Here is a 131253-nt window from a genome sequence, read left to right on the forward strand (position 1 = left end):
TATTTATTCACAAATGTATATTTACTAGTAATATGTTGCATTCATTCTGATGTATATTTTCAGACACATTAAAAAAAAACATTGGAAACATTATAAAACAATTTGACAGCCCCCCTGAATTAACTCTGAGTACCCCCTTTTGAGGATCTCTGTCTTACACCATAGCCTACCTAATCAACTTTGCTGACAGTGAAGGATAATGAAGAAAATGCAGTTTTGCTTGTTGACACATGACAAAGATTAAAGGTCATGAACAGCTGTGTAAGCTTTCGTTATTCCATACACCATGTATATTTCGAACCCCTTTTTTAGTACTTAGTGTTTTTATTTCCATATTTTTCTTAGTCCTAAAAATGTAAAATGTTTGCTTGAGTCAGATTACGTATTTGCATTGCATGTTTTAATATCCTTATTTTCTATGATCAACTTCAGCAAGAGGTGAGGTCTAAATACCAGTATCATTAGAGACCATTCATTCTAATTGATCCACCAGGCAAATACAAAGATAAAACAATCAAACCACCAAAGGGGTCACACATACAGCCCCTCCGCACCCTTTCTAGGCTCAGACTTTGTCACCTTCGCTCATATTGATGCACACCAGATGAATCATTACACAAAACTGATTATAGATTTTTCTTGTCACAAGAACACCATCTGCATAATCAGGGCAGCATGTAATGTCAGCAGTGCCTCATAATCGACCGATTTAGACATGTTGAGGCATGACACATAAAGTGTGCATCCTAATTTGACCTGTTTTGTAGACCTAATGTGGGAATCATTTTCAGGGAAATAATCTATAAAATACCAAAAGGTTGTTGTGTTATCAATACTGATATTAAAAAAAACATTTAACCACAATTTAACACATCGAATGACTGCGATGAAACACACTGACTGCATTTTTTATCCCTTGTTAAACTGGAAATACAGACAAGTGTTGTCCAAAAGTAGAAACTGTGCCGGCAACATAAAAAAGGATGTTAAATTGTATGACTCTAGTTTGGTTAGATGGACTGATGTTTCTGCGGATCGTGACATCAGGGTTATTATTCAAAAGGCCAGAAACCCACTGTTTTTCACTAAGCTGCACACATTAAAAGTCCCATATTGGAAAAAAGATGTGTTCATATCTTTTTTTTATTGCAAAGCAGGTTGAGGTGCTATATCAGTGCTGTGGAAGTGTCAAAACACTCCACAGTCCACAGGGAAATACACACAGCCCGTATTCAGAAACGGTGCCTTTTAACCACAGACATATAGAAATGGACGAGACTTCTCAATTTCCTCTCACTGCACAACCGTTAAGCCAAAGGCTTAGTTCAAAAGTGCATTTTTTTCTTTTTACTTTTAGTTTGTACTGAAGCTGACCTGATATAGTACATACTGTTGCATGCAGTACGGATCATAATGCTCCATCACAGAGAGGTGAAGTCCCTCTCGTTCTGGCGAACTATTTTCTTTAAAAAAAATATGTATGGTAGTGAACGGGGAGAGACGAATCCTTTTTTGATCCCGTTTGAATTGTGCCATGAATTACACATATGATGTTTGTCGATTTAAAAGCTAATTTTGTGTCGATAGGTTATTATGATGTGTCGTGTAGGATAACTTAAGTTTCTGCTATGTTTCTCCGCACCAAAGCTACAAAGACAAATTATGGTATTTATTGTACTAGAGTCAATAAAATCTGGATGTGAAACTTTTCAGACTGCGTTGATCGTTCTAGACAATGTCAGCAGTCAGAAAGCAGGTATCCGGTGCATGGAATAACTCATCAGCATTAGCAAGTGTAGCCTGAACAAGGAACATTTATGTCAACTGTGGAGGAGTAGTTGTAGTTAAAAGGAGTAACAGATCAGGTGTATCACCAAGGAGACAGTCGGTGCAGTGGTGTTTCCAGATACATTAGCATTATATTGATGGGAATGAAGAGGTTGTGTTCATATTGCATAAGACTCAGATCAAACAGCACTTTAACTAATATTCAAACCATTTAGCAATAGCCTACTTCAAACCAAATAATTACATGTTGTGATTAAAACATCACCTTCACATCCGTGCAGCTGGCACACACACACACACACACACACACACACACACAAACACACACACACACCTTGACATTGTCTCTCCATGAACATCTCTACAGGTGGGGAAGCGAGGGAAATGCTCCTCTCAGGATGATTTCCTGTGGCATATCCCTGTTTGATGTGGCAGACCCGGGCATTAGTCAGTAGCTCCGGCTGCTGCGCTTTGTTGTGATCTCCAGCCGTTTTAAAATGCTATCCAGACTCTACGGGCAGGAGGGGTAGGCTGGGCGGTAGGGGTCTCCTCTGCATGCGCAGCAGTGTGAAGAGCTTCAGGGCACTCTGAAAGGGCACAGAACATGACCTGTGCAGGAGGAGGAGGAACAAAGACAAATTAATACCTACACAGACACTTGTGGACTTTATCGTCTAAATGCCAATTCTGTAGCTTGTTATGACTTTGGAGGTCTGCTGCAATTTCACAGGAAGGTTTTATTCAGAGACCCCATTAAGTCCAGTGGGAGAACAGAGACGGTATTGACTTAACACTGCTCAGACATATTGCTTTGATTTGAAACACTTATGTGACATCTACCCACTGGTAGAGGCCAGAGACAAATTGATGCTGGTGTCTCACATTCACTGAACTTGTTTGCATATTTTTATTTTTTTAAATTTCGCCACATTGGATAATATGAAAACAGAGACATGTTAGTTGGCACTGGACAGACAGTTAAAGTCACTGTGACTAAAACTCCTCTTATTCACTATCAACAGATAGTTTCTCTGGCTGTATTTTATGTGGTTGCTTTGCACCCCATCTAGTGGTTGTTTGTCCACAATGCAATGCAGATGCAAATCACATAATAGTGTTTGGCAAACAATTTAAAATGATTTTCACTGGTTCTTCTACTTGGTTTGTATCCTAAAATCCTAAGTGTTGGATTTAAGTTTCTGTGAAAAAAATCTACTGTTTGCTTTTATTTTCTTCAAGAACATAGTGGAAAGCAAAAGTCCACCAAAATAAGTTAATTCATTCATTCATCGTCAACTGCTTGTCCCTGTCAGGGTCGCGGGGGGCTGGAGCCGATCCTAGCTGACATCGGGCATGAGGCGGGGTACACCCTGGACAGGACGCCAGTCTATCACAGGGCACATAGAGACGCACAGAGACAGACAACCATTCACACCTACGGGCAATAAAAAATCCCTTGAATAAAATAAATAATACAACACTGAATATGATTTTAATTAAGACTTCAATTGCTCCAACGAAAAGTTTAATTGGTTTGGATGAAGCTTTCAAACTTTTCCCAGCAGGGGGCATTTTTGTTGGTATTAAAATCATTCAGTCGGCCCCAGCTTCACATCATCAAGTAAGATCCAATCACTAGACTGTAACTCTGCAAAAAGTAACATGTATTCTGCAAATGTTTCACTGAATGATCTAACTGTCATTTGTTCTTTTGCTCAATAAAGTTTTTAAACATGTGGTCAGCCCAATAATTTTAAAGATCAATTGCCCCAAAAGTAATGAATTAAATAATTTGAATACATTTTAAATCAGGCAGGGAGGCTTCAAATGATGGAGTAACTTAATCTATTATTCGTGAACTTAAAGATGAACTGCTTAGCGACAGGATACAGACAGTGGTCTTTTGTAATAAATCTACAGAAAATGGATGGAGTCTACAACATTGTTTCTTAGAAAGACATAACAAACAGTTCCAGGGGTATTAGTATTTATCATGAATTAACAGAGAAAATATGTGACTTATGTGATCACATCTGTTTTGTAGAAAGAGCAAGTGGTCTTAACTCTTCAGTTGATGTAAAATTCATTAACCATTGCATTCTAATAGACGTCTAATTTATCAGCCTGAGTTTACTGCTACTGCCACCTAATGTGAGTCCGTCTTAGGTTAACAGTGCCTATAGACAGATTACAAACAGTAAGATCCAGCAACGCGCTGCGCTTATAAAGAGAAAAAAATCTGAAAGTTACATCATACAGCAAAGCTGAAACTTTCTCATGCCTTGCGTCACGGTCTTCTTGGCAGCTGTGTTCTGCTTCTGTCAGCGGAGTCCTTGTGTCCGACATTTCCTCAGTGAGTTATGGTGGTGTCCGTAGCAGTTTGTGACAGAATGGCATGATTAAATCCAACAAAGTAGGGCTTTATAACATTTATGAGAAAACTGAAACTTTTTAAGAGAATATTTCAAACAGTCTCTGATACACTTGGGGAGAGTCTAGCATTGGAATCAGTAAACAACAATATACAGCGATTATTTAAGAGAAAACAAGCACTGATTCATCTGGAAGAGATAAGCACAAAGTGAGTTGTTTAGAAACCCCCTAAACAGTTGCAACAGAGTGCCAAAATCCTGTTAGTCTTTCTGTTTGATGGACTAACACAGATGGTAAACCAGGAGAGTGGTGGAACTGTTTATTCACAACCCCCATACTGTAAGTATACTGTATATGTCTGAGGTCTCCTACAGTGGCAACTCTAACTTCAATGCAACTACATGAGCAACTGTTTGGATTTGAATTGGTTGTTTTCCTTCCCTAAAAAATATGCACCCTTATAATTTGATTAAGACTTACAACTTATACAAAAAATTTAAATTGTAACCTAACTTTCCCCAATCAATCCTTCTAAAATATTGATTATCCTCTTTGTGAAAGTTTGAGTATTCTGTCAACCACATGTTTCATTATTTGAATCCAAATGTTTATAAAATGAACCGAAAACCAGCAAGAAAAAACCTTATCAGTATAGTCTCTGCAGCTAAACAAGACTGGAACTGTGTGTAATGATGTCCAGATGCTGAGCTCTGTTACTTCTACTAAATATTGCATCATTATGTTCAGTGCCGTGTTTAAATCCTTCCCTTCCCGTATGCTCCATGTGGTGGTCGTTCAGAAAAGTACTGGAAGCTTCCGTATGCTCGCACAGGCACGTAAACCCACACCCCCATTATAAAGGAATGTCCCCCTTATTTTACAAATATACAATCTGTTTAATTGTCCTTCCTTTCTTCCCACCTTTCATGTCTACGGACGTTCCAGGTCTTCCAGGGAGACAATGAAAGGATTGCTGTTTCAGCAGGGACTATTAAGAGATTTGACCAGACTTGCTTGACTGCAAATTGACCCTCACCCTGCACATGCTGAGGAATTTCAGTGTAAACTGTTAGGGGGGGCTTCTTCAAAATGACAACACCCCCTGAGGTGAGGGAAGGGGTCTATAATCCGGCTCTTAGACCTTTCTCAAAGCAGAAATTAGATGGGTTCACTGTTTCCAAAATGTAAATAATGTAATATTTGAAATTAGACGACATTGTTGTGGAGGTAAGATTTGTGGACATTTACCCCCCACATAACTTTCTGGATGCCTGCCCTAATAAGTCACTTAAAGAATACAAGCCACTCATCAGTCGGCATGTCGGGACAATTTGTAGAAAGCTTCAACACAGAAAGAGATTGGGGGATTAAACGATTGATGGAATTCCTCTGGTTTGCAAATAGCTTGTGTCAGACACCAAAATCAAAAATGTACACTGTATTTAACACACAGTGATCACTTGTCTATCAAATATCTTGCTCTAATCTACTGTGGATATGACTGAGGCAAATGTGTCATTGCTTCACACAGATTATACAGGAAAGAATTATGGCTGACATTGTTCAACTTTTGATCATGATGCAGACAAGTATTTATAACTTATACCGTTTTTTTTTCTGGGCAGGATAAGGCAGTTTGTTTACGACAGTCTTCCTCCTTAAACCCCCATCCTTCCACCACCCTGGAATCAGCAGCTGACAGACGTGGCACTGTGTTGGTGGGGGCAGGGCTGGAGATCTTCTGTGATGCATGAATACTACTGAGTAAAGCTTTGAAAGTTTAGAAAGTTCAATCGTAAATAAGACATTTGTGCAACAAGGTTAACAAACAAACAATATGACTGCTTCTCTTCTGGGAACATTTGCAATCAATGGACCCGTTCACTGATGTCTTGCCTGCTGAGATTGCAGAGAAGTCAGGCCTCAAAAAGCCTCACACACTCAAATTTACAACTGTGTTACTGTGTAAACAGTGTTTACATGCCACATGTTTGAATACATAAGAATCATTCAGTTTATGTATTACATAATCTTTTACATATGATGAAACCAGTGATAAAGATTGAGTCAGCAAGCAGCGTTAGAACTTAGAGGATGAGGACTATTTCTCTTCATAAGCTGTTAAGACTGACCCAGGATCAGATTTCTTTCTGTGTCCATGTCTGCAGACACTTGAAGGAAAGTTTTCAAGTTGAGCCCAGACCAGTGCTTAGGGGTTAACTTCAGCCCGACCCCTCTCATTCCAGTGGCTTCAAGGGGGACGTCCCAGCTCCCAGCTTCCCCAGGAAACACCCTCATTTGAATATCCCATTCCCACTTCTAGAAAGTTCTCTCTCAGGATATAAAAAAGCAGGAGTGTGTTACAGTCACACTTTCAACAGGACTCAACACAGAAGAGAAACCCTGCGAATCTGCGCCAGGTAAGGATAAGAATGAACTGTCTTTGTGTTGAGGGAGGAGTGCAGAGGGAGAATGGGGTGCTTTGTTTTTATGGCTTAAAGTTACAGTGCAACATTTTTTAATTTTAACCCATTCTCTTCTAATCTCTTTTTTAACTCTCTGGCTGTTTGACCTGCATACAAGAATATAATAGTTTATCAAATGCGGAAAAAAAAAGCATCTTTGACACAGCATAAAGTGTTCAAACAACTTATCCAAGCATGATTATACTAAAGCTTTTTACCTTTTGAGTGTTACTTGTGCAGTCTATTTAAATGCGCCCAATCTGGCTTTTTCACTCGAATCCATCCCTTTTTAACAAAGAGAGGTTCAAATGCGTCCTCTAGAAATGAGTGCTGCTCGATTATGGTACAGCTGACTCGATGAACGTTTTTATTCTCGGTGACAAACACAGACGATGGAAAAACCTTTTACGTGCCTGATTGTGAATGAGTGATGACTAACTTGTATAGTAACTTCAATGCTTTTAGTCTCTGGACACTAGGATACAAAATGGAGAAAATGGAAAACACAGAATATGTCTCCTTCAGAGCCTGTACAATGTTTTACTGCTTGCTCTATGGAGATTACTACGTACACCTCTTGTCTTTCAGAATGAAAATCGCAGACATCAAAACATCTCAAGGTATCCGAACATGATGCAAAGTTATTTCTGCTTTATCACAAACATGCAAAAAACGGAGGTGCAGACTACATATCTCTGCACTCAGACTGTGGAGGTGGATTAGAGACGTCTTTAGAGTTTGAATACAGCCTTGTGCATTTGGTCCTTTGTTTGAACAAGCGAGGAGATGAGTTAGATACAGTATAGCCTGCAGTCCCACGCCCTTTCTCTGAGATAAAAGTCTCGCTACAGAGAGAATGTAAAAGTATCAGAGACTGCACTGCAGGTCTTCACAGTGTAACGCAGTGATTTCTGATCATTCTTACTCAAAAAGAAGTCATTAAAGTTGTGCAGACTTGCAACAGATTGGATCAGTAACATAAATGTAGGGATCAGAAAGGCATCAAATTTCAATGTCGAGTCAACGCAGAGCTTAGGTGGCAGCTCCAGCTGTAGGCCTAAACAGCTAGGCCTCAATGACTGTTGACGTGGCGAGGAACATGTCTGCCTGAAACTGGAGGTGTTCCCAAGCTTCCCTGTGGGCTGGGCCAACCCTGCCCTGCCACTACAGTAACAGCTCCAGAGTCCTGAGATATATGTTATTAAATCAAACCAAATCTAAATATTTATTAATTCCACAAGCTCACTATGAGGAGCCTTCCATCTCAAACTCAATACATTTATTAGGTTTTAGGTTGAAAGAGATTAACCCTACCTTTGTCCCTTCTTCCTTTTGCACAGGCTGCTACAGCTGCTTTTGGAGACACACAGGATGTGGATGAAAAATGTCGTAGCTCTTTGTCTGCTGGCCCTCGTGGCCTCTGCAGAGGACAAGAAGCTGAGCAGCCATGCCATCACGCTGGCTGATAACAGCGCCAACCTGGCCTTCAGGTCTGACATCCAATATATTGGTGCAGTTGGTTTTGCTTGAGCATTCTTTGTTCTATTTTTCTTGTTAGAAACACAAGCAAATCATCTTTCTTGTAATTTCAATTCAGCCTCTACCACAACATGGCGAAGCAGAAGGACACAGAGAACATCCTTATCTCTCCTGTGGTGGTGGCCTCCTCTCTGGGCATGGTGGCTCTTGGTGGCAAGGCCTCAACTGCCTCCCAGGTCAAAACCGTCCTCAGTGCTGACAAACTGAAGGATGAGCATCTGCACACAGGCCTGTCCGAGCTGCTCTCTGAGGTAAGTACACTTATTTTTATTAAAGTACACTTAAATAAAATGCTGTATATGACACCTTATTAACAACCTGGCTTCTTTATAATTAAATTCTGGTATCACAAGTGGACACAGCCTCTTACTAGACCTTCACTGGCTTTACATTGTTCCTTCTCAGGTAAGTGATGCCAAGACACGCAACACTACCTGGAAGATCAACAACCGCCTCTACGGCCCCAGCTCCGTCTCCTTCGCTGATGATTTTGTGAAAAACAGCAAGAAGCACTACAACTACGACCATTCAAAGATAAACTTCAGAGACAAGAGGAGCGCAGTGAACTCCATCAACGAGTGGGCAGCCAAGTCCACAGATGGCAAGCTGCCTGAGATCACCAAGGATTTGCAGAACCCAGATGGGGCCATGATTGTCAACGCTATGTTCTTCAAGCGTGAGTATAAATAGCATCCATTCATATTGTTTTCATTCAAGATGTGAAAGCATTGTGCAGATGTGAATCTAACCCCAATATGTTTTGTCCAACAGCTCACTGGAATGAGAAATTCCATGAAAAAATGGTGGACACACGTTCTTTCCTGGTTACCCGCTCATTCTCCATTGGAGTTCCCATGATGCATCGTACAGGTGGGTTTCTCCATCACCTCTAACTCTGATCTTATCTTATTATGTCTTTCTCTAAATTCTGCCAACAAGAATGCAAGCAAGACCATATATCTGATTTGTTTGCTCTTTGCAGGCCTGTATGACTTCTACGAGGACACAGAGAACCGTATCTTTGTGCTGAACATGAATTTGGGCCAAAAACAGGCCTCTATGATCCTCATCATGCCCTACCACCTGGAGCCTCTAGAACGCCTGGAGAAACTCCTGACCAGGAAGCAGGTGGACACCTGGATCAGCAAGCTGGAGAACAGGGCTGTGGCCATTTCCCTCCCCAAAATCACAATGGAAATCAGCCACAACCTGCAGGTAAATGGTGGCAATGATGGACCAATGGTTATAACAATAATGTTATATTAAAGACTTGTGAAAATCAATCAACAACCCTTTGAATTGAGCAATTTTCCATCTTTTCTAGAAACATCTGGCTGAGCTCGGCCTGACCGAGGCCGTGGACAAAGCTAAGGCGGACTTGTCCAACATCTCCGGAAAGAAGGACCTCTACCTGTCCAACGTCTTCCATGCGTCAGCCCTGGAGCTGGACGTGTCAGGAAACCCGTTCGACACCAGCATCTATGGCTCTGAAAAGCTGAGGAACCCCAAACTTTTCTACGTAGATCACCCCTTCATTTTCCTAGTTAAAGACAACAAGACCAACTCCATCATGTACATAGGCAGAGTGGTTAGACCTAAAGGAGACAAGATGCGTGATGAGCTATAATGTTAATGTCGTGAATTGTTGAGGGTAGCTTTGTTCTTTGTGAAATTATGGCAGGAAATTGTCTATTTTTGGTATGACTGTTAACTCATGAGCACATTCCAATAGGAAACCTGTGGATAAAGTACCTGTTTTGATACACACTAAACCTTCCAGGGGAACATTCCATATAAACCTTAGGTCTCAGCTTTAAGCCACCTTGAATTCAAGTATTATCTAAATTACAAATATGTGGCTCGTTTGAGATCTCCCTAAATCGACAGCAGACGACATGCTTATATTAAGTAAGTTCTCTTTACACCTTTTTTGGGGCGGCAGTAGCTCAGTCCATAGGTGACTCGGCTGGGAACCGTTGAGCAAGGCACCGAACCCCCAACTGCTTGGGGCGCCGGTCCACTGGCAGCCCCCTCGCTCTGACATCTCTCCATTAATTGCATGTATTAAGTCCTGTTGTGCATGTTTGTGTATTTCGGGCCTGGGTGTGTAACATGAGTAATAATAGAGTGAATGAATTGAATTTCCCCGTTGCGGGATTAATCAAGTAATTCTTCTTCTTCTTCTTCTTCTTCTTTTTATGATCCACATGCATTTTATTTTGCATCGTCTTTAATGTTTAAAGAAAGAAAAAAGATCTTTGCACAAGCTTGTCTCCCTTCTTCCCTTCACTTCAGTCTGCACTGAATTGTTCCCCTGCAAGAGCTGATATCGCCGAGGAAATGAGGCAAAGGTCTGGTCTAGTCATGTTCACTTGTCAACCATACTGTGTTGTTTTGTTGCTGTAGGTATTTTCCACAAAGAAGCTGTTGGAATTGTGTCATTATGTGTTGATTTTTAAATATAAAATAAGAAAGAGGATCTTTTTTTTTGGTAAATCATCTCTTGAATACCATCTGAACACAGTTGATACAGACTAACAGAACAGCGTGGCCTTGCTGGAGTTCACATCTCAAATAACAATCTTTCCAGTCGGCTGGAGGACAAACAATCCTCCCAGCTCTGGAATGTAGAGGTTATTGCTAATCTGCCGTAGACAGCTATCCAGAGAATTTTGTGGTTCTTACCTCCCCTGGCCTACATAAAAGCCAATGGGAGAATCCGCAGTGCAGAAACTGGAGTGCAGGGTTCTCACGGTGAGTGGGGAAACTCCTGCAATTCCAGCTCAGCAAATAAAAGGTGATGCTGCAATATTGCATAAATGCAACAGACTAACAGAAAGATCAAAATATGTAGTTTTCAAGGTTCCCTTAATATTCTAACACTTTTGATTTCACATATTGTCACGTGGATTTCTGTGTGAGGGCTGTAGTGCCACCCTCTGGTTGCACAGAGGAAAGTACTGGTTACACTGTAAGGAGAGCCAAACGATGTAGGTGTTAAAAATGAATGATTTAATTCCTTAATAATGTCACATTTGTATACAGTACACCTTATACTTTGCATTGCGGTAATAATATACAACACTACATATAAATTACACATTATACATGTTTAATGACTGACTCTGCTGTTGTTTTGCACACCAAGAACAAATAAAGATGCTCCATAGTCAACGTTCAGATGATGAGATGCAGGGGATTATTTCCAAATGTTATGAAACAGGTTGGTTGAGAAGTGACTTCATATTTGTGGTTTAGGTCAAAACTAAAGTTTCATAAATACACTTCTATCAAATAACATATTTCAGTATCATTATCTATTTAGTTTCCGTTGCTCTCGGGTATTCCCTTATGCCTACATGCCTTATTTTTTAATAAATTGTAGTGAACATGCAATTTATTTGCTTCCACACTTTGTCGCCAATAAAATAATATAACAAAATCCATTGAGTGCGCTTTAAAAAATATCTTAATTTGAACACTAGATGGTGCTCTCCAGCTCTCGGACACGCCACGCGTCTGGGACACACACTTCTTTAAATGTACCACAGCAGGGTAATGTAGTCGAGATGTGATAGACATCGTAAACACAGTTTTCTCTCCTGAACTCAAAAACAAACTTTTATGGATGTGTGTACAAAAGTTACTTTAACATTACGAAGGTAAAGTTGGATTGGTGTAAAAAATAAAATTGAAATCATGTTCTTATAGCGGCATCCTACAATGAGGCTGTAAACGTTTTGTGTTGTTTTGTGTTGTTGAAATGCTGAAAGGATTGCCTCACAAATCATCTTCATGGTGAACAGTGGAATAAATGCATCACTTTGGAAACAGCAACGAGGACCCTGTAACTATATTGGCTACAACAGAAGAAAAAATAATGACTTTTGTTGCATTGTTATGGCTTTAATGCTGTCGCCCTTTAATTAGTGTAAATAAAAAGGTGACAGCTAGATTTCAATTTTTTTAGGAATGGACCAAATCTGGGAATAGAGTAGAAATAAAAGTGCCAAAGTTCTCTCTCTCTCTCTCTCTCTCTCTCTCTCTCTCTCTCTCTCTCTCTCTCTCTCTCTCTCTCTCTCTCTTGATAATTATATACAATAGCAGCCTTTGCCCCTGACCTCGGAGGGTTAATAATGTTTGTATTATATTCAGCCATAGCTAAGTAACATCCTCGACCCCACAACTCTATCATGAGCTTACACGGCAAACTAAAAACAGACATTATCAGCAGAAAATATAACATTTCATTCTGAAATAGGCGTTTGGGGCGTTCAATCTTTCGATGGGTGAACCTCTCGTTGTCCTGAAATAGGTGACCACTCAGTGGCCGGTGAGTGCAAAGAGGAGTGAATGAGTGCATCCTTCATGAGGAGCAGTTCACCTTCCCTGCACTGCTGGCAGCAGGTACGCAGGCAAGTACGTAGGCAGGTAATGCCGGCGACAGCTCTCATTACATTAGCACGGTGGTGTTGTGCTGCGCTGGCTGCAGGCAGATTAGCCAGTCGATGGACAATCCTCTTAAACAAGTCTGCATTAAGCCACAGTGAGAGGATGGATGGTGCTCTCTGTCCTCTGCCTGCCCCCATCCCCAGCTCGGTGTCTCTGTCTTTCTCTGGATGTGTCTTCCTCTCTTTCGCATCTTTCCTTCTCTTCCTCTTATTCAGATCTTTTTGTCCACCTGCCTGTTGGCCTTACGAAAAAGGGTCTTGATCTCCTCTGTCACCATCTCCTGCCAGTTGTCCCTATAGTAAATACAGAGGGTGGAGTTAAGACCAACATTTTACAGAGTTTGTAAGTAAAGCTCTGGGATTCAAAGACATGAAAAATAGAATGAAAAGCATGCCACAATGCAGACAAATAGCACAACAAATGCTGCCAAAAATACAGTAAAATCAGTGAAAATGAATTGTGTGAAAATGTGCCAGGCAGCCACAAAGAGGGCTTTCCCCAATCTGCTTAAGATGTAGAAGGTGATAAGATCAAGAGATTAATAAGACTAGATCACAGATTCAGGAGTGAATGAGAGAGGTCAGACTCAGAGGTTGTGTTTGCTCACATCGAACTGACAGCCACAGTAACATTTCCACAACACAACACCAGCTGGCATGCAGGTCTCTACCTCCTGTGTTTGGACTAAGAAGGTCAAGCCTTTTTCTCAGCTTTCTTTCTCCTGTACGCAGCTATATCCTCAGGGTTCAGCCCGTGATTGTCTTCCCTGAAGTAACATTCAGATAGTTGTGATTTGCATGGAAGTGGAGGCAGTTACATGTTGAAATACAACTGTCTGAAACTATGAGAACAGGTGATACATTTTGGGGTCCAACTCAAACAAAGGGAGACTTTTTAATCACTACATATTAAATTAGAATGATTTAGGATTCAGTCATACAAAACATGCAAGGACTAAGAGTAGTTTGAAGCACTTACCCTGGTTTGATCTCAGGCGGTTTTGGCAAAGGCTTTGTGAAGTCTGTTTTCCCTACAAGCCAGTATGTCTCTTCAATACCTTTACCCTGAAAAAACACAAAAGGCTTGGATTTATAGGAGGGCAACCCCAAATACAGAGGTTGCACACTACAGGTACAGAGGTTACACACTAATGTTACCTTCAACTCTGTCTTGCCTCTGACATCTATTTTATAACCCACATTAAGAGAACGAAGGATCTTCACAGTGCTCATGTTTACATGGATTCTATAAGCTGAGGGACAAAGAGAAGAGAAGAAAGCGTTAGACCAAAACGAACACGACAAAATGTGGCGGGTATGTGTGCGGGACACTCACGCAGCCCAGTGGATTCCATACGAGAGGCAGTGTTGACGGTGTCTCCAAAAAGGCAGTACCGAGGCATGGTCAGACCTACCACCCCAGCAACACAGGGCCCTGGAAATGCAGCCAAATAATGATGAATTTATCCAGACACATTAATCGATACTTTGTATATACTTCTATGTTGGCTGTAAATAAGACCAAAGTGAAGCCCAAGGCAAGATTTAGTCCAGTAAGACTCTGAATAGATTGAGGCTGAGAACATTATAAGTTCAATTTAACAATAAGGCTAAAACATCAGTGTATATTGGCTCCTGAAACCAAAACAGTACAATCTCAACATGTACAAGCCAAAAGTCACTTCTGAAGAGAATCACTGATTGAAAAATTGCACTGACCAACCATTGCAGACAGCTGGTGCAGCCTAATAAAACTGTCTTTACTTTGTTTGGCTGTTGATTTTGACCTGAGAGGTCACCATCATATTCACTGTATTATATATATATATATATATATATATATATATATATATAATTCTAATATCAATACTTGATACACATATATCAAATATTATGCCTTTCAACCTGCAAAGAGCTGTGCACATTAATGAAATAAACAGTGCGATGGAGACTTTGTAGCGTCTCACCTGAGTGGATTCCTATGCGTATCCTGACGGGCACGTCTGGCATGTGCCGCATACGGAAGGTTCCTACTGAGCTGAGGATGTTCAGAGACATGTTGGCAATCTCAGCAGCGTGCTTGTTGCCGTTTCTCTTTGGCAGACCTGATGCAACCATGTATGCATCACCAATGGTCTCCACCTAAATAATGTCGACATATTTGTTCAGATTATGGGCACATCAGTGTGTATCTGCGTGCATACTGTAGACACAGGCTGCTGAATAACATGTCATATGTCAGTATCATCTTAAAGGTCCCATAATATAAAGTGTGAGATTACCCTTTTTTATCATTATTATAAAGCAGGTCGAGGTGCTATATATACAAAAATGCTGAGCAATCGGAGCAGCCTGGTCTTTTTCGGGGTGGGGGCTTACAGAGACAGGTGCTAAAACGAAGCATTATAGACACAGGATGAATTCAGGTAAAAAACAACAACAACAATGTGTTTTTTTGAACACTGAACCATAAATAGAAGCATGAACCTGGAAATAATGATAGTATGGGACATTCAACATACTGATGACACTTTGAGAATATTCTCTGACCTTGTAGACATCGTGGTTACTGAGCACGGCGTCAAACAGAGAGTACAGGTCATTGAGAAGGTCAACCACCTCGATGGGATCACTGAGCGAGGAGATGGTCGTGAAACCTACAATGTCACTGAAGTAGATTGTGACCTGATCAAAGTACTCTGGCTCCACGGTGGCACCGGTCTTCAGGGCCTCCGCCACAGAACTGAAACATTAGAAGAACCAGATGGTCAGACATTTTAGTAGATAAATGTAACTAAATGTTGGGGTCATCTTATGTTTGTTTGTGCATGTGTGTACAAACTCACGGCGGTAGCATCTCTGACAGTAGTTTCTCTGTTCTGTGTTTTTCCACCTCTAGCTCCTCTGTTCTCTCTCTGATGAGGTCCTCCAGGTTGGAGCTGTACTGCTCCAGCATCCTCAGCATGGAGTCAATGATGTTAGTCTTCTTACCCTTGTTGATTATCTTGAACTACTCATGACAAAAACAAAACAGAAAGGCATTAACCAATATGTATAATAAATGCTTTAAAGGGATTTAATTAAGAGGAATAACAAGGTCGTGTCCAGAAAGTAGCCCTAGATCTGTGAAAACTCTTGCGAGACCTATCCTAACCTTTACCATTTGAGCTCATTGTTTAACTTTAAATATGTTACCTTGACCTTTGAGGCCAATGCCTAACCTTCACTCTCATCTCGTGAATGTTCTGCAAATCTTAGGTTACCATCTGGAAATGACCATGGGTGTCTCAAAAATATACCCTGTCAAAGATCTCATCAAATGTTGGTCTGCGGTCAGGTAGTTCACTCCAGCACTGCTTCATCAGCTGGATACACTCCAGAGGAGCCTGGTCTGGGGCCACAGTGGGGCGGCACATCGGAGGAGGCTTCTTCACCTTACGGATGATCTCTGGTGAGGAGACAGGGGAGATGGGGAAAATCAAGCTTCAAATGAAAATGTAGTAAATGTTGGTGATCTCAGTTGTCTCAAAAATCCCTCTCAGGTTTGTCTGCATCCCTTCATCTGCAACCCATGATGGATACGCACCCTCGGGCGGTAGACCCAGCATGCAGTACGGTGACCCTCTGACTACAACCTCTTGAAGGATGATAGAAAAGCTGTACACGTCTCCCTTGTAGGTGCCTTTGCGTGAGTTCACAAGATCCCTCAAAAACTCTGGAGCTGTCCAAAATAAATCTGAGTGATAAAGAGAGAGCTTTGGTTGTCAAGATGATACCTGTCACTACCAAGTGGAATTGATCAATAGCTTAAAATCACAGAATAAGTCAAAAACCTTCAACCTCATCTCTCACACCACACTGACACATAAGGTACCTTCAGGTGGAGGTTCTTCTATAGGAGCTTTCTGAGAATCCAGCAGCTCATTGAAGCCATAGTCAGTAATCTTGAGGACAAAACGCCCGTCTACCACACAGTTACGAGATTTTAGTCTGCCGTGGGGGAAGTCTCTGTGGTGAAGGTATTTCATACCCTGGAAGCACAATTATGTTCAACAGTGCGTTTAATCATGAAGGAAAAATTACCAAGCTAACAGGGGTATCAGTAACACCCAGTGAATTATCGAGTTAGTATTGTGCACATTCAGTACATCAGAGTTTACCTTGATGAGGTCGAGCAACAGCGAGGACTTGAACATCCAGTCTAATTTCACGTCCTCGTTCCTCAGCAGGTCCTGCAGGCTGCCGCGTGAGCAGTGCTCCGTCACCACCGCAAACATGGAGCAGTCCAAAAAGAAGCCAAGGAACGGATTAACGTTCTCGTTTCTCAGGTCTTTCATCTGTGAAAGCAGATAAATACGTTGATGGAATGATGGAGGAAAAGAAGGTATATTTAGATAGTCATAATACCATATTAATCTACAGGTAGTATTACTGGAACTCCCAGCACAGTTTCAAGACGTTACTTTACCTTTCTGAAAATCTTGGTGGTGCTCTGCTTTACTTCTTTGAACTGTCCCTCCTCAAATTTCTTCAGCCACACCCAGTCACCCTATAAGAGAAGCCGTGTCATGGGTTTCTTTTACATCCGATAACTGTTTTGCTGCTGCCTGTTTATCCATCCACCCACTATTTTGATGTGAGTATCCGGGAGATGCTGTTTTGATCTCAGTCTTACAGAAAACTTGGGCATGTTCATTAAATTTAAGCCATTTTTGAATTGGGGACAAGGGCTTTGGACCATGTAGACTCAACTGTCATTAGAAACTACAAAAACATACATTTAACTGAACTGATCAACTGTACACTTCCCTGAACAAAAGGTTCACTCTAACCAGACCCAGGCATATTCGTCACAAGGGCACCCTTCCCTCCCTCACAGAATGGAGCGACAGGTGCAACGGCTCTTTCAGTGTTACGTACCTCGTACACAGCTACATTGGTGGTCTCGTGTGTTGCAGTCTGCATGCTGTTCACAGAGTGTGAACGGTCTGCAGATTTCTCCTCCATGGCGCTCTTGGACTCGTTCAGATCTTCTAAAGTAATTTTCTGTGGGGCATCAAACCGATTTGATTGAAATGAGTTCCATATGGAAAGCTTTCATTTATTAAATGTGCACAAATCCTCTGAACTAACATTCAATGATAACTGAGAGACGATGATACTGCTTACCTTTTTGCTGAGCTGAGGATTGATAAAAGTGAGGTCCTCTAAGGTCAGGAGGATCCGATTGGGACCTTTGACCAGCTGGATTTGTTGGAGTCTCCTCCTGCCAATGAGATTGAGAAGAAGATAAGGAAATCCCTTCAACTAAGCTTGTCCTTATATGAGCACTACTTCTAGTCTCCTGTTAGCATGAGGTAGTCAGATAGGAAGATAATGGGTTAGGATTTTTTATATCAGAGAATCAAGTCTCTACTCTTGTTAAATACATTATGATTCCAACATTTTTTTAAAGTACTTGCTTAAAGTACTTTCAAAGTAAATTAAAGTATTGCTTTCTTTTGTTTAACTATGATTCTTTTTACTTCAGAGATGACATATGTGCTGACTCATGCTTACGTTCTCATTCTCAAGCATTTACAAAGAAGACGCTAGCTGTGCACATCATGCGAGTGTGTGAATGCATCTTCCCAAAAAAAAAAAATCCCTTAACTAATTGGTGGGAAACGACCAAGAGGGAAATCACAGAGGAGGGACACAAAATTGAATTTGTTTAATTGAGAAGATAATCTGTTTGTATTTTCAGCCTGTACCTGATATAAAGACTTATAACGAGCCCTCCTACAGCCAGAGTGAAGATGACAGCAAACACCACTATGATGTAGGTGACCTCCACACCTGAGGATGACAACAGGAAACTTGGTGTTGTGGGAAATGTATAGAGAACATGCCATAAAACTGTGAGGACTTGAGCAACCACATACATATATATATTTATATATATATATTTATCCATGAGCAATGATATTGACACACAAACATGACACATGCCAAAATGAAGCATCTCACCTCCCGTGCAGACGGCACTTTTGTCAAACCAGCAGCTGGAATCAGACGGCGGAGGAGATCCTCCTGGAAAATGGATGGACCTCCCAGCGAAACGAAGCACTCCGGATCTTAGGTCAACTAGATAGGTCTGGTACAGCTGGCTCCCCCTGTTATCAGTGTCCAGGATGACATAGTTAGTCCTAACGTCCCCACCATTGTCCACCTGGACCTTCTGGTTGAAACCGGTGAAGGTTGAGTTCTTTGTGAAGTATGCCAGATTTGAGCCTGACAGCCGCATGCCTGCTCTCCTGGCACTGTGGATGGACTTGGCCAGCAGGTAGATGCTGTTATAGATGGTCCCAAATAGTGGGTTAACCTGAAAAGAGGCACAAGAAAGGACACGATGTGTTAGTATAATATTTCATACTTTAAATTCAAATGTACATCTGAGTTTCAAGACATGCTTGGTTTCTACCTGCTCTGGCTGCACAGCTAGCGTAATTTCCTCACTCCTCTTGGCGGCAGCGAACGCCTCATTGAAGGACAAAGGCTCGGAGGCCACAGTGATAGTGAGCACAGCATCATAGGCTTCCCTCAGCCGGCTGTTGTTTTGCAGGGGGAAGTAGGAGACGTTGGTGTAGGGCATGCTGTAGAGGAGGGTGTCGTAGGGCACGAACACATACTTCCCCGAAGTCAGGCCCATTTTCTGTGCTTTGAGAAGAAAGGTAGCCTGCTGCTCCCCTCCAACCAGAATTGAGTGCATGCACATGATGATGACTGAAACAGACAAACAAAAAAACATCAGTGTGCAAACTGGCTATATATCTGAAACCAAACCACTGATTAAGAAATAGACATAAAAGAGATATTGATGTGCTCTGTAATTGAACATTTCTTCTTCTCTGCTCCTTCCTGACTTTCCATTCTCTAACAAAAAAGTAAAACAAACCAAACCAATTAAGTTGCAGCACCACTTCACCAGTGTGTGTCAAAATGGCTTCCTGGTCGGATGATGGAGTGATAAGCTTATTGCTTGGATGTGAGAAAATCCTGGTGGACAGCTGATGGTTTGATATTTTGGAGTTATGCAAGTCGTTCACCTGTGATGCAATACTTGCTCCCCGTGTTTTACATAATATATTCTACAAACCCACTACTTAATATCCAACAATACATTTATTATGATATTCTGCTTCATGCTCATCTCCTCTGGTGTCACTTTAATGAAGGCTACATATAATAATCTTACATTTTATTATTGTAATGTGGCTAGCTTCTGCATTAATGTCAGCACAGACTCACCTCTGATCTCTCCCGCATCCTGGATCTTCCTCAGCGTGCTTTCCACCTCAGTCTCATTCATACCAACAGATGTAACCAGGCCAACAGGGAGCCCCTTCTGCCTGAGAGCAGTAGCAACTCTCCCAGCAGTATCCCTCCAAATGTCCTCATTGGATGAGACTACCATAACACTGGCCCACCTGAAGTGTTTCAACACGGTGAACAACACCTCGGTGGGGAACGGCACTGTCCTGGCAAACGTCGGGTATCCTATGACCCGGTCCAGCTCATAGTTAACACAACCGTACGAGAAGATGGCTTTGTCCCAGTTTTTTGCCAGCAGAGAAGCTGCAACACAGTATCCCGGGTTGGTGGGGCCCACAAACGCATCCGCCAACTTCTCATAGTAAATAAACGCAGTGAGGGCTCTGGAGGTTTCGCACGGCTCCTGCAGGATGACAAAGTCCATTTTCATGCCCAGGTCCAGATCGAGGTCTCCGTTTATCCTGTTTACGGCGAGTCTGGCGGCCGCAGCGGGCAGGGCCCTGTAGTGAACAGGGTCGCAGTTCCAAGGCCCCAGGACCCCCACTTTGAATATTAAACATCGGACACAACAAGGGAAAGTCAACACTCCGAGGAGGACCCATAACAGGAAGTTATACAAGGGCAGTGTCGTTAAAGTTGGTCTGCTTTTAATTATTGGCATACACGGATGGGTGGACTCCCATAGCGCCCCTCTGAAATTTGGATGAATATGTTGCATTGTCCTTCCAGGGTGTCCAAGACAGTGAAGCTCTGTGTTCACCACTGAATTATCAATTACAGCAGAGACACCTACAAAACGGGCAAAGATAGGACTTTTGTTATTTTTTAATCTTTAGATAAATGGCTGTTATGAGTCATAAATATCTGGCAACTTACCGTTTATTTGGTGCCATCAGGACAGCTTCGGGGTCCGATGGGACAATTCTTTATCCACATAAACCGTCACCTAACCATCCCCAAAATATGTGCCTTGTCACTTCGAGGAGCCCACGGTGTCGCTCCGGTGAAGACACAGCCAAGTCATTGTGTTTGGATTATGGGCTGAAAGTGACAGAGAGCTCGGGCGCTGCGTCTGTCGTGTTTGGAGACAACTTCAGCACCCTGGAGAGCTACTTATGTCCCACAGTCAGCGCCTCTGAAGGCTCCTGTGCGTTTCCACAAACACCTCTGTTCACAGGAAGCATATTTGAAGAAGGACAAAAAAAAAAAATCACCTCTGGCCCCAGGGGTTCCTTTCTTCCACAATGTATCTTAAAAAAAAACACACACTATCACATTGAAAATGGAAACGCAAATCCGGTCCAAAAATGAGTAACCTTACATAAAAATATGACACTCGAAATTAGAAGAGTGTTTGATGTATTATCAATATAGGAGGCCAGTGTCAGCTACAGGCCCATTCAATCAAATCCCTCCAAAGTGACCGGGGCCAAAACGTAGGTGTTACCCTCTAATCCATTTTCAGTGAGGCACAATATAAGAGGATTGTCAACAGGCCTTAGTCTACGCTAAAAGCCTTGTTATCGTGCAGGCTGGAGAGGCAACAAGGCCTCAATTAGTTAACATACTCCTCTGGGAAAATAGACACAAGTTTGTTTTTTATTTGCAGTTAATATCATCAAATTACAAAATTGCCCAAAGGCGTCCAAAAGCATATGGAAATGTAGGCCTGTATTTGGTAAACAAGCATTTCCTGGTGTGCAGAACGGGGTCATTTTTCTTGCCATGGAGACACCTCAGCCATATTGCATGGAGACACCTGAACCGTGCTTTAATTGGTCTAATATGCCCACAGTACAGCAGGTCCCACAGATTAAATGAATTTGAGCCCTGGTGGAGTGGTAATTAAAGATAACGAAGGGCTCTCCCTGTGGGTCCCCTGAGTTCTGCTGCGTGTTTTGCCTGTGTCAGTCTTTTCAGCTCTTTCCCCCCACAAGGTGAAGCAGCCTTGCCTGAGAATCCAATGAGACCAAGAACAGCTGGTTGCCACAACATCAACATAGATGACGCTGTTAAAGGCAAAATGTGGGCTGGATGGATGACTTCACAGAATCATCATCATCATCACAGCATACCCTGCAGTAATAGTGATTATATTCCAATGATCATTATAGAGCAAACGGCCGGAAAAAGAAATAAAAATCAGTTGCTCATTACCGTAGGGAAACAATCATTTATAAGGCAAAGGCTTTTCTGTAATGAAGCAGATACTTAGCACATCATGCAAAGAGTTAAACCTTTTAACCTAAACCAGTAACACATTTATTATCTGTAAAATAAATAAGGGAAAGAAAGAAATGCAACAAAGACCCATTATGTTTGATTTTAGGTAGAAAGAGACCTATACTCCCCTTCATTCCCTTTCTGTGTGTGTGTGTGTTTGTGTATGTGTGCGTGTGTGTGTGTCTGCGTGTGTGTGTGTGTGTGTTTGTGTGTGTGTGTGTGTGTGAGGGAGGGAGAGAGAGTGACATGTCAAAAGAAATTCCCATCAAACTGATTCCCGACTTCTGACTATACTTCAGACAGAGGGCCGTTAAATACACATTATATTACATGATATTGTGGACATGGAGCTGGAAAAGTGATTCCACCTTTGTTGACCCATATCCCGCATAAGCTGATGAGCCTCTTAAATGTAACACCTTGACACCCGCTATCCTGCATCCAGGAATAGAGAACAGAAATGGCGACTCAGCGCTTCGTTCATCCAGTGTGCAGTGAATAAAATGCATCAGATGCTGCTCCTGGGACCGGCTCTGTGCTTTGTATTAGAATGAAACACAAGTCTTCACAAGCAAAAATAAAATGTAATAAAAATAAATAAATAATAACTATTTACCATCCAAAATGTCTCAGAGACTAGCCAAGACGTTTCTCTCTCTCATTATATTGTGGATCAAGAAGAATGGGAAATGCCGTGAGTAAAAAAAAAAAGAGAAATCAATGATTTAATGTCCTTGCACTGAGAAAATAGGTTACATGAGGAGGTGGGAAAAAAACAGGTAAGTGAAATGTAAATGGAGACACCAGGGGACAAAAGGGCTTTACATTAACACTTTGAAGTCACTCACTCTTTGCCTATTAATATAAAAATGAAGTCCCCCTAAAATGGGCCATCCTTGAATAGAATAGAATAGAATAGAATATAATTACTTTAATGATCCCAGACTGGGAAACTATTTTGTAACAGCAGTAGTGGGTCAGCAAATAAAAACTTTGTACATAACATAAATAGAATCAAATATATACATAGTGTGTATATACAGTGCACAGTGTGCTATAAACAATAATGATGCTTATGCTTCAATAAAGACTGAGATTATTGCAATTATGATGAGGAGGATGTGTCACCTAAAATAAAAACAATAGGATGAAATGATTACATTTAATAAATTAAGTGATTATTTTTAGGGGGAATATATTTAAATCAAGGCAATTTTCAACAAAAAAAACTCTCAGATAGGCTCTTAATGGCACTAGTTCACTTGGTTTTGTGCAGGATCCGTAGAAATCCCAAGTCTGTCTTGCATGATTTACATTGCGGTCTCTGAGGAGCTAACCAAATACAATAACACGCTTGGTGGTCACAACAACTACTGCGCAAGTCATGATCTAATACTGAACGTTGTGATGCTATAAACTAGTGTAATATATCCCTTTCATTGAAGCTTGGAGTTGGTGTCTCTGAATAGCTTCTTGGGCCTTCACTGTTTGAGGATGTATTTATCTCTGGCGCCATCTAGTGGAATAACATACATTGTACTTTACTGTGGGGTAAAGGGAGTGGATCGCTGTAGAACAACTTCTGCTTTAGATTAAATAGGGATAATGTGCATAACACTCATCCTTAACAAGGGGACACAAATCAGTTAAGGTGAGCAGAGATGTTCTGTGTAATAGGCACTTAAGCAGGAAGCAGGAAGCATCCATTATATGGTCATTACATTAAAAATTCACTCACTCCAATACTGTACATCCACTATTAACACACTTAAGTTATAATTATTCATTCAGGATATGCTGTACGCTTCTGTTTAACCTTTGGTGCAGGATTGACCGTAATGCAAAACAAGTAAGAGAATAAAGAATAACAATAGTTGAGCTAAGTTCTGGGAGAATTGTAATGCAAGTGATGAGGCAATGTGTCGTAATGTACTATGATGATACCAGTCTTCTACTCTGGGCATGTTTGCCTTAGGGTATTCATCATCCTATATCGTGTTTGTCTTTCACAGGTTCTGAGGGCATATTTTGTTCCTTTTTCAGACTGACACTGTGGTCTGCATTCTGTCTGCCTCTGCCCCTATCTTATCTTTACAGCCTTGAAGAATCCCAGACACTACAACATGCAGGGAGTTTGTGTGTGTGTGTGTGTGTGTGTGTGTGTGTGTGTGTGTGTGTGCGTGTGTGTGTGTGTGTGTGTGGTTAGGGGTTGTCCCTCTTCCCAGTACTACATGACATGCATGTTTAAGTTGAGAGCACACAATCATCATGCTCTTTTTCTCTTTTCTACAGTTTTTTCAACAGAAACTATGCATGTACCCTTGAGAGTGAAATCGTGAGCGGAAGTATATGCCGTACTACACTGGGTGTGTGCTGTGATTGTGTCATGCTCTCGTGAGAGAAACAATGCCTGAGGATGCAGAAGAGCGGAGGCCCCTCGGTGTTGTGTGAGCAGCAACAGATGTTCACCATAATTCATTACACTTGACCTCTGTGTCTCTGTGTCTCTGGCCCTTCAGGACAACTGACAATAGCTCATGTAACAGGATAAGATCTGACAGACTTGCTAAGGCCTGTGACAATAAATACACAAGTTCTCCTCTTATGTTGTGTTTGGTGAAATGAGTCTACTCTCTACATTAGTGTTTGGAAATGACTTCTGAATTTCAACTTATTTGTTCCTCGTAACACTATTGTAAAACTATGTGAAATGTATCACCAGATGATTTTCGGTTAGCCTGCATAACCCTTGCAGGATGTAGCTGCCTTTGCAAATGTTTTGAAAGACTTGTTTTTTGTAGACAAGCAGGTCAGATAAGCTGCGTGGGCAGCAGCAGGAAAAGTCTCGGTTTCCGTTCCCATTCTCTTTTTTTTTATCAGTTTCATCAAAATGAGAACTTCAGGCCAAATGAAACAAACCGCCGCCTTGTTGCGCAACTATGTATTTAAGCTTTTTCTTCTCATGTGGGTTTGTTTGCGGCGTCTCCAGCAGAGTGCGCACCGACAAGCAGCGCCAAAAACTACCCGGGCAGTAGTCAAAAAAGCCGGAAATGACACGTGCGGGCCTTCAAAAATAAAAGCATTGGGGATTCTGCGCTCAGACGCATGAGACAATATCTGTTCGTGGCATATTCTTAAAGTTTCTGTGAGTGTTTAGAAATAAAAACGAAAAAACAGTGAGAAAATACAAGTTGTGATGTAAAGGCTATGTGAAGCCAAGTGATTCATTCCACAGTGTGCACGACGTCAAAAGCACCACAGCAACTGTAGCCATGGGAACACAATAAAACACCCGACCGACCAGAAGTACAACATTTCTAAATTCCGCGCAAGCATTTGTTAAATCAAAAGAGTAAACCACAAGTTGCAACCATTTTGTTTTGGAAAGTATCGAAGCGACGGATGCGCTCTTATTTTGGACCCTGGCTTGACGGTGGTAAAAAAAAAAAAAAACCGAGTCCATTGCCAGGCAGGACTTTGTGGGATGGGAGCAGACGAGTGTGTGTCCCAGTGTTTCCAGCTCGTGACAGTTTATTGCGGCGGAGCAGACACGCAGAGGGATCCGCGGAGCTCATGTGGACCGGCGGACAGACTTAAGCAGCGGGACACGGGAGGAGCGCCGCGGGGGTCTGGAAAATGGGAGCGGTGAAGTGAAGAACGCACGGCCGAAAATCTGACTGTCTGGATGAAAGGCACCAAAGTAAGTTCCTTTACTGGAAAAAAGTAATGGAAGTAGGGTCGCTTTTATAATCTTCTACTCCGCTTTTTTGTTTGTTTGTTTGTCTCAAAGTGTTAACTCGTCCTCTTTCAGCAGCGGTGTAAGTTTCGGACCCAGATACGCGGCGGACCAGCGCACTGCTGCTGTGGTCAGATCAGATTTCACGTTTGCCTTCTGTGTTTAAGGAAACCGCCCCTGGTGTGTGTCCAGTGACCAGGCTCTCGTGTGTGTGTGTGTGTGTGTGTGTGTGTGTGTGTGTGTGTGTGTGTGTGTGTGTGTGTGTGTGTGTGTGTGTGTGTGTGTGTGTGTGTGTGTGTGTGTGTGTGTGTGTGTGTGTGTGTGTGTGTGTGTGTGTGCGGGTCGTTACAGCAAATTAATCCGAAACTTTGTGCGAACTTGTGATTGATGCGCGCAATGGTGACATGTGGGGCTGTGATTGACAGCTAAAAAGGGGCGGAGCTGGCGTGGACGGTGTTATTAAAGGTACTTGGACATTAAGCCACACACGTGATCGACCTGTTTTGGGGTGTTTTATCGGTAAAGGCTGCTGCAGAGGAGTCCTCAGCTCTCCCGCAGTGGTTTGCCACGTACGGCTGCAAGAAATTTGATCTGCGGAGGTGCCCGTGCAGTGAGTGTATACCCGCCTCCTGTGATGACTTCCCAGGGCATTGGTTCGCTGTGGTAATGCAGAGATATTCGCTGGTCACACAGGTCAGCCTTGTGTAAAGGGGAAAACTGCTGGAAAGAGACTGAAAAACATGCAAATGGTTCAGAAAGACGAGTTCGTTAGGGGTTTGGATGTGCTGGTTGTGTAGATGCAGTGGTGGAAGAAGTATTTTACTGAAGTAAAAGTAGCAATACTACAATGTAAAAAAAGGGAGTCTTATTAATCCGAAATATTTCAAAGATTGAACGTAATGTTCTTCAGTTTCAAAAGTAAAAATGCTTATTTTGCAGCAGCAGATAGCCCTGTTTGTTTTACATCATTTTATGTTACATTATTGGATTAATATTACAGGTTGATTAGTATATAAACAGCATTTTCATTGGGTAGTTTAATCTATTTATTATTTTAAGAAAAATGTAAAATCTAAATCCACAAAAAAACCCCACAAATAATATAATAGTAGCCTAGTAGTGGAGTAAAAAGAACAATATTCCTCTCTGAAATGTAGTTGATTAGGAGCATAAAGTAGCACAAAATGGGTATAATCAGGAAAAGTACCGATACCAAGTAGCCATTTTCTCCATCTCTGGCAATTTAGACAAATATCAATACAAATGTCAGCGTTTTGTTTTGTCAAATGATAGGAACACATTAAGAATCCATAGTTTTCAGTACCACATATTTTAAAAATGATACAATATTATCAAAAGAATCAAAGCTTTAAAAACGTATACTATTTTGTGGGCCAGGGTCTTTTTTCTTTTTGCCACAGTTTCAAAAGAGCTATAGGTTTTTAATGCTAGTAGTGTTGAAGTTCAAAATTCTGATATTGTGATAGAACATATACAACAATATGTCGACAGAATTGATATTGGCATAGGAAAATATCAGAGAGGACCAAAAAGTCATTAGCCTATCTTAAACACACAACATAACAAAATGTAAGCTCATGAACCTTTTTGTCAAAGATCAGCCTGCAGTGAATTTAATCTACACTAAATCATACTGTCTCTGACTAAAGTGGCCATTATATTCAGCCCATGCCGTAGTCTATATCCCTCCAGTGAATCTTTCGTTACTTTTCTTCTGCAATGCTGTCTCTTCTAGCTATGCTTAAATGTACTTTGATCAGTCTCCTTGCTTGTGGATGTATTTATTTACGGTAACTGTAGGCGTCCCAGTGCTGCCTAATTGTTTTAAAACACTTAAGTAGCGCCAATTTAATTTAAACTCACTGCCTCCTCCTCAGTGTCACGCATTCATTTGGCTTAAAAGGATTAGTATGGCATCCATCTTCTAATTACACAGTTTTCAGCCCTCAACTTGAAGATTCAATTGGAAAGAGTGGTCTCAACGGTATGAAGAATACATCACAACACTGGAGGAACTTGAGGGCCAAATTATGTCTGACATAGATGCAAATAAATGTGTTAAAGTGGAAAAACTAAGGAGATATTCACTCTGTCTTCTGCTTTAAGTGTGGAATTCCCTTTTCTTTAGATAAGTATATTGCTCGCGGGCAATACAAGTGTTGCTTTTATGTTGGCTTTTGATACATTAAATGATTGTGTTTACACTGGTAACACCCTGTGGTTATTGGATTATCACAGTGAGAGAGTCTGGCAAAAGTCAGCATGTAGTTGTGAGGTGATAAGTTATAGTTGAATCATGAAAAGCTATCACTGCTGTATACATGAGCTGTGGGAAGGCAAAATAAACAATTAAATAGAACTAATGGCTGATCCTCAGAGGACAGCGGGGTCCCAGGAGAAAAGAGGTGTGAAAAGACCTCAGAAAGTGAGAAGGTGATGGGGCGTGATTTCACAGGCTTTTGCCAATTGTCCACTCAGGGGGTTCGCAGCTATAACTGCTGTTGCCTTCGGGTAATTGCAGTAGTTAGAATGAGTCTGATTTGAAGGCAGCGCCGGCAGCAATTTGCTGTTAGCTGAGATTTATTGGTGAGAGGTCGAGAAGAACACCTGGTGCAGAAGCAACAGATGGAGCAAAAAATGCCGGAAAGGAAGGAGGGAGGGACGGACGGACGGACGAATGTGCCTACAAAGTCACACAGAAGTGACGAGCTGCTGAAGAACAGTGTGGTAGATCACATAACCACTTGGTTTTGCTGGCAGTTTCCCATGTTTAGTCTGTCTATGGCTGCTCTGTGGTTTCCCATCATGGCTGGTCTCTATGAGGCCTGTAGTTCAGTTGAGGTGATACAAAACTTGTAATTGCAGACCAGAGAAGGACCCTATTATCATTTTTATATGACAGCTAATGATGTCATACGTACACGCAGAATAAGAGTTTAACAGTTGCCATAGAAACTGTGAGTGCAAAATTAATTTCCAAACACTATGAATGACACATCATGCTGCAATATCTTTTAAATATAGAGCATGCATTCATCAAGTTTTCCCCTCTGTCTTCTACGTGTGGTTCGTTCCATTGGCTGACTATTAAGCTTCTGAAGAGCTCAACCAGAAAAACTCTTGTTAAATTTTATCCAGTGTGAGTGAAACATTTGTGTACTCAGTTTGATTTGACAGCCATACAACTCATCTGTTCCTGTTTGGTCAAAATCTGCAGCTGGAAGGATTCCGGCCCCTAAAATACTACATGTACGTATATGTAATGGAGTGAACTCCAACAAAGTTTACAAAAAACGCCTATAATATTAGTATTAAAGGTCCCATATTATGTTATATTAAATCATCTTTGGGGTTCATGCTTGTATTTATTGTTTCTACTAGTTTTCTACATGTCTACATGCTTTAATGTTCAAAAAACATATTGTTCTCATACTGTCCATGTGAAATGTATTCACCCTCTGACTGACACACTTTTTAGCGCCTGTCTCTTTAAGGCCCCTCTCGGAGAAGCAAAGTCTACTCTGATTGGTCAGTGTTTCAGGGTCTGCTGCATCTGCACGTCCATGCAGCAAAGTATTATTTCTATGTTGAAGCCAGTCCAAGCCTCGTTGTTTTTACAATACTGCAATACTGCAATGCTACGTTCCCTTGTGGATCGACCTTTTCAAAGATGTAAACATAAACATTCTAGATTTGTCTGATTCTGGTTGCAGTGAATGTGAATAACATCAGCTGACAGGAAGTTAACAAGAACCAAGGCTGTTGCCTAGCAATGGAATGCCATTTTAGGGCTCACACTGTCGTTCTGTCCCGGGCCAAAACCGGTTTTTCAGCTAAAGCCTAGTAAGTTTAAGCAGTGTGAGTGCACCCGTTCGGCGCATAACAGCCGACAGCGGGCCGCCCACGCCCCGCTTGAAAGAGGTGGGCTTTAGCGGAGCCGTTTGCACATATATGAGCACGAGCGTGCGCACGTGCACGAGCACGAGCACGAGCCCTACGGCAGTAGCGTTATGTCCGCCTGTTCGGACATAGAAAATAGAAGGACGGACCATGCGCGGACATTTAACAACAACAACAATGGCGGTGAAAGGTTCACGTTGATGTGATGCGGAGGTGGAGTGTTTACTGCAGATTTGGTCGGATGAAAATATTCAAAAACAGTCGACAAGACGCACAAAAACTCCGAGGTCTGTGGAAAGATTTGTAAACAAAGCCACACACACGCGATCAATGCGTGTGACGTGTTACGGCGTGATGGCGTATGGACAGCAAAAAGCATTGGCCAGGCCCAGGCAGTGTGAGTACAAACGGGCCTAGGGCGCGGTGGGGAGAGAGGGAGGGGGGACATGTACCCTAAAGCCCGGGTCGCGGTGCGGAAGGACAGTGTGAGTGCGTTTATATCTTTGAAAAGGTCCATATGTAGTTGTGACATCACAACCATACAGTCGTCCGGACGGCTCATTTAAAGGCACAGTTTTCAAATATGGGCTACTTTAACAGTATTTATATAGCACCTTAACCTGCGCTATAATTACAAAATGACATGGAACCACATTTTTTTTTACAATATGGGACCTTTAAAGTTATGTAGATAATAATAATAATAATAATAATATATGGCAGTAGGCAGAAAACCCTGTGTGCTTATGTTATCACAAATGCATGTGACTGAGTGAGTGAATGACTGAAATAATTCAGTTGATTACATCATGACCTCATTCACTGTCAGCATTACAACTGACCAGTAGTAGTTAGGGACATCAGGGGTCAAGACAAAAGAAACACTGCACAGACCGCTCTAAGTAGACTTTGAGCCATGGTAATCAGCCTGCATACGTTGACCCATAGGTACTATGCGGTAACATCAGCCTCTTACATAAGCCAAGATAAGTAACCGTAACCCCTGTTAGATATATCTGATAACAGTCCCTCAGTGTGTTTTTTCTGAAAAAAAGTCAGAATTTAAAACAAATGTCAGTTCAAGGATCAGAGAGCGTTGCTTTTTCTTGCAAGAACATACCAGCATGTGTTATTTTTTAGAAAGGCTGGATTTGCTCATGAAAAATACATAGCCTCCCTTTCCTTCGGGTTTTGAGCCTTTTGGGTGCATTTTGAACAAAAGTGCTCGCAGTAGTTTTGATGGTTGAGGAGCACATGCCGTAAAACTCTGCTTGTTATCTCGAACACAGACTTTGCTGTGTCATGCCCCCACCACTTGTACATGACTGTTCATTTCTACCTGTTGCACAACTCTTAACCTCTGTCCAATTTACATACTTAACCGTATTTCAAGAATGTGTACACAGTTCTTGAGTTGAACTGGTGGAGCTCTGCTCTCATTTATACATAGAGGGACAACAGCTACGGCTTCACGTGAAAAAAGGTATGATAGGTTCTTCTCTGGTTTGAAATAATCGTATTTGTGGATTTTCCAGTATTCATTCACTTATGTGGTTGTATGTACATGCTGTATTTTACTCACTTCTTTATGCATTTTTGATGAATTGTATTTTTCAAATTATTGATCCATATTCTTTGAATGGACACACTGTTTAATGTATGAATTCATTTTTTCCATTTTCCTGTCTGCTGTTATTTCAGATGAAGTGCTATTATAGTATTAGGTAATGGTATGGTAGTGAACAGAATGAAGTTGTTTCTGATTTCTTTTGTTCGGTTGTTTTTTGTCTAAATGCCCTGAGACTCAGTGTGCTCGGGGAAGTGGGCACATTTCATTTTTCCTAATTTTAAGATAGGATGCAGAGGCCTTGATTTAGAAACATCAACCACACATACTCATTCTAGTGAGTAAACTAAGAAAGTGCAAATTAACTGCTCGATCAAAGACATTAGGTCACATCCGTTGGGAAGCCAAGAGGGAGTGAAATTGGGGCTATTGAAGTTGCATGAATAAAAGCTTAAAGTCTTTTCACGAAGCTTAACAAATGCCTTGAAGATGGCACATGAGGAACGGCTCCTTTAATTTAAAAAATGGCAAACAGTGTTCCGTGAAGGAATTTGCACAAGATGTACTTATTTAAACGGTGGCAGGCTTAACTGGTTTCAAATGCAAATTATTAAAAAAAAGGTTCTTTCTCCAGAACATTATGGCACTCCTCCTGTGGCTTGGCATGTCACTGCTGGCTTCTGTCCAGTCCAGCGCTGTCAAGAACTGCCACCATGGTTGCCGCTGTGAGGTGGAAAGCTTTGGCCTGTTCGACAGCTTCAGCCTGACCAGGGTCGACTGCCGAGGGTTGGGACCCGGCACCACCATGCCAATCCCCATCCCACTGGACACTTCCCACCTAGACCTGTCTTCCAACACCATGGGGCCGCTCAGTGACACGATGTTAGCTGGTCCAGGCTACACCACCCTTATTAGCTTGGACATAAGCAGCAACCTCATAACAAAGGTCAGTGGTTAAAAGGGAGCTCAACATGTTGGTTATATAATCTTAAAATGAAAAAGTTTTCACCCATGGGGGGGTTTTGGTTCTATAGTGTTACATATTTGGACACGAGTTGTTGCTAATGTTAGCCATTGTTGTGTAACTTTAGATCAATATTTTGTAGGCTCACATAGCCAGACCTTTCCCACAGTGCTGTGTTAGAACTGGAGAAAAGTCTGGGCGGTAAAAAGTTAACATTCTTGCTTGTATGTCTTTAAACCAACCAACTATTGGAGCCCCGGCTGCAGCGGCCGTACCCTTACAAAAAAACATAGTATCTTAACGGTCTACATCTGGTGAGTCGGGCTAGAAATGAGTAATTGTTAATAAGTTTCTTTATTGTTTTTTGTGGTGAGAGTGAATCTCGATACTCTTGTTGACGGCATTTATAGCTGGAGCAAGCAGCTGTTCTTAGGGGGGAAAAAACGCTTCAAAATGGAATAAAGGCAGCTCCATAGTGGATGACTTCGTAGCAAGGCATTTTCAGCTGTTGGTGCAGACCAAAACAGGGCTGAAAAAACCCAGTTAATATTAGATTGGTTGACTCCAACTGAAAGATAATGTTGCTCTAACTGCTGGATTTGTAAATGATGAATGCTTTTGAAGTTGGCTGGTCACCCTAAATCACATTTGTGAGGGATTTTTTGAATAAAGATACTCAAAACTGAGATCAAATCTCACTGTACATTTTCATTTCAATGTATCGACTCTGAACACATTAACTTGCCAATGCTTAACTCTTAAACTGTTTTCTTATTCTCTTTATCTCTCCCTTGCCTTCACATTTTCAGATATCTCCCAATGCTTTGTCCAAGCTGCGTTATCTGGAGACTCTGGATCTGAGCCACAACAGCCTGGAGAGCCTCCCCCCGAGCTGCTTCTCCGGCCTCCCTCTGGCTGAAGTTGACCTCAGCCACAACAGCTTCCAAGAGTTCGACATGAGCGTGTTCGCCACTAAAGTTAATGGGGAACCTGTCTGTGTGGATCTGTCTCATAACAAGCTCATGTCAGTCTCCACGACTCTGCTTGGAAGAGTCCAAAGCTTAAATCTGTCAGCAAACCGGCTGTCGAGCGTACCGAAGCTGGCTGGACTTCCTCTGAGGTACCTCAATCTGGATGGTAACCCCATCACACAGATCAAGACAGGAGCTTTTGCTCAGCTGAAAGATCTGGTTTATCTATCTATCAACGGCCTCCATGAGCTTCTAGAAATCGAACCGTACAGCTTCAAGGGCCTCCAGAGCCTCCAAGTTCTGGATCTCTCAAACAACCCCGAGCTAAAGACTCTGAGCCCTGCAGTTTTCAGCGGACTAGACTCACTGCAAGAGCTGAACATGTCTGGCTCTGGTGTGACGTCCTTGCCAAATAACATGCTGACCCACCTGCCCAGTATTAAAAGTATTACACTGGGACGAAGCATCCACTGTTGGAGGACCCAGAAACAGGGACAGTTCCATCGGCAGCTGGGTCAGGTGCAACACAACGAGGTGCTGAACTGTAACGTGGAGGGCATCGTGTTGTGAAACAGTGCATGCGGAAATGGACCGGTGTACCCCATCAGAAGTGCTTGTTGGATGGTCAAATGGCTTAACACTTAGCTTAACCTAGATACAACACATTTGATTTCCAACACGTCTTACAGCCAAGTTCTGAGTATACCCGCGGCCCTGATGCCAGAGCTGTGCCTTATCCGCTTTGATATGCAAAACACCTTTTGTATTACTTTCACCTAATTACCTCTGTTCCAAGGGGAGCCTTTGGAATATGTGTCTTAAAGATTTAAAGTAGCCTTCATGAACTCTTGACAGAAGTATCATAAATGCTGTACCTTGTACAAGGCAAAATGTACAGCACGCTACATAGCACAGATCTTTCACCTTACCATGTAGCCTAAACTGGTAGAGAACTTTCATGAATCCAAAACTTTAAATAATGTTCGTACGCTATGTACTACATTTAAAGTGGGACCATACTAAGAGCTGTTTGCACTTATTCCAGTTGTGATGGTTTTTTATATATACATAATGCACTTACACATGGCCTATATGTCATCCAGTGTAATATGAAAGTTCCGTGCATTGCTCATCATATCCACACTGAAGGATATTTTACAACTGTTGACCACTAAGATTTTTTTTATGTGACTTTGAATGTTAAATGCTTTATTGCAATTATTAAAGGGATAGTTAGATACTTTGGGAAATGCACTTCTTCATTTCCTAGCCAAGAGTTAGATGAGAAAATAGCTTAGCGTAGCACAAAGACTGGACACAGGGAAACGGCTAGCCAGGTTCCGTCTGAAGAACCCCGAAAGCTCACTAATTAACTTGTATCTGGTTTGTTGAATCCGCACAAAAAATAAAATGTAAAAACAGCAGTTGTACGAGGTGGGGAGTATTTCTTGGCCATGCAGTCACTTCCTGGAGTCATTGTTAACCGCACATAACCACAACTTGTTTTTACACAGATACAATACAGATATGACCTGTTTTATTAAGAACTTTTAGACAGAACCAGGTTGGCTGTTTACTCCTGTTTCCAGTCTTAATGCTAAACTAAGCTACTGGCTGTAGCTTTATACTTGTGGTATCAGTTTTTCTTATCCATCTAACTCACCGCAAGAAAGCTAATGTGCGTATTATATAATCCCAAAAATGCTGATCTGTACAATCCAAGAACCAGAATCTGGACGGGACACTCACAGTAACTTCTGTAATTATTGAGGGCAAAAGATATATTTTTCGATACACCGACAAAATTACCATTTAATTACTTGAATTCTTTACTATAACCACCAGACAAAACCTGACATCTTGTCCATTATGTTTGGACAATTTACCTTGCTATTCTTCATTATGACATTAACTTTGATATCCAGCCTTTACAAATGAGGTCCCTGAAGCATTTAACACGGTGTTCTCTGATCTGTTTGTTTTTGATATTATGCAACAAGAGTAAACGTGCCCTGACCACAATGACCGGGAGTTTATTTTGACCTGCTGTCAAATCAATCTTCAGTTGAACAAGGCGTTCAAGTTTGACAACCTTCACATAATTGGTAATAAAATTGATGCCAGTCTTTGTTGATGGTTAAACACCGGGCTGCACCGCGCTATCGTGTGTAACTTAACCTTGGCATTCCTGTGGTATTTCTGTGGCTCTCAAAGGGCTGTTAAGCCTCAAGACTGCATGTTAGGGTTTTTGAATGTCAGCGATCTGTGAAGGTTTGGGGCCTTTACTCTTTTGGTTTTAAGATTTTTAAGAAATAAACCTGTTCAGTTGGTTAATTGAAAGTCCGGTCTTGGTGTAGAAGTAAATATTTGTATGTTTGTAACTATATTGTATATGACTTTATATATATATATATATATATATATATATATATATATATATATATATATATATATGAATCATATGTGTAATAAATTGACTCTTCTCACACTTGTGTTTGAATGGATGCTGTTCGTCCTGTTAACAATTCTAAGGTGTGTCAGCAAAGGAAATAAAAAACGCAAACAGTATAAGGCAAAGATTATGTCAGCATCAACACTGTATTTAAACTAATGAAAGAGATCCTGTTTGTGAAAGCAGCGTGTGATTTGTCTCTATGCATGGGACTGACTCATAGCAGGGTGTGTCGCTCTATGGGACAAGAGGAAAGCTTGGATCTCAGTGGTTTACCCTAACAGCACTTTCTTCACTTTTTACAGCTCATACATGTTTGGTAACTTTTTTGCTTTTATTTTCGTGAAAGTGTGAGAATACGCAGACAAAAATTTGTAACCAAAGTGGGCAGACATGCCAGGGTTTGGCAGAATACTATGCTACACTGGGCTGGTAACTTGCCAAGGAGGTGACTGGGAAGGAGTAGAGAAAGGAGAAAGAGGGAGAGAGAGACAGGTTTCAGTCACGGCAGCTTACAGATCTCCTGTGTGTGTCTGGCAATGAGTGTTTTGTCCTGCGAGACAGAGAAGACATTATGCTACCCTTTCTGTGACGCGTCTTTTAAACTCCAAGACAACCAGAACCAAGGGGTTTTCACAGATTGCACCACAGTTGTACTGTACATGTTTCATCCTTAACACTGAGCCAAAATCTCTCCAGTTGTCTTGTACTTGAGCCTATTCATGCTGGTGTGTGAGTGAACGCAACTTGATTCTCTCCAAAGCGGTAGGAGGCTGCCTGAGAGCCCTCAGCGGATTGACCCCATTGCAGAAAACACTTCCAGATGTGTGTGCTTTTTTGTCCATCTCCTTAGGTGTTCGCATGTTAAAGAACCAGCCATTTGTCTTGGCTTCATTCAGTAGCGTCGAGATAAACAGTCACTACAACACTGTGAAAATGCAAAGACATTTGGGGTATGCAACAGCATAACAAATCAGGTTACAGATGAAAGGTGGGAGATTTTTTTCTCTCTTTGATCCCACGATTGCAACTCTTCATGTCTAAACATGAAGGCCAGACGATTTATGAAATGTCAGAGGACAGGAGCTTAATCAGGAGACTACAGTGATCTGAAGATCAGGTCACCTGTCTATTTACTTTTCAGTTTGCTCCCAACAATGTCCCTCCATCTACACTGGGACATTCACAGATGAGTTGGAAAGCAGCACAAATGTGTTGACATGCAAGCTAGGGATGGATCAATACAGGCTGTCCTGCATTGTTCACAGTAATACACAGTAATTTGTGTGTGTTCCATGTACTTATTTTGTGCAAATCCAACACATTATCAGCAGGGGACATAGTATAAAACTAATCTCTGTTTAGGGAGGCAGGTAAGGATGGTGGGTGGGTTCCAAAACATAGGACCTTCAATGGGGGGGACAGGAGTTCTTATCCTGGAAGTAATAAGCCATACCCCAACCATCATAACCGAGTCAATTTGATGCCTAACCATCACCTGTTGTTGCCATAAGCGTGTTTTGGCGCCTACTCCTAACCAACATCTTTTGTATGCTAAACATAACCATCGCGGTCCACTCCCGGTCGCCGTTTCATGGCATTAAATAGAATATTTATTTCAAAAGATATCATACTACTTTGTTTTTTTTGCATAGCTTTTTGTAAGAGATATACGAACCTCTTGACGAGAAAACACATCAATACAATACTGATATCCTGGGATGTGCACAGACATTTTGAGGCGCTGCTCTAACCTGAATAAAGGACAACTTTGTGTCCAGTGAAGTTAATTTCAATAATAAAGCGGTACAATTAGGTAAGGGATGGGCGACATGTAACTTCATATTGGCTGTAAACAATAACTAATCTAGCATGATTCAAAAACACTAGATCCCTGTATAGCTACAGAAGATGGTCATAACTGAAAAGTTATCTTGCATGTAGCCTGCTGTTTATATGTTAGCCAGCTAGCTAGCTAGCTAAGATTGGTTCATGCGATAGCATTATATGAGGCAGGCAAAATGATGCAAATGTGACAAGCTGTGCATTGTTCTGAAGCATATGTTGAGATTTTTATTCACAGGGCATTCTATTGGTTATCCTACGATTCGCTGCTAATCATTTCCACTTAAGAGCTAGATCGGCTATCATGACAATGGGGCAGACCTATTTAATATTTATTCAATTCAGTTCCCTGCATGATCGTTCAAGTCAAGCCTGACATCACCTTATATGAAAAAAAGAATGATACCAGTCACTTCCATACAGTGATGCTTACAGTTTTTTAATGAAAAACTAGTATCAGATCGGTAGTCAGTAGCAGCCGAGTCTAGAGTGTAAAAGTCAGATTGCCTCTAAAAAAAACGGCATGACAGGCCTACATTACAGGCTAGCCGGCTGACAAAAGTGTTGTTCTTGTCATGTGTCTGAATGATGAAACACACTTTGTAAGAGCACCTCTAACAATGTTTTACAGCCATGAAGATGTTTCTCTCAAAGCTGAATTCCCTACAGATCTCGACAGCGATGTTAACATTTCTTCGACACTGAAAAACAAACCCTGCAGTGACTTTTTATCGGAATATGCTCGTCTAACCGTTGACACTACTCTCACAGTTAATTTTCCCGTCAAAGTAAAGAGACAGGCATGTCCACAGAGCACTGACAACATAGAAACCTTGTGTTTTTTATCTCCTCGTGACATCTTGCTTTCATGGTTTGAAGTAATGTCATCACATTAATACAGTAGAGTCACAAGCAGAGTGGCTGTAATCAGGAGAACAAGAGACCCTTTTCAGGTGGATAAAGTTGAAAGTCAATAGAGGCCTTTAGTGCGGCAGACATGTTTTCAGTTAGCTGACATCTGAAAAGAAAATCAGCATTTGCCTGAATATCTTATGTGCACATGTCTGTAGTGTAATAGCTACCAAACAAACAGCAGTTCACATTAATGCAAGTTCGAACAGGATTTCTCGGCTCTGCTTTCACTGAATAATAAGTGACATTACCTCCTTGTTTTTATCGTTCTCGTGTTGTTTTTCAAAGTGCACCAACAGCGCAAAGAGAACTTTAAACCTAATTTAATTTTCCAAAAACTATTAAGGCATACTGTTTGCATTATGGCAGTGTGTGAAATCAAAAGGTAATCACTTGCCTCTCTTCAGTTGTTTGGCTCTAAGTTGTAATTACTTCAAAGCGGAGGGAAGCTTTGAACTGTGTATAATTAATTCAGGCACACAGAACCAGGGTGTCTTTATTAAGTGCTCTGTTCTTGCTTGAACAACTATCAAACAAATGTAATTTGACCTTCCTCGGATAGCTCCTCTGGAGGATCAAGCTATCCAAGCAGCTAATTCACTTTGCTTCAACAATGAGCCCATACTTCTCCAAACACTGCAGGGTTTTACTTTTCAGTCCCGCAGGAGGCTGAAACCCAAGAAAGCTTTTTACAAGCAAAATATTTAAAGGGTTTGTTTAGATTGTAAGAGGGAATATTGTCTGTGGATAACAAGAGGCGTTGACGCAGGTTTTTCAGTTGATAACAGTGATATTGACGTATCGATGCTCCAAATGCCCTTTGGCTTGTCGTGCTGCTGTGACAATGGACACCAAGGCACTGTGTCAGCACACTGCAGCTCAGCACAGAGGTTTTGTTTTCCAGACAAACAATAGATCAGCTCAACTTTCCACAGGCCACAAAGATTTGCTTGTTTTTTTAAAGAGCCACTAAAGCCGTTGAAGTTTGTACCAATGTTTGACATTCATAATGCAAAAAACAATTATATTTGGCCTGAACAGTGAAAATGCAACATGTGATTTTAGGATTTAAGTTTGATCCTTGACATTTGCAAGGGCCCATGCTCATGACTGAATTTGATAAAAGAACTTAAAGAAAACATTAAGTTAACTTTTAGAGGGTCCAGGCCCTCAGAAGGTGTCACACACTGATTGTAAGCTAAGGAAAGCAGAAAAAAATAATTTCAGACTTCACTCCTTGATCATTTAAATGAAAATATATATAAACAAATACTCTCTCACGGCCTGGAGACATGCAACCTGTGACAATGGGATGCAATTGAACACTGCTTTGTTCTGCAGGGATCATTATGAAAGAAAAAGAAACCGCTGATTTCTAAAAATGCTGATGTGGCTTAAAACACACAACACATCAGCAAAAAAAGTCCAAACTTTCAGGAAGAATAAACATCTCTTCAGATCGACTCGAAAATCTGTGCCATGACTCATCAAGTGGAGGACCAGCTTGTGGTCCGTTGTGCTGTTCAGTGAAAGTTTTATTGTGCTGATTCTTGTAGTTTGCAAACAAAGGTCCCTACACTGAAGTAAGAACAGTTCTGCCAGCTGCTTTCAAGTTTGCCTTCCACATCTGTTCCCTCCCTGGAAATTGAGGTCAGGTTTTGTAAAGTATAAGAAGGAACAATTGTTCTCTGGAACATAACAATAGTATCCCAACTTCCATCTTGTGCCAAAGTCAAGCGCAGATATTTTTCATACACGTATTTTGATGGCAAATCCACCCAAGATCAAGCTATTCTATAATGTGACTGACATCCAAACACCCAAATAAACTCAGCCAGACTGTTGAAAGTAATTCATTTTAAACATCTCTTTAAAATATCAGAGACAGTTGTTCCTCAAAGGAAGCCTTGAAACAGTTCCAGGTTATCTGATTTGTATCTACAGCATATGACATGAGGTATGTGAGAGAAAAGCATGACTTTGCTGGACAGTGAACAAATCCTGGACCGTGTTTCTCTCCCTCTGTGTAGGATTGCATTAACAAGAAACCTGATATGCTCTATTTAGATATTTAGATATTCTTTGAAAGCAGTTCTCAACCAGTGGTAAGGGAGGTCCCCAGAGGTCCCTCGAAAAAAAGAACAATGGTTAATTTCTAGTACTTGAACCTAATATGAGTAAGAGTCATAAGAGTGACTATTCTAACCATAGGTTTCACTTCCTCCATGGTTATGTCTTTAATTCTATAGTGTAACTATGTTGTAGAACATGATCCTAATCATATGTAACAGACAAAATCTTCTCAGATGGAGGTCCCTGACGCTAAATATTATCAAATGGGGCTCTGTCACCTAATGTGTATCAATTTAGTGGTTCCTGATAAAACCACTAGTTTGAGGGAAATGCTCCAGTATTCCTGTTCAAAGGCCTTACCTGCACACCTTTGAACATTCCAGCAACTAATCCTAAAAGCCTGTTGCAATGTCTGCTGTACCAAGAAAGACATGAACTCTTTTACTAAATTCCCTGGTCACTCTTACAACTTAGCTGTCTCTGCCCCTGGGTCATATCAGGTCAGCTTTACCTACTTATGGGTCACACAGCCAGCAGAGCCTGGCTTTTAACACATTCCAGCCTCTACGTAGGTGGGAGAACCACAGACTGCTTAACAAACACTTGTTTCCATTCTGTTCAGGGAAAAGGAAGAATAACAACAGACAGAGGGGACACGGAGGGCAACAGTACACAGAAAGCAACAGAACATAAACAGAAAGACAATAATACTAAGCACACTACAGCAGCCGCATGCATCAGCTAGTCATAGGTTTATCAATCCATCGGTTTTCGAAAAAGACATGACTAAAAGTTGTTCCAGTAAAACCAAATGTCTCTGACACTCCTAAACCACAAGGCTTGCTCCCACGTCATAATCAGCTCGGTATAGGAGCAGCAGGAGTCTTGCATCACCCTTCTCATATTGGTGGTCTGAGGAGGGAGTTCCCCAGAGGAAAAGGGTTATATCCTGAGACTGCTGCCCTCTCCGTCATTCTACTCCATCTGGTTTCCATCAGGGGCTGCTGGGCTGAACTGTGTTAAGGTTTTCTCTTTTTCTCTTTAAGTCCATCGAATGCTCTTGTAATGTTTGACCTGGCTGCACTTTTAACATCAGTAAACCCAGCATCACTTCACCACCGAACTTGTAACGAGTGAAGAGATATTAAAATTCAGGGTTTTTGATCTTTTCATTTTGCTTCCTTACAAATTCTCAGTGCTGCATGCTGCAACGAGTTGAACAAGGTCAAATATGTGTAATGAGTTTTGACATTGGGCAGGAACAAAGAGAGGTGCCTGACTGTGACTGGAATGAAATGTAAAAAAGGAGACCTACTGACCTCTAAATCCACATGGGGGTACAAGTAACTTAATAGTTTATCTTTCTCAAGTTAAAGGGATAGTCCCGATTTTTTCAAGTGGGCTTGTACTCTGTTGTATTCTGTTCTATCAACAGTCAGTAGCTGTAGACGGTAGTCAACATCTAAATCTAATGTTACTTGTTGTTTACTTGTGGTAAACCAGCAAATCTAGTCTTTCTGTGAGGTAAAATTACTGGAGTCTGGTGGCTTTGACGAGAGCAAAGGACGGCTACAGTTTGCCCTGAGTAAACTTAAGGCGGGCTGTCTGATGGCAAGGTAAAGTGTTGAAAATAATCTAAATATAACATTCACTTAAACTGATAGTGATTTTTTTTCAGGCAGGTCTTGTTTTTCAGTGACAAAAATATGTTTAGCAGCTGCCCTGAAACCACAGCAGTCTATGCTTTGCTTCATCTCCAAGCTTGGAGAGCACCGAGAGCCATCTACTGTAGGTAATCCACTGACTGTGGATAGGTACCTCATATAACCCCACTTAAAAAAAAAATCACCCTTAAGTCAATACCAGAAGTTGCTCAATTTCTGCAAACCGCCGAGGAGCAGGAGCATGTCAGAAGTAAACATTTAGAGACAAGAGACTGTCTTGTTCGCTCTCCCAGAGGAGTGAAAACACATCCAACTTTAGGAGACAAAGTGATCCTCTCATTGAAATAAACATACATTAGAGAAACGTTACATCAGCAGCATTTCACTGTGAGCTTCTTCTATCCTTGCAAAATCGGATCTGCTTGATGTGCATCCCTAAACATACACATCAAGGTAAAGTTACAGGAAAAGGGAAAATTTTAGAGCATTTTTTTCAGCGCAGGCCTGGAGTCAGCTGTATCAGTGGATACTGAGCCTCCGTCAGCCCGTGCCGTTTCCCCAACACAATGAGTTCTCTTGTTTGAATGTTTCCTTTGTCATGTCTCTCTCCTCACTTTGCATGGCCCACTGCAAAAGTACAATTTCTATTCAAAACACACGGAGTCTTAAGTGGCAAGCTGAAAGGGGATGTATCATTTCTGACACATGCAAAGATCATGATAATCTTCATTTGATTCAAAAAAAGGCTTATGTAAAAGACTTTCAGATAAACCATCCTCAAAGCCAACGTCGGTGATGAACATGCAGGATTTGTGAAGCGGTGACACAGCCCACACCACGCAATACCTCGGAAATGAGCAAATGAGGTGACTGCTTCACTGCACTGTAATTACATCCACATGATTGGGCCTGTGGATTATGCTCCTTGGCTCAAGCTTCACCGTTTCCTAAACTTCAGCTAGAGATACTGACCTTTCAAAGCTGGAGTGCTCACACTACACAAATACTTAATTTTCATAAAACATCTCACATACTCCCATATTTCTGTTCAGATAATGGGCTTTTGGATTGTTATTGTGTGGTGAAAGATTAAGATACAGTGTGTAATGGCCCTTTATTAATGCGATTAGTGCTTAGTCTGTTTGAATTGAGGTATGCTCAGATCTAATATGGCCAGAGCCAAAGATTTTCTCCAACATTTGTTCCGCTAATGAAGCATGGACTGATTTATTTTATTTATCAGGAGCTCAACTCAGGAATGGATTTAGATACTTAGTGATGTAGAGACTTGACACGACAGCAGTGGAGTATTGCCATGACTCGTCTTTTGTTATGGTTTATTTTTATATATTTGAATCTGTCCTAGAACTGTCAGGACCTTTATGTTCTCAAACAGTTGAAAGGAGTACCCTCTAGTGGAAAGGGTGGGGAACTACATACATACATTTAACACCACAGTACATTCAGCAGCTCACTGAGTTGACGTATATGTGGCATTTATTGAATCATATTTGCAAAGCTATTAATTAAATGTGTGAGGAGTTTATTGGAAATTGATTCAATTACTTATTTTACCTCCAGTTATCATACATTTCTCGTACTGTTAAGCCAGTAACCCTCTGCAAGGTTAAATCATATGATAGTTAGCACGAAGGCTCCAGGAAACATAGCAAATCCTGAATAAACACCATGCTATAATCACCATAGTCATGAAAGTTTACTTTACTTACCCAATGTGTTATGCAACCACGCAGCCTTTGAGTGGGAGCTGCTTCAAAATTATTATATTTCCGATCAAAAACCGCACCTTTGTCCATTTACCTTTTATTAAAAAAAATCATTTGCCAACGGTCTTTGAAAACACTGACAAGAAAATTTTCATATGTCACATGAGTTTAAAAATATCAGTGCTAAAATGACATTTGATAAAGCAGTGTATTAAGAAATGTGGTTTAAGCAGTCTACAGGAAGTGAATCTCTCTGACATTCATGTCAAGGGTTGGCCCTCGTCTTTGGCGTACTCAGGGGCGCACTAGTACGCAATGTTGAGGGTACTTTAGATGCAATCTTGTATGTTGGCATTTCTTCAAAAGTACTCAACATAACTTATGTTCAGCTCTTCAACACACGACAATTAACCCAGCTTTACTTTCTCTGCTTTTATTATAATCAACAAAATTCACAAAAATAAACAATATATTAAACTGCTGCGCTCTTTGTTGAAATACCAATGTCGGTGAAACATGTGGTCAAATAATGAGCTCACAAAAGAGAACTGTGACTGACAAGAAACTTAACCTGCTAAGGATCTTGTTTTCCATAAACTTGTAGTACAAATGTAAAATAAATAGCAATTATCTAAAGAAATACATTTCTGAGGAATATTCCAGCATTCTGAGTCTGACAAGTTACAATGTATGACCTACATGTGCCCAGCACTAGTAAAAATAGACTTTTTCTTCTTATATTTAACCATATCCCTGCACGTCTCCATTTCCTTGCTCACTCAATGAACTGCATCCTCCTATGTCTCATTTATATCACATATATTTGTTTCCCATTGTGAAGGTGACGGTTTCAGATCGCCTCATCAGCAGTTGAGAATGGAGTTGCTCCTCATGATGCGAATGACCTTCCTTGAGGTGTAACTGTACTCGTACTGCACGTGTTCATGGAAGAAATACAAGTATCCTGAAAGAAAACAATGGGATAACAGTTAGGGAAAGCAGTACTGGGAAAAAATTGCTTTTGTATGCTTTAATTATATGTTTTTTTAATCTATACAGGAAATATGATATTTGAGGCTCCATAATACCGTAATGATAAGCAGCAGCGTCGACCTCATCATCCATCCCAGGAAAGTCTTCCTCAATGATTCGTGGGTAGCCGCTATCCATGGTGCCTGTTGCTTCGTCATAGCTGTGGCAATACAATGTTGATGAATGGAAATTTATATGTCAAGAATGACAGAATTATTGTTGTGTTTAGATTTAAAGACTTTAAACTTTAACTGAGACATGATATTTATCGCCACATACCTCCAATAGTCCTCTTCAGTGAAGAGCAGAGTTTTCCCAGTGTCTGCGATGTACACAGCCGCATCTATTTTCCTTATTTTCTTGGGAAGACCAAGTTTGTGTATGTACTTTGGGTAACCATCCACAAGGTTATATCCATTCAAAGCCCACATTTTGATCCCTGTTAAAAACACAGAGTTTTGGTCCACACAGATCATATCTAGTAAAAAAATATAATAGCGATAAATAAGTAAATACAACCCACCACTAAATATGATGACTAGATCCTTCTCTGGGTTCTCGTAGGCTGCGTCCACCTTATTGGGGATGGAGGGCCACGTGGACTTGATCAGGGTCTGTTCAGGCTCCGGCATCTGAGGATGGAGACGCCAGTAGAATCTGCAACAGGGAAAAAATAGCAGAATAAACTGAAATACAATATGCATATCTCAATATAGAGTCAGAGTTTTAGTCACAGAGTAATCGACTCAAGGGTTCATGTACCATCTTTGTATGCACCATCATGGTTCCTACCTGTCTTTGAAGATAATGGTTTCCCCTCTGAGCTCTGTGACAGCATCAAAACTTAACATGGGGTCACATTTGTTCGGTGCGTCAGGCTTTGGCTTCACTTTCCTTGGGTTTGGGTTTGGGCCTGTGATTGAACATCTGGCATTAATGCACAGTTCACATAATCTTTTCATAAAAAATATGACCAGTCTCACGCTATAAAAACCATGGCCTCAATTATGATTTGACATGTGACAATAATCAGTTTTAAGTCCAAACAAAGATTATGAATTTCCCCACCGTAGAGAGCTTGAATGCCTTCAATGTCGTCCTCAGACAGAGGGTAGCCTGTAGCGTACGAGTAGACTGGGTACATCAGGGCGCCCGGGTCTGCCGAGTGGGACATACCCAGGGCGTGGCCCAACTCATGGGCTGCCACTATATAGAGGTTGTAAGCTGGGGAGAAAATATGTTCAGTGTTAATGATGAGGATGCAGTTTAGTCACTTCTGTTGTTCATTTGTGGGTGACCACATTTGGTTGTGTTTAACATGCCGTGACAGTAAAGCATGTTCTCTCTAACTCTCACCTGATGAATCTTTGGTCCAGTTTTCATCCTCATCAAAGTGCGTGTCTCCTCCGATGCCCTGGCCGGGCGGGTAGGCATGGGCAAGCAGTCCATTAGGCCCGTCGAAAGGGTTATAGTCTCCATGCTCTACAGAATAAAGCACGGATCACTTTTAAAATATTTTGGGCAGAACGTGCACTGTTATGTATTTTCTTTAGGGAACAAGCAGTGTAGAAAAACCAACATCATGTATTTTGTGTACCTTTTTCTCCAAAACTGATCATAATGTCAGCGATTCCCTTGTGTAGCTTCTGAAAGGTCAGAGGGGTGACATCAGTCCAAACGTTCAGCGCATTGCGAATGGCTCTGTCTACATCCGACTTCTTCAGATCTGGTGTATAATTCACTATCCTGAAACATCATGGGAAGAAAAAAGGAAAATGAATGAATAAATGATTCAATTGCTGAATGGTTCAATAACTTGTAAAAATAAATAAGTAAATAAATAAATATTGGCACACCTGAATGTGACATTGTTGTTTTGCCATTTGAGGTGTCGAGGGAAGTGGTTGTACTCCCCGATGTCAGGGACTCCACATCTGGCCTGCTTCATCAGCTCCAATGTGTTGTCATCCAGATTCCCTGTCACCTTCAGAAGCGAAAAGAAAATATTTGGAAATGATGGATATCTGTGGAGCTTTATTGCGATGTTTTGTTCATTTGAATATATTTAGTTTAGGTTTACATTCTAAACCCTGGTGACTTTAAAGGAATTTAATCTCTGTGTGTCTCATTTTTTGTATGTTGGGTTGGACCATGAGCTCAACAAGTCCCTAATAAAGGTTGTTATAATGGCAATAAATGTAACTCAACTCAATTCAACTAATTCCCCATAAAAAAACATAAGCACATAATTAATTGCAGGGGAAAGATCTTTAACACACGTTAAAGTGCACCATTGTTATGATGAGTTCTATTAATCTCAAAGTTGGACCTTTCTTTCAATAAAACCTACTCAAACTAAGAAATCAAATGTAAAAGAAAAAATAAAATAGTATACAAAAGCAGCTGCTCATTCATAATACCAGGAGGATCAATAGGCTCTGGTCACCTTGAGTTTGAAGAATCTCTGCATCTCCTTGATCTTGGTCTGAAAGGTCCCTGGTGACCTCTGTCTACCTTGAAGACCAGCTGGAAGGCCATAGAACCGACGGAGGTACTTCTGTTTGTTGAAAGAGAACAAATGCTCGATGACATTCATAGTTGTATGAATATGTCAAAAAAGCCACTTGAAACAGCTCACAAGACTGAACAATGTCTGAATTAGAGAGCTCAGATCTTACCTCAGCTAAAAGCCAGTTGTCTTTGTCACCAGACGGCAGAGGCGAAGCAGAGGAGTGAGCGACCAGCGCCAGCAGCAGCAGCAAAGCTATCATTGTTGTTGTCTCTGTGTTGTCCAAACCACTCATTGGGTTCAAGAAGCTCTTAAGGGTATTTATAGTGTTTTGGGTCCGCGATTTTTTCAAAGGGTCCCAGTGATTCATGTAAAAGCACCTACTGTAGCCACTTCCTCCTTCATGAAGAATGTGCTTATAGCTGTAGAACTGCAGTCACTGTGGTTTGAGTGGACTCCTTTGAACCCACCAAAAATTCCCATTTCTCAAAATGCCATGACTTAAGGATTTTGCCGATAGATTTCCTGAAAATGTCGGGAAAAACATGATCCACTTTTAATTATTTTTTTTATTAATAAAAGAATAACGTAGGAGAGATGACCCTTTTTGTCTGAAAATCCTCTGGTGACATTCCCTTAATAAGGATACCACATCATTAGTTATCACCTGTGCATCCTTTGCAGTTGAAAAACATTAATAAAGAAATGACCTACTGTATCCTGCCGGTCTCATGATAGTCAGTCTGTGCCTTGTTATTTTAGGTGAAGACGTTTTAGGATATGTGACTAACAAACACACGACGAAACAAAGAAAGAGATGAATGAAACTATGATATTTAGATTTATATATCCCTTATATCGTCTTTTATATGACTGGGTGGATTTGACAATGTGAGCTGTGTCTCATACAAACAATTAGACAAACAGATGTTCCATATGGTTTTTGTCTGGTAAGAATTTAAATCAGCTCTTTTTGATTTTGGTGTTTTCCCCATGTTGCCGGGTAGAATGTGATTCAGAGTTATAAGGACATTTAGTCTGTGGGAGTTTTAATCAAAGCAAAGCCATAGAAGAAGAAGAAGCGCATAAACAAAACAAAGGAAACATACTCTTCTTAATAATAGCTTATTACACCACAGATAACATCTATAGAAGCACAAAGATGCTTTTCAAAGAAAACAAAATTTAACACAACAATATTATCGGACTATGTTAAGAAACTCATCTGTTTGGTATTGCAGTAGTGATGATGTTCAAAATTAGAGTATTGTTCCAGACAACTGGTACGTACAGGTCTCTGGAGCCAAGGCAGGTAAAGACATGCTACCTAGTCCTGCATTTCTGACATCACCGTCTGTTTGAGACAACAGATGTATGTAATTATTTGCATCTGCCACGTCAGTGAAATTCCTTAACTTCTACATAGTAGAAATACACAGGATTACTATTGTTTATTTAATATTATATTAAGATTGTTAAAGTATTTCTGATTCTGATTCTGATCAGATTCTGAAAAAGCTGGTAATGATAAAAATTACAATAGTGATGATAATAGTTTACACATTCCTAAATTAATTGTGGACCATGTGATCAATTCTTATTTGGATACACCCCTATGGAGGCCCTAAAGTGCAAACCACAACAGCAATTCACCAGAACAACAAAACTTTGCCACAGTGAGGGCAATACATATTGTATGACCTATCTTAATTTTGTTTCTCTTTACACAGAACCTTTCCCCTTCACTGGTGATGGAGAAACTACAAACACAACAGCAATTCAGCACAACAGCAAATTGCCACAACACAACCGCAACTTGCCACAACACAACACCACAACAACACAACTCTGCTGTAGATTTGACCACAATTATTTGCCACAATGAGGGCAATACATATTGTAGCTCCTATCTTTGTTATGTTTCTCTTTACAGAGAAACAGAGAAACTGCAAACATTGACTTAAGCATTGTAAATGACAGTGGTAATCATCAGTTTCTAATACGTACCCTTTATGTTTCAGTCTCCCCAATGATGTGGGGTTTTGTGAATTGCTCTGCTGTTGTGGTGAATTGCTGTTGTAGAGTTTACTTAAATTGCTACCCTGACAACAAGGAAATGTCAAACATTTGGCTGTCACAACCAATTATTATTGACATACTTTTAGAATGTTTTGTAATAACAATATTTTGCCACGTATCAGACTGTGTCTAAAGTGTTACAGTCAAGTATGTAGCTGCTGTGCTGCCCATAGACTGTAGCCGCTGCCAGAGAAAAGCACATTTATACACTGCGTTAAAAAGTACAGATTGGAAACAATTGGCGTCATGGTGATAGGGCACTGGTGTAATGCTTATCTGCATCCCATTAGTTTTATACTGTGTTAGAAAAATGCCCAAGCACTTCAGCATGCTGTGGAGACAAACGTTTTTGGCGTAATCATTGCTTAGACGGTGGTTAACAGAGTGCTCCTGACTCATGCCAGGGGAAGTTAGCAGCTTGGGGGATTTTTGCTGTTATTTTAAAATGTCACAGACAAACACACACAGACAAACACACACACAATGTTTGGAAACATACACACTACGGATATGTGTTGTGACCCACTAGCTGTATTAAAAAAGAGAAGAATCGTGTTGTATGTCCTATGACTCTACTGACTCTTACACAGTTGTAAACATTCTAGATGTGTCCCTGTTTATTTCCTGTTGCAGTGAATGTGAATGACATCAATGGACAGGAAGTGAACAAGGACCAAAGCTTTATTTAGAATATAAAAAGCAAGACAGGGACCAAATATACAAGTTAAAAATATAAACGAACATCAGTGGTTGAAATGAAATTGCACCAACCATCTCATCTCATCTTCATCCGCTTATCTGGGTTCGGGTCGCGGGGGCAGCAGCTTAAGCAGGGGACCCCAAACTTCCCTTTCCCGGGCCCCATAATCAGCTCTAACTGGGAGATCCCGAGGCGAGGTGAGGGTAGGAACGAAGATTGACCGGTAGATCGAGAGCTTTGCCTGCTGCAACCAGACATGAATTACTGGGTGCAATGAAATCAACCACTACTCTCCTGAGTTAGAGGAAAGCTGATGCAGGATATATTTCAATAGACAGAGATTATGATAATAGTGATGATGTGCATCCTAACTAACAGAAATTGCACTCTAATGTTCACCGGCTGGGTTAATTTCACAGTGTGAAATACTTGGTCAATCTCATGTGCAATAGATACATTTTTCCTCTGTGCCTTAGTGTAAATGTAAAACACTTCAATTATACTGTATATTTTGTTCCTGTTATTCTCATATTTTCTATATTTTTCTACAATGTATTGTTTCTTATTGATGCTTCTTCTATGTTTGCTTTCCACCTTGCTGCTGTTATAAGGAAATTCCCCCTTTTTGGGACTAATAAAGAAATATCGTATCTCAACTTACAGTTACTTTTCCTGTCACAAAAGATGCATATTAATTTCTTTGTTTTTTCCACTGCTTTATCATGTAAATCAGACCCCTGCAAACATTATGGAATCACCAGTCTTGGAGGATGTTCATTTGTTTTTTAGAAAAATGCCAGATCATAGACATGACACAAAACTAAAGTAATTTAAAATGGCAGCTTTCTTGTTGCACGAAGTGGATTGACATGAAGCATGACTCCAACACGAGGGATGTCAATAGAAACAAAGGAGATTAAAAAAAACGACACGGGAAGGTTGTTAAGGCAAGCATACTGGTAGACCAAGGAAGACAAAGCGTCAAGACGGAAAATTTAGGGCATTATGTCTTTAAAACAGAAAATACACAGCAAAACAAATGAGGAACAAATGTGAGGAAACTGGAGTCAACGTCTGTGACCAAACTGTAAGAAATCACCTAAAGGAAATGGGATTTACATACAACGAAGCCATCATTAGCACCTTAACAGACAAAACAAGGTTAGAATTGGCTTAGGAAAAGCAATCGTGGACTGTGGGGCAAAGTCATATTCAGTGATGAATCTGAAATCTGCATTTGGCAAGGTGATGATGCTGGAACTTTTGTTTGGTGCCGTTCCAGTGAGAATTATGAAGACAACTGCCTGAAGGAAACATGCACATTTTGACAGCCACTGATGATATGGGGCTGCATGTAAGGTAAAGGCACTGGGGAGATGGCTGTCATTACATCTTCAATAAATGCACATGTTTATGTTGACATTTTGGACACTTTTCTCTGTGGTGGAAGTTGAAGAAAATGGTCCATGACATAGCGCCAACCTGCAAAGCTGATCTGGCAACAGCAATCAGAAAGTCAAGCCAGATTGTTGAAGAGTACTGTTTGTACAAATTTGTCACTCATTACGTCCATGCTTCAGAGACTGCAAGCTGTTATAAAAGCCAGATGCAGTGGTGCAACAAAGTACTAGTGGTGTGTTGAAGTGTTCATTTGTTTGTTTATTTTTCATGATTCCATATTTTTTCCTCAGAATTGAGTGATTAGTGATATTCACCCCCCCCCCCGCTTAGTAACTGTTACTGACTTCCACATTTATTTATTCTTATTTATTTATTTTAGAGTTTCTTAAAGCCGGAAAGTTGCCATTTGAAATGACTACAGTCTTGTGTCACGTCTGTGATCTGCTTTTTTTTTAAACAATTGGATTGTGTTGGGACCCAATTCTTTTTCTTACTAGTTTAAACAAACTAGATGCATGTATACATATTCTACAGTCAGCCCTCCATCCATCTTCAACCGCTTGTCCCTGTCGGGGTCGCGGGGGGGCTGTAGCCGATCCCAGCTGACATCGGGTACACCCTGGACAGAACGCCAGTCTAATGCAGGGCACATAGAGACGAACAGAGACGGACAACCATTCACATCTACGGACAATTTAGAGACATCAATTGACCTAACACATGCATGTCTTTGGACTGTGGGAGGAACCACACACAGAAGGGCCCCAGCCCGGATTGGAACTAGAAACCCTCTTGCTGTGAGGCGACAGTGCTAACCACCAAACCACAGTCAGCCCTGTGTAATTTAAATCAATCCATTGAACGGCACATAATAAAATGTCCTTGTCCAAAAAAAACAAAGACACTGTGATCTAACACCGGGAAAACTAAGTGAAACATGCTGGACACACAAACTAACAAAAACTGAAACTGGGGCAAAACACAGGCTTAATACAGAAGGGACTAATTAACCAATAGAACACAGGTGTGGTGGAAAACAGGTGCGGTGTGTAAAACACAGAAAGACAGGAAGTAACACAAGACATGACAAATGAGGGAACCTACAAAATAAAACAGGTAACGGGCTAAACATAAGTGAAAACATGAATCAAGAACACAATAAACAGAAAACCAAAAAAAGGAGAAGAAGCAGAAAACCAAAATCTGTTACTATCTGTACAATGTGGCTCAATGTTGCCATAAGGCAGAGTAAGCATGGTCCTTGACATACTGTATCAACACACTTATTGGCAATATACTGAGGGAAAATAAGTTATGTTTACTATATACAGTTGGGATTAGACAATGATAGCATTACAGCTGTAGCAAAATTATGGAGCACTTGTTGTAAGTCTCTTTGGACAAAAGCTTTTGCCAAATGAATCAGTTAATGGCTTACAGTAAAGAGAAAATTTAGCTGGTGGCCCAGATTTGATTCGGACCTGAGGCCCTTTACTGCATGTCATCCCCTTCTCTATCTCTCCCCCGTTTCCTTTAAATCTTCAAGATGTACTATGAAATAAAAGTCATGAAAGGCTCAAAAAATAACTAAAAAAAAGGAAGAAATGTTCAGTGCAACTGGGATTTAATCTTTGCACATTGCACGTCCTCAAATAAACCCCAAAAAGGGTTTAAAGGAAAATTACGAGCAAAGATTGAAGCCACAGTGACTGCCGTGGTGTAAGGTGTGGCAACGTTTAGACACTTTAAGGTATGAGCCGAAGAGATACCACAGGAGGGCAGCAGAGACTGCTTTGGAGTGGAAGAACAGACACCCATGGTTCTCTCTGGGTCTTTGCATGTTTCTTATCATGCAGTGTCACCACAACCTCCTGCTGAAGTGCCAAATGAATAACGCACAAAAAACTTTGATGTCAGATTTGCTCCATCATCATAAGGCCTGTGAATGTTCTCATTTGTCCAGGTCATCATTATCCCCAAGGCAATTTCAGTCAAAAGCAACTGGACTTTCACCTCTCATCCAAGAGGCTTCCATTTCATCTCAGGTGAAATGTCCTAGACAAATAACCAAGCCCGGTTGCTTTTGACTGAAATTGCTTTGGGGATCATCATTAAACACATCTTATATGTTGTCCGAAACAAACCACCGATATCAGTATCACTACAACATTATCTGCTATCCTACACATTTAGCTGTGCAATGAGGTGCATGTACAACTAACAAGTCTAAGGCTTGATAAGATCACAGGTGGACAGCCCTGAGTTGTGAATGCACCCAGGGCATATTGAGGATGCATATAGATCTATTTGTGCTCAGACCACATTCGGAGGGGGTCTAGAACAGGTTTGAGCACATTCATTCAGCCGTGTGAACGTAAGCCGTACTCCAGGCCACATTGAAGGACAGCCTACTCAATTACCTGGCTCACCCATGGTTCTCTCTGGGTCTTTGCATGTACATGGCTCAAGATTTTTTTCAGTTTTGTTTAAAAAATAATTTGTGAGAGTGTCTATTTCTCATAGTGGATATGCCATTTTAAAACAAAACTGGAATTTACAAGTGTGATCGAGCCTATACGTTCTAAAAGACCACAACAGAAATCAGAAGCAGGGGAGAAAAGTTTTAAATTTGGAGCTTATTCAGCAGTCGCCAGAAAAAAATGTTGCCATTGTATGTTTCTGCAAACCACAGATATGTTGGATCTCAACTTTTCCAGACCGCTGCAACCTGTTCTCATTCCCTACTTGTCACATATCGACATTTATCCTGGGAACTACTCTTAGTAGGTGTCCTATATCACATTTCAATAGACACCCTGCAGCCAATCAGAATTGATTATTCAACCAGACCATGGGATAAGGGTCGACTACAACACCTGACGCCCGGTGCGTCTTCCAGAGACATAAAAGGGTGTCATGTTCCACGTCAACGTTTCTGATTTTTGTATCTTTTTAAAGGCTGTGGCTCTGGAGCAGTCATCCTATAACCACAAGGTTGGCGGTTCGGTTCAATCCCTGACTCCGTATGTCCACATGTCATCATTAAGTGTCCTTAAGCGAGACACCAAACCCCAAATTGCTCCCTGGTTGCTTTATAGCATCCCACTGCTTCTAATGCTTAGGATGGGTTAAATGCAGAGGCTAAATTTCACTTCTGTGCTGTGTACAATTGAACTGATGTTGATTTGAATATTGTTTAAAAAATCAGCATTCATTGGTGTCTCTTTATTGAAGTCATCTGTCATTTATTGAGAGCTTTGTCATGTAACTCTAACTCTCACTCCCCCTTCAGTCCTTTTTGGATGCTGGTGACACGGTGTCTTGAAGTGCTGTTCCAAGTACAACTCATCATTACAGACAAACACGCTTTCCAAGACAAATATTACTCATCTCAGTTACTGGTTCTGTCGTGTAACATTTCTGGCACCGAGTCAGTGTGAAAGTGTATGTTTGGGGCAAAACGGAGATGTTCTGACTGGTTTAATTACCACAGTAGTCTCTCCCAGCTTGTAACCTTGCAGCTCCAAACTGAACTCTCACTCATCACTCCTGCTTAAAATGACTTCATTACCTCGTCTGCACTCAGACCATAAAACCAGAGCGACACAAATTCTTCAAGTCTTTCTGCAGCGTGGCGTACTCGGCAAAACTTAGCTCGTGTTGCCCCGCAGAGGAATGCTGTTGGTCCCATAAAGCTCCACAATGACCAATCAACTGTAATTGTAGCCTGAATATACCACGGCACCACCCTTGCCAGACTAGGCGGCCTGGCTGTCGTCCATTTTCTTTTTCAAAGTCCTTAAATCCACCCCTGCAATTTCAGCTCTCCTTCAGCGAACTCTTTCATTGAAAGGTCTCACATGCACTTGCTGCTAAGACGGGACAATAATGGGCTTTGATGGGGCTATTTTCAGGAGCCCTTGCAGAATGCGTGGGACTGAGCAGTGCCACCCAACTCATCATCAGTCTGGAGGGAGTTTAGCTGAGGTTCCCCTACAGGAGCTCCACTGAGGAAACCATTAACTCGCTATTAAAGCTGCTTGGTTTTTGATGGTGGAAATTCAATTATGTTCAATTAACTTTATATATCCATTCTTAATTTGTGCAGAACATCAGTGTGTGTACAGTTCACATATTCAACAACACAACAAAATATACCATACACATCACATACCTGTCCAACAGTGGTCAGTAGATAAAAACTTGCAAAGCACAATACATAAAGAACAGGCAATATAAATAAATAAATAATAAATAAATAAATAAATAAATAGATCGGCTATTCATGAGTCTGATGGATGTTGGCACAAGACTTGACATGGCTTTCTTAGTCCTGAATGTGAGTGACCTGCATCACAAACAGGTCACTCACCTCATGTATAAACGTGTTTATGCTAAACACACTCATAGTTACGGTCACATCTTGCAGAAAGAATCCTTTTCTGTGCTGTGTGTTGCCTCATGTTGTAGTTTCATCACTTATTTAGGGATTACCCATGATTCAGCACATTGCACTCAACTATGTTTTCGTAATCTAATTCACATCACTTTTAATCATTATAGGAAACAGTTTACGGCCTGCGTTGAATTTGAATAAGACGTTAAAACCACATGAATATCCGTTTACAGTAGATCATCATTGGAGCAAACGTGTCATGTGACCAAAACTGTTCAAAATGTCATTTCTTTTTCTTTTTTTTTTTCTCGTTTTGCTATCCCTGGCTCTCTGCAAACCCCTCCCTAATTTCATACTGCTGAGGCTTCCCTTGGATTTGCAAGGGGTATGAGTCACAATAACCATTTAAAAGGCTTTCTCATTAACCAGAACTTCCATATCCATGTGTTTAAACGAGGCAATTCATGTTGTGTAAAGTCTGTGAAATGCATGTCATGCTGCTTTCCTGCTGTGTCTTGGTCTTGCTTATGCCCGGTCCGTGTTTTACGGCGCCCACATTTATGCCGGAGGGAGACAGCTCTCCTTCCACTGAACCACAGGTTGACTTGAAGCTGGCCACAGTAAGTGCATAATTGCATGAGCTGCTATACAAAAGTTTGAGATTGGACTGCATGGGATTTCATATCTCGTACAATGCCAAAAACGTGCCAATTTGAAGATATTTCTTTTGAAGAGGGGATATTGCAAGGATCCTTTCTCCCCATTTGTGTGGGATGTTGAGACAATGTTTTTATTTCATTTACTTTTGTGTGGGTGGGGGGCGGAGGTAAGTAACTACACTGCCCTTGGATTCCTTGTATTTGTTATGTTGCATGCTTTAGCAGACTTTTTTTTTCCAATATCTTCATTTTTCTGTCTCCCTAATGTTCTTTCATAGATGAATTCTTGTTTTTATGTGGAAGGAATTGTTGGGGGAAACAATCTGCATGGGAACTGATCGGCAATGTTGATTGCAAAGTCTTCATTTCGTTAATTGTTGTGAAGGATTTTAATTGTAATAGGAGATGGTGTTATTGACAGTTGATGCTGTAAATCCCTTCACAGATTTGTATGTTTATGTAGAAGTTATTAACTAACATAATGTAAAATTTGATGGATGTGACAAACCATACCGATAATGTGTAATCTACTATAATGCATTCCTCAAAAACAAGTTCCACAAAGGGGAAATAGCTTTCTACCTTGGTATTAATAGAGATGTACAGGACCTGTTCATTTACCTGGCTCTTCGGTGCAACATCTGATATCTGATTCGGACTTCAAATCTACTCGCAGGAATACCTCCAGCAGTACTACAACCTGCAAAAAGAGCCTATGGCGCGCATGAAGCGGAGCGGGCCCTCCTTCACCTCTAAGGTGAAAGACATGCAGACATTCTTTTGGCTCAATGCAACAGGTGTGCTGGACTCGGACACCCTGGAGACTATGAGGAGCCCTCGATGTGGCGTCCCAGATGCAGAGGAGTACAGCCACATTCGGGGGACACGTTGGAACAAGAACGTCATCACCTACAGGTATCTACGTGGTCTTTAATGTTTAATGATCAAGATGTTATCAATCCTTTCATTGTATTAGTGGAATTGAATTGCAGTCCGAAACATACGTATATATCTGTATATGAAAGATATTAAGACATGTCTGACCAACCGTCTGGTTGTCCCTAAAATGCAAAATGGAAACATTTTGAGGCAGCAGGCAATAAAGCCTTTGGCAGAAATAGGGAGCTGCCACAAATCATTATAGTTTACAGATCTTTGGGTTTGGGACTCCTTCTTTTGAGAGTTATTATGGGCTGAATCGAGTGCCAAGTTCACCATACATGCTTGAACTTATGTAACACTGTCTGGGACTTCCATATCCATTCCTTTGCTGGTTCTGTTTGAGGCACGCCCGCTGGATTACATAAGTGCATGAAGACATATTCAACGGCTGTGTAACCACATATTTTGTCATCTATTCAATTTGGGAGCTTCAAAAAACGTATCACAAGTTGGTATAATGTTGTGCTATCAATATTTTTTTTATATTTAAGGGTAAGTGTCTTGATTTGTATGTTCCTCAGCCACATGACATTTACTCATTGCTGTTGCAGCATTGGAAGGTACACCAGAGATTTGCCTCGCAACACTGTGGACTCTCTGGTTGAGTCAGCTTTCAGCGTTTGGGCCAGAGCCAGCAGTTTGACGTTCGTCAGGTCGCACACCCGCAATGCTGACATCATGGTGGAGTTTGTGACCCATGGTGGGTTTTTGTCTTTTTTGCTTCACACCAGACAGGTACAGAGAATATTTGGAAGTGTATTGAACAGCTTGAGTCACAGAATTTAAAAAAATCAACTTTTAGGTCATATATCAAGTATTATATAACACAATCTCACACACATGGAGCAATTGAGCCAGGTGACTGACAGCTGAATTCGACAGACTCATTTAGACGAGAGGCCTGTCATTTTCTTTTCGCATGGAAGACAATTGTGTTCTCTGTGGTTTCTTTTCCATGTTTGGCCTGGATTATGTTATGTAGAGCATGGTGACTTGTATCCATTCGACGGACCCAGAGGCACATTGGCTCATGCTTTCGGTCCAGGGCTGGGCGTTGGAGGGGATACGCACTTTGATGACGATGAGCACTGGACAGCAGGAGAGACAGGTGCTGAAGTGAATCACACAGGCACGCCACATTGATGCAGAATTAATTTAATGAATTAATATTATTAATTTAGATGCATTTTCTTTGTGCCATTGCAGGTTTTAATCTCTTTGTTGTAGCTGCACATGAATTTGGCCACGCTTTGGGCCTGAAGCACTCCAGAAACCCAGAGTCACTGATGTACCCAACCTACAAATCCTCCCGTCCAGCCAACCTACTATCCAGAGAGGATGTAGCAAATATCAACGCACTCTACAGTAAACAATTTTTATTTAGATCTATTAATTTATTGTACTTTGAGTGCAGTAACATTGATGAAATCTGGTTACATTTGTGAATCCTGAGTGTTTTTATTCAAATAGAACCTGCTGTGCTGTGTTTAGGTCCAGTCAGAGGTCGTCCAAATCACTTTCCGAGGTTCGGCTGGAGCTCTCAGCAAAACCCTTGGCTGTCAGGATCGCTGCTCCCTCGACTCATGCAGGACAAATGTGCTTCAGACCTGACTTTTGACGCAGTGTCCACTCTCGGGGATGCCACCTTTTTTTTCAGAGAAAGGTATGTTTTATGGTATTTTTTTCTTTAATTCACAACTTTTATTATTATATAATGTAATTGTGGCAATACATTTATAAGGTTATAAAGCATATGCCATTTTTTAAATCATTATCATTAATGTTTAGACCTATCTGACATATTTTCCCCACAAGATACCTCTGGATTAAACACAATGAGCAATATGACATCAAAGAAGGTCCCATCACCAACTTTATGCCTAAGATTGAAACCAGCATCGATGCTGCCTTCTGGGTGCCTCGCAGATCCACTGCGTATCTCATTCACGGTAATGCAGTGTTGCAAGCTGCAACATGTTTCCTTGATCTCCCTGCCTCCTTATAATGAAATCCCGATCTCTAAACACAACAGCATTCAAAAACAATTCAACATTCATAATTTATTCAAAGATTTTACAATTTTGACAATTACCAAATTAGTGATCGTCATCTGACATAAAGAGAGAAAACAAACATTTTCTCCCCCCTTTGTTTTCACAGAATCTATGTTCTGGACAGTGAAAGGCTCTCTTGTGAAAGGAAAGCCTCGAGCACTCAGCCACTTTGGATTTCCAGCTTGGGTCCAGGACGTTGACGCAGCAGTGCACATAGTGAAAACAGGACGCACCCTTTTCTTTATGCATGATATTTACTGGAGGTAAGGCAACAAATGAACAGTGTTGCTTAACATGAACAGGTCAAAACTTCATATGTGGCTGGACTGTGAATGGTCAATGTGCAAACATATATTATTTTAAACAGTAATAAATTACAAAACTTTAATTTATCTGTATGTTGAGTAAGTAGTTCACACTTGCCGCAATCCTCAGAGATGATTAAATGTCCAGCAGAATATTCAGTTCTTAGCGTGCAATAGATTCTGGATGGCTGTAAATGCCTTTGAGGTCATTTGGAAAGAGGAACGCTCAATGAGGAAACACCAACACTCACATCATCACTTACTCTGACCAATGGTGTAACTACAGACTAAATTAAATTAAATTATACTGCACCTTCTTTATTTTTTGCCCAAACCAACTACTCTTTTTGAAAATGCATTATATCAAATGAAAATCCTAACCGAGACAAATCACAGAGCAGCGGCATGTTGGGGCTTAAAAAACGGTTTTGTTTGTCATTTAGACCTCACACAGAGAGCAAAGGGTTCAATTGGACCTTGATGATGTGACCATACCAGTAGCAGCCTGAGCAAATGTTTTGTCTGGGCTTTAAAAGGAGGAACAGGCGATCATGAATCATAACGTTGTTTATATTGTTTCTTTTTCAGTTACAATGAAAACCGAAGGGTTATGGATTTTGGTTACCCGAAGTATATCAGCGAGGACTTTCCCGGAGTCAACACAACAATAAATGCAGCTGTTCATAAAGAGGGTGAGCCAGTGTAATTATTACCCTCTATGATGCCCGCTGTTTTTTCGCTTAAATCTTACTCAAATCTAAACAATATTCCAGAACATGCCACATAACATACACATCAACAGGAGGCGAGCTGGATGACGTTCCGATTGAATAAGTGTCTAGCAGGTAGTATACTTCTGGCTGTAGCTTAAGGCGGCTTTTGCAATTTGTATTGTTATTATGCAAATTTCCACGCAACATCAGTTAAGTGTATTGGAGTTTAACGGAGCATGTGCTTCCCCTCCATGATTTAAACGGTATAATTTACCCACTTTACGACTGGAAGGCCTAAAGAACAAACAGCCAAAAACATTCCAGACACCACAACGCGATAAAGGTTAAATATGAGACACTTTGCTTCTTGAACATCTGATTTGTCCTCATCTCTCTTAGGTTTCATCTACTTCTTCATCGGGTCACAAGTCTACAAATATGACTACACCCAGAAACATGTTGTCGGAGTTGAGAAAGCAAATTCCTGGCTTGGATGTTGAAATACTGTAAATCCATGAACATGCTGCAAGGAAATTACCTGAAAACCTTTAAGAGAAGGAAGAAAAACACTGTGCTTTTTCACTTTTGAGTGGAGTTTTATTTATGAGTCGTATTTTGTCAAAATAAAAGATTTAAAATGTAAACCTGATAATACATGTGTGTGGTATTTCACAGTATAAATGCTCCCATGCAGCATCAGCTTTGATGGTTTGTTAAGTTTAAATCTTTTTTATCAAGTCTGCACATCACTGTGGCTGAGAGACTGATGTACAGATATGATGAGTGTAATTTATGTGGCCTGCAGGTTTTGACTGAGAAGAATCTACAAAATTCACAAATAACACTTTCGGCTCCGGGTTTACATGACGAAACCCACTGTACACACGTCTTTCCCCATTAAGACAGACAGAAAGCCCAGACATATTATGTAGACGATTCATTGGTAGTTTTAACCACAAAACCAGAAAATTGGAGCAGGTAGACCAATCTGTAAGTACTAGGATTCAGTGCTTATGTGCCATATGGTTGCCCAACAACCCTGCGAATACTCCCATATACAAAAAGTGAAGCCTGGTGGAAATGTGCATTTAAAACATGGAGTTGCTCTGGCTGTGGATACCTGTTTTGGGCTCTCTGATGTTCGCAGAAGTCTTGTGGACTTTACCAGTCGATCAGGACCAGTGGCCGAGGCCTGAGGATGAGGAGCTGGCTGAGGTGTGTGGATGGACGACTGTCTTCATAGTTTATATTAGATAAGATGTCCCATTTGAAATGTAGGTGCTAATACATATCAACTTAAATAATGAATGTGACTTTTGTTAGTTTTATGTAAAACAAACTGTAACCAAGCAAGGCTTTGTTACTGTGCTTTTTTTTTTTAAAGAGGTAATATCCTGCGTATTGGATTTGTTTGGTTCCATTATAAAGTATAGCTACAACTTAATGCAGGTGTTTTATTATTTACATTATTTACATTACAGTGTCAACATCTATTGTCATTACACTGTCTTCAAATTAGGATTAATCTCAATGTTACCCGATGGGTAGAGAAAAACAAAATATGGGCATTCATCTTGTTATAATTGCAGCTCCTGCTAATCCACTGCTCAACTGTGTCAAAATCACTTATATCCCTCTTTGCAATTGGTATACTGTACATTTAATAAGTAGGGTCAACGAGGGCTAATCATTACTTGACCGACACTGAACTACCAAATTAGAGAGAGGAATTTCCTCTGATGGCAACACACTTCAACAATAATTAAGGATGAAAGGACTTCTCTTTCATTTCATTTCCGTTTGTCTTCGTATCACATGTGCATCTGGAAAAAGAACCTTTAACCTCATACATTTAAGACATTTTGTCATAAGAACTGAGACCTAATCCTCCGGATCTGAACTCCTCTCAACAACAGAGCTACCTCAGGAGGTTTTACAGCCTGAGTCCCAGAGGCAGATTGTCGGGGAGACGGATCAGATCCACATCGGCCATGGAGGAAAAGATCAGAGAAATGCAAAACTTCTTTGGTCTGAGAGAGACAGGTCGTCTGGACCCTAAGACCCTGGATGTGATGAGGGAGTCCAGATGTGGTGTTCCAGATGTGGAAAACTTCAGCTTTTACCCCACAAAGCCTAAATGGAAGAACAACACCATCACATACATGTGAGATGTTTTTTTTTTTTTTCTGATTAATGTAATATTGTCGCTCCCACTGTCTTATATGCGCGTGTCCGTCTGTGCTGTCCAGGATTGCCAAATACACTCGGGTCATGAAGAGAGAGGACGTGGAAAAGTCCTTTCGTTCAGCCCTGAAGATGTGGAGTGATGCTGCACCACTGAGGTTCATCAAAGTCAACCGTGACAAAGCTGATATAGTCTTCTCCTTCGCCCGCAGAAGTAAATCTAGAAAATCACTTCTGAATAATTATTATGTTGGTTGAGATACACTCAAAACCGAGTTCCTAATTATGGTTGATAAAAACACCACAGAAGAAGAGGGATAATACAAACGCAGCACATTACATTTTGAAGCCCTGTCTACTTCATGGAGTGAAAAGGGTTTTTTCTGTTGCAGCTCATGGAGATTTCTTTCCCTTTGATGGACCCAGGGGTGTGCTTGCTCATGCCTTTCAGCCAGGAGAGGGGATGGGAGGAGACGTGCACTTTGATGAGGATGAAACATGGACATTGGGGAGACAAGGTTTGTCAGAATAAAACACAACAGATTATCCTGAGTATCTGTCAAATCAGTGCTTTATCCTTTATATGGTTTGTTGAGGTTAATCGATTTTTTCCTGCAAACCTACATTTGTGTAGGTTCTGAATTGTATGTGTGCTGCTTTATACTTCTACTCCACTACATCTTAGTTATAGTACTTTTTATTCCAGCATGATTATTTAATAGCTTTAGTTTTTTAAGATTATTCATACAAAGATTAGATCACCTGGATGTCAAATTAGCTTTGCCCTATCAACTACAAAAAAATAATAAAAAAAATTAAATACTACTTACTTCTGCTATCTGTTATATGATATAATAATATAGTTCAAAAGAGAAAAAAAGCCATGCATAATGAGCAATTTTATGATACTTTAGGTATGTTTTGCTGACATGACTAACTGTAAGTGCAATTATGAAAACAGGACATTTTAGTATTTCTACTTCTACTGCAGTAGACAGGATCTGAATACTTCTTTTGACAATGTCGATTCTGGACCATAACTGACAGCAAATAACTTTTTCTGCTGCTCTTTGTGTGTTTAAGAGTTAGAAACTTCAAACACCTTACACTCGGTGTCACAGTAGGTGTTCCACTTGACTTTGACAGCTGATGGAAAGCACCCACTGTGACATCGACGCTGGAGTGTGGTAAAAGTGCAACATACCTGCAAGTTTCAAATCCAAAAACAGCAGTTTTCAGTGTGATTCTGTGTCAATCCACCTGCCAAATGAACTAATAGAACGTGCCTGTTGCTGTATATTTCAGGTTACAGCCTGTTCGCCGTTGCAGCTCATGAGCTCGGCCACTCACTGGGTTTGACTCACTCAAAAGACCCCTCTGCTGTCATGTACCCCAACTACAGGTATCACAGCAGTACACAGTACTCTCTGTCCAAAGACGATGTGCTTGGGATCCAAACTTTATATGGTGAGGAGCAAATTAGAAATGCTGAGGGTTTTTTTTTTGCACATAATGGAAATAAATGAATCAGATAATAGTGCACCATATGTACAATTCCATATTTTTTGCATTTTGGTCCATCATTTTTCTTTAGGAAAACCAACAAGAACAGTGGAAATACAACCAGCACCCAGAAAGTGTGACCCCAACTTTTCTTTTGACGCAGCAGTTTTGATTGGAAATGAGATTCTTTTCTTTAAGAACAGGTACAGACTATGTTTTGGATTATGATTGCAAAAGAGCTTCAATATGTTTGAGCTGCAACTGAGGCTGCTTATTGTTGAAACCCAGGTACGTGTGGAGGAGAACAACACAGCCAACTTATTGGAATCGCCTGAGAGAGAGCCACAGCAGCACATATTTACCCAGCATCAGTTTTCACGTGGATGCCGCTTATGACATCCCTGCCAAAGGCGTGGCGTACATATTCACTGGTAGAGTAATGGGCAGTCTGCAAAGCATCACTTAGGCCTTGTCAGCATGACATGGCTGGATTTCCATTCGGGGGGGAACACAATGTTGCGCCAAAATTACAGCCTTGTACAACTTAAGTGTTGCAGTTCATGCAAGAGGCTCATTGCAGCGCTTGTGGTATGTTGCTGTTTTTTCATAGTGTCCCAAAATGAAGTGACACGGCTGTGTTTTTCCAGGTCATAAGTATTGGGTGGTTCAACAGCTTAAGATGAAAAGTCATGCTGGCTCCATCCATGAGTACGGCTTCACCTCCAGAGTCAGGCAGGTTGACGCTGCCGTGCACATCAGTGAATACGGGAAAACAGTCTTCTTCACAGGAGAGGTTTATTATAGGTAACTTTTTTTGATGCCAACTTCATGCTGAAAATTATGTTTTTATGGAAACAGGAACACTTGCCCATTAGAATAAATTGATAAATTCATTATCAATATCTATATTGTACCTGTAATGCCCAGTAAATGATTGTTAACATACAAGCAAACGCTGTCAGTACCCAAACAGCAAATTAATTCCAGTATTGACCAAATATTTTAAACATTGAACCGGAACAGCATTATACATAAACAAATTGACATTCCCACACTAAGAAAAGGCTCTACAATGAACGTATTTGACTGATCTAACCTCAGGTATGATGAGCGCAGGAGAAGGATGGACCCCGGCTTCCCCAGGCTCATCCAATCAGACTGGCCTGGAATCCCGAGAAGGGTCGACGCTGCCTTCAAGTTAGATGGTAAACAAAAAGAGAAAACCCGTTACAGTTTGTGGTCATGAACTTTGTATACTGTGGACCTGAGCAGCAGGATACAAATAGAACACAACTACAACAGAAGTTGTAATTTCTCGTTTTTACTGTGTTTAGGTGGTAGACGGGTGGGGTTTACCACACTGAACACACTTTTGTACTGAAAACACCATTCGCCCCAGTTTTAGAACAATGTGTTGTGTCAATGTCAAATGGAAATCCTGTGTTTAAAGTTTGCCCTTCACATTTCATCTTGTTTGTTTTGAAACAACATGAAGAGATGACACCTTTTTTATGTATATGATGCTTTGTTGACAGGTAGCATCTTCCTCTTCAGTGGGACAAAATCCTACCAGTATGACTTCAGACGAAACCGGATGGTGAATATGATTTCAGCAAATTCTTGGCTCGGATGCTGATGCATTGGTGGTGGACACCATAGTTAGAATATATCCTTTTTTGTAGTTGTGAAACTGAGATAACAAACATAGAACATCATGTATTTGAAATGTTATGGTTTAGATTTTTGAATTACCGTAAATTACATCTCTGAAGTCAAATGGAGTAAAATAACATTTTTACCAGATGTACAGTACTGAGAACTTGTAATGTGAATACCAAATGCAATTGCAAAGATGATGTAACTTGACTATGTTGTCAATCTGAATATGTCATAAGAGGATGTGTCTTATTAAACTGAATTTAAAAAATGCATTTTTCTTCACAACTCTCATAAAAGATGCTTTTGTACAACAAGTAAGTAAAGGGAAGCAGTAATAGTATCCCAGCTTTAATATACTCTATTACAAGTAAAATAATAAAAAGCACATGTACAGGTATTAACAAAATACTCTAAGAATAAAAGTTGAAGTGAAGTTATTCTTAATTATACAATTGTAATATAATTTAAAAAAAATGTATGCAACTTTTCAATTAAGTAGCTGATTGTGGAGCTCATTTAAACGGCTTTATATACTAATGGGTTGTTTAATATACTGTAAAACAATGCATTATATTTTGGATGCTCATACTAGCTTTTGGAACTCTTCTGAGATCTGCAAAGTAAACCAATAATTACAGCTATTATATAAATATAGTGACGTAAAACCTACAATATTTCACTTGGAAATGTAGATAGACACTTTATTTAACAAAGAGGGGAAATTAGGTCATCATAGCAGCGGTACAATACAATCAGAAATGCAAAATATAAAATACAATAAGAGTAGAGTATCACAATTTAAAGCACTATATAAACTATACAATAGGATGCTTGGCAGTTCCAGATAAAAAATAATATTAAATATTGAATAATGGGCAGATTGGAACTAAGTGGATTAATGGAACTAAGTGGATTGTAGTGGATGTAGTGAAGTACGTGGATCTAGTGAAGTACATGGATCTAGTGAAGTACGTGTAAGCGTAACACACAATGAAAATACTCAAGCAACTCAGAATTGTATCACAATAAGTACAGTAGGTAAACTGCCAACCTTCACTGTCCCAGGGTCATACCTGTACTTTTTTCTCTTTTTAATCAATAAGGCTTTTATGTTCTATTAGAGAAACACATATATAAGTAGACAAGTAGGTGCAAATAAGCAGTTTCTGTCCACGCTGTCAGTTGTCATGTGAGCTTAAGTGCCCCTGTGTTGTTGGAGTCTCTGCAACAACGACGAGTTAACTACACACGCTCATGTTTACCCACCAAACTGGACTGTGGTCACAGTACATCGACGAGAACACTGAAAAGAACAAAATGTTGTCAACATTGTTTTTCTTGACAGAGTGGCTGTCTGCTGCTGTCCGGGAGACGGTTTTAGGTTTCAATTTGTCACTTGTGATGAGTGGCAGTTTGTGAGTTTGAGTTCCTGTAGTTTTTCCACCAAAATACGAAATGAATAATGAAGCAAATCAGTCTGATGTAATTGTGACGCTCAATTGCAGCTCAGTGTTTGACTTTAGCTAAAACAAACGCATAACAAATACTTCACTGCACTGTGCGCATTCAGAAGGAAACACAATTACATTTTAAAAAAAATTTTTAAGAGTGAAGTAGCATTAATAATCTCCTCCCACTGTGTTATCAGAGGGGGCACTATTTACTCTCTCCCCCCTTTTACTTGAAAGCAAAAGGTTGACTGTGCACATGGTTATTCAGCTTATAGATCCGAACAGTACGCAGCTCAGGCTATAAAGGCTTCTTTTATAAGTGGAGAGTGTGTGGAGAGAAGAGGGCATTTTAACAAGATGTCTCTGGCTGATTTTTGGATAGTGCTGCTGGGTTGTTTAGCCCTGTGTCATGCAGCACCTACGGTTGCTCCAACAGTTCCACCAGAGGATGAAAGCCTGGCAGAGGTAACGCAGTAATATGTTCTGCATAAATATCAGCTTAAGTCTGGACTAGACAGGGGATTACCAGGGGAACATGCTTGCATTTAAAGACATTCTAGTGATTAGAGAAGTCAGAGGTAAGTCAGTTTGCTAAAAGTCGCAGATTGTTTAGACTAAGCACTGATAGTCAGGTGGAATGAAATCTGAATGCAATACAATCTTCTTCCTTCTCCTGGTATCAGGGATACCTTTCACAATACTACGGTGATGTTGGGGTGACAAACAGCACAATACGAAGAATTTCTCAGAACAACTTCAGCCAGGATCTACAGGCCATGCAGGCATTCTTTGGCCTGGAGGTAATTACACTGAATGAAAGCTTTAACTTAGATTTGCCTTCTTGTAGTCAAAGAAATGGATTTATATGATTCATACTAGAAATCATCTCACATCATCATCTGACCATCAGGTGACAGGTGTCTTGAATAACGAGACTATAGAGGTGATGAAGGCACCCAGGTGTGGTGTGTCAGACATCAGTCGATACGGACACTTTGCTGGGAGACCCAGATGGGAGAAAAGCCTAATTACATACAGGTGACATAGTAATGTAGGATCATATTTTTATTGTATTTTTGGTGGTTGAATATATAAACAAAGATAGTGACAGCATACTGTGTCATATGATTTGAATAGGATCACTCAGTACACTCCCGATCTGAGCCGGACTCAGGTGGATACTACCATTGCTCAGGCCTTCCGGCTCTACAGCGATGTCATCCCACTGAACTTTAAGCAGGTCAACAGTGGTACTGCGGACATCATGATCCTCTTCAAGGGTGGATGTGAGTCCGGATTGAACAAGACGTTGTTAGATAACACTCTGAAACTGCAGATTACATTATCTTCTTTTCCTTATTGCAGATCACGGGGACTTTTACCCTTTTGACGGGAGGGGTGGAGTCTTGGCTCATGCTAACTCTCCTGGAAGGAATCAGGGAGGGGACACACACTTTGATGATGATGAAACCTGGACTCTTACCCCAAGAGGTAAATACACTCTTCACTTCAGTAATCCCAAAAATGTCCACTGGGGAGGAGGTGAAAAATCTATAGAGCTGTAAATAACTTGATTTTGCCCATTGAATAAAGACCTGTAATGAAGTGAAATATATGTTATATAATATATGTTTAACATAATTTATTGTAATTGTTGAGGTATAAATCTGCTGCTGGTGGCAGCCCATGAGTTTGGCCACGCTCTGGGTCTGGATCACTCCAGGGACAAACGTGCACTAATGTACCCAACTTATCAATATGTCAACACAAACGGATACAAGCTGCCAGATGATGACAGACGTGGGGTTCAAGCCCTTTATGGTGAGCAAAAACATCAGATTCTACAATATAATGATTCACATTATGTGTCAAATTGATTTAAGATGAGACAATCTTCCATTAAAATGATCAAAGCCATGCAGATATCTTTTTTTTTTTTTTTTTTACCTTTGGCTATATCTGAACTACAACACAACTGATCTATGAATGAATGTCTCATGCTATCATTTGCAATTTTCAACTTCCTTTTCCACTGACTGAACTGCATAGGAACTGGGAACTGGACACATTTTATATTCAATGTGGATTGTATGCTTGACATTCAGGTAATATATTAGTCAATTTTGATTTTTTCAAATCCATCTTTTAGGCAGCCGCACACCCAGGCCCTCACCAACCTCAAAACCTCAACCACCACCTGGCCCGGATCCTGGACCAGAGCCAGAGGAACCAACAGAAGATCCAAACCCAGACCCACTGCCCAACCCCCGAGATGAGCAGTGCAGCCGCGATCTGGTGTTTGACGCTGCTACCTCCATCAGGAATGACCTGTTCTTCTTCAAAAATGGGTACATTTTGAAAATGTGACGACCATCTTGTTAATATGGGACATAGACGCATCTTTTTACATTTCAATTTAAATTCCTCACTAGATACTATTGGAGGAAGAGTTCAGCTACACGAGGTCTCCGTTTGACAAAAGTGAGCAGCAAGTGGTCACAAATCAACTCTGTTGATGCTGCCTTTGAAGTCCCGTACAAGGACGTGGTGTATCTTTTTGAAGGTAATGTTCATTAATTAACCCTTTAGTGTCTTGTTAGCTTTGAATTCTGTGATATAACAACCTCCAACTGTTCCTCTACAGGTCGTCAATACTGGGGAATAAGGGCTTATGCAAAGAAGGTCATTTCAGGCTATCCAAAGTCCATCACCAACCTCGGCCTCCCCTCTTCAGTCAGTAAGGTGGATGCAGCCGTGTATGTGTCATCTACAAGAAAAACACTCATTTTTGTGAACAATCAGTATTGGAGGTGAGTGCTGGTCAGGTCAAGTCCTTATTTTAATTAACGTAACATGTGGTCTTTAGTAAATAAAAACATGAATCCCTGAGATATTTTTTGGGTACGGCTACATAGCATTGTCTCTTTGTTCTCTCTTGCAGCTATGATGAGGGGAGAAACCAAATGGACCCTGGATATCCACGATCCATCACTTGGGATTTCCCTGGCTTAGGCTCCAAAGTAGATGCAGTCTTTGAGAATTATGGTGAGAAATGCCACTCACTTTACTCATTTAACCCTTTTCATACAAGTCAAGAGTTGTCTTTGGTTAGAATGACAGAAAATGATAATCCTCATCATCAGTAGCTAGTTAGATGCGAAGATCGATTAATCATGTTTCAAACATGAGTTTTAAATAAATACTGTAAATACTGAAGGCAGGGGCTATTTCTTGGCCAGGCATTCAGTGTTGTATTTTAGCATATTTTGGATTAGCAGTTTCAGTTCACTCTCACCACCACCATGAATGTCAATAGTGTGTGCGGTTTTGCTGTCAAAACAATCAGTAATACTGGTTCAATTGAAACATGCATAAAACATTTAATGCTTCCTCCCACAGGATATCTATATTTCTCAGATGGCCCCAGACAGAGTGAATACTACCTGCCATACAAGAGAGTGATGCGTACGCTGCTCAACTACGGCTGGCTCAACTGTTACTGAGAACCCAGACACGACTCAAAGTGTCTATGTCCATGATGTGTCTGCAGTTTGCATACCATGAAAATAAAGCCATGTGAATAGGCTGATAGCATTATATGTTGTTATGATGTGGGGAACAGTTTTCAGACAGTGTAACTAATGCTTTGTTGTTGACATATAGAAAATACCAGTATCAAACTGAAACAAAGGTCAGTGAGTGATTACCATTTGATCACTTCTGTAAATAAGACCTGCTTTAACTGTGTGTCTTGATTTTTGTGTGTGTGTGTGTGGCAATTTCAATGGAATGCACTGATGGTCAATGTATTTGCTTGGATGTTTACTCATTTCAGCTAATGCACAATTTGGGTTGTAAAATAAGGGCTTAAAAGTCTGAACACATCCCAGGGTTACACATAAGAGTATTCATATTTGGATACACCAATTAAGATCACACAGTAAAAAAAAATAGCAAACGCTTTAAGCCATTAGTTGTTCCTGATCATGTCTAAACTGTTCTGTTGAAATATGGCATGTCTTTTGCCTGGATGCTGCAATTTTGGAATTAGGACCACAGGGCTTGTTTATTGCAACTTTAGCCACATGAGAGGAGATCCAATATAGAAAGAGAGCTGAGTCACTATTGTTTTCATGAACACGGATAAATTAAGGATTTTATAGTTTAGTGTTAGGATCCTGTTTTGGGCACAAAACAAACCAAGGAAGCGATCAAGTGCAGATGATACAATAGGCAAGAATAGGGGAGCTTTAAAAGGGTGGTTCACAAAAAATACGTTGCTATATAACCGATGTGTTTTATTCTCTGCACATAAAACAACAGCACAAACAATAAAGTATATACCACACAGACCACTCCAAGTTTTTTTAGAATAATGAAGGATGAGGGAATATATTATTTAAAAACACTGAAGGTCAAATCCAATTAAAGAGAAATGTGTTTGAGTTATCTTGACCCTAAAAATAATTTTGTGGTTTTCAGATCACAAAGTGTCCTTTGACTATTGATGTGTATGGTGGTTGATACAAAAAACACCAGGATGGAGAAACATGATCCTTTAGTACTCCTATGACCTGTATGACAAGCTATTGAGAGACACAGATGACAGGCACCTGAAGAAGAGGGACAATTAGTGCCAAGTTAAACATGGCCGTGTTTAGTTACATTTGACTCCAATAACAACACTTCAAAACTAAAGAAAAGTGTTATTAAGGAGAGTTAATCTGGCACTGATGAATTGATGTCATTCAATTATTCACTGATGTGAATTCTGGGTTGATTGTTATATTAGGTTACTCTCCGACATTTATCAGAAAATGTCAATGTCAGTGACATTTGACAAACTATGTAAGGTAAGCTATGACTTGAGATATAAGTAAGTGAGCGGTGAGCTGAGAAAGACAGCCTACCACAAACATGCATGGGAAAAAAGGGATCTATCCCCTTGTCAAAAAAACTTATTTCTTTCAAATAATGAAGTAGTTTCCCTAACCCAATGTCAAATGCATATTTAAGCTCAGTTCTTCCACTCCCAACTTCCTGGTTTCCTGCTTTAATGTTTCTCGTTCTCTCGTTACTATGATGATGCTCCACTGACTTCTCTACTTCAGGGCTCTTCATCGGACCCCTCAGATAAAAAAGAGACAAAGCAGGGACGCCTACTTCAAATATTGTATTAAATTGAGTTGAATATTAAACTGGGCCTAACACCTAGGGTGGACTAAAGCCTATGCACACAACTTTGTATAGTGCATACAATACTAAGATATTGCAATGATCATTATTAACATATTAATGTATTTATACATCATATGTTATTGTAAAAAATACATTTGGAAGGCACATTGAATCATTAAGCTAATTTATATCTGTGCATGGCTACCTTGCCTATACGCCAGTATGGCTATGTTCAATGTTGTGTAAATTAATCAATTTATTTATTTCAAAAATGCATTATTTCTAATACTTGTGCATTCATGTTAATTTTAGTTTAGTGCTCCTTTTAGCTGTAAAGTTCCTGCATACAGATGTTTTCCTGTCTTAACTGCATCCCAACTGTGCTGCCGGCATGGCTGTATAAAGAAACCCGCTTAAAGCTATTTCATTTTTCTTATTTTCCCTTTCTGCTGCAGACTTCTTCTCTTGGATTTATAGTCGCTCAAAACAAAACTATACCGGATATCCAGTTAGACAAAATTGTCCGAGAAATAATGTCCGCTGTGAGCCACGGACTTTAGTTCCTCTATCTTCGTATTGTTTTTTTTTTCACCTTTTCGCTTTTTGAAACATGTTTTTAAACTATTTCTTCTGTACACGGCTCCACAGTGTCGTTTCATCAACATGGTAACTGCTGCTAAGTGTTTTAACGTTAGCTTTAAGCCACACTAGCAAGTAAACAAAGCCATGGTGTGCAGTGCTATGAAGACGACTGAAGGTTCCGGTTGACACACGGAAACAACAAAAACAAACCGGAGCACGACGTGAGAGAAGTGGGTTTGCGACAGTTTCACTGAGGTAAGTGTTTCTCACTACTACATTAACGGATATATTATGCTATTAGCAGCTGTGAGCATTAAGCAACTCTCAGCTAACGTTACACTGTTACAGAAGTAGCATGTTCGGGTGTGTTCACCTGCTCAGTGTTGCAGTCTAGCTGAACGTGTGAGGTACCTGCAAACAGAAACAGGTAATACATGTGTTGTTATTTCATGTTTTTTCCCTCCTCAGGGCCCCGTCTCCTATGGATTCACTCAACACGTTTGAATCTGAGATGGAGGCCGATGGACAGGGGAACTACTCTTTGTTTCCTGCTCTGGACAGCATTGCAAGTCTATCTGGGACCTCTGAGACTCTGGAGAGGTCGGTGAAAATAATGTGGTTAAAAAAACAAAACATTACATCATTATGGCGTCAATCGTTCAGTGTAGACTCACCTCTTATAGATATACAACATATATTGTGCAAGATGCTGTAATCTGCTTAGATAGAAGAGCATCCCTCCCATCTGTGTATGTCTGTGCTCACAGGGAATCAAATCCTAATACTGGGGCTGTCATTCATTTAATGGGATTAATCCTTAATCCCAATCAGGTAGTGAATTTAACATGAAAAAGACATATTACTGCTGAATCAGCACATGAAGGCAAATAAATGACGGTTACCCCCCAGACATGCAGGACTGGACCCCCATCATATTTGTTAGTCATAGCTGTCGTTTATGTTTTTATGGATTTTGTCTCATTTCTTAGTGTATAATTGTTTTATAGAGCTTGTGGTGCAAGACACATTTCCGTGCAAACGTACAATAAAGTGTTACAAAAAGACAATATACTAACTAAAAAGACTAACATACTAAGAGGGGGCAGTCCTAACAGACCGTCACCTACACAATAAATGCTTTGTGATTCTAGACTCTTATCATTTGAGTTCTTTCTTTTTTTTTTTTTTAACATAATTTGATAACAAGCGATCACACATGTTGAGATCAAAATAAATATATGTACACAGTTACCTACCATCGGATATTTGCAGTTGCTAACACAAGTCCAGTGGTGCAGTTTTATTATTTACTAAAATATGGATGAATACATGATTATGACACTTCATAAGTAGTGATTTTTAAAGTGCCAATGAATCTAATCTGCTCAACCTTTTTCTATTTGCAGCGAACCACCCAGTGAAATTGCAGAGAAGCCAAACCTCACATGGCTTGATGCTGCACAGGTATCTACCATTTATACATAATATTTCAGTTTGCTGTTCTTAATAACATTTACCACAATGAACAGCTGTGATATTTTTTGGTTAAATGTTTTTCGTCATGTAGATTGTCTTGGAAGAAGCTGGACGTCCCATGCACATAAAGGAGATTAAACAGAGAATCGTCGACAGGGGACTTGTTCAATCCAAGTACTGTACAGCAATCCTCTCAATTTACTACACATCTATTTGATCACACATTGGGCTAAATAATGAATAGTTCCTTTCTTGAGTAGACTGCAAACTTGAGTCCACATTTAGACTCTGCTCATCTTGCTGTTCTCTCCTTGGCAGTGCAAAATCAAGCCTGGAGGCTGTCATGTACCGTGAGGTAAGGAGGATGTTTAAGACACAGTCTGACAGCAACCTCTGCTGTTGAGTATAATAACGTGCACCTCCATTTAACATGTATGTTAGTTCAGTTGACGCAGTACATGCATCCTGTGTATTTCTGTTACGTTTTTTTTCTTTCTTCACGTTTTTTCCATCCTGCTTCTTTGGCCTTATTTCACCACTTTAAAAAGAGGCAGACAATCTCTGCGCTGTTATCAGAACAAAGGATGCTCTGTGCTCAGATGCAGAACACCGTGACCCTGCTTTATCTTATAATGGTAGAATTAATCTTTAATGAGCCCCAGCTTTTGGGAATCAAGTTTGGCTTTTCCAGCCCCGTGCATTGGCCTCAGTCTCACATTATGTTTCAGACACAAAAAGGCAGCAGGAGATTCAAGAGGATTGAGAACAGAAATGGAGTCTTTGCACTGCTGGTGAGTTATTTGGGACACTTAATGATTTAAATTCCACACAGAACTCTGAATATGTAATGGGATACTGAACATGCATTTGACCTTTAATTGACTAGGTCAACTTAATTAACTGGTCAAGGATAATTACTGAGGCGTCGCACAGAAGATCTGGTTCCAAAACTGTAGTTCAGTATAGGTCACTGCCTGGTGTGATTCTATCATATAGACTAAGTGTATTTAAATTGCAAATTAAATGGGTACATAGAGATTTTTTTACGGTGAAGATTCGATGCAGTCTGATAATCTGGTGTAATGTATGATATCTGCTATTTTTTTTCTTGCATCCTAATATCTTATATCATAGTTAGTTAGTTACAGTACTCCACAGTGTGAATAATCCCATAATAATCCTTTTAATGCTATAGTACCCATGCTAACACAATAGAAGCTGAGCCCTAAAGGTGTGCAGTGTCCGACTGTGTTAAATGTTGGTCAACAGCGGGATCTTGGAGCTGCATCGGACAACTCATTTTGACTAATGTTGGCCTGGCAACTGTGTTTCAGTGTGAAAAGGGACATAAGAGAGAAATCCTTGTGGAGGATTTAAGGAGTAAAAATAATATCGTTATTTAATTGTCATCAGTTTTAAATCTTCATTGTTTGTCATACAGCAGTTTAAGTGTAAGCTTCATCACTTGTTTTATGGTTTACATTTTAATCCGTATTTTCATCCATCATCCACTAGAATTAGCCTATGGTACTTCTGGTGCACATGAACAGATTTCTGTCTTCCTCTTCCCCTCTGTTTCCTCACAGACTAATGAAGAGAGGCAGCAGGCCCTGCAGGCCTTCACTGTCCAGTCTTTCCTAGGCTCTCCGCAACAGAATACCATGTCCAGTTCTGGCTCAGGTGCCTCAGTGCCCACGTTCCCCTCCCCCACTAGTTCCTCAGAGCACAGGACCAAGATGAAAAGAGGTCCACGGAAAAAACAGAATGAAAAGTACAGACACAAGTATCTTAGACTGCGCAAAGCTGCCCGTGCCATGATATTTGTGAGTAAAATACTGACTTGAAAAACTAGGACATGCTTTCTTTCACATTTTTTAAATATAGTTTAAGTTATACTCGGGGCCAGTTTACATACACAGCTCTTTAATTCTCAGAGTTGTAACACTGTTTTTCCCACAGGAGAATGCAGCTCTTTGCGATGAGGTTGCCCACTTAGAAGAGAAGTTTTTGAGAGCTAAGGAGGAGAGGAGGTGAGTGGACATCATTTAGCTGCACTTATGCTTCCCAAAGTATTCTAAAAATGTGTGTTCAGCAAGGACCTTTTTATTCTCCTACATGATAAATGTGGATGTGCTATTGTGGGAACATTTTTCATGTCATGTCACGTTAAAGGAAAGAAACAATGTTTAATTCACGTTCATATTAATTCTTATTTCTAGGTTTTTACTGAGGTCATTGCTGCAGTACCAGTCTTTTTCAGAGGGGGAGATATTGCCAACACCTTGCTCAAGCTCCCATCCACCTGTGCCACCTGCAGCATTAACCTCAGGTCCTGTGGGGGCTTCGGGCCTGTCTGGGGGACATAACTTGGCATCAGTGGTATCAACAGGGGAAGAGGGACTTCTTAAAAAACCCAAGAAGGAAAGGAAAGAGCGAGGCAGTGTAAATGGAAAGGAGGAATGTGAGTGCTATGCTCAAGTATTGTAAATGCATGTGCTTTGGATGGTTTACATTTGAGACAGTTAGGCCATTACTTTGGTCTCTCATGTTTCATCAGTTCCAAAGAAGATGTCTAAGAAGAGAAAGCTAGCAGACGGGTCCCGGAAACTGGTGCAGCCCATTCCTCTGGACTCATCTGGTCGACCTGTCTTTCCTATCGTACTGGGAGGTTTAACAGTCTACAGCCTGGGGGAGGTCAGTGTTTGGTTTGACTCGCATGTCACAGCTTTGTTATCACCATGGTACAGTCATGGTAAGCCTCTGCACTCCAACCTCACGTTTTATCTTATTTGTAGTTCAGTAGAATGAAAAAGATATGTTTTCAGTACACTTATAGACCTTGTTCCTGTTGCAATGAATGTGAATGACATCAGATGACAGGAAGAAATCTGACATTTTAGGAAATGCAAACTTTTGACTGCTCTCCAGATCATCACAGACAGAATGTTGTTCCACGATGAGTGTGCCATCTACCCGGTGGGCTTCTGCAGCACTCGAGTCTTTGCCAGCATGAAAAATCCAGACCAGCAGTGCCTCTACACCTGCCAAATCAAGGACGTGGGAGCAGGTGCACAGGTACGCCCACACAGCCACACAGCAAAATGTCCATAATCATCAGGGTCCGTACAAAGTCTTGAAAGTTTGGAAATGCTTCATTTTATTTATGATTTAAGGTTTGAATTCAAACATACTCCTTGAAAACTGTTGGACGTAATCTGGTGTCTCATCTCCACACTCATTCATGTAAACCAAAATGATTTAATATTTAAAATTCAACGATTCTGTCATCAGTCTGGTTTGTTGTCTCCTGGCCTTTAACACCACATACCGACCGGAGTGGAGCTAGATTGACGGATGTGAGTGGCATTATGATAAGGGGGTGTTTCCCGTGGCATCATGAAGGCGACCATCTAATCTCAGAATGTGCGCAATTAAATAAATAAATAGTATATATGGAATGGCCACATGGTAAAGTCTGTTTTTGTACAAATTAGTTTCAAGTGATTTTTTTCCCTAGGTGGAAAAACATCTCTACCTTTGCATGCATGCACAGTAATGGACTGAAATTTTTTTTTTTTTAAATTATATCCAATCATATTATTTCACATCAGATTTTGTATCCGCACAGCAGGAAGTTTAGATATGACGAAGGTTTCGAGAGTCAGCATTTTTTGGTTTAAGTACCTTGGAAGTGCAAGTGAACAAAACAAAAGCTTGTAGTACCTCATTAAGTTGTGTTTAGTTAAGTTTGAAATGGTATGGATGAAACTATTTCCTGATGCATGCAATCCACCCCCCCCTCCAGTTTGAGATTGTGCCTGAAGAAGATCCTCAGAATGCCATTGTGGCCTCATCTGCCCTGACATGCCACTCCAATCTACTGAAGGCCATCGCGTCTGTCAGGTACCAATGTTCACCACACATGCTTGTCATGAAAAAGACAAATATTTTCAGGAAGCTAACTTTTATTTTTTTGAAACTTTTTAATATAATGTTATGAACTCTTTAAAACATGTCCTTTTCCTTAGTTCCAAGTCTGTGGTGCCCATCGTGCCATCAGGAGCCGACTTCTTTGGCTTCTCACACCCCACCATCCAGAATCTCATCCAGAGTTGTCCTGGAGCACGCAAATGTAGCAAGTAAATGAAATCAATGTTAATTCAGTTCAATTTAAATCATGTCAATATCTTCTACATATGTAGGTTCAGAAAGTTTACATTCACTGTGAGTTAAGATGTAGTAATGAATAGATGTCTTTGTAATTTTTTTTTAATTTAGCTACCGTTGGATACGTTTCGACGTGTGTCGCCCTGGTGATGGCCAGGTTCCTCACAGCCTATCAGAGGACGATGCCTCAGTCAACTTTGAGGCCTACCAGAGACACCAGGGCTTTGCTGACAACATCAAGACGGAGCACATAACAGGTGGCTTAAATATTAGTTTTCTAAATTGGTGATTTGTTTTAAGCTTGGCACAAACGTCCACTTGGACCCAAGGATGAACTGATACGTTTTTGGAGGTCAAAGGTCACTGTGACCTCACAAAACGCATTTTTGCCATAACCTCAAGAATTATGCTAATATTGAAAATTTCTAGATAAAATGAAGAATTAAAGAAGAAATGCTATATCCAAGGTCAAAGGTCAACTTCACTTTGACATGTTTCTGTCCAATATTCAACGCCATAACTCAGGAACAGCAGGGGAGACGCTTGTTCAGTTGATAACTTTTATTAACTTTATTCAATGTCTACATATATTATGACAGATATAGATGTCAACCGCATATTGTTTCATGGGTGGTTTCATGGGTGGAGGCAAACAACTGCAAGGCTGTAATTCTAGTTAGGCCGGTTATATTTACAGGACTTTCATTGTTCTGTACACAGTACAGGCTACCCTGTTTCCTACGTTGTTCCTATGTGTCCATCAAATATATGAGCCAGGGTAGCCTTTAGGTTTAACTGCTGGGCTTGTGGCTAGGAGGTCACGGGTAAGAATCCCTTGGCGGGGAAACTAATAAAAATGGTGTACTGTTGCTCGAAAACTGCTGTCAAAATGCTTGAGTGTGTGAATAAGCTTCCTTACCTCACCAACTGCTCCTCCAGGCCTCTACTGTAAATAGCAAATCAAATCTGTAAGTGGCTAGGTTAGCTGTAAAATACAAATGTATTCCCCTACAGGAGACTCAGTATGCAAGTATAAGGATTTCAAAGTAAAAGTATGCACTCAGCACTGACAGTGACTCTTCTTCTATCTCCTATCCATCTGTGTTTCCTCAGGACAGGCACCACAGTCCCCTAGTTCCTCTCATCAGCACCACCTGACGTCCCCCAACATGAAGCCGTCTACCTCATATTTCAGCTCCTAATTCGGAAAATGCAAGGTCAAACATGCAATCCCTGTGACCTTTCATTTTAGTTTACAAAGCTTACAATGTGTTTTTTTTTCTTCAGTTATTCAGGAAATGGAATCCATACAGTCACTCACACCTGTGGTATTTATTGTATGTCATCTCTGTGAAAGCATTACTGGGGATGTGTTTTTGCAGAGCTGATGCTAATGGCCAGGATGTGACTGTGGAGTTAGCTTTGTGCTTAACATGTCAATAGCATTTTGTATATAAACATAGGGGGCCTTTTTAGAAATAGAACCTAGTTGACATTAACCTTTTTTTCCCTCATGAGAAATTCCACAGAATAACATAAACGTTTATTATGCTTTCCCATAGATAAGTTTTGGTACATGACTGTTGCATTGGTATGTAACTGTTAGTACCCTACTTACGTTGCAGTTAGCATTTTGTTTTCCAACTGAAATAGATCATGTTTGATGAACGAAAATGTTCACTGCCTTTGAACACACCCACACAAACTGTTGTTGATTTGTCATTTATTTGTGTAAATTATAAATCATTGTCAGAGGTCAATGTGTTGTAAACTTAAATCCCTCATTTTGTTCAAATATATACAGAATACAAAAATGTGCCTTTTTTTTTTATACAGTCGAGCCATTATTGGTAGTGGTTGTAACAGCAGCTGGATTGTACACATGATAAAAAATAACCAAAATGATATATATGCACACACCCATCTGCTACAATGATTTCTAAGTTTCAGTAAGCTCTCTAATAATCACTCTAAAAAACAAAACTAATTCAAAATAAAAGAATCTATAAAACCACGATGAGCATACTTTGCTTACCAATTCATGAGATATGACATTGCCTCACTCTACTAAAATGATGTGTTAAACCAATCCAAACAAGGAAGAAACTAAAAACTGACAAAAAAAAAAAAAAAAAAAGATCTTAACAGGAAAATACAATCACTGTCATTTCATCAATTATCTTGTTAAACCTCATTGAATGATCGGGTAAATCTGGCTACATATTGGCTCAAGCACATTTTGACCTAAAGAAACAAAAAAAGGCACTTTGTCTTCTCACAGTTCCTCATTTCCTTGTGCTGAAGGGCGGTTGACAATAAAAGGAGGTGCAGGTAAAATCCCACTGGCGCTGTAGATGGGACAGGCTTTAAAGTCACAGGGCCAGTCTCTCCACGCATATCTGAGGGCAGCTACGTCTTCAGTGGGCCGACACAAACTGGCAGATAACTGGACACTGGTCGAATCCCACTGCATGATGGGAGCTGGAACCCAGTGAGACTTGGGCCCACATGGGGCCTGAGTCGCTGAGCAACAGACCTTGAGAAAAGAAATCAGTGTTTAGAGCTTATTTATTAAACAAGAATGTATCAGGCCTAACATCAACTTAATAGGGATGTTGTGCATATGGAACATAACTGACACCTACAGCCTTACCTCAAAGAACGTTTGATTGTTTGAAAGACTGAATAGTTTAGATGGTGTGACGGAGACTTTCTGGTCGTAGGTTAAGTTGACATAATTAGGAGTGGACAGGATTTTGCTGGGAAACGGTCCAAGAAAGGACACGTTCTTCTCATTATAAGCCACTGCCCTTGCTCCCAATGTCAGTCTGTAGGCTACATCCTGCTTGTCTCTGGGATGGATTCTGAGACAAAGAAAAACAATAATCCTTTTAACAAACCATGGGTGCACTGGCAGGTAAGACCAGATGAGTAGGTTCAAAGTCAATACAGTACTCATCACTTTGGAATGAAAAAAATCATATCACACTATCATCTGCATACTTTAAATAAAGACAAAGAATAGCAGATAGCTGTCTCCCTGTTGCTCTTTCAGTCTCCGGTACAGAATTATGCCAGGGACTTGTTGCGTGTTGGCAGCATATCAGTCCATGAAAAGTTTTATAGAGGTTTAGAAAGATCTTATCAGGAAGCCAGAGCAGAAACATTTGAACAGATGTGATTTGAGCCCTTGTCTCCAATTAAAAACTCTTAGCAGCATTTGTTTTAGAAACACAGTATACTCAAAAAATCTAACCTGCTGTGGTAGCTAACATGTAGCACTGGCTTTCAGCAACATATCTCCCAAATTTGGAGTTAGTTCCTCATGTGCAACTGTTTGTTATTCAAACATCGGTATTCACAACCTGTATAAGCAAAGTGTAATGCTCCTCGGGGTAGTACAGATTTCATATGCTGTGATACTAATAATCATAATCCTTACGTGCCAAGGGGTGATTTTTCGTCTGGTAAATCAAACGCCACAGCCATGAAGGTTCTCGGCATCCGGGAATTCGGGACATAGCCGTAGTCTGCTGTCTGGTGCCAGCGGATGTTCGGAAAAGCATCACTCTTGGAGCCTTTTATGTCCGTGGACAGCTGCAAGTAAAAGAAAATCCTAGATATGATCTACAATACAAATAATGTTGGCAAAAAAGATGCTGTGATTTATTTTACCCCCAAAGTGGCAAAATAGCAGCACATATGGCCGTCTGTCACTGTCTCTCATGTTATAAAACCACAAGGGGCGCCAAAGTCAGACATTTTCCAATTCTCATTCATTTTCAACCGCTTATCCCAGGGTCAGGGTCGCGGGGGTGCTGGAGCCAATCCCAGCTGACATCGGGCGTGAGGCGGGGTACACCCTGGACAGGACGCCAGTCTATCACAGGGCACATAGAGACGAACAGAGACAGACAACCATTCACACCTACGGGCAATTTAGAGTCATCAATTAACCTAACAAGTGCATGTCTTTTGGATTGTGGGAGGTAACCGGAGTACCCGGAGAAAACCGACGCAGACACGGGGAGAACATGCAAACTCCACACAGAAAGGCCCAGGCTGGGATGCGAACCTGGAACCTTCTTGCTGTGAGGCGACAGTGCTAACCACCACACCACCATGTAGCCCCATTTTCCAATTCTACAGAATTTAAAAAATCTTTAAAAAAAAAAAAGGTTCACTCAACCTGCACTTTTTTGATTGTTAAATTTCCAAAGGTCTCATTATCTGTACTTGTTTCAATTAAGAAAAAACCCCAAAACAAACTAAAACGCTAACATACCTGGACGAATCCAAAGGGAAAGTCGAGAGCCGTCTGCCCCCCTGAGCCCTCGTGAAACGCCATCCTCCAGTCATCAATCATAGCAGGGAAGGAACAGCTGTACTTGGCTTGATGATACATTGTATTTGCCTCGCCTGAAAGCAACACAAGGCTTATAGGTGTGAGATATTCAGATATTACTTTTGAATTGTGGTTCAACAGAATAATAAAAAAAAAAACGATGAGACTGGTCTGGACAAAAATAAGGGGACCCTTAACCTAATATTTTGTTGCACAACCTTTTGAGGGTACCTTATCACTGCAAGTCAAATGATCGCAGTGATTTGTGGCTTTTCAATATGCATTTTGGCAAATTCCAGTCTTGCCATTTATGAAATTTTGGCTCAAACAGCAACAGATGGTGCGATCCGACACTGATGTACCTTGCTCTTGGAGTTCACCATGAATTTCTCTCGAAGTTGTTCTGGACGCTTTGATTACCATTCGTGTGATCTGTCTCTTCGATGTGTCATCATTTTCCACATCCAGTGAGTTTGGCTACAGTACCTTGGACGCTAAACATATTTAATACTATTCACAGGAACATCAAGCTTCTTGGAAGTAGTCTTCCAACCTTCACCTTTAACATGCTTGACTATGATCAAAACTATTTTCCAGGCCAGTTTCATTAGTTTGATTTTTTTTAAGTGATTCTGTTGTACCCCAATTCAAAAGCAATATATGATTTTAAATTGGCAATGTTCAGGAAATTATTATTACATATAACTTTTGTCAGTTTCAAGTTATTTCAGTGATCATCATCACATTTGTTCACCTGTGTAGACTTAGTTATACCGAACATCTGATACCTGTGCAGAAAGTCTTACCCTGGTACCAGATGGCTCCTTTGATGGTCATGTTGAGCAGCGGGTGGATCATTGCATTCCACAGTACCGAATTGTTTTTAGGACCGCTTTTTAATGTACAAAAAGCAGCGACAGTGCAGTTAACGTTCGCTAACTTTTCCTCGGTCTTCTGGGTCACAGAACTATTGAGAGCACAAGAAAATGTTGATACATATTATAAATAAGAAACAGGTTGCCACAAGGTTCAAATTAATACAATTCTAGATCAGTTGCCCTATATATCAGGTGACAGGCTGGCTGAATTGTGTCTTTTTTTATGTATTTACCTGCTGTTAGTTTGCTCTAGTAGTCCACACTGCTGCAGTGCTCTTGGAGATGACCAGACTTCGACAGGTGTGCCTCCCCAACAGGACTCCACCAGTCCTATGGGGTACTGCAGCGTCTTATACAAGTAACGTCCAAACAGCCAGCACACCGCAGAGAAGTCTTTCAGGTCTGGAAATACACCTGACTGTTAGTTGGCAAGTCCATCAACAGAATGCAAGAAGTTGATAGTATGTGCATAAACAGACAGCAACATGGTTGGTATTTCTAGGTTGTTTTATCAAACGTGATTATATTATGCAGTACTATACTGTCAATTCTATGAATAAATATGGTACCATGCTTTCTCATTCACATGAATAGGAAAGCATGTCCAAACATTTGACTGATATTTTACATCCTCGACTTACTGTCTGGCGCCACAGACCAGGGAATGTCGACTTGAATCAAATCCTTCTCCTCGGTTTTACTCTGTTTCAAGGATGCCATGAAATACCTCACATGAGGATACTTCTGTGCGAGGGCCAGCTCATCTGACGCATTGAAAATCTAATGGAGATCCAATAAATGAAAGAGAGTTCATTAAACAATAAAAATCAGAATAAATACATTAAGAAAATGAACGTCTAGAATTATTCATTTATCCAAGAAACATTTTTTGACCATTAAAGCAACTCTGCTGCACCAAGCAAGAACTAAAGCCACCCTTCGAAGTCGGTTCACTGACTAGTTGTCAACTGTTTTGATAACCGATTAATTGTTTTAAGTCATTTAAAAAAAAAAACGTAGTTATTTAAGCTTCTCAAATGTGACTTTTGTTTGGTTTTACTCCTCTGACAGCAAACTGAAACTGATCAACACTTCTCACCGTTTTCTGACAGTTTTTGTACCAAAAAAAACGAACTGAGAAAATGATCGACAGATTCATCAATAATAAAAATAATAATCATTAGTAGCAGCCCTAACTGCCAAATCTTTCTACACAGCGCTGAAGAGTTAACATTATGGAATTACTGGAGGAAAAAACCAATCACAGATGTAGTAATACATGAGAAAAGGGTTTTGTTTCCAGCTCCAGTCCTACAAACAGGCTTCTACTGAACATTTATGTTAACGTAAATGGGCTCATGAGAAAGACAAGCAGGTGTTGTGTCACTTTACTCAGCCTACCTCAGATGTTTGAAACCACATGTTGCTCTGTCCTCCGCACAACCATATATCCCCAAACAGCACATCTGTCAGAATGGCTGTGCGGTTCTGAATGGCTGCTATCACGATGTAGGGACCACCAGCTTCAACAGGGTCAAGGGTGACTCGCCAGATACCTGTCATTGACACATGGAGTTGTTATAGCTGGGTGTAAACAAAATAAAAAGGGACAGTGACGCCCCTACCATTTTCTTGGCTGGTCTAGCCATCGGCAGTCAACGGAGGACAGTTTGACTTGTCCAAATAGGAAAAGCACAGCTGAAAATAATTAAATGACTGATGGCGTTCAGGATGCTGGTTTTGTGAATGTTGATTTACGGTCACTCTCACTGGAACACAAAAAAAGGGAGCCATCCTTAGGATTATTACCTGTACTTTTCTATTACAAGCCAAAATGCCTGCTGTGAAAAAGGCCTACTGTTTGACATTGACATGGGGGGGGGGGGGGGGGGGTCGTCAGCTAATTAGGCATTCTGACGCTCCCTTTCTATAACTGATGCTCCTTCAATGTCACATGCTTTTGCACCTTCAAGATCTATACAGAACACATGACACACATCTGTGCATTGCTTACATTGCTGATCCACCCACACAGTGGTTTGTTTGCGTAAACTTTAGTTTAACCGTTTAGTACAACCCTTGGTTCCCTCCTTGTCACATTTCCTCAGCCGGAATATGACAGTGACCAAGTGAATAAGTGAACGCTGTTACCCTTTGACCCTGAAGGACAGAGGGGTGTACAGATCGTAATGGATCTTGACAGATAATATTGACCTGACTTCCAGCTCATTTACTTTAAGACGGATTGATCCACTCCTTTGGATGCCCTTGGAAAAGTTGGATGACAGTCAAAAGATTACAGAATTAAAACTAAAATGTTCACTGAAAAAAGGGAACAAGTCTGCAAACCTTAACTTCCACATTTTTTGAACTGACCCAACAGTGGTGACACAGCAAAACTTCTGATTCAAAAATCAGTCTCTGCAACAACAACAGCTGTGTGTGCAGTGCACTCACCATTTGTCACAGTCACCAGTGAGGTTTTCTGTGTTATTGGTCCACCTGACAATGAGAGGGTCACCCGCGCACCCTCAGGGCCGTACCCCCACAGCACAGCTCTCTCTGGAGACTTCTGCAGCACCATGTTGTCTCCATAGTAGGAGGCAAAGCGCAGGTCTTCACCTTCACACAGATAATTGTATTATTCCCTCAGTGACAACAAAACAATTACAAACGTTGGTGCAGACATGCTACTTGGTAGGTACATGAGAGGGCAGAGGTGCAGCTGTTCTATAATAATAATGCTAAAGTCCAAAGCTATATTAAATATTGCTGCTTCGACAGAAATCAGTTCCCTGCAGTTTAATGCTGTTTAATACGAACTGTTGGGCGGACGGCTCGTTACTCACCACAGTCGCAGTCGTGGACAGAAGCTACGAGAATAAAAACAACACAAAGAATTATCGCCATGACAGAAAGGAAGACGACACTCGTCAACAAAAAGCTGAAATAATCTGTCGGACAAAGTCACACCAGTTAGCGCGTGACAAACCAGACGGGGAACTTCATTACTAACCGGCACTTCCGTGTTTTTATTGTTGCCGTGACGTCACCATCTGACTGCGGACCCCCAAAATAAAAGCCCGACTAAACTGTTTTAGGAATAAAAAAGACATACTTTACAAGAACAGATCCATATTCTTTGGGGAGCGGTTTAGCAATAATGTTTTTTTTGTGTGTGTGTAAGACAGCTATTAAACAGCAATGGTGTTTTATTCTCTTATGAGGAGTTTATTCAATATTATGGAATACCTATAACTCCTAAACTGTATGCCTTAGTTTTTGATGCTATTTCATCTGGTGTACTCTATGTTATTCAAAAGTAATAAGTCTGTTTCTATGCTTGATGCTCCCTTTACTGATGTAACTGACTCACCAGTATGCTTCAGCCCATCTGGTAGGAAGAACAATCGTAGAATCCCTGCTCTTTTCCAGGGTACTATTATTTCTGTTTCTCCTGTAATATTTTGCTGGAATAGTCGTGTAAATAACTTATGTTCGGAAAAAAATCTGGTTTCTTCCTCAATTTTCTTTTGTGGTTAATAAGGTGAAAGAAGTGTCTTTTAAAATTATCCATCGATGTTACCCGGTTAAATCCTTCTTTATCAAACTCAATTATGTTGATCTAGATCTGAAGTGCGCCTTTTGTGAATTCCCCGAGGCCTCCTCCCAGCTGGACGTGCCAGGGGGGCATCCTTACTAGATGCCCAAACCACCTCAACTGGCTCCTTTCAACGCAAAGGAGCAGCGGCTCTACTCCGAGTTCCTCACGGATGGCTGAACTTCTCACCCTATCTCTAAGGGAGACTCCAGCCAACCTCCTGAGAAAACCCATTTCGGCCGCTTGTACCCGCGACATCGTTGATGGTCACCTCTCCGGGAACCATCACCTTATCGTGGTGGAGAGGTTTGTGTGTCCCCGTGAACCTGAGGTCTGTGTTGTCTGGAGTCTAGTGTTCCTGGTAGGGTCTCCCATGGTAGAGTGGTCTCAGGCGAGGGACCGGACTAAGACTGGTTCACAAAGACTCTATGGACGGAAGAGGAAGAGAGACCCTGCCTGGAGGAAGCCCGGGGCCCCCGTCTGGAGCCAGGCCAAGATGGAGGGCTCGCTGGCGAGTGCCTGGTGGCTGGGTTTGCCACGGAGCCCGGCCTCTGTGTTGGAGTTCACCCCGGTGGACGAGAGGGTCGCCTCCTTACGCCTGCGGGTGGTAGGGGGGAAAACTCAGACTCTTGTTTGTGCATATGCACCAAACAGCAGAGTATTTGGCCTTCTTGGAGACCCTGAATGGAGTCCTGCATGGGGCTCCAGTAGGGGACTCCATAGTTCTGCTGGGAGACTTCAACGCCCACGTGGGCAATGATGGAGACACCTGGGGCCTCATGTATCAATGTTGCGTACGCGCATAAACGTGGCGTACGCCATTTTCCACGCCAACGTTCAGATGTATCAAAAGTCAAGCAAGCTTCATGGCTCCACGTTTCTACAGCTATTGTTTCTTTGGCGACACTTAGAGGTGATGCTGGGAAACTGTTAATTATGTGAAAACAATTCATCCTCAATGTAATGTGCACATCAGAGACGCACCTCCATCGGCACCTCGCACCCTGGCGTCTGCACTGGCTCCTCCAGCACCACGCGCCCCGGCGACTCCACGCCAGCTGCTGACGTCCGCCCGACTGGCCGTGTTCTTTCACAAGCTGTGCTGGAATCACAGGAGGAAATAGTGAGAGCAATCCGTGGCGTCAGAGATCGTCGAGATCAAATTGTCAATGCACTGGGAGATATTTGTCACGCAATAAATGCACTTCAAAAGTAAATTGTGTCCTTGCCTCTTTACATCGTTGAAATCAGGTTCCTCTGGTGGGGGGATGTGCTCTGGCAGTGGTATGCCACGGTGGTGTGCTAAGTTGTGCAGGACACCACAGGCCAGCACGATGCGGCACACCTTCTCAGGTGTGTACAGCAGCACCCCGCCCGCCAGCGCCCCTTTAATTTCTAAAGATATATATATTTATATAAATATATAATCACACTACTGTTCGTTGGAAAACAAACAGGACAAAACAACTTCATTACAAGGACTGACAAGACTGATCACACTTATATTAATGACTGCAGTGGTGCGCCGTGGCTACTGCAGTGTGACATATACAACTTTACGCACGCCTGTATTGAGACAAATACTGAACACAAGGAGACAAAAATGGCTTACTAGATAGCTCTGCCACTCTATTTTCACCAGGGAAAAAAAAATACACATATTTAAATGCACGTGCCCAAACGGGCATTGTGCTGGTTAAAATTCGGGGCGCAATTAAACGGATACATTATTTAATCACCGAGAAGCCACCCATCGCGCACCGTGCCAGCCTCCAACCTGTTACTAACCATGCTATTGGTAAGACTGAACGTTGAACCAGGCCACCTTGCCACGATGTTGGTGACTTGCATTTGCGCATCACATTATTTAAACATTTATTGATTGAAAATGTTTCCTGTTCACACAAACAAATGCATCCTGTGTTGGCGCTTTTATATAAACATGTGTGCAGTCAATAGCTCCGATAACATTAGGGAAACCGGCTCTTGCTGCAAATTGCACCCGTGTGGCTCCTGGCTGTGTGTCGTTCTAGGGCTTGGCGCAGCTCCGCGCACAGCTCCGGTAACACTGGCCTCGGCAACCTGAAACGACTCATGAGCCAGTTTTCGCCAACAGATCTTCCCGTTCTCTAAACACCCTCTCACGTCTGATATAACCATTTGCAATGTCTTCTAACAAGGCCAAGGCTGCCATTGTTAATGCCATTTTTTCATCACTTTGCGCATGCTTTTATATCCATCCATATGATTGCAAACACGCGTGTGTTAATTGTCCATTCATGTGTCTCTGATGTGCACATTACACTGAGGATGAATTGTTTTCACATAATTAACAGTTTCCCAGCATCACCTCTAAGTGTCGCCAAAGAAACAATAGCTGTAGAAACGTGCGTATGTTAGCCACGAAGCTTGCGTGGCGCACCGCACATTTCACTTTTGATACATCTGAACGTTGGCGTGGAAAATGGCGTACGCCACGTTTTTGTGCGCAGGCAACATTGATACATGAGGCCCCTGCTGGTAAGCCCAAAGGAGTAGTGCGGGTGAACTGGGAATGTCAGCTCAAACGTGCCAACATGATAGAAATCCTCTTCGAAAATATCCATCTGATGATGTTGCATTTTGTCTAATCCAAAAGGTGAAACGTCACTAATGGTCTTGAAATAAAACACACACAATTTGTGAGCCATTTTTATTAAAGCCAAATCTGTCTCGTAACAATACTCCACACTGTAATTTTGTCTCATGTCAATACTAGCAATGAGAAGAACCATTCTTTTAAGTTGTAAAGCTGATAGGGGACATAATCCACAGTACTCAATCTGTGAAAAAATGCTTATATTTAAGTTTACATTAAACCATTCAAAAAATATCCTTGCCTCCTGTGTCCTGACTAGACACCTCATATCAGTGACCAACCAAGAGCTCCATCACAGTTGACAATAAAAGGAGGTGCAGGTAAAATCCCACTGGCGCTGTAGATTGGACAGGCTTTAAAGTCACAGGGCCAGTCTCTCCACGCATATCTGAGGGCAGCTACGTCTTCAGTGGGCTGACACAAACTGGCAGATAACAGGACACTGGTCGAACCCCACTGCATGATGGGAGCTGGAACCCAGTGAGACTTGGGCCCACATGGGGCCTGAGCCGCTGAGCAACAGACCTTGAGAAAAGAAATCAGTGTTTAGAGCTTATTTATTAAACAAGAATGTATCAGGCCTAACATCAACTTAATAGGGATGTTGTGTTTGTGCATATGGAACATAACTGACACCAACAGCCTTACCTCAAAGAACGTTTGATTGTTTGAAAGACTGAATAGTTTAGATGGTGTGACGGAGACTTTCTGGTCGTAGGTAACGATGATATAATCAGGAGTGGACAGGATTTTGCTGGGAAACGGTCCAAGAAAGGACACGTTCTTCTCATTATAAGCCACTGCCCTTGCTCCCAATGTCAGTCTGTAGGCTACATCCTGCTTGTCTCTGGGATGGATTCTGAGACAAAGAAAAACAATAATCCTTTTAACAAACCATGGGTGCACTGGCAGGTAAGACCAGATGAGTAGGTTCAAAGTCAATACAGTACTCATCACTTTGGAATGAAAAAAATCATATCACACTATCATCTGCATACTTTTAATAAAGACAAAGAATAGTAGATAGCTGTCTCCCTGTTGCTCTTTCAGTCTCCGGTACAGAATTATACCAGGCACTTGTTGCGTGTTGGCAGCATATCAGTCCATGAAAAGTTTTATAGAGGTTTAGAAGGCTCCTAACTGAAAGCCAGAGCAGAATTTTGCAGCATTTGTTTTAGAAACACAGTATACTCCAAAAATCTAACCTGTTGTGGTAGCCAACATGTAGCACTGACTTTCAGCAACATATCTCCCAAATTTGGAGTTAGTTCCTCATGTGCAACTATTTGTTATTCAAACATCGGTATTCACAACCTGTATAAGCAAAGTGTAATGCTCCTCGGGGTAGTACAGATTTAATATGGTGTGATACTTATAATCACAATCCTTACGGGCCAAGGGGTGATTTTTCGTCTGGTAAATCAAAAGCCACAGCCATGAAGGTTTTCTGCATCCGGGAATTCGGCACATAGCCGTAGTCTGCTGTCTGGTGCCAGCGAATGTTCGGAAAAGCATCACTAGGGCAGTTTTTTAAGTCGGTGGACAGCTGAAAGTACAAGAAAATCCTAGATATGATCTACAATACAAACTATGTTGGCAATAGCATTCTGTGATTTATTTTACCCACAATGTGGCAAAATAGCAGCACATATTGCTGTCTTTTTAATTAAAAAGGTTCACTCAACATGCACTATTTTGATTGTTACATTATCAAAACTAAAATGCTAACATACCTGGACAAATCCAAAGGGAAAGTCGAGAGCCGTCTGCCCCCCTGAGCCCTCGTGAAACGCCATCCTCCAGTCATCAATCATAGCAGGGAAGGAACAACTGTAGTCGTTTTGATGATATATTGTATTTGCCTCACCTGAAAGCAACACTAGGCTTATAGTTGCATGGTGTACATGTGGCTATACCGAACATCTGATACCTGTGCAGAAAGTCTTACCCTGGTACCAGATGGCTCCTTTGATGGTCATGTTGAGCAGCGGGTGGATCATTGCATTCCACAGTACCGAATTGGTTTTAGGATTGGGAGATCTTGATGCGTTGACGGGACCACCAGTGCAGTTAAAGAAAGATAACTCTTCTTGGGTCCTCTGGGACAGATCACTATTAAGAGCACAAGAAAACACTTGTAACAAACAGGATGTTGCACAGTTAAAATTAATAAACATCCTAGATCAGTTGCCCTATATATATATCAGGTGGCAGGTTAGCTGCATTGTGTTTTTTTCATATATTTACCTGCTGTAAGTTTTCTCTAGTAGTCCACACTGCTGCAGTGCTCTTGGAGATGACCAGACTTCGACAGGTGTGCCTCCCCAACAGGACTCCACCAGTCCTATGGGGTACTGCAGCGTCTTATACAAGTAACGTCCAAACAGCCAGCACACCGCAGAGAAGTTTTTAAGATCTGGAAATACAATTACAATAGCAACATGATTTATATTTGTAGATTATTTTATCATATGTGATCACATCATACATTAATATACTGTCCTGTGCGGCAACAATAAAAAGACACTGAGACCAATGGCATGTTTCTATTACATAGCATTTAGAACTTGCTCATTTGCAATTTAATATCCCAAAGTGAAAGCCTTAGCTGCAAAACATGACTTTAAAGAATTCTATAAATAAATACATCCTTGACTTACTTTCTGGCGGCACAGACCAGGGAATCTCTACATGAATCAAATCCTTCTCCTCAGTTTCACTCTGGTTCAAGGATGCCATGAAATACCTCACATGAGGATACTTCGGTGCGAGGGCCAGCTCATCTGATGCATTGAAAATCTAATGGAGATCCAATAAATGAAAGAGAGTTCATTTAAAAATAAAGATCTGAATAAATACATAAAGAAAATGAACGTCTGGAATGCTTTATGACGCTAATATATCAATGCTACATTTCTGACTATTAAAGCAACTCTGCTGCACCAAGCAAGAACTAAAGGCAATTTTATTCACCCTTGCCTTGCATTGTCAGCAGCGCCGCATTGATTTCGATTCACAGATTCGTTTTCAACTTTCCCGATAATCGATTCATCTTTTGAGACATTTTTTAAAGAATAAAATGTCCAAATTCTGTTTTCAGCTTCTCAAATGTGATTTTTTTTTTTTTTTTACTCCTTTATGATGGAAAACTGAAACTGATCAAAACCATTTTCTGACATTTTATGGACCAAACAACAAATTGAGAAAAAAAAAAGACAAAAAAAAACGCAAATGGGCTCATGAAAAAGACAGACAGGTGTTAGGTCTGTGAATGTGTCTCATTTGTCCAGGTCATCGTTATCCTCAATGCAATTTCAGTCAAAAGCAACTAGACTTGATTATTTGTCTAGAAAGACGTTTCACCTCTCATCCAAGAGGCTTCATCAATTCATGTACGCATCTGACCAGGCTGGGACTGGTCCAACTAACTGGTGTGGAGATCCAGGTATTTAACCTCTCACAAAGCCGATGGTATCACTAGAACAGGTGTTGTGTCACTTTGCTCAGCCTACCTGTCTTGTTTGAAGCCACATGTTGCTCTGCCCTCCGCACAACCAAATATCTCCAAACAGCACATCTGTCAGAATGGCTGTGCGGTTCTGAATGGCTACTGTCACATTGTAGGGACCACCAGCTTCAACAGGGTCGAGGGTGACTCGCCAGATACCTGTCATTGACACATGGAGTGTAAACAAAATAAAGGGACAGTGACGCCCCTCCTGTTTATTCGGCAATGTTATTAGGCATGTGGTTAGGGTTAACAGTCTCTGAAAGTTTTTTTCTCTGCACAAAAGTTATTCAGGAAAACATAAGGAATTAAGTTATACCATTCAACTGCGTCATCCGACTTTGACTGGCACACAGCAGCTGGTTCTTCTGCATTCTGTCTCTCCCTTTCTATACCTGATACCCATCCTGCATTAAATGCTTTCGCCCACATTGCTGATACACCCACTCCATTGTTTCTTTTTCCATTGTCTGTTTTGTGTTAGCATTAGTTATATTGTTTAGTACAACCCTTGCTTCCCATGGACTCCATCCATGTCACATTTCCTGAGCCAGTTTGTTACGCTGTTACCCTTTTTTGAGAGTCCAAGGACAGAGGGGTGCACATCTGTAATAGATATTGACATGAATTAACTTCATCTCATTCATTTTTTACTGTAGGAGTTGGTTCAGGTTCAGGATACTTTTTTTGTACCCGTAGGTAAACTTGTTTTGCAAAACTAGGTTTCGTTACACAGTGTCAGACAACACATGCACACAAACACACATGGGGCAGTTACATAAGTAAAACAACAAAGCAATTAAACTGGTTGTATTGAAAGACAGATTGATTCTATCCTTTAGATGCACTTGGATAAGTTGGATGTCAGTCAATGTAAAGAGATCAACTGATTACCAAATTAAAATAGTTATGTTGTGTGGTGTTCCCCGAAAACCAGGAAACTTGACTGATGAATGTATTCTGACACTTCCAAACTTTCACTTCTTACAGACAACACCCTTATCATGGGTTTTGGTTAACAAATCAGTCTCTGCAACAACAACAGATGTGTGCAGTGCACTCACCATTGGTCACAGTCACCAGTGAGATTTGCTGTGTTATTGGTCCTCCTGACAATAAGAGGTTCACCCGCGCACCCTCAGGGCCGTAGCCCCACAGCACAGCTCTCTCTGGAGACTTCTGCAGCACCATGTTGTTTCCATAGTAGGAGGCAAAGCGCAGGTCTTGATCTGCACACACAAACACACACACACACACACACACACACACACACACACAACTAATTGTATTTTTTCTTCAGTGCAAAAAATATGTATAGGGTGAAGACAGGTCAAGACAGATGTCCGTCCTCCATAGAGCTGGGTCTGTCTGACGTTCCTGCCTGTTATAGGGAAGGTTTTCGTTGCCACCGTACTCTACGGGGGAATTGTTGGGTCTATGTAAATCATAAATAAGTCATAGAGTGTGGTCTTAACCTAGTCTGTAAAGTGTCCTGAGATAACTTTTGTTATGATTTGGCACTATAAATAAAATTGAATTGAATTGAATTGTATTGTGCCAATAACAGTTAAAATATTGGTATAGGCATAACACTGGGTAAGTAAATGAGAGGGCAGAAATACAGTTGTTCTAAAAATATTAAGGCTATTGTATAAAGCCTATATATATTATTATTATTATATATTTTTGCTTTGACAGAAATCAGTAAACTGCAGTTTAATTGTCACGCATTTGGAAAGACGGCTCGTTACTCACCACAGTCGCAGTCGTGAACAGAAGCTGCCAGAATAAAAACAACCCAAAGAATAATCGCCATGGCAAAAAAGACTTGTTAACAAAAAGATTAAAAAATCTGTCGGACAAAGTCACACCAGTCAGCGCATACTAAAGTGAAACTGCCAAACCCCGCAGCCTCCCGGGAAACTTACCTCTGATAATTATGTGTTTTTATTGTTTTGTTTACCTTGGCGTCCCCATCTGACTGCGGATCTTCAAAATAAAAGCGCGACAGCTCAAACGTGCCAGCAAATACTGAAATATCCATCTTATAAAATAAAAGAAACCCTCATTGATGTACTTTAAATACATTTTTTTCAAAATCTGTCTCACAATACTCCACACTGTAATTGTATATATATATCTATATAATGAATCAACAGAAAACAAATTGTAGTCGTCAAATATTTAAACAAGTTAATTTGGCTAAAGTTGTTGTGCCCGCTGCTCTCTAGTGGCTTAAGAAGTAAACAAGACATCATGAAGGACGAGACTTCATACATTCATTCATCTTCAACCGCTTGTCCCTATCGGGGGCGCTGGAGCCGGTCCCAGCTGACATCGGGAATGAGGCGGGTCCCACCCTGGACAGGACGCCAGTCTATCACAGGGCACATAGAGACAAACAGAGACAGACAACCATTACGGGCAATTAAGCGTCATCAATGAACCGAACACAGGCATGTCTTTGGACTGTGGGAAGAAACCGGAGAACCCGGAGAAAACCCACGCAGACACAGGGTGAACATGCAAACTCCACACAGAAGGGCCCCAGCCGGGATTCGAACCAGGAACCCTCTGGCTGTGACAGCGCTAACAACCACACTACCTTGTCGACCTAGGACGAGACTTCAATTCCAAAAAAACATAGAAAAACAGATCTTATATTGGTTAGAAATGGACCTGCACGCTATTTCAAAAGTCTGCTGACATGGAACCAGTGACACAAATCAACTCCAGAGCCCAACTGCCCACAAAGCTGGGCTGTGGAGCTGTGAAGTTTTATGTCTGTCCAGTATCACATGGTTGCTGTGGCTGTTTGCATTCTTAGTCCTGCTTTTTCTTTTGTGTCTAACTTTTAATTCTGAGTGAGTCATTTTCCCAAACACAGACAACTGGAGATGTTTGCACACCATCTGAAATAAATAAAAAGTTATATTGGACATGTTTTTTTTTTCTTCAAATATAGAAACCAAATCCCTTCTCAGCCTGTATTGCGCTGTCAGTCACATACTGAAGCAAATTTGGGGAAAACCAACAGTAAGATGAATAAAACCAAATGGTCAAGTATTCATACAACCCCAAATCACAAATGATCTTTAAGGGTCTCAACAATTCACACAGCAGCATATCACCACATCCTCCATCCGTACACTATTTATTCAGAGCAGTGAGTAACAACAAAAGCAGTGGGAGTTAAACTTTAAAACAGGCTAACATAATTGCATCATTTCTCAAATCTGCCCCAGATACACAAATGCTACTGTGAGGGGAATCCTTATGAAGGCCAAAGTAATTAACATATATGGACAAAAACAACAGCGTGACAAATGAAAAGCAGGTGTAACATTCATTATCCGAGAGTTTAGCAGCTAGGTGTTTATTTTCTCTAAGCGTTTTATGAGTTTGCCTGTAGTAAAGACAAATTAACTGTCCGTGTTCTGTTGGCATGCTATTTAACACAAAATGTCAACACTCATACTGAGATAAGTGATGGATACAGGCAGGAGAATAAAAAGCTTGTTGTAGAATAAAGTAATGAGAGAACCGTAACGCGAGGAGCTGTGCTGACAGTGTATTTATATTGACATGTAGGGTAAACATACTGCAGTACATGAGTGAGACATGAAGTTATTTCCTTTTACCCTGCAGCTTTCCGTGTGCACCCACCGTGCAATTACACACCCCTTCAAAGACCAGTGATAACATCTGAAATGTGAAAAGGCACATTTATCTGACAGTAATGTGAGTGTATGGGTTTACTTTTTAATTTGAGTTTCATAATCTTGCCCATCCCCATTCAACTCAACTGCTTGTTACAGCATCTTCTAACACAGACACAGTTCAACTTTAAGACGTGATGAAAAGAAAGCTGAATGAGAATTATGTCTCTGATCTGAATGTTTTGGGAAGGATGCATCTGAAACATTCCCTTTACGATGCATGTATGATTTAGTAAGAGTTTGATTTCAGACTGCAAACTGGAGGTACAAAATACAAAGGTAAAATGTGTGTTTTCCCCCTCGACTTACTTCAATTTCTCTAAATAGTAGTTTGATTTTGCTCAAAGTGGTATGCAGCTTTACTAGAAATCTTATTAAAGTGCAAATTGTCAGCTTTAAATTAATGATTTATTTGTGAAAAGGAGAGCACGCAGGTCAAAAATATTCCTGAGGCTCTCTTTGATACTGTTTGAGATCATTCCTAATGAATGCTGAAAACTATGCAAACCACGTTTCTGCTCCTGTTGGCTACATCAACTCAAGCTCCGCTGACCACAAAACCAGCCTTCAGTTATCAAAGTAGTTTACTGAAATCAACAAGAACTCATTTAGCTTATAGAATGACCTCCCTGGAGGGAAGGTGGAGTAAATAAAGTAAATCATTTAGTTAAGAAATATGCACGCTGATGCAATTTGTAAACGCACGAGAGGAATCAGAAATGAAATCACGGTTGAAGCAGGTAGGTGGACCCAAACACAGGAAGCAGCAACGGGCAGGAGACAAGAACTAAAGAATAAACAAGGAATCCAACCAGGCTTGGGTAAAAACACATAAGCAGAACACTCGGATCAAACAGCTTCAACAGGGGATAGATGGACGACAAACTGACAAGAACAGAACAGGAAAAGGGTATTTATCAAGACAGGATCAAACACTGAACAAGACAGCTGGAGTAGGCAGGGAACAGCGATACAGATTGGGTAATGAGATAAGGACAGGCAACATGAGACACGCAAAGTAGGGAAGATACAAAAAAGGTGTACACAGGAAGACCAGCAGGGCGACAGGAAACACAAAAGCAGTAGAAGTACAAAAGAAAACAGGAATCAAACTAAGTCAACGACAATATGTTCATATTTCTTTTCGTATATCCATTAATTATTTTTCCAATCGTGTGCTTATAAGAATGTCAAAAACATTTCAAAAAGTGCACATAGTTGAAAAGTCCAAAACTGAAGTGGACTGGAACTACCTATTTTTTTTCTTCTTCTTTGACTTCCCATAAACTCTGTGGTAAGGCCATTTGAAAAATTAAATAAAATAAGAGGTCAGGGCTTTTTAAAGCTGCTTAACAGACAATGGAGAATTATTTTTTGTTGTTGTTTCGAGTGGCAACATCACTATTTATCGTAAAAGGGCTACATAAACTTTAATACAGGTTTTGTTTACAGGGTAAATAGTACATTTCTTGAAAACCCCATATTTGTGTTTCTCTACACATGTGCAGAATAATTGCTATCATAATGTAATAGATAATCTTCAATACAAAACAAATATATATGGCATTTGGCATTTTATGTGAAATTAACTATGCAATTATGACAGCAAGAATTCTAATCCTACTATAAAAGTATAGGGAGTAGAGTACAACAACAACAACAACAACATGTCATGTCACAAAAATGACGAACTTGCATAGAACAACAGCAATACCACAACATATTTGCCAAAGACACAAATTACACATCAAGACGACAAATGTATTTTAGAGAGAGAACAATAATATGCCACAGACATTCATGCACCGATGACAGAGGCTTCCTGCCCATCATCTAATCTAATCTAATCATTCAAACCACAAGAATGTAAAACTACAGTCTGGGGTATTGAAACGCCACTCTTCCGAATGGAGGACACAGACACACAGACAGACAGACAGACAGACAGACACACAGACAGACACACAGACACACAGACACACAGACACACACAGACACAGACACACACACATACACACACACACACACACACACACACACACACACACACACACACACACACACACACACACACACACACACACACACACACACACACGACGACAATGATCAATAGAAATACACACATTTCTGAGTCTCTCTGAAATGAAAAAAATGTGTCGTCATCAGCAACTACAAATCTTCAATTTACCTATCATGTTTCTCTACATGCAGACCACGGCAGCATCGGACTGATGTCACAGTGTATTTCCGTATGAGTAATGCTTCAATATTACCGCTCCACTTCAGAGTCCAAGTCAGTGCTCAAATTAGATTGCAAAAAAAATTGGGTTGAAAATGGCTATCCCTCCTCTAGTGATCCGTGGAATGGGCTCTGGTCTGTTCCATCACATTTTACAGCTAATTTCATGTGGTGAAATAAGAGATGCAAATATGTTTGTGGTTTCATGCATGAACCAAGATTTATGGCTGCTGTCAAGGGCCCTCATAGGTCTCTTAACACATCTTCTCCCATCCATCATGTGATAAATCTCTCAAATTAGCGCCTACTTTTAAGTTACTGAGCAGCTATTAGATGCATGAGAGGAGGCTGAGCATCATCTCCTGTAGCCTACATTGCATCACACTTTCACACCCGTTGCCACCTTAATCAGTTTACACACGAGACTGCCTTGCCCCATTTATGCCACAACAAGAAGCTGAAGAATAGATGTTCAGGCAACTTTAAATGCACTTGCCGTACAGTCAATTCAAGAAATATTCATGTTCAATATGTAAACAAATCTTTTCGAAATCAAAACAATATAATGATTGTCATTTCGGGAAATACACTTATGTGCTTTCTCACAGAAAGTTAGGCTGGAAGATATCACATAAGACAAATACGGTTGTACTATGAATCAAACATGATCTCCTGGTTAGCTTGGCTTAGCACAAACACTGGAAACTAACAAAATCCACTTGCCAACACATCTAAAGCTCACATATCTTGTTTAAGTGTAAAAAATGGGACTGTTTGGTATAACGGAGAGTATTTTCCTGCCCAGGTGCAGTGAATTCATGGTGTCTTCATTGTGGGGTTGCCGGGCAACCAGCGAAGACTACTGTATAAAAGTATAGATATTTTCATACACAGTCCTGCTCACACAAGGAATTAAAAGAGCAAAAAAATAGTTCATTAAATTATGGCAATTGTTTTTAGACGTGCTGATGACCAATAGCAATCCGTCTTGACCTCTTGCCAGTTATGTGACCTTTGAGGTTAACAGAGAACTGGACAGTCCAAAATCACTAGCCTATTAGCTGTGAAACCATACAATGGTCTCAGCAGCGCACAGTAATGTATCTAGCAAACTAAATACCTCATAAATGTCAAAGAAGTTTATTATCGCCATAGGAGCTGTACTCTTAAAGTAACAAAACAAGAATTCCCAGTCCCATCCAGCACAACGTACGCTTCCAGTTCACAGCCACCTACACACATCTAAAGAGGTTCCCGGCTTCATGATGGATTGAGGTGTTGCATCATTACTTATAGTAATAGTGTTGTTGTTGGCAGAGGAAATGTTGCTAAGCTACTTACTGATCAGAAGACAAGCGCACAGGTATGTTTGACACTATTGCTACCATCTGACGCACACTTTGTAACATAAGCTGCTGTCATACATTCAGTGTTGTTAAATGAGAAACGGCTGGAGGCAGATGCTGAAGAAAAAAATTAACTCACTGATGGAATACAATACAACACAGTACCAGTGGACAAATAGCTCTTCACCCTTGTCTCATGATTTCTAATCATTTTGCAAACAGGAATAGCCTATCCATTTACAGAAGTGGACTTCATCGTATCATAAACAGAGTGGATAACCAGAGGGGCAATACGAGAATGACAGCAAAGCAAAATGCAAATACTACAACATTATTAATGACCTTTTCTTTTTCCGTGGCAAGCCTGGGAGGAACCATCCTGGCTTGAGTGTCACTTTAATAAATGGGGGTATCTGGTTAATCATCTATTGTGATTTTGTTGTTTTGAAGCAAATAGCATAATTCAGTATACCATACTCATTTTTCAAGTAGCAGTGAAAGGTGCAATTTGGCAGCATTGATATATTTACATGATATCTATCACTGTCATACCTTTGCCGATATCAACAAGCTTGAAATCAGACAGAATTGTCAACAAGTATATAAGTAGCATATATATGTAAATATATATAAGATAATATACGTATATATACGTTTATTATCTTTCCAATTTCTGCTTGTGGAAGGATGACAGGCGGGGAAAAATGGTTGATGGACTGAAATAGTTTATTATTTTCATATTTTCATTGTTTCATTTTGTTTGTTAACTTTACATGCATGCTGTGTTGCCAAGCAACCAGCCCTTCATCTCCCTACAAAAAGAAAAATGACAGCTCTTTTATATTACCAGTAGGACGAGACAATAGCATACATGGACATTACACACAACTACACTTATTTAATCACACCACATGCAATTAGCTGCACATTGACATTCCTTGTAAAGTATTATTTTATCTTAAATACTCTCTTTGCTCTCTGGTGGAGAATATGAGGATGGGTATTGAGTAAAAGAAGGCTGCAGATATTAAGAAAGTATACTATTTTATGAGTGTCGCGATAAACAAGATTATTAAAGCATCTCTTTATTTGTTTCTCTTGCCTGTCTGTGTACAAATGTGTGAAATATGTCCAGTATTTACACATACACATTGAAAGGAAACAAATGTGGCCCTGGAAAACCACATTTTCTCCCAGTTTCTTCCTCTTCCAGGTATATTTTCCTGAGTTAATTCTTGGCTGCTAGCCCTACATTCATGTCCCCTTTTCCCCTTTATCTTACACAAATGGAATATCTCCTGAGCTCCTTCATCAATAAGAGGCTGCATTAAAGAAGCTTGCAAGGTGCATTCAGTGCCTTATTCTCTAATATTAGTTTCCCTTCCCTGGATGATTAAAGGGTTGTAAAATAAACAGTGAGCATTAGCATAATGGATTGTTTTGAAACCAGCTGAAGCTGCTGTTTACCTGCTGAAAGATTGGCTTTGTACTTTTGCACACAGAGGCCATTGTAAAGACGTCAGATGGATGCTGGACATGCTTCAGATCAGCAGGTGGCACTCTTATGTCAGTAAAATAGACGCGACCTTGTGTATTTTGACAGGACATGAGATGAATTTAGCTACACTGAGGAAGCTGAAGTCTTTGCCTTTTAGTTTATCTTAAGCCTTTCAAAGACGACAACTTCAGTCATCTGGATTATAATAACCGGGTTTAAAGATAAGCCACATCAGACCAAAACAGAGGGATTTTTGTTTTCCATTTTTTGGACACATGATATGTGTTTTATACTGAGTAAAATGGGGCATTTAATGCTATATATCCCAGCCCTATGTGCAAACACTTATGAATGTTAGATGCAGCAGCAGGATCTGAGATATTGATGCATTGTACAATAAACACCTTTTATTTTTTTGTCTTTCGACCCTCTCTAATGAATAGATTTATTAATAAAAATAACATAAATGTGGCAGTCTGATGTCTTATGAATGACACAGGGATCAACATGTTTATTGTTCTTGCTCTCTATACTGACACGTGACAGACACGTGACGCTCATGTCTTAAAATAAATGTTATATAAGTATTTACTGTTTCTTAATGGATTTAGTCCTTACTAAATTATTTAAGTATTAAAACCTGTGTTCTTAATCAACTTTGCATGTAAAAACACATTCATTTTGTATGACAGTGCAACATACACACTAATAATGTAGTCTTCACACATCCTCGTTTATGAGATTGTTTTTAACATTTATTAATTTCATTTAACATTTATGACAAATTACAAATTACTGCGTCAGTCTTGACAGTAACTCTGGTCTGTGTTATGAATCTTAAAACCTCACAGAATCAGCTTCGACGCACATGCATCAAAAAATCACGGCTCGTTCAGAATGACGATTATAAGATCTATTTCACAAATTCTCCTCTCTCTGTGTAGCACAGGTGAAGTCGGGGCGCTGCTGCCAATTATCAGCAGTAATTATTTGTGTATCTGGGCTTACTGGCCTGTCAGATGAGTTTGCAGTTCACAGAGAAAATAAAATCACATTACATTTCTCAACACACTGCTGTACAGCAGCAGACAACTGGGATCAGCAGTAATGGCATCCGAATCAAACCCATGATTAATTAAAGGCAGTAAAATCCCAGAATGGCAGATGTCATGCACTGGATGAAATTAGCTGAGTATTTCCAATTTTACCTTGGACCTAAACTCCCTCTATTGAGAGTTGGGGTCAAATATACTCCTGTCCCCTTTGCAGTTTCCTTTTGGTTGAATGCTCAAGAGGCTAGTGCAGCAATTTCCTTCATATTCAATCAAACGTGACTGAGGTGTTAACATTGTAGCAGATAAAGAAAACACACTGACTCTCTCACCCAGACAGTTCTCAAGATTAATAGTCGGTGAACGTATAGTTCTTTTATGAGCAAAATGCACTTCTCACAATCTGGTCAAACTCTGTTAACCCCGCATGCTATCAGCATGACAAAGTGCAAAAATACATCCAGGAATAAACGCTTTCCAAAGTCGTTCAAATTTAATACGATGCAGCGTGGAGATGCACATTTTTAAGGCAGCGTAGTGAGAACATGTCTCCTTTAATTTACAGAGTGAACGATTCGCTCCCTGCACGCACACATTTCTTACTGCATACCCTTCTCTGGTGAGATGAGATGGGAGCATGATGCAGAGCAAGAGAGGAAGCAGGGATGCTCATAGTTTAATCCAAGAGACTGATGACTTTGAACTGCATCTCCTGTGAAAATGCATCTTACCGCTCACATCCTGTAAGGTTTTTTGATTTTAATCAGCTCCCAGCAAGCTTCAATTGAAATGAAATTGACAGAGAGGAGAGGACACTCAAGTGTACAAGTCGACATTAATGGATGATGGCCACCATGGCTGTCATCATGTGAGCTAATTATCTATTTGGCTGGAGGAACGTGCAGTTTGTTTTAATTAGTTGATTAGTATGTATTTAGACACATAGGAAAACGTTTTTTTTATTCATCTAATCCTATGCTAATGTGTGAGCAGAACCTTCATCTTGGCGCCCTTAAGGGTGAAGTAAATAGCAGAGAAGTGTGTTTATTAAATTAACTTTTAACTTAACTTGTGATGCCAGTTTTAACAACATGTGACATTTACATTTTGAACATATCGTCCTCACACAGTTTGAGGCAGGGTAACAGGGAAATCATCTCTGCTTCTGGTTTAATTGAGTTTTGTATTCTGAAACCCCAACGTACCCACTGAGACTGGATTACTGCTGTTTAAAATGTAAGCGCCTCATGAATTTAGAGAGAAAAATTGCAGAGTGGTAACATTTAAAAGCTATGGCCTACTTTACTGTATTTTTTTTGGCATTCATGCACACCTGCATATGAGTTTTACTGAACTTGCAGTCATGTGATCAGCTACTGTTGAACTAAACTTTCAGGGATGATCCTTTTAAATGCAATGTGAAAAGGATATACTGTCAAATGATGACCTGAGCAAGAAGGAAATACAAAAAAAGAAAAATACAATTATTACCACTCAATATAGAAAGTCATAAATTACTATTTGCTATCAGCTAGAGATAACTGCCTTCTCTGGAATATAATGGAACTAGATGGCACTGGGCTTGCGCGTGATTTGAAAAACGCAACAGCAATGTCTCTTTTCAGAAATCCTGACCTGGGGCCTGTTTCACAAAGCAGGTTCAAAAAACTCTGAGTTTAACCCTGAACTCTGAGTTGATCTACTCTGAGATAGGAAACTCTGAGTTTTCGGTTCCAGAACAGCAGATTTGCGTTAGGTTGATCAACTCAGAGTAGTTTGACCTGGAGTTAAGCGCGTGCACCACAAGTAAAAAAAGACAGCATCAATGGAGCCCTGATTCGACGAGTCACCATGGCAACGGGGAAGCGAAGGGCTACGCTACAACTGGAAATGGAAATATTAATGCGCTCATACGGTGAGTTTGAGCAGGTTTACACCGCTGCAGCAGCAAAAGAGAGGGAGATGGTGCAGGAGAACATTGCGGCTCGGGTCAGTGCATAAGTTTAAATGTAGTCCAGTTGCAATCACAGTAATATCACAGGGGGAACTGCATGAGTGGGAGCCTATTCATTTATTTCATTTAAGTGCATTCCCACGGGGGAGAAGCGCAGCTTAAGATGAAACATAAAAACATTTTTCAAACAGGTAAAACCTCTGCACAGTCTCATGGTGACGCCTCATTTTGAGCAGGTTTTACATCGTAAAGTAAATATTACCGTAAGTGGCTGTTTTTTATACAACATATCAATGTATAAAAAACTCCCATTTGCAAAAAAAACGCAGCGCAACACAGAATATCTGCTGTGATATGAGAGCATGACTGGTTGTTAATGTTGGAAATGTAAGGAGGGGTGAGATGGACTGTGACATGAAACGGTGTTTTATTCAGCCCCCTCGCATTATAGGTGATATTCTGGATCAGAAGGCTGTATAGGAGTAGTTAATATACCGGTAACCCAATTAAAAGCACACACTTTTGAACCTATGAATTGCAAGAAAAGCTGGAATTATATTTAGAAACGCTAAGTCAAATACATTCAACTTGCTCAAAAGATCCATTTCATTCATTTTGTAATTATGGCTGCAGCATATTAAGGACGTCTATGCGCGGTCTGATAATCATCTCCCGACCAATATTTAATTCTCTTTGCGAAATGCGTCACCTTCATTCACGGGATCGTTATCAAAATGACACGCCATGGTAGTGTAAATATTCACCACCTAATATAACTTTTAATGTAGGCCTACTGAATGACTTTTATACGTTGTATACAAAAACTCCCGTTTGCAAAAAAACGCAGCGCAACACAGAATATCTGCTGTGACATGAAACGGTACCGCTCAAACAGAGAATTGCCTGGAAATGCAAGAACATCTATAATCAATAGTCTGATAATCATCTCCCGACGAATATATAATCATCTGCGCAGTAATGCTGCAGCTTCATCCACGGGATTGTTATCAGAAGGACACGCCATGGTAGTGAAATAGTCGCCACCTAATATAACTTCTAATGACTGATTTTTGCAGTGATTTTCTGAAAAAACAGACGGAACTATAGCAGAACTATACTTCGCCAAAACTCGCCTGCTGACTGAATGAATGAGGAAATGAAACACCGTGTGTGGCTGAAAGAGGGCGGAGACAGAGAGAAACTCAAGGTTTGCTGAGAAAAACCTGGTCCCGACCAGGTTAGTTTCAGAGAGCATGTTACCATGGTAACTGACCGAGAGTTTAAGTTACCTCCCTTTGTGAAACAGGCTAGAGTTACCCCTCTGTCTCTGGTTTGAGTTACCTCCCTTTGTGAAACGGAAAACTCAGAGTTTCCCTCATTTCAGGGTTAACATACTCAGAGTTTTCACTAAACCTGCTTTGTGAAACAGGCCCCTGATGGTGGTTGTGAGCAGTTTCATGGAGGAACTACTTTCTTTCTACAAAAGTACACCCGCCATCCATATAACGGCACAGAAGTCCCTTGTGTTCCGGCATTGCTAGCTTGTGGAGACTAGTTCATAGCAAACTGATACTGCCAGCTCATCTGAGCTAGCTAACATTACAGGGGCCTGTTTCACAAAGCAGGTTTAGTGAAAACTCTGAGTATGTTAACCCTGAAATGAGGGAAACTCTGAGTTTTCCGTTTCACAAAGGGAGGTAACTCAAACCAGAGACAGAGGGGTAACTCTAGCCTGTTTCACAAAGGGAGGTAACTTAAACTCTCGGTCAGTTACCATGGTAACATGCTCTCTGAAACTAACCTGGTCGGGACCAGGTTTTTCTCAGAAAACCTTGAGTTTCTCTCTGTCTCCGCCCTCTTTCAGCCACACACGGTGTTTCATTTCCTCATTCATTCAGTCAGCGGGCGAGTTTTGGCGAAGTATAGTTCTGCTATAGTTCCGTCTGTTTTTTCAGAAAATCACTGCAAACATCAGTCATTAGAAGTTATATTAGGTGGCGACTATTTCACTACCATGGCGTGTCCTTCTGATAACAATCCCGTGGATGAAGCTGCAGCATTACTGCGCAGATAATTATATATTCGTCGGGAGATGATTATCAGACTATTGATTATAGATGTTCTTGCATTTCCAGGCAATTCTCTGTTTGAGCGGTACCGTTTCATGTCACAGCAGATATTCTGTGTTGCGCTGCGTTTTTTTGCAAACGGGAGTTTTTGTATACAACGTATAAAAGTCATTCAGTAGGCCTACATTAGAAGTTATATTAGGTGGTGAATATTTACACTACCATGGCGTGTCATTTTGATAACGATCCCGTGAATGAAGGTGACGCATTTCGCAAAGAGAATTAAATATTCGTCGGGAGATGATTATCAGACCGCGCATAGACGTCCTTAATATGCTGCTGCCATAATTACAAAATGAATGAAATGGATCTTTTGAGCAAGTTGAATGTATTTGACTCAGCGTTTCTAAATATAATTCCAGCTTTTCTTGCAATTCATAGGTTCAAAAGTGTGTGCTTTTAGTTTGGTTACCGGTATATTAACTACTCCTATACTGTATAGCCTTCTGATCCAGAATATCGCCCATAATGCGAGGGGGCTGAATACGCACAACACCGTTTCATGTCACAGTCCATCTCATCCCTCCTTACATTTCCAACATTAACAACCAGACATGCTTTCATATCACAGCAGATATTGTGTGTTGCGCTGCGTTTTTTTTTGCAAATGGGAGTTTTTTATACAACATTGATATGTTGTATAAAAAACAGCCACTTACGGTAATATTTACTTTACGATGTAAAACCTGCTCAAAATGAGGCGTCACCATGAGACTGTGCTGAGGTTTTACCTGTTTGAAAAATGTTTTTATGTTTCATCTTAAGCTGCGCTTCTCCCCCGCGGGGTTGCACTTAAATGAAATAAATGAATAGGCTCCCACTCAAGCAGTTCCCCCTGTGATATTACTGTGATTGCAACTGGACTACATTTAAACTTACGCACTGACCCGAGCAGCAATGTCCTCCAGCACCGTCTCCCTCTCTTTTGCTGCTGCAGCGGTGTAAACCTGCTCAAACTCTCCGTATGAGCGCATTAATATTTCCAATTCCAGTTGTAGCGTAGCCCTTCGCTTCCCCGTTGCCATGGTGACTCGTCGAATCAGGGCTCCATTGATGCTGTCTTTTTTTACTTGTGGTGCACGCGCTTAACTCCAGGTCAAACTACTCTGAGTTGATCAACCTAACGCAAATCTGCTGTTCTGGAACCGAAAACTCAGAGTTTCCTATCTCAGAGTAGATCAACTCAGAGTTCCGGGTTAGACTCAGAGTTTTTTGAACCTGCTTTGTGAAACAGGCCCCAGGTCAGCTGAGGAGGAAGCCATTAATGTTTACACCTCTCACTAGCATGAGTAAAACCTCTGGAGTACACTTTCTGCTGCATGATCATATGGTTAGCTAGTGTATTTCACTACAAAGGAAACCGAATATGAAACTACTCACACCAAGGTCTGTGGATTGCCTTAAATAACTGGGTTATGATTTCTGGAAAGAGACACTGCTGTGTTTTAAATATATTGTTTAGCACTTTCCCCGTAAGCTGAGATTTTATTGTTCCACTATATCCCAGAGAAGGCTGGGCAACTCACACCAAAAAAATTAGCTCATACCAATCCCCCCCCCACACGCACACACACACACATAGTGATGTGACACTCCATTTAAGACAACCTCCTGTTACTCTAATGAAAGTGTCACTGGTGCTGGTAATACAGCTTGCCGGTAAACACATAACTTCCATCACTCCTGTCAGTGCATCCGTCTTCTTCAGAATTCGCTTCCTTTCCCAATTGATATGATACGATTCAGTTAAATCTGGATTACAGAATCTGTTTAAGATAAAAAAAACAACAATGAAAGTAACTAGTTAGTAATGACCAATAATAAATAAGTCAAACACATAAGGCATGAGGCATTGGTCTAGTCTCCACGGGATTAATGTTTTTATACTGGATGATGCTGCAGTGAATTGTATGTAGTGCAGGAGGTAAAGTTGTGGAGGTCAGGGTGGTGGATTGGCATGCAACATGTTCACTAACATTTCAGGCTCAGATTTGAGTCCCATCCCATGCCAAGACCCAGTCTTGAACATTTAAATAGGACAACAATCTTGACAGTAAGTAGTTTTCCATCCCATGCTAAGTGTGATTGTTATTTCATTTGAACTTATCGCAGCAAAACATTGAAATATGTTTTACTAACATTCTTTCCACATTTAACATTTACATTTCAATATTATCTCACTCTGTACAAAGTAGATTTAGCTGTATGATCAGCTTGCTGAATGAAAAATACCTTAATCTGTGTGTAGTTGCTACGCAAGGATATCATGATAATCACTTAAAAATGTGAACGTTCAAAGATGTCATCTAATTTAATACTGGGAATTCATAATCTGTTAGGCAAGTGGTTTGGAATAAAACATAACAAATCTTCATAGCGCAAACTATGAAAAGACAAATTGACAGGGAGGGAATAGTTACAAAGTAGCCAAACACCAAACCCAAATCTGTGAAAACTGTATTATCAACTGCTGATGGCAGTTAGAGAATGGTCCATCTAGTGGCTGGTGATGTTGCCACAGATTTTGGTTTGCAGGTTTGTTGCTCTTTAATGAAAACCACTTTCATATGTACAAGAGGCTATGTGCACATCATAAAACATCAGCTTAGTCTGGCTCACTGAACGTACAGTGCCGGGATTAAGCCTGACATCCGGCCAGACCACTTACACCATCTCCGCTATCTATTTTGCAAAAGGGCACCGTTGACTAAGTGCCACCCAAGACGTACAAAAAATGTACAAAAAACAAGGATTTATTAACGATAATAAAAAAGTAAAAGGACATTCACAAGGTCTCAGAACAACAATAAGCGAGAATTCTTTCTAAACAGGGAGCAAGCATAGCTCTACTCAAGATACACAGGCTGTTAATCACAACATGTGATTGTGGAATCAAACATATTTGAGTCAAAATGACTAACCCCAGTAGGCTGCCCACTTAAGCTACACACACAGCATGAAGCTGAAGCTCTCTCCAACTTCTTATACTGCAGATGCTGATTGGTAATGAGCCCCACCTGCGTGCCACCACTCGCTGCAGCTGCCAGGCAGGGGAGGACGGCACCTGAAATAAGAGCGAGCAGAGAGGAAACACACAAATATGCCACTATGACACAAAACACTGAGATTATGAAACATCCAAACTGCAGTTGTTGGCTACAACATTAAAGTATGATAGTGGAGCCACACACAAATTGACAACAAAACAGGGGGTTCTGTACTGCTGCAGATGTTTCAAATGTTGCTTTAGAAAACTAAAAGGTATTACCAACTTGCAGGTGTACTTTGAATGACTCTTTCTCTAGCATTACTGTTTATAGTAAAGGCTGTCTCAATTTGTGTGTATGCCACTGCCCCCCAAGTGTGTTTGTTCTGGTAAAGCATAATGAGTAAAAGGTGGCCCCACACAAAGAGTAGCCTAGGTACCCATTACCACTTTAATTTGACCCCTGCCTACCCTTATCTATGTGTTTATTATTGTAACCATGGTGGCGAAGGGCCCCTAACCTTAAAAAATAAGTCATTAAAACCTCAACCACAATGTTTCATTAACGTTAACTAAGTACTTATTTTAACCCTAACCATGATCTTTCTGTTCAACTAACCTAGTCGTTTTTGAGCCTAAACATCAAATCTTAACCATATAATTTTCTTTAAACAATGATTTGTAACGGATTTGAAGGCCAGTCAGCCAAATTATTATATTAAAACAGTATTATTATTATTATTAATTCAAGTTAGAGGAAGGGTTGAAGATTTCAGGTAGCTGATCTGCTACTGTATGTATCCCCTCTTTCAAACGCACAGCCGATCTCCTGTTTAACTGTTTCATTTTGCACATATTTCAGATCATAACTAGTAACGTTGGTAAATATGAAGATGTTTCTTTGATGATCTTTTTTCCCCAGCAAAGGTTACACACATATTCTTTCAGACTGTATTTTCTGCAGTCTTTGGTCTGCTACAAAATGTATACCCTCTCTATAATGCACCAACGATGTCCTACCATAAAGTTGCCATCCTAAGTTGATTATATATTAAGACAAATATTTTTTGTATTACTGTCCTATATTCATAGGACCATCCTGATCTTGCGAGAGAAAATTTGGCCAAGCGACCGAACCGATCAGTGTTTTGAGGGGGCTCAAAGTGTGACGCAACGAGAAGCGACTGTTCAGTGTAAACAACGGCGGCTTCCACGGATGAGATGAGAGCAGCTATCTATAATTGTGCCATTTATCCGTAAATTCATGTTACACAAACAGAAAAAATATTCTTGACCGACATGTTGTTTACTTTGCCTCGATGCTCTGTTGAAAAGTCATACGCTTCGTTGATCTGATTGGTTGATTTGGCTTGTCTATCACCAACATAGGTGGCGATAGACAGATCAGTACACCAGTATTGCTGCCTCTTCCCAAAAGATCTCCAATGGAGAGTTCCCAGATGGATATGCTGAGCAAATGTGAATTATGCGAATCAATCCATGTGGCGGGGGAATACTATATTCAGTGTTCATGTTTAAAATAAAATAGCAAAAGAAATTGAATGCAAAGTTAAATTTGTCTTGTTAACTTTGCCTTTTTGTGTTGTAACGCATCTGAAAAATGATCCAATTTGTGACTTAGAAATCATGACACGATGCGAAACGGTGAGTTTTGTGATCTGTTGCACCCCTAGTAAATGCATCACACTAGTAACCAATAAAAAAAAAAGAATACAATCAAAGAGATCACAGAGGAACTGAAGTGAACCTAGACTTGGATAAATGATTCATGTGTTTTAACTTTTCTAATATCTCTCATTAGTTCCTCATCCAATCCAACTTCTGTATCGAGAAAGAAGAGAAGCAGGGGGATAAATCCAAAGGCTGGGTATATAAAGAAATAAGATTTAGCCGTAAGGACACAGAGTGAAGCCTTATTGATATGCGCGACACAGCACCAACGCTTTATCTTGGTTATATCTGACAGCACTATCATGTAGGCAAATTCAACAAACAGAGATTGGCCATTGTAAATCAAATGAAGGGAATGAAGCTGGTTGAGCCACATCTAATGAGTCCTATACAACTCAGGAGCCGAACTTGGATTTCTGAGGTATTTATGGTATTTTACTCACAGAAAAAAAGCTCTGCCTTAATTACACATCCCCATGCATGATGACATGTTGCACAAAATAAATTAACTGTTTTAACTATTCATATACTGTATACCGGTATTTGATAATGAGTTCTACAAATATGCATGTGGACATCAACAACTAAAGTTCCTAATTATCTATATGTAAGGCAAATTCCCATCATAGACAAGTGAGTATTTGTGCTTGTCATGCTTTGTATCTGTGAAGTCAAAAGTTATTCATTCTGAATAATAACCAAAATGTTACAGTATAAGCAGATAGGCAACAATATCTCAAAGTCACACTATCACATCAAAGCTGCAATCGACAAGTCTGGCAGATCGAGTTGACTCAGTCAAATTTTGCTCCCTCCCATTGAGTTCTCGTCAGTGCATGTGCACCAGATTCCTGTGAGCGCACCTGTGTCTTCCCTCATCAATAAACAGCCTGGGGTACACGCTACATAGAGGAAGCTGGCTAGCTTACTTAGATAGCAACTGCTAACGTCATTTAGCATATGCCTAGCTTTAGGCGTGTGCCTGTGATATTGTAATATACGCGAAGGGGGAATCTGTGGACAGTGGACAGGATGATGCGGGCGCAGTGGAGTTTTGCAAAAGAAACAACAGGCTCTAGGTGCACATAGAGGCACATTTTTTTTCTAAATACGGATGATTTATGTTGTTCTATCAGAGCATAGTGTCGGCTTCAGTGAATATGATCAAACAAATGTTGCCGACTGCGACTTTAACCTTGATATTATTTGCAGAGCTTCTGTATATTGTTTTCTCTGTATGGCAAAACTTTCAGATGGTTAACATTCATCAACTTTTGTTCAATGTCAGTAAATCCCATGAAAAGACCAGAATCAACAATGTCCAAGTCAATTCACTGTACATCTTGAAAACAGGTCACACATATTCAGTCTCAGTATTTTCCCAAAACAGCTGGCCACTGTAGTTTTTAGCTAACTTTACTTAAACGGGAGTAAACAATATTTTGGGGACTATATTCAGCAGTGGATTAACATGCATTTTGTGTTCTAGAGAATTTGTGGCAGCAGGATTGTGCATGTGTATCGACTCAAAATAAACTACAGTGCCTTTGCTCCTCATAATCCAACAGCTTGGCTCATTGATGTGCATTGAATAGTTTGCAACAACAGAGCTCTATGGCACAGAGGAATAACATCAGACTTTGGATACACAAGAAAATATGTGTTTGTAAAATCAATTCGTTGTAGGTTTTGGTCTTTCCTTGGAATATATTGACAATGCTAAAAACCTAGAATATAACTTCTCATCTTTGGCATTTACTGTACCTCCACAGACGATGCTGTATATTTCAGGACACTTAATAAATCTTCAATTAGACAAGTCTGTCTCTCCGTGTGGTTAAAACTTAAATCTTACTGACTGTTGGCTTGTAGTGGGCTGCTTGGCTGTCATGCTTCCCATATGGCGTACTGGGTTTAGATGGAAGCACTGGCATTATATTGTTGTGCTCGATTACAAAATTGTAGACACTGGAAATTTACTGCCACTCATATAGTATGTAGCCACAAAGAAAGATTTGTGGACTCTCTAGAAAGCCTTTGATCTCAGGAAAGAAAGTCAGATATTTTTCTTACATTTAGTAGTACGTATTATTGGAGGTGGAACTGATCAGATCACATTTTGTTTAACTAATTTATATAGCTAATTAACACAACGGGGATCATCAAACCACCACCATGTCTTATTTGATTATTATAATAATCAGCACAGTGAGAGGAGTCTATTTTGGGCTGTGATGTGAAGTTATATTCCTGACTGCTGGTTCAGTATCAGTAAGGACACACTAAAGGAAGAGTCATAACCCTCATATTGATATTTGTCATTCTGTGCTTCTGCCTCCCACAGATCAAATAAAATTCACTGTGCACTGAATCAAAGGGCAAGGTTTATAACACAGGTCTAATACTCACAATACTGACTTTATGTTTTTGTTTAATAAAATGGGCCCAGCACCGAAATGTAATAAATGAAAATGAACGAAATCATCTGAATGCTCAAGGCAGATGCATACAGTACATTCTTGCATGCTTCATTTGGTGCAACATATTTCGGAGTGTTACTCTTCAGAAAAGACCATTATTTGAGTAGCTGCCATTAGTGGAGCCCATTCAAGCTCATGCTATCAGTGGCTGATAAGCAGATTAGCGGAGGGGTGGGGGAGACGTGAAGAGTGGGTACTTACTTTGATAATGTGCCAGCGTCTCTTAGCAGCGTGAACTGGCAAGGCTGATAATGAAAAGCAGCAAACCAAAAGGTTCCAAATCAATTTTCAGATTTGGGGCACATTTAGGAGAGGGCAATGAAAAGGCAAATGGGACAATTACTGTGGCTGTCGGAGCAGATGAGAATGGAAGGTGAGTAAGCTCTACCTGGCAGTTTCCTGACATTCAGGAAAAAGAAATGTCTTACCTAAGCTGGCCTTTTACACATCAACAGGTATCAACATGCTATAAATTGGCAATATACTCTATAATGTATTTGATGTTTTCTCACAGGCAGAATGCTGTGCTGTTTTCTTCAAGCAAAGAAAAAAAGCCAAATCAAAAGTCTTTGCCACGTTGTGGATTTTTTTAACAGGTTTTGAGCTTGACATTGAGTTTAATTGACTAAACCAGCTTGTGAGGTCCTGGTTTTCTGACTTTACACATGCTTGACATTGACGAGTAATCTCATGAATGGAGTGCTTCGCTTGGGTAGTCGCAGTTTTTCTTAACCCGATGTGTATCGGTTTATTTGCTGATCACGCATGCTGATCTGTCCATCAAACAGACGGTGAATTAAGAGGCACCGCCAATCAAACAACCCGAGTCCTCCGTTTTTCCATTTACTTTGACATGCAGGGTAACTAGTTGTGTCCTTTGTAGAATATATATGTTTTGTCCCCAGTTCTATGTCCTTGTGGATATGTACAACTTCCACAGAAGCAATAGTCCAAACAACAACATGATGTTCACAGAATATTACGCAGTGATAATAATACAGTATGACAATACAATAACAAACGGCTGTTGGAATGCGTAGATGTTTTATTTGTGGGATCAGTGCTGCAAAATCTCTCTAATGACCAAGAGTTGCAACAACAGACATCCTGATTGGATATCACACAGAGGTGACAGGAAGAGCGTTCTGTCCTTTTCCAGCCATCTGGACCAGGTGAGGAGGACAAGAGCAACACACATGAACACATAAAGAAAGAGAGAGAGGGAGAGAGAGAGAGAGAGAGAGAGAGAGAGAGAGAGAGAGAGAGAGAGAGAGAGAGAGAGAGAGAGAGAGAGAGAGAGAGAGAGAGAGAGAGAGAGAGAGAGAGAGAGAGAGAGAGAGAGAGAGAGAGAGAGAAATCATTTGAACTGCTTTTATATGATATGGTGCTATACAAATGAATTTGTGTCTGACATGTTCATTAACTAAACAAATGTTTATATCAATAAAACTACTCATTGCAGCATTAACTATGTTAATATCTAAAGAGTCAGACATTATTAACGCAATTACTGTAATGTATTTAGAGCAATGTGTGAATAACACTACAGTCAATAGACCTTTTTAATGGAATTTCATTGCTAGGCAACAGCCTTGGTCCTTGTTATCTTCCTGTCAGCTGATGTCCTTCACATTCACTGCAACAGGAATCAAACTTGGACACATTTAGAAGGCTTATGTTTACAGCTTTGGGGGGTCTATAGTCTTTGAATTAATCAAATTCAAATTGAATCATCAATAATGATGTGGTACTGTTACAAATACTTAGAACAAATTAAGATTCACTTGGCACAAATCAAAACAGAAATAAAGAAATACAATAAATATATTTTAAGCTAATATTTGTATGGCATCAAGTGTCATTGATTTGCTGCACTGAATGTAATCATTGGATTGAATTTATTTCCCTCACATCATTTGGTTTAATTGCTTAGAACCAAATGGAAATTAAACTGTGATTATGCTCTCTCCAGCCTCATTTTGCTTTCCAAATATTGCCCTTGCAATGTATTAGCCTATTGCATAAACTTGTGGGGCGGGAATTAAGAAAAATGGCCTCAGTCACAGCTCCTACAAAAGTCGGACAATTATATGTTGACACATGAAGTACGATAAATAAAATTAACTCCAGTTTTTCCCAAGTCTGACAGGGAGAAATCTTCTGGGTACATTTGCATTTCCCTGCTGTGCCATCTGAACCTCAAAGAAATGAGCTTAAAACAACATCACAGGCAGGCTAGTGTCAGGCGGGACTGTTTTCTGAGCCGCACTTTGTCTTCTAGCTTTGTGAACACCCAGATTTCAGACAAAGCCGAAGAACAAACATTCTTGTACTCTAAGATGGAGGGCCCTGTCATCTATAAGTCTTTGTTCTATATTGGCAAAAGCTTGGGCTCCTTCATGAAAGAAGCTAGACTAAAATCTAGCTGTACATGCCTGCTTTCACCTGTAACACTAGAAGATCATTCTATCACTTTAGTTTGGAAAAATCTGAGTGATCAATAGCTCTGCTCCATACTGCCACTCACTTGTATATTTAAGCCCAACCTAGTACTGCAACCAAGAACAAATCTATGCCTTTTGTGTCCGCCTCATGTTAACAACACAAATAATATAGACATCCCCTTATCTGCATTATACAGGGCACGACAAGACAAAGGGTCATCTGGAGCGCTTTCATTAGCATGTTATCTGCCTGGCTCATGTTAGTAGCAATTATGAGCTTTGACAGCAACCTTTTTAAAGTTCATCACCCAATACGTGTAGTTTCTAATGTAGCCTGTGACAGAAACATTGATTTGTCTCACACTAGTCCATCCCATTGTTATACCAATTGTTGTTGTTTTGCTATCACAAATTAAACCTGTCACACAGTTTAACTAATAGCCAATGATGAAACACTTGAATGTTCTGTAATCTCTCCCAGCCGGTCTTATTTTATATATTCCCTCGGAAGGTTATATTTGACATTTTGACAGCTTGACGTATGCGGCTGTCTATGATATTGAAAATTTAAATTACACCATGCAGAGGGAAGCGTGCATGGCTCATTTAATCACTTTGAAAATAAAAGTCAGAGAAATGATTTGCTTGTCCATCGGGTGAAATGTGGCAAAAATGCATTTCTTGCTCTAAGCATGTTTGTAGGGAAATGGATCACTGTGGATTAAAAAAAAAATAGGCCTCCAGAAGAAATGTCTATCTACTGTTGATACAAGATGATGAATGATTGTTGAGATAACTGAGCACATTTTAATCATTTGCCCATAATAACACATTTCTGGAAACTGAGCCTTATTGAGAGATCAGTTTTTGTCATAGGTTTATGGTCATTTGCTGATCAAACTAGAGCTTATTGGTGTGTTCGCGGTGCATGCAAATCTTCTTTCAGAACAGTGCCAAACAGGCTATATAACTCACTTGGAACAAAATGTTAAAAGGTAAATAATCACACAGAAAAATGTTTGTGTACCTATCTTTGTGTCATAGTTGATCAGACCCTATAAATGTATTGTCCCGATGCTGTAAATCCCAAAACACTGCGATTTAATCAGCTCATATGCTCAGAATCTTGCATTCATCCTGAGAAAAATGAAGAATGTCAGCCACACGAAATTTTTGTTACAGGGCAAGTCTGATATGAAAGAAAGAATTGAAATATGCTCTTTAGCTGTGAAGCCACAGGCGTCGAACCACTGAGGCTTCAGGAGCCTGTTGAAGCCTGAAGATGCAAGCTCGCTCTCCTCGTTTTGCTGTAATAACCAGCTGTGGTAGATTGAACCACAGTGCCTAGAGGAGTGTGCAGGCAGATGCTCTGGTGACATGGAGACTGACAAACACCGTCTGCCAGCATCTGTAGCACCACAAATGTATGCATGCACACACACAGAGAGAGAGAGAGAGAGAGAGAAAGAAAGAAAGAGAGAGAGAAAGAAAGAAGAGAGAGAGAGAGAGAGAGAGAGAGAGAGAGAGAGAGAGAGAGAGAGAGAGAGAGAGAGAGAGAGAGAGAGAGAGAGAGAGCGCTCTGCTGGGACTGTTAATGTCCACCAGATCAAATAAATGTGGACAATCACTACAGAGGCTCATCAAGAGAATCTCAAGCCTTCCACAGAGGAGTTCAAGGATGCAGGGCTGCTGTGCATCCCTGAATGACACAGTCGTGAGAGATCTGGAGAGACTTGCTTTTGATTATAAGCTGTTTAATGCGACTGAGTGGAACATCTGCATTTTGGAGTGTATAAATGTTTTAAAACCTGACGGTAAAACCAAACTTGAAATGAGCGGAGTAATAACATTAAATCACAAAATCTTGAATTGAAAGAATTGACTAACAACTACATTACTCACCTACTAAATTAGATTTTGCAGTCACAGAGCTCGTATCTGATATTCTCCACATCTCAGATACAGATAAGCTAATCTAATAAAGACAAAGGAAACCGAAGACAGACACTGTGACCCTATCACATATAGATGCAAGGGTTCCTTGGGCACTTTCCTTGTAAGTCCACAAGATGGTTAAAACTCCAAGCTTTGATCATAAGTGAATCATACAGGTTAGTACATGATAAGATGAAACCTGGAGCCTCACAGTGGGGGTTCTGAGCTAGGGCTGCATGGCAAACATGTTGCCAGCAGTTACTGGGTTAGATTATGGGATTGCTAGCCATTGACTTTGTGGAATGACCCTGTAAAAAATGTTTCTTTGATATTGTAGTAATCCTTTTGGACTGTCAGATCAAAGATCGGTATACAGAGACAGCATTATAATGGCTGCCACGCACTTTAATTAAACCAGCGGGTTAGTTCAATGTCGGCAGAATTAGACTGCCATGCAACAATGATTTAATATCATGTAATAGTCTTTTTAAGGCATTTACTTCCCACAGCACAGCAGTTACGGGTACATTGTTCACTTAAAGTTGCATTTATTTATTAATTAATATTATTAATTAAGTAGACAGACTCCTAAACAAAACCAAAGCAATGAGGCATAAGATATAAATAATACATAACAATAAATAAACATCCAATAATTTCTTTTCTTTTTACAAATGCCCAGTTACACATCCTGAGTGTCACGAGCATGACATACTAACAAAGCTCATAAAAACACTGCTCCATAGCACAACAAGTGGTGAAAAACTACCTTTAAATTCTCAGTGGTGTCATGCTGGACTTCTGGAAACATAACAATTGGTTGCTGGCTACCAACAATGATCTGTAAGCTGTTTTAGCGCTGCAGTTTGAAGTGTTGATTCTCAGTGGAATCTGCATCGCTATAGCAACCCTTTGACATTAAAGGGAGCCCTTGCATTTAATGTTGATGTCAAAAGTACCACTTAATGGCACTTTAAGAGACAGCTTACACCATTAGGTTGTCACTGAGCTGGACACGGTGGACAGCATTTGTGGTAAAACCATTAAGGAAACGATAATGTTGATGATTAGACTGTCAGATTTCGACATCTATTAAAATGTCAAGTATTTACTGAAAATAACTACCAAAGCCTTGGCCAGGTAAGTGCTAAACAACATTTTTGTCATATACTGAATCACAGCTACTGCTGAACTTTTACCTTTTTAAAAGGTCTGTTCTCTCATCTTAATGATTGGTTATAAAGCAGGAAATAAGGTGCTGTCTTTGGTTCACCTAACCTTTTACAATGCAATGGGTACAGACACAGCAATATCATCAGATTACACATGATAAGCCTTATAGAAAAGAGGGCATAAACGAAACTGTGAGTCGATACCACGTTTAACTTTAATAATGTAGAGATCCATGTTCTGACTGATAACACAGTGGAGTTAGTCAATGTGTTGATTAGATGTAAGAAAGTAATTACATATCAACCCACTGATCATTGGAGAGTCTGATTAATAATGTCTGACTTAACGAGGTTTAATGATTAAATGTCTGCTTTCTGACTGTCTGATGATGAGGGATCTATACTCTATGGGGAAGGATATGTATACAAACATTAGATGGTTTATAACCCTTGCAAGGTTTAACCTCTCATGCACTATACCCATGTTATCCATCCTTTAACTTGTTTTCCATTGATAGTCTTGCATAGTTGTTTTCTTAATAAATTGTACTGAAGCATGCTTTTCTGTTTCCTTAGGCTGCATTGCTTAGTTTTTGTCAGAAGGGCTTCTTTGAATGTTCTCTTTAACTAGCCTTAGTATCACAGTAGTTCTTGAATTATAAATACATGCTTAAAACTTAAGATGATTGCCTTTGAAAATCTTGCCATTTCAGAGTTTTACCTTGACTTTGATATGCAGGTTTCTAACAAAAAACATATATATTTTTTTTCATTATCGAGTCGTTAGTGTGTTTAGTCAGTTAGTGATGTGTAGGGCGATGCCATCCCCCTTGTTAGAAAAATTAACAAAGTGCCCCTTGTTAACCTTTCATCCCTGCTCTCCATCTGCATGAGTGCAAGGGCAGGGGGGTTGTTTAGTTGAATATTTAAATCTAGTCTGACTGACTCACTCCTTTATCTGATGGATGTTTGTGCAAGCTAGAATCTATGGCCCTGACCATGGCTCTGAAATATCAGTAGCCTAATGTCTGAAATACATGGGCTGTGTGAGCGGCACAATGTGCACACAACCGAGGGGGTCCATTATATCCAATTAAAGCTGCTACATGGGCCACAGAGTCCAAACCCTCTGTCAGTTTTGCCTAAACATTAACAAATTGCCTACTGGGTGTAGTTGGTTAAATTATCAAACCCACATTAGGTTCAACATATTGCATGGTATTATCCTCAAAGCAATTTCAGTCAAAAGCAACTGGACTGGTTGTTTGTCTAGGAAGACGTTTCACCTCTTATCCAAGAGGCTTCATCAGTTCATGTCACATCTGACCAGGCTGGGACTGGTTTGCTTTGCTTTGAGGATAACGATGACCTGGGCGAATGAGAACATTCACAGGCTTATTGCATGGTATTACATTGCCTGCTTTGGTGCTAGATATGACCTAAATGGTCCACAGAAGGCTGAGTCTGCCTTTTTGTGCCCTTGATTTAAACCCATTATCCTTTCAGTTTGACAGTCAGTGTATCAGATGCTGCCATCTAACAGTCTTTAAGCCCTGTCAGGAAACATCCCAAAATTAAATTCCCTTTTTATTTATTTATATATTTACTCACACTAATCATCCTGGTAGTATTTTGACACTGGATGATTATTTTAAAGATATATATATATATATATATATATATATATTCAAATAATGTATATTTAAATTATGTTTATCATCTATCTATATATCTATCAATCTATTTCTGTCCCTCTGGAAAAACCTTAGTCAAATCCAGGACAGTTTCACTCCGACAAGCACTCACAGCAGTAGGCTATGTTAAGCCATAGGTAATTTACCAAGAGGACTAGGAATATGATGCAGCAGATTCTATTTTCAGCCTCGGCACATGAGCTCCAATTGCTGGGAGGGGTGAGGAAACAGAGACCTGGCTGAAGGTAGATCAGCTTGGCCAGCATCCATCTACTCAGTTTAACTAATCAGTGTGCATGTTAATAAGGACAGATGAAATTGTGGTACCTTAGAAGAGCATCACGATTCAAGTCCTTTTATCCAACTGCAATAGAAAAACTATAATAGACAGCTATGGGATGTTGTCTCAGCAAACTGAGGAAGTGAATAACTGCAGGAACAGAAGCGATTTGGGAAGACGAGAGGAGCGGTAAAAGGATGACAGAACAGTCTAAGAATAGGAGACGACAGGACAAGGTGATGAAGGACAGGTCAGTGGAAGGAGAGACAGGAGAGGATAAGGCATGAGAGCAGAGGGCTGAGACAGGATTGGACAGGACGAGGTGGGAGAGAACAGAACTGAGTCATCATTATGGTAATGGAGAGTGGTAGTGAGTGCAGAGCAGCCAAACTGCACTGACTCACTCAAATGCACTTTCAGTGAAACATTGAATGTCATAGTGCACCCCAGGGAGAGTATTATCAGTCCAAGGTTAGAAAATACACACAGTACTTTATTTGTCCGTAGCTCAGCTTTAGGTTCTCCCCCTTGTTAGAAAGAGTTCCTGTCCACAGTGAAACTAGTGTTGATTTTCTCAAGTCATTACATGCAAAGTGGTTGAATCGGTCATCATAATATGTCAAGCATAATTTATATCAATTCTATTAGATCAACCAATGATCAACCGGTTCTCTTTAATTCTTTGGAGGTGCATCTCATGAACCTTCTCCTATAGACACGGCTATGATGATGATGATGATGATAATGCTTTATTAATGTGGCACTTCGTTGTTATGGAGTAAATGGATCAAATTCTGATATTAACACGAGTCATTTTGTGGGGGCTGTGAAATCTATCCACAGATTTACAGATGTCTATTTCGCCATGTAAGTCAATGGGAAAAGTATCTTTTGGCCAGAGGGCATCACGTGACTGACACAGAAGTTGTGATCCCACCGTTTGGCCACTACGAAAAATTGGCTTCAAAGTCTGGTGTATGAACATAACCTGTAACCCTACAAAGAGTAGCTATAGCTGACAAAATGCTCCTTGGCTCGCTGCATCATCATTGCAGCTGTTAACTGCTGACTGTAACAGCACTTATTTATACATATATATAGTATAGTTGTGACATCACAACCGTACGGATGTGCTGACAGCTCGTTTACAGGCACAGTTTAATGATATGATGATTTGATTTTAAGGCTGTGATGTCGATGCATCATCCGTGTGCAGTACTTAGGGTAAGGATCGGATATTGTCATATCCAATATTTCTGCAAGCTCATTTGAACCCCCACTATCCTAATGAGCTGCTAATGAGTGTGGAGCAGAGTTTGGAGGGCCAGATGCCATGCCCCTTTAACCTAATAACTCATAATTGTGGTTCATACTGTAAATTACTGCATCACATGAACTGATAAGTATCATATAGGATGCCTTAAGGACTTTTATACCCCACTTTGTCAATTAGCATACCTGATTTCACAACAGGGCTTTCTTTGATGCGATCAATTTGGTATCAGTATGCTGTTTTCTAGGAAAAAATGTAAAATGAAAGTCCCCATAGAGCACATTAACAACATTTCCTCGAACCAACACTGTGTTTGGTGAAAATGCTTTTGAATATTTAGCACCCTTATCTTGGAATAAACTACGGGATAATTTCAAACTGGAATCCCTCATCAGCACGAATATTGAATACAATTAGCACATGTACTGTCTCTGAGCACTGTCCTGTTTCTTTATTCGTAATGTTGTTTATCATGTTTAGTTCTGTGTTGTTTTTGTTTTTAAATGTGAAACTTGCGTACGTTTTATGCTGCTGTCTTGGCCAGGACTCCCTTGGAAAAGAGATTTTAAATCTCAATGGGAATATCCTGGTTAAATAAAGTTTAATACAAAAATGTATGAGGCTAAATGGAAAATCCAGTGTCCATTTTGTGTCTATGCGACATTAAATAAGAACATCGTTAATTAAGACCTCAAACTTATTTGATATTTTGGCACACAACACCTAAAAAGACCTTAAAATCATAATTTCTGTTAATCTCATATCAATACAGCATTGGGTTGTGCTCAGACTGACTGTAATTTCCACAAGAAATGCAAGGGACTGTGCCGGTGTGGGTGCATTGCTATGGACACCAACACAGCAGTTTCAATAAAACTTAAAACACTGTTGGTTGTGGTTACAGGTGCAACAGAGTGCATTTCTGGCCACATCCAATTCTGATACTGGTTGTAGTCAGAGGTGAAACCCAGAGAGGTTAGAGAAACATGGCTTTTCTGCCTGGTGTTAAATTACTCTTTAGCTGAGACCATGTATGTGGATTATTCTTCATGTTTGAATGCCACCCATGTGATCCCTCCAGTACAGCTGGATAAAACAAACACAACGGATTACTTGCAGGTCCAATGTGACCAAGGCCGTGCTGATGGTCATTACAGCTGTCGGGTCTGGTGGTTGTCGACCTTTTCAGATATAACTTCTATTAAACCCTTCTGTGTGAGTCATTTCAGGACATTTAAAGGGATTTAACTCTGCTGGTGCTGTCATTTGCAAACTGAGCCCTCTTCAGCGAGAGCGTTAAGCTGTTGGGAGGGCAGCATCTGCACGAACACAGGAGAGTGAGAATGGGGGCTGCTTACACATATGTGTTGCAGGAATTTAATGGGGGTCATGTCCTCACCTTATTGTTTCTGACCTGGGGGCTTATCTGGAATCTGTGGTGATGTAGGATCACCATGGGGGTGTCAACTTGATGCTAACACCATTGGGTAGGCTGCCTCTTTAGGTTTCATTCAGTTGGTTTTCTCTTTACAGTGGAGAACAGCACATTTGTCTCAAGACTTGCTTCCCATTATCCTAGGAGAAAGGTGGGTGCCATTTAGGCAGACGATGCATGCCACAAAAAACTATTCATCGGTTTGTGAGCAGCTCTGGCCAAGCCACTGCAAACCTCTGATAAACCTTTAATGGTCTATGCGTTGGTGTGTCTGCAATCACTGTGGAGCACTACACATGCATCCGCATTAAGGGGTATTTTATGTGTTTACTTTGGCTGATAACCCTCATGCTGCCTGGATAGTGGATGCCTTTCAGACAAAAACCTCTCCTTCTGCAATCCTCTCCCACTGTCCCCCTGTCATTCCTTGCTTATGCCCCCTCTGATTACACTACACATAACATGACTAATGACACAACATAATAACACAGGGGAGGAGATTAAGATCAAAGGTCAGGAGAAAAATAGGGATGCAAACAAGGACATCAGGCAGAACAGAGCTACCATGCATGGGCTTTTAAGAGAAAGACGGTGACATCTGTTTGATATATATATTATAAATGATGCTTCAACTACACACAGAAAATGAAAATAATAGAAAAATAATTGATATCATTGACAATATGTAAAGTGTACAATACACTATATGTATGCTACTTTGAAAGTCATACCAGTGCTTACCTGTCATTGTTATCTTGTCTGACAGATGGTGATTCTAGTGATGACATGAGCAGCGTTTCTTCCACATCACAGCCTGACACATTTTCATTTCTCTCTGTGTTACAGCTGCGTATCCAGTCAAAAACCCAACTGAGGCGTTTCCAATATCAGTTGTAACAGGACGAGGTTCTTTAGCCCCAGGACTGATAGGCATTATAGGCATAGGCAGATTGTTTTTGTCGTCAGGTGTGCTCCAGTGGACACAACTTATGCTTTATGATATTGTTGTCTTCAAATAATTAACTTTCTCCATTTATTAAAGAACTCCAACTGTGTAATATTTACGCTCCCTCCTGAATTCATGTGTGTTCTCAGTGGGAGGTGTCATGATAAAGCATATATATTTCCTTAAGAAGGATGGAAGAAGGCAAAAGTATTACTCAAATGAGTTTTGCCTTTTTTTTCTGGTGTGCCTGTGAGCTGACTTTTCACTAGAATATCTATTTTCTTCCAGTTCTTTAAAAAATAATTTCTTCACAGAAATGACACAGTAATTTTGTGGGTCATAGCATAATTGTGTTGAAATGTGTTTAACACTTCACTTTAATGGTTGTTTCATGGATTACAACCCCACAGTTTTCTACCACATATTACTTGATCGCGTCTATAACAATCAACTGCACAATCAATGCATTCACATGCACTAAAGTAATTATGTTATGCTTAGCTTTGTCCAGTAAGCTGATTCCATAAATGTAATTGGGGAAGGATATTAAAAAAACCTGGTTTCTTGACTCTTGTGGAAAGACAATTGTATTGGCCATGTATCGGTATAATCAGGCTCCTTCAGACAAGGAAATAAAAGGAGAAATCAAAAAAATCTATTTAAAATATATCCTCTATAAGTTTGAATGAGTCAGTTTCAAACCCTATTCATCAAACACATTTGTGCACGCACACACGCTCGCACACACTGTTACTTCATTTGGAAGAGAACCCTGAAAATAAAATGGGGTAAATGCTCTCCTTAAATGACACAGTAATGGCCCCAGTAGCCACCATCCTCAGGCAAACTCAAGATTGTCTTATGACACAAAATTTGTTTTCACATACAATTTGTCATGTGAACAGTATCAGGCACAAGTGCATGAGCACTCACACACATACACATACACATACACACACACACACACACACACACACACACACACACACACACACACACACACACACACACACACACACACACACACACACACACACACACTGAAAGGCTGAAAGTAGCATTTTGTATTTCTAAAACGGTTGAAATGCATTAAACATGTTACAGTGCATGCAAACTTGTTTTCCAGTTAACTGCTAACCTAGTTTCTAGGAGTTACCTGAATTCTTGAGTGCATATGAACGCACGGGCGTATAGAGTTATAATTAATAGAATTATTTTTAGTGAACCTGATGGTGAGTCATCCCAGGCAACCTCAGGCATCATCATTTAATCAATTTTGAACATTTTGATCTATTTTCCTTCGTCAACATATCTTTTTTTTCAGACTAGTGGAAAGAAAACATCCAAAATGCACATTAAGGTGTTTATTTTACTACACTTTGTCTGTATATTTTCTTAATTCAACAACAATTACCATTAGATAATACCTGATTTGCATATTTAAACATAACATTTAAAAAAACTTGTGAGTCAAGAAATAATTGTCCTAATGTCCTTAATGTAATCAACTGGGGTCAAGTTTCATGGTGATATCTATTAGTTAATTTGTTTCCTAATCACCTGTGATGTCTCTTCTTATGTGTGGGTTCAGTCACATTTATTGGGTCGTGACTGTAATTGCAATCTCACATCAAACTCTGTATTTGGTGACCTTAAGAAACCACCTGCAAAGATTGTCTTTAAAGAGCTCTTAAAAAGCAAACCCATTAAGAATGAAAGAAAAGAGAAAGTGCCCATCGCCTTCAAGAAAGGCAGGCGTGACAAGAGGTGATCAATACAAGACAAACTGCGTTGGGGCAGGGCCCCACGCTCTATTTGACAAATGAGCTTGGCTTCTTGAAACAGTGAAAACAAATACTAAGTTCTGCCTCTGGCATTGCAATTTTAGAGATAAGTGACATTTCTTGGAATGAGTGGCGACAAAACAAAAGAACAAAAGATAAATGTGTTATTGTATAGAAGAGAAAGCATGGCATGCCCACAGCTAAATGTAGCTCCAGACAGAAGGTGGTGATATAGAAGAGAAGCGGGGGTTTTAGAAGCAAGATCTAGTATGAAATTAGTCAACCATGGGCAGGAAAAAAAACCAATCCTCTCCTGGGTCATCTATGTTTGTTTTCGATTATGACTGTTTTTCATTATATCAATATTCAATATCTTCTAGACAAAGTAAAGTGTAACATGATATTCATTTCTGCTTTGACTAAATGTATCATTTAGTCATCGTCCAGCATGGGGAACACCACATAAGGAATGTCCTTGTTAGGTCATTGTCTAAAAGCCAAATTAAAAATAAACAAAAACAGCTCATCAGTGGGAAAACACAACTATAAGTTGCCTAATTTCCTTCCTCCAGTTCAATCTCTTTGGGTATTTTGTGGCAATTGCTCAGTGATCCTTCACAGGAAGAGCAATGCAATCTGTGCTGTCAGTCAGGCAGTGTGACACTCAAGAGAGCGCCACAGTCAGGTGATTGACTCAGAACAAACTGCATTACTTGGACGCTAAACAGCGTGTTGACAAACGGCAAATATTTCAGGTGATGGAGACACAGACATAAACCCAATCTAATCATCAACCGGTCTCTAGGCTTGTCCATGATAAAATTAGTACAGGGACATAGAATGTAATGTGTTGCTGGGCTTATTTGTCACTTTAATAGGGTTGGACGCAGGGAATTTGAGAACAGCTCTTGTTGCCCGTAAGCTCTCTTGTTGACACTTTCATCCCTTTTCCCATGTTTCTTGTGTCTCTTTACATATTTATAGATGAAAGAAGTATGCGACTGACAGGTGTTGTTGGTTAAATCCATATCTATTTTTGGAGAACTTAAGGTCAGTGATTTAGTGCTGGAACTGTTTGGCATATCCTCTTCATCCTGAGAGAACTAGAGACAGACTGACCATCTCAAGCAATAAATGAATAAATCTCTTACTAATTTGATCTATATCCGATAAAAGCTATTTAACATGTTAAAGTCCTCTAATTGGCTGCCTCTTAAGCATCTGTGACTGATACCCAGAAGGCCAGCAAACACCTCCTATCCTTCAACAACACCATCTCATAATGGACTTTTAATGGCCTATAATGGGTTTTATGGAGTAATGAATTTACTGTAATTGTTGCCTTGGGTGGAAAGAAAACAGCAGCACAGTACAAAAAAAAAAATGATCACAGTCACATTCATATTTTGGCTTTGAAACAGACATGTAGAAAACATTGTGTCTGATAAATATCTATAACTATCCTCAATGGGTGAAAGAGGGGGCCTTGGTGTCATATGGTACTAACCTAAGGAATGCATTAGTACCATGCCAGCTATGTCGACGAGTGGGCTAGATAAAGATAGTTAGACAAAATTTTGGGGATGGAAAAAAAAGGCTCAAGATAGCTGAATGAAAATGGGCTCTATGGGTATCTATGAGTCCACCCTTTACAGACAGGCCCACTCTATGCTAAACTTTTCTATGGTGTTCCGCAAGGTCTTGGGGTCTTAATGTGGTCTACATTATTAATATTGAACAATAAAATGATCAAATGCTGCTATTGCTTCAGTTGGAAGAGAACCCTGAAAATAAAATGAAGTAAATGATCTCCTTAAGTGACACAATAATGGCCACTAGTCGCAAATAAATACGTTTCGAAATTTTTTCCCATCATTTCAGTCGGGCACGCTCAAGATTCTCTTATAAAACAAAATTTCTTTTCACATACAATTCGTCATGTGAAAAGTATCAGGCACAAGTGCATGACCACGCACAAGCACACACACACACACACACACACACACACACACAAACGTACAAGCGCATGCACACACACAAGCGCACGCACACACACACACATTCTGTCAATCAAACTAATTGTAGCTCGTCACTTTGTGGTTAGATCTAATATAAATATGTTATATACCTGATGTTACCATATTGCTAGATAATGTGAAGAATTCCACACAGACTGAAAATATCAGCCTCTTTGCAGTATCCACAGAGCACCACTGTGCCACATATTAATGTCACCTACCAGGTTGGCTGGTCCTGATTAGAGTGCAGCTGGTTTCAACACTGACTCTGTTAATCCATGGGGTGAGACAGATGCTGTGAGAGCTGATTATGTATCCCCAGTGGCAAGTCAGTTGAGCCTAAAGGGGTTGAAGTGGTCACCTGCTTTGTTTTCAGTAGCAGGATTTGGCCACGGATCATTTCAACAGAGATTAAACCCGTTTTTGGATTAGCCCTCTAATACCTAAAATGATATTTTCATTAAGTACTGCAGATTTATTGCACTGGTGTGTTGCATCGCTTGAGATGAGAAAGCAACACTTGAAATATGTTGGTTCATGTTACATTGTTTAGGGATTTGTGCAAGTAAAGCAAAAATAATAAATGTGAATAAGCATCCTAAATTTCAATGTACATGTATGTGACCTAAAGTAATCATAAATCTTTCTGTTCTCTTTCACTGAGAACATATTGCAGTGATCAGAACTTGATGCAGTGTGCACAGTGATCCGGAGAACTCCACTGGGAAAATTATAGGTTTACTGTGTGACAATGAGGCTGCGTCGCTATGAAATGGAAAAAAAATAATACTCCTCTAGTGTAGGTAAGGAATGGAGTGGGTGCGCTCCGTAACGCAACTGAAAATTTTAATTCAGAGGTTCACCGACCAGCTGTGCACTGATCTGGTTAATAGGGAAAAGGGTTTTATTTTCTAGCTGGCTGCGTTGTTTTCACAAAACACTTAAATGGAAGCAAGAAGCCTTATCGGAGTGTAGTATTCTGTTGGGGGAACCAATACAGACTCTCGTCCATGCTGCGTCTATACATACAGTATACAGGGGATACAATACGGTATATTTGGGTGAGCAGCAACACCAGCTTAAGCTGGCCTTTTGGGTATCACCACCAGTCAATCATATATGCATAAAAATGAATATTTTTTTTACTGAATGAATAATTAATGAATGTCTAGGTCTAAGTCTACGCGTATCCTTTAAATTGAATAGATTCTTAGATGATATTCTCAAAG

The 131253-nt window shown here is 40.4% G+C and overlaps 9 protein-coding genes across 10 annotated transcripts; 5 read left to right on the top strand and 4 right to left on the bottom strand.

Annotated features, from left to right (window-relative positions):
- The first annotated feature begins 6482 nt into the window (after positions 1 to 6482).
- Positions 6483 to 11889, top strand: serpinh1b (serpin peptidase inhibitor, clade H (heat shock protein 47), member 1b). The gene is made up of 8 exons (XM_083913802.1): positions 6483 to 6581; positions 7215 to 7246; positions 7967 to 8116; positions 8224 to 8416; positions 8571 to 8841; positions 8937 to 9035; positions 9148 to 9380; positions 9490 to 11889. Exons 3-8 carry the CDS (start codon positions 7998 to 8000, stop codon positions 9790 to 9792), a joined length of 1218 nt encoding a protein of 405 aa, XP_083769928.1. The 5' UTR covers positions 6483 to 6581; positions 7215 to 7246; positions 7967 to 7997; the 3' UTR covers positions 9793 to 11889.
- Positions 11890 to 12495: 606 nt separating this feature from the next.
- gucy2f (guanylate cyclase 2F, retinal) lies at positions 12496 to 20648 on the bottom strand (the record flags this gene model as incomplete). The annotated part of the gene is made up of 18 exons (XM_083913801.1): positions 12496 to 12910; positions 13596 to 13681; positions 13775 to 13869; positions 13953 to 14051; positions 14584 to 14758; positions 15167 to 15359; positions 15463 to 15626; positions 15916 to 16064; positions 16203 to 16352; positions 16491 to 16647; positions 16777 to 16953; positions 17085 to 17165; positions 17537 to 17662; positions 17786 to 17882; positions 18370 to 18454; positions 18626 to 18980; positions 19080 to 19381; positions 19907 to 20648. 18 exons carry the CDS (start codon positions 20646 to 20648, stop codon positions 12829 to 12831), a joined length of 3315 nt encoding a protein of 1104 aa, XP_083769927.1. The 3' UTR covers positions 12496 to 12828.
- Positions 20649 to 25581: 4933 nt separating this feature from the next.
- Positions 25582 to 35660, top strand: tsku (tsukushi small leucine rich proteoglycan homolog). Its single transcript, XM_083913608.1, has 3 exons — positions 25582 to 25853; positions 32012 to 32323; positions 33151 to 35660. The coding sequence occupies exons 1-3, from the start codon at positions 25839 to 25841 to the stop codon at positions 33880 to 33882; spliced, it is 1059 nt and encodes a 352-aa protein (XP_083769734.1). The 5' UTR covers positions 25582 to 25838; the 3' UTR covers positions 33883 to 35660.
- Positions 35661 to 44475: 8815 nt separating this feature from the next.
- Positions 44476 to 47896, bottom strand: mmp13b (matrix metallopeptidase 13b; the record flags this gene model as incomplete). The annotated part of the gene is made up of 11 exons (XM_083914565.1): positions 44476 to 44949; positions 45074 to 45177; positions 45297 to 45456; positions 45541 to 45674; positions 45810 to 45930; positions 46086 to 46241; positions 46374 to 46499; positions 46615 to 46763; positions 46874 to 47001; positions 47464 to 47574; positions 47696 to 47896. The coding sequence occupies 11 exons, from the start codon at positions 47894 to 47896 to the stop codon at positions 44849 to 44851; spliced, it is 1491 nt and encodes a 496-aa protein (XP_083770691.1). The 3' UTR covers positions 44476 to 44848.
- Positions 47897 to 56662: 8766 nt separating this feature from the next.
- LOC310947386 (matrix metalloproteinase-20-like) lies at positions 56663 to 67099 on the top strand (the record flags this gene model as incomplete). Its single annotated transcript, XM_083914176.1, has 19 exons — positions 56663 to 56722; positions 57438 to 57676; positions 58255 to 58403; positions 58686 to 58811; positions 58910 to 59068; positions 59195 to 59366; positions 59519 to 59652; positions 61175 to 61236; positions 61871 to 61990; positions 62692 to 62939; positions 63025 to 63173; positions 63352 to 63477; positions 64265 to 64426; positions 64554 to 64665; positions 64751 to 64893; positions 65110 to 65266; positions 65564 to 65667; positions 65998 to 66059; positions 67001 to 67099. 19 exons carry the CDS (start codon positions 56663 to 56665, stop codon positions 67097 to 67099), a joined length of 2583 nt encoding a protein of 860 aa, XP_083770302.1.
- Positions 67100 to 67929: 830 nt separating this feature from the next.
- LOC310947175 (collagenase 3-like) lies at positions 67930 to 71075 on the top strand (the record flags this gene model as incomplete). The annotated part of the gene is made up of 11 exons (XM_083913893.1): positions 67930 to 68037; positions 68256 to 68372; positions 68483 to 68610; positions 68710 to 68858; positions 68938 to 69063; positions 69232 to 69393; positions 69722 to 69920; positions 70005 to 70135; positions 70217 to 70382; positions 70514 to 70617; positions 70972 to 71075. 11 exons carry the CDS (start codon positions 67930 to 67932, stop codon positions 71073 to 71075), a joined length of 1494 nt encoding a protein of 497 aa, XP_083770019.1.
- Positions 71076 to 73401: 2326 nt separating this feature from the next.
- tbrg1 (transforming growth factor beta regulator 1) lies at positions 73402 to 80220 on the top strand. Its single transcript, XM_083914034.1, has 15 exons — positions 73402 to 73587; positions 73801 to 73932; positions 74739 to 74796; positions 74900 to 74982; positions 75127 to 75163; positions 75537 to 75599; positions 76395 to 76631; positions 76768 to 76838; positions 77028 to 77269; positions 77366 to 77502; positions 77737 to 77883; positions 78614 to 78711; positions 78837 to 78947; positions 79087 to 79232; positions 80089 to 80220. The coding sequence occupies exons 2-15, from the start codon at positions 73814 to 73816 to the stop codon at positions 80175 to 80177; spliced, it is 1638 nt and encodes a 545-aa protein (XP_083770160.1). The 5' UTR covers positions 73402 to 73587; positions 73801 to 73813; the 3' UTR covers positions 80178 to 80220.
- Positions 80221 to 81240: 1020 nt separating this feature from the next.
- On the bottom strand, positions 81241 to 87200 carry LOC310947263 (sialate O-acetylesterase-like). The gene is made up of 10 exons (XM_083914038.1): positions 87048 to 87200; positions 86656 to 86820; positions 85600 to 85754; positions 84840 to 84978; positions 84432 to 84600; positions 84127 to 84287; positions 83261 to 83394; positions 82418 to 82572; positions 81629 to 81839; positions 81241 to 81511 (listed from the first exon to the last, which is right to left on the bottom strand). The coding sequence occupies exons 1-10, from the start codon at positions 87106 to 87108 to the stop codon at positions 81251 to 81253; spliced, it is 1611 nt and encodes a 536-aa protein (XP_083770164.1). The 5' UTR covers positions 87109 to 87200; the 3' UTR covers positions 81241 to 81250.
- Positions 87201 to 90490: 3290 nt separating this feature from the next.
- On the bottom strand, positions 90491 to 95893 carry LOC310947262 (sialate O-acetylesterase-like). 2 transcript variants are annotated; one of them, XM_083914037.1, is made up of 11 exons: positions 95874 to 95893; positions 95701 to 95797; positions 95010 to 95174; positions 93950 to 94104; positions 93098 to 93236; positions 92685 to 92853; positions 92386 to 92549; positions 92171 to 92304; positions 91829 to 91983; positions 91086 to 91296; positions 90491 to 90962 (listed from the first exon to the last, which is right to left on the bottom strand). In XM_083914037.1, the coding sequence occupies exons 2-11, from the start codon at positions 95759 to 95761 to the stop codon at positions 90702 to 90704; spliced, it is 1614 nt and encodes a 537-aa protein (XP_083770163.1). In that variant the 5' UTR covers positions 95762 to 95797; positions 95874 to 95893; the 3' UTR covers positions 90491 to 90701. The 2 variants fall into 2 exon arrangements, with proteins under 2 accessions (XP_083770163.1, XP_083770162.1); XM_083914036.1 differs by lacking the exon at positions 95874 to 95893 and having other exon boundaries at positions 95701 to 95835.
- Positions 95894 to 131253: the final 35360 nt, after the last annotated feature.

Source organism: Echiichthys vipera, assembly GCF_963691815.1.
Source record: "Echiichthys vipera genome assembly, chromosome: 5".
NCBI classification, from domain to species: Eukaryota; Metazoa; Chordata; class Actinopteri; order Perciformes; family Trachinidae; genus Echiichthys; species Echiichthys vipera.

What these genes read in the sequence shown, in the direction of transcription:
- serpinh1b (XM_083913802.1), top strand. Translation starts at nt 7,998, where the DNA reads ATGTGGATGAAAAATGTCGTAGCTCTTTGTCTGCTGGCCCTCGTGGCC. An exon ending in TGTCCGAGCTGCTCTCTGAG is followed by an intron (nt 8,417 to 8,570) that starts GTAAGTACACTT and finishes GTTCCTTCTCAG; the next exon opens with GTAAGTGATGCCAAGACACG. An exon ending in CAACGCTATGTTCTTCAAGC is followed by an intron (nt 8,842 to 8,936) that starts GTGAGTATAAAT and finishes TTTGTCCAACAG; the next exon opens with CTCACTGGAATGAGAAATTC.
- tbrg1 (XM_083914034.1), top strand. Translation starts at nt 73,814, where the DNA reads ATGGATTCACTCAACACGTTTGAATCTGAGATGGAGGCCGATGGACAG. An exon ending in ACCTCTGAGACTCTGGAGAG is followed by an intron (nt 73,933 to 74,738) that starts GTCGGTGAAAAT and finishes TTCTATTTGCAG; the next exon opens with CGAACCACCCAGTGAAATTG. An exon ending in ACGTGGGAGCAGGTGCACAG is followed by an intron (nt 77,884 to 78,613) that starts GTACGCCCACAC and finishes CCCCCCCTCCAG; the next exon opens with TTTGAGATTGTGCCTGAAGA.
- tsku (XM_083913608.1), top strand. An exon ending in GCAGCAACCTCATAACAAAG is followed by an intron (nt 32,324 to 33,150) that starts GTCAGTGGTTAA and finishes TCACATTTTCAG; the next exon opens with ATATCTCCCAATGCTTTGTC.
- LOC310947262 (XM_083914037.1), bottom strand. Translation starts at nt 95,761, where the DNA reads ATGGCGATTATTCTTTGGGTTGTTTTTATTCTGGCAGCTTCTGTTCAC. An exon ending in ACTGGTGACTGTGACCAATG is followed by an intron (nt 94,105 to 95,009) that starts GTGAGTGCACTG and finishes TGTCAATGACAG; the next exon opens with GTATCTGGCGAGTCACCCTC. An exon ending in AGGAGCCATCTGGTACCAGG is followed by an intron (nt 92,305 to 92,385) that starts GTAAGACTTTCT and finishes TGTTGCTTTCAG; the next exon opens with GTGAGGCAAATACAATATAT.
- LOC310947263 (XM_083914038.1), bottom strand. Translation starts at nt 87,108, where the DNA reads ATGGCGATAATTCTTTGTGTTGTTTTTATTCTCGTAGCTTCTGTCCAC. An exon ending in ACTGGTGACTGTGACAAATG is followed by an intron (nt 85,755 to 86,655) that starts GTGAGTGCACTG and finishes TGTCAATGACAG; the next exon opens with GTATCTGGCGAGTCACCCTT. An exon ending in ACAATCAAACGTTCTTTGAG is followed by an intron (nt 81,512 to 81,628) that starts GTAAGGCTGTAG and finishes TCTTTTCTCAAG; the next exon opens with GTCTGTTGCTCAGCGACTCA.